The 119158-nt window shown below is 38.4% G+C and overlaps 5 protein-coding genes and 1 long non-coding RNA gene across 7 annotated transcripts; 2 read left to right on the top strand and 4 right to left on the bottom strand.

Annotated features, from left to right (window-relative positions):
* Positions 1-434: 434 nt before the first annotated feature.
* On the bottom strand, positions 435-10594 carry LOC119799238. Its single transcript, XR_005282827.1, has 3 exons — positions 10472-10594; positions 973-1287; positions 435-898 (listed from the first exon to the last, which is right to left on the bottom strand). It is a non-coding gene; the product is annotated as an uncharacterized LOC119799238 (long non-coding RNA).
* A 15-nt stretch (positions 10595-10609) lies between these two features.
* sync (syncoilin, intermediate filament protein) lies at positions 10610-15383 on the top strand. The gene is made up of 6 exons (XM_038309045.1): positions 10610-10803; positions 12552-14107; positions 14188-14402; positions 14654-14861; positions 14948-15072; positions 15142-15383. The coding sequence occupies exons 2-6, from the start codon at positions 12611-12613 to the stop codon at positions 15185-15187; spliced, it is 2091 nt and encodes a 696-aa protein (XP_038164973.1). The 5' UTR covers positions 10610-10803; positions 12552-12610; the 3' UTR covers positions 15188-15383.
* A 2922-nt stretch (positions 15384-18305) lies between these two features.
* Positions 18306-41990, top strand: tert (telomerase reverse transcriptase). Of its 2 annotated transcripts, none has more exons than XM_038309044.1 (16): positions 18306-18598; positions 19910-21173; positions 22042-22231; positions 22314-22467; positions 22562-22729; positions 22830-22991; positions 26206-26307; positions 26380-26462; positions 26547-26663; positions 26759-26830; positions 26978-27166; positions 30518-30644; positions 37056-37117; positions 37367-37491; positions 38783-38920; positions 41196-41990. In XM_038309044.1, the coding sequence occupies exons 1-16, from the start codon at positions 18383-18385 to the stop codon at positions 41297-41299; spliced, it is 3273 nt and encodes a 1090-aa protein (XP_038164972.1). In that variant the 5' UTR covers positions 18306-18382; the 3' UTR covers positions 41300-41990. The 2 variants fall into 2 exon arrangements, with proteins under 2 accessions (XP_038164972.1, XP_038164971.1); XM_038309043.1 differs by having other exon boundaries at positions 26377-26462.
* On the bottom strand, positions 41623-53767 carry slc6a18 (solute carrier family 6 member 18). The gene is made up of 12 exons (XM_038309046.1): positions 53419-53767; positions 52734-52874; positions 50410-50547; positions 49821-50002; positions 48840-48950; positions 48646-48758; positions 48441-48569; positions 48198-48354; positions 47837-48041; positions 47592-47751; positions 45873-46035; positions 41623-42324 (listed from the first exon to the last, which is right to left on the bottom strand). The coding sequence occupies exons 1-12, from the start codon at positions 53558-53560 to the stop codon at positions 42109-42111; spliced, it is 1857 nt and encodes a 618-aa protein (XP_038164974.1). The 5' UTR covers positions 53561-53767; the 3' UTR covers positions 41623-42108.
* An 8981-nt stretch (positions 53768-62748) lies between these two features.
* LOC119799237 (sodium-dependent neutral amino acid transporter B(0)AT1-like) lies at positions 62749-76703 on the bottom strand. The gene is given in 12 exon segments (XM_038309047.1): positions 62749-63465; positions 64312-64474; positions 64557-64716; positions 64806-65010; positions 66543-66699; positions 66791-66919; positions 67018-67130; positions 67228-67338; positions 68766-68947; positions 69040-69177; positions 69604-69744; positions 76438-76703. Coding segments are annotated over 12 exon segments (1842 nt in total). The 5' UTR covers positions 76637-76703; the 3' UTR covers positions 62749-63321.
* A 4394-nt stretch (positions 76704-81097) lies between these two features.
* LOC119799233 (sodium-dependent neutral amino acid transporter B(0)AT1-like) lies at positions 81098-92545 on the bottom strand. The gene is made up of 12 exons (XM_038309042.1): positions 92116-92545; positions 91500-91640; positions 90621-90758; positions 90320-90501; positions 90112-90222; positions 86035-86147; positions 85817-85945; positions 85588-85744; positions 85295-85499; positions 85037-85196; positions 81734-81896; positions 81098-81619 (listed from the first exon to the last, which is right to left on the bottom strand). The coding sequence occupies exons 1-12, from the start codon at positions 92312-92314 to the stop codon at positions 81410-81412; spliced, it is 1908 nt and encodes a 635-aa protein (XP_038164970.1). The 5' UTR covers positions 92315-92545; the 3' UTR covers positions 81098-81409.
* Positions 92546-119158: the final 26613 nt, after the last annotated feature.

Below are 119158 nucleotides of genomic sequence, written 5' to 3'. Positions count from 1 at the left end.
AAATTCTGACAATATATTAATGGATAAATGTTAATTTACAGACAATTTAAAGTGTTTTTCAGCCCCTCTTCTTTCGGTTACCCTAAATTAAAATAAGGTCGGCACGATACTGTAATTTTTGTCACGGTGGGGTAGAGGTTTGAAAGGACCCAAATGTAGACACTAAAGCTCAAGTGGTTTCTTGTAGATTTAGTTAACCCAGAAGGAATACTCACAACAAGGGGGTCAAAGAAATTACAACAAAACAGCAACAATGACTGAGCAAGGATGGGCATATATAGGAGAGAGAAACAAAGACAAGGCTAGTCAGCAGATAGGGAGCAGGTATAAACAGAGGAGTCTAGAAGGGGGCTAGGAGAAGGAGACTGACACAAGAGCGCAAAAAAGAAATACGTAAAAACTCAAATACATCCAATAAACACCACAAAATAGGAATTAAACCAATAAAACTAGAAAACAAAGAGAAACATGGACCAAAGTTAAATGGAAAACTTAAACAGAACCAAAACCGTTACAATTTTGACTGATATCTGATAAGCTAATATTTTACAGTTCAACAAGCCAATACCAATATTTGTTTTTTCTAAACCTGCTTGTAAACTCTCCCTCCGGTCCTGCACAGTCATCACAAATAGCAGTTTGGCAATCTGTTTCAGTAACCTTAAAAAACATTCAAACCACCTGAAGATTTACTTTAGTGTACTTATGCATAATTTGTTTCTCACAAAACACTTAATGTATATCAATGAATTCTATTGGCATATTCACTGATTTATATAAATGTAAGGCTCAGAACAAAAGGACCCAGCTTTGAAGGTGAAGGGGCTGTTGGGTTTCACAAGATGTTTATTTAAGACAGAACTGTAGAGAACAGTGTTGGTGTCTAAGGCAGGAACCTCTGAAGGAAGACATGACAGGTTTGTGACCACGTCTTTTTGGTGGAGGATGTTATAGAACGCGTGAGTCCCTAACCTGGTCTTATATTTCAGTCTGTGCCCAAAGGACAAGGTTAGTTCCAGCTGGTTGGCTGCCAACGAGACGCAGCTAGCCATTCACAGAGAGTCCGAGACGCTTGAGTCCTGGAGGTTGGAGGACAGGCAGGAGATCAGAACCGAACAGAGGAAGGACAGCAGCATAATCCAGAGGACGAAGCAAAAGCCGGTGTTGAGAACATGCTCAGGAGTCAGGACCAGGAGATCAGAGATACAAAAAGGCTCCTAAGGGGAATCCAGGTCGGTGTCAGCAATCAGTTCCAGGTTTGGTTACCAGACAGAATCCAGCAGGAGCCTGAAGGTAGGTCAGGCAAACAGATCAGAACAGGGACAGGCAGGCTCAGAAGTTCAGAGGTAGAACAGGTCAGGATGAGGCAATCAGAACACACAGGTATTCTAGAGAAGTCACCAAAAGCTTGAATAATCTGGCATTGATGACTGGAAGCAGCCAGGTTAAATAGCGGCTGAAGCAGGTGGATCAGATGAGCGTTAATGAGAACTGGGCGGAGATAAGCAGGTGAATGAAATGAGTAATCAGGCAAGTTATCAGCACCAAGATCATGACAGTAAAGTCTAGAGTTTTGCAATTTAACCTCAGCATAGAGGTGACGTGTGAAAGCTTTGGAGGTTTGTAAGAGAACATTAAGAAACACCATTAAAATAAAATAATACAATTTTGTGAGCCAAAAGCCATTTGGATGTTAAGTGTTTTTGCTCTTCCTGCTAATGGTTATGTGTGCAATGGTTATTTTTTTTACAGCATTGGCATAAAAAGAAAAATGGTCAGAGATAAGAAGAAAATGGGTCAAATGATAAACAATCCATTCCTGGAGGATCATGTCCAGCAATACATGAACTCTAAACACACAACCAGAGCAACACCGGAAAGGTTTAGGTAGAGGCGTGTTAGAACGGTCCAGTCAATGCCAAAAAATATGTTCAAGACTTAAAGACTGATTTTCACAGAAACCAATCAAATATGTATACATTTATATCCAAATGTAGTTTAACATTATTAGAATTCAGAAAAAAAACCACTCTTTGGCACCTACAGTTGACACTTAACAATCTAAAACTGTTTAGAAGCATAAGAAAGGGAAATATTTATGGGGAATGTTTGAAAGTGACTTTGGATCCGGAGAGTATGTTTTAAACTTACCCCTTGAACTTTTTAAAATGTTTTCTTAAGAAAAAGCATTTTTCATTATTGGGCCTTTTCTTGTGAAAAAAAGTCAGTCATCTAGCTTAACACGTTTTTCTAAAAACCCAGCTAAAACTATTTTTGCAGCAGGAATTTCTGAGAGGGTGTGGTCGCCACGGGACTGTTTGGGGCAGGACAAAAACAACGCCACTGCTTTCCAACACTCCCACTCAAACTGCCCCTCTCTCTGTCTGCCTCAGTCTCTCCAATTTTCCCCTTTCTAACAATCTGTTTTCACTCTCTGCTGTGGGTCACCCACTGATGTCACAATCAGGAAGCCTGAGGTGATCTTTGTCGTTTCTTTAAAATGAAAACTAGGGGCTGGAACTCACACACCATCTCATTAAGGGAGTTAAAAACAGAGCAGTGAAACCACGTTTAAATAAGAGTGTCGGTAAAGTCAAGGTCTGAGGTTTTTCAGAACTTTTTTGCCAACTTTTCGAATGTCATTGATCTCACTTTGTCAAAGACAGTAATGTTGTGCTTTATAAGTACTATTTACAGCACGTCATTAAGTATCTTATCGACAAAATTGCAATTATTTCCAAGACTGGAAGCTGATGTGGACACGTCAGCTTGTACGCTAGATGATGAGTCACTAAACTAACAACTTCAGCTTTATATATTTAGATTTGAGGCGACTGAAGGGAGAATTTGTGGCGACAGCATGAGGGATTGGCTGCATAAGAAGGACAGCTAAAAAAAAGAATTAAATACAAGATCCAGATTATTCCATGTCTTGAAGAGTCAACTAAAAAAAAACTTTTTGAATTCAGTCTGGATATCTTCATTAGGAATATCTCCCCAGCACCTCCATTTCAATAGATTGCCAAAACTACTGGGATGCTTGCCTTTAAACGTGCTATTCCTTAAGTAAACACGTTTGTGGAGTTGGTCAACAACTAAGAGGTGTTTGTGCTTCAACTCTTTTGGTTTTTCCCAAGGGAGTGACATGGTGGTGGTTTTAGAACTTTCTTCCACAGGTTAATTTCACAAAGCAGGTTTGAAAAACTCTGACTCAACTCTGAATTGATCTAGCCTAAGATTGAAAACTCTGAATTTTTTCAGTTTAACAACAGCTGAGTGAGTTAGTTTAATTAACTCTGAGTAGGTCGACCCAGAGTTAAGCACGTGCTTAAAGCCCTGATTCAATGAGTCACAATGACAATGAGCAAGAGGGGTTTTCCTAATTCAGACATCACTGTGATTAAAGATTTTAATGAATAATTTGAAAAATAAATTGGAGAATGTTTTTAAAAGAAAGAAGGAGAGGAAGATGACATAGGAGAAGATTGCTGATGAGTTAAAGCATACATTTATATGAGCCCTAGTATGGCAGGCCATTTTTACATTCATTAAAAGTTTGGTTTTCCATTTTGTCACTAAAAACATTTTTTCATTATAATTGGATTCTTCTCAGTCAAAATTACATTGCTACACCAAACTGTGATAACAGTTTTCCTGAATTACATTTTTGCCACCGTAAAATTACTTTCAGAATGTCAAAAAACAATATTAATTCGAGTAAGAATTATGGCTCATATACCTTGAAATGCTAACACATTTTAAGTGCCCATTTTGTATGCAGTAGTTTCTGGTGATTGGCTTATACAAGGGAGCTCTGTGATTGGTTGCAAACCATCTCTTGTTTAAAAAGATGCATTTGAGTATCGAGAGACGTCAGGAGGGTCTCGAAAATCCACACACAAACGCAGTGAAGTTTAAAGACCACTGGTACATTGTAATTTAACTTATAATATGTATAATGTTTTTGGACCAGCAATACTATGGCAAATGTGCTCTGCATGTGTGAATCCTCTATGCTTGCGTGAATCATGCCATGTGTGTGGATCTTGTTCTGTATGTGTGTGAATTTTTTTGTGCCTGCATAATTCGTGCTGTGTGTGTCTTGTCCTATGCATGTATAAATCCCATATGTGTATTTGTATCTAGCTCGTCAATTTTTACATTTCTGAGTTTGTATTACAGTGATATGTATTTCAATTTCTTCAAAATAAAGCAAATGTTGAATGTTTTAATTTAGATATGAGGAATATCATTTTGTTTGAAATGTTCATTTGATCAGGAAAAATTGTATTTCACATATATAATATGTATTTCACAGAAATACATATTCAGACAAACTAATACATATATAAATGACCTATAAAATACATATACATACATATATAAATGACATTATTGAGGGGAAAATGTTTACTGGTTGAATGGCAGTGGATCAATGTAATCTCATGGAATAGAAGCTAAACTGGTAGCCGGTGAAGATGAAGTCTAAAACGTTGTTCTATCCGGTAGGACCTGTGCATCATCTCATGTGGTTCTTCTTCATTTTTATTCTGTCTTCCATCACATAGTAAATACTAAATATCTGTGCAGTTGTTTTTTTTTTTTATAATTTTGTTATCACAACAATTAATGTGCTGCAACTATATCTAGTTTTTACAAATACTGTACCTGTTAAAGAACTTTGTGTAATGTTGTTAATGTGAGGAAGGTTAAGGTCCTGGATGTATGTGAAGGATTGTGAGGTGAAACAGTAGTGCTTATAAACATAACTTTCTAAATAAAAAGGACATTTATATGTGGCCTGAGAGCCCTCTACCTATAAGTATTTAATTCTCTGGGAATTGATACCACTCATTCTTTAATCAAAAGGACTTGCTATGTTTTTGTTTTTAACACATAATATGTCTAATGAATCTAGTGACTCATTTTCTTTTTGTTGTTCACATAAAAGTACGACTAACTCTCCTGACATATTAGCTTTAAGGAGGTCAGAGAAAGAGGATGCTAAGTTTATTCAGGAAAACCTGCACCCAACCAGGTTAGCTTTAGGGATAATGTTACTATGGTTACAGACACAGAGGTTGAATAAACTCTCTTTGTGAAACAGAAAATGCTTAGTTTCCCTGCATTTTCCCAGGTTTTGTAAACTCAGAGTTAATTTGATGAGTGTCTCTATATCTTATACAAACAGTGTACATTGCCATTGCAATGTTACCATAAATGTAGATAGCAGCTCTAAATTATACTGTAGCTGTAAAAAATTATTTTGGTGGGTTACTATAGTATGCTATATCAGCCATTAGTATTCCTATTGCTGATTTTTCTGCAGTGTTGCTAAATATGCCAAGAAAAGTCCATCAAACTTCCTTGTACTCTGATTCTTGGTACCTCAAACATCTTAGACTTATAAAGGTTTGATTTATTGCCTGTCTCTCATGAGTGAACAAAGGTGATTTAATCTTATTCTTTCTTGTTATCAACTTTTTCATCAGCTGTCTTTTTGTGGGAAGTGGCTGTGATTGCGAAACACCAAATTTTTTTTATAATGAAGCAATGAGATTGCCACAAAAAATTTGTGGGATAAACTAGGTCAGTGTCTTAACATCTTTGGATTAGGGGGAAACAGAAATGTTAGAAATTCCACTAAGTTTAAAAATGAAATAGCCTTCTAAGCAGAATGGAAGCTTTTAAATGCAACAGCTGGAACAAACCGGCAAGTGAATAATGCTCTGAAAGATGAGATGGCACACTTTTAGCAAATTAAGAAGTAATTCTGTTAGATCCCTACAGGCGACATGTCCAAACAAAGGGACCATAATAACAGAACAAAGACTGCTGTTGACAATTATGAAACAGAAACACCCATCTCTAAGTAAACACCAGATAAGCTCTCTGTCATTATGTTACTCTTGGCTGCAGAAAAGTATGGCCGTATGATTGATTATACCTCTCAACATCAATGAGGGTAGATGACATAAGGTGATTATTGGTTGATGGTAATGTCTTCTAAAGGGACTGCCATTAATATAGATATATATCAACAAGAAATGTTAATTGCATTTTATTTTAAAATCCAGTCCAGCTACAGTAGATCTTTTCTTCAAAAATTTTGTTTTATTATTGTGACTTCTTGTTTTATCCTGGAAGTTGTTTTCTCAGAGCATTACTAGCCTTTCTAACTTTACTTTAGGAAAAAGGAAAAAGAAACATATGTATAATTAGTATATTTCCAGCAAGTTCCAAATATTGGCAATATTGCTAACAAGAATGGTGTTTATAATGGAGTATTGATTTTGCTGAATGTTATATTATTTTGTATAAGTTATTGTTAAGCAGTCTGGTTATTGCCTCTTGCACAATGATGACTTAAGATGATCACAAGATGCCCTGCAACCCTACAAAGATGAGTAGACATATGCCTGTTTCCCACTGGCTGAAAAAACCTGTTCAAACCCGGGAACAATTGGCTTTTAGTGGCAGAGAGAACATCTCACTGATGTGTGTCTAAAAGGGTCAAAAGACTCGGCAACTGCATTCAAATTCCCTTTGATCAGCATGCTGTGGGAAATTACGTGACATCATTAGCAAGGTACCGCTTTCAACACCACACGCCAGTCACTTGTGATCTAACAAGCTGAAACAAATCTGCTTACAGTTGATAAACATGTGGCAGCACTACTGAGAGGGACTCGGACAGGTGACTGAACGAAATAATGAAGACTACTGACTACGCACTGGCTCCTGACCATGTTGCATTCCATTATTTATTTCCCAGATTTCCGTTGCACTTTCTACATCATCAACGCTCACCCAGTGTGATGTCATCATCGGACACATTGTGGTGGGAGACAGTGGCACAGAAGCTTGCCAGCAGGAGGGGGGTTGCAAAAAAATCGGTAAAGGCCCAAAAGCCGATTATTAGAGGGTCAACCCTGAAATACCCTGGTTTTCAATGGGAAAACGGCTATAGAGAATAGACAGATGAATGGACAGTCCTTATCTATGCAGGTGTAATACACAACACCAAAAAAACGAATTATTAAGATGAAATTAAAAACACAAAATCCTGTTTAACAGTTAAGGGCTGAAAAGCAGGGCCTAGTACAGAGCCTTGGGGGACCCCCACAGTGAATAGAATGTTCTCAAATATAAATTTCCTATACTTCTTTGGATTTCAAGCTTTTAAAAAAAAGCAGCACCTAAATCAAATAGTTTGTCAAAAGCAAGTTTAGCAGAATCTTGTTCTATCCTTAAATCTAGTGTTGCGTCGATGCCATTTTTTGGCCCCAATGCCGATACCCGATACCTGGCTGTGCAGTATTGACCGATACCAATACCATCTGTTTGAAATTGATGTGTGTGTATATATATGAAGAACTGCATACTACTTGGACGTAAAATAATTGCCATCATGGCTTTGTCAAGCTGCTGCCTACCTTTGTCAAGCAGGAAAAAGACTAATAAAAAGTGAATCCAGCTTTATTGCCTACCTGGAATGGGTGACAATAGCTGAATAAACTTTTGGCTCTCAAAATGGTATCGGTGCCCTATTTGTTGATACTCGCCAATACCAATACCAACATTTGCTGGGTCGGGGCCCTGTCCGATACTGGTATCGCTATCGGTGCAACACTACTTAAATCATTCGTTTGTTTCAAACTACCTGCTTTTGAGCTACATTTTGTCCAAACATCAGGCTAAAACATTGGATCCCAATTATTTCTGTGGGATTTCTTTCATTCCTTTTTAATCTTTTTACAGGGGAAAATATGGTAAGAAATCGCTCTCTAGTAACAAAGGACCTTTGTGCTTTGAAGCAACCTTTGTGAGAAATGCTTTCAAGCATTCAAGAAAGATTCTGAGTAAAGATAATAAAAAAGGATGCTAACTAAAATATTTGTTGTGCTAGTTACCAGGAATGAAAATGAATATTTTTGCAGAAACAATTAGTCTTATAAAATGATTGTGCTGGAAATGTGTAATTTAGATAAAACATAAAAGCAAAAGTCCTCCACCCATTTGAACAGTCCACCCATTAGAGTTTAAGCAACAAACTATTTTTGGAAAAGCATTATTGCGATATCTGAAAAGAAACCTGATTGATATCAATGTGTCTTAAGAAAAATGCTGTGTGTTGCTCTGGGGGTCCAAAATCAAAAAATGTATCTCTTGTAAGCTCTGATTTCAGTCACTGATACAAAGTATTATGACCTCCATAGGTGGTCCTCCGTAGAAAGACAGAGTCTGAGCCAATAAACTGCCATCTGCACAATGTAGAAAAGCTTTGAAATTCTAAAATGGTCAGCTTTTATGTTTCCCATCTTTGTAAAAACACAAACAAAACGAGTACATCAATGTGTAACTGGTGTTTGTGGGATTGCAGAAGGCTGGGAGGAGAAGAGCAGCAGAAGGTGGTGGAGGAGGACACACTGACAGGATGCTCAGGAGAGTTTGGACAATACTGTACATTGGAGCAGAAAGTACCAGAGCAGTCCAAAAGAAAGTCCAGCATATGGTGTATGTCAGTGGGACACTAAGTCCTGAACCGCAGCACCCCCTTATACCCGAGGTTTTCCCTTTCATTGGAACACACACCCACATTCACTCCTTAAATTCTCAGAACAAGAAATGAAGGAGTCAAAATTAAACTAAGAACTTTGACTGTTACAATTACATGACAGAGAGACTCCAAAAATCCCTGAATCCCAGTAGCTCTGTGGGTGTGAATCATTACACCGCTGACGCATTGGCCATTTTGTCACATAAATTACAGTCTTACTAAATCACCAAGGTGATTCGGGCAAAAGAGTTGAATCACCATTACATCTTGTCTTGGGCCCACAATTACCAGGATATTTTCATAAAAGCATTGAGCATTCATTTGAAAAACATAAGTGCAATTTATTTACAGGCTATTGACTGCAGATAAAGCTTATCTATTAGGAAAGACTAAGTGAATCATTACTGGAGTGAGGTGAGTCTCTGCCTATTTGTGGAAAGCAAATACTTACCTTTCAGTGTTGGAATTTGCTTTACAGTAAAGAGTTTGGTAAATGTTAGAGGTAGTGAATGTTTTTGAAGATTATAAATTCATCCATTTTATTCGTGCAGCATTTATGTGGCTAACATTTATGCTGCTATGCCATCTAGTGGTCTTTGAATGCATAACCTAAATCCTTTAATCAACAGTCTGAGCCACAATTCAACTTAAGTTTTTTTTTTAAAAAACATGTTATACTGTGATTCATTTCAGTACTCAGTAACTGCATGTATTACAGTATCAATGTGTTTTAGATGCAATCTTCCTGTTCCTGTGGTACTACTGAGGCGTTAATGGAGGCCAGAAGCCTTTGGCTCCTGTGATGTGCTCTAAACTTTCCTGGTTGATGGCTGTATTGACATTGGATTTAAAATAAATACACAGCGGATAAAGATTAGCAGATAAAAAGCTTACCAAATCTTACTGAATAAGGAATGATACTGGACTTCAGAAAACTTTTGTGAATCTCTCTCACTCCAGACTCCAGGACCTTGATTTTTCTTTTTTTTATAGAATGCAAGATTAGATTTATCTAAAAAATTTCTTGCATGACAACCATCCTTTATAGTGCATGTCTAATGTTGTTTTCCTTCCATTCGACTTTCCATCCATATGCTTAAATATTGGCTGTTAACAGCCATCTTTTTTTGCAATGGTCGTTTGAGGACAGTAGTTTGTCCCATCATCTTGTATTCATTTCTGCAGTTGTACATTTGTTTTCAAAGTTTAATTTTCCAATATTTTGTACATCATTTTAATGAACTAAATAACATTTAAAAAAGGAATTCCTTTTATTGTCCCACAATGGGGAAATTCATTCTCTGCATTTTAACCCATCCGATTGGGGAGTAACAGGCTGCTATTGTGTGGCGCCCGGTGAGCAGTGTGGGGTTAAGGACTTGCTCAGGGACCCAGAGTGCAAGCTTGTAGGGATTAAACCGGGTACTTGCAACCTTCTCAGAGCACAAGTGCACTGCTCTGACCCACTAGGCCAGCACTCCCCAAATACTGGATTTCAGCTCTTTCTTAAAATGACCTAATTACTGTGTAACAAACATCCCTGTTTTTAAATTCAGTTACTAAAATAAAGTCTCGATTCAGTAATAGTCCAATTGATTTAGATCTACCTGTACATCCATATTGTAACACAGATTACCATCATGATCTTGTCCCCTTCTGCATCATCTCAACGGATAATTTTCCACACAGCTTCTCCTCTGATGAATTATTAAGGTCAGAAGTTTAGCTGGAAACCGATCCTCCCATGAGAAGTACTGTTTTCAAAAAAGTGCAGGCAGCTATTTAAAGACTCCTCGATAATGACGAGGTATGACTGGAATCTTGGACTAATGTTCTTTTATTAGAAATCCACCCCGGTTTCTCAGATGTATCCACATACACAGCCACCAAACCACAAACAAAATAACTAACCTGATCATTCTTTACAGCCGTCAGGTTAAAATAGCCTGCTGCTGGTTCTCTTTCTCCAAATCCAGTGTTTATTAATAAGCCTAAACAGATCTGAGGTAGTCATGGTCACACATAGCAGCGCAGTGAGTGTGAGGGAGGAAGGAGGTCAGCTCAGCTGTCTTTTTTAACCCTCCCCTCCACTAAGAGTTCATCTGCACCCCTTCTCCTGCTCAGTCTCCAAAAGCTCAGCTTGCTTTTGTCATCTTAACCACAACTTGTTCAAACTCCTTCCATATGTTCAACATCACTCGGGACTCAATCCACTGAAAGATAATCTTCGATATATGCTGACTGTAAGTACAGATGTATTGCATTTAATATTTGATGGTTTCTGTTTCTTATTTTAACCAAATTAGAATTTTTTGATGCTATGATATGTTTCTAAAACTGCCAAGACTTCTATTAAAAAATAAAAATAAAAGTTAATTTCTAACAACTTTGTAAACAGTGAATTCTGGTCTTTTATCTCCCAAAAAGTTGAAATGTTTCGATTTATGTTTGCTTCAGATGTAGGTCAACAGTCATTTTGGTGACCGATGTTTTCATAAGCTCAGGAGACAAAGCTTAAATGCAAGCCAGAAGCAGCTGGAAAACATCATCATGTCAACGCTGCAACACTAACTTTAGTCTAAATCACATTACTGATCAGATTTAACCAACAATCTCTTTAAGATGATAAAATAAAAAACCCAAGTAAAGTTTATATACCCATCCATAAATAACCATGATCTTGATGATGCCACTTGCTAAAGCTTGAGAGCTTCAAAACCATCTGTCTGGGTTTATGTCGTTGGTGTTTATATGTGAATTCATGAACTGGCCAGCTGAGGCGTGTCCAGACATTCCCAAAATCTTTGAGTGCCTGGACATCTGCCCCTGAAGGGACAGCTGTCCGTGGCATGCCATTTGTCAAACTGGTTTTCTGCATGGATCCACAAGTCCCAGTGGCATCCCAGTTTACAGTGCCTCGCCATAATATTAACCTAGCACATCCATTGATATGTCTTCACGCCATTGGAGAGATCTTGGAAGGTTTGAAAGTTAAGCTCATTAGGAAGTAATAAACATTTCCATTGCGCCCAACCAATCTAAAACATGGATCAATGAAAAATCAGGTGAGCAATAGTGATTACTCTATAAATATAAAAACAAAAGTCTAAAAGCCCTCTCTAAAAACTGAGATGTCTTCCATCCATCTTTGTGTTATGTCAACAAGCAATAAGGCAGTAAGGGATTTAAAGTCAATTTCTCGCTGTTGCATTTATGAGTCACCAAGTGATGCAATCCCTTCAGAGTTAGACATAAAAAATGTAGTTGACCTTTTTTGTATCAGTATTTACGTTTCCTCCTTGTGGTTTTATATCACCTCTCCTGTAGATCTCATGGTGGTTTCATTCATGAAATCTCATTTCTGCACAGGATACGGCAGAGACGTCTTTGTGGTTTAACAGTGCTTTCCTTGGTTTCATTGTACAGTAAACTGCCTCAGCAGTACATTCTCCTTCAAGTAAAACCTGCAAACTGGTCCACAATTGGCTTTTTTGTCAAAAATGGTTTTGCAGCCTTTCTTGACATAAAAAGACAGAAATAAATTGTTCCAAAACTGCCTTTTCTTTGATAATGCTATAAGACTCGACTGAATGATTCAGAACAGCCAAGTTGCCAAACATCTGCTCATACAGACGTATGCTCACTTTCTGATTGTGAGTTAGTGTATTTCACCATTAGTGCCTGACCCTTTGGAGTCAAATAGTTGTAGAAGGATATTTTGGCCAAGGTGGCTCACAAAATACCATCATGATGTGACGTACTATCTGGTAAGATAAAATCCTAGGATCTCCAGAAGACCAGATGACATTCTGGCAGGACAAATCTTAGAACAAACAAATTACTGTAGGAGGGCTTTTGTCACGTTGTTCTTTTATTAACAGGTATGTATATCACACAGAGCTACAGCTTCTGACAAGAAAGACGTCACATAGCATTACACCACAGCTTTCACTTTGTGGTTGAAACATATCTTTTCCTTTTTTTTTTAAAGAATGCTGTAGATCTAAGGGAGTTACCAACACCAGAACTGGGTACATCCTATCCTAGCCAATGGAGGACCAAGAGGAAGACATCTCCACCACCTGTGTAGGGCCTCTTTTCATCAGAGAAGAAAAAGCAGACACAGATAGAACCATTGTGGAACAGAGTGATGGCAACCAAAACCCTGCAGCGCAAAGCTTCACTGGAAAACCACTTCATCAACCAGCTCTGTCAGAGCCATACCTTCAGGAGATGGACGTCTTACTGAAAAGCTGTGAGAAGCTTACAGGTATTCCTTTTAGATCACGCCACATTGAGGGTTACTCTGAAACGAGTCTGAGTAAGTCTGGTTGCATAAAAGGCAAAGAGAAGTCCAGAACAGAAACCCATGAAGAAGCATGTATGTCTACCCAAGCTAGTCGCTCCTCTTTCTACATCGACACACAAATGGATGCGACTGAAACAGAAGATGAACTAGCAGAAAGCCAAAACCTTGGCACAGTCATCCACAAGCCTGGGAGTTCTTGCCACTCAGATATGCCGCTTTCCTCAGCAGGCAGCGAGCTGAGCGCCAGCATGTTGGAGTATGAGGACCAGCTGTTGAGGATGTTGGCCATGCTCGAAAGCTGTATGGAAGAGACTGGCATGGACTTTGAGTCACAGGAACAGACTACGGATGCATGTCATGAATATATGCACATCAAAAATACTCCTTACCATTACATGGACAAAGCATTGACTCTGGATGCACTTGAGAGCCCAGCATTGCCACCCATGCATAATGGTTCTAATGTGGAAGGAGATAAAGCTTCAGAAGATGGTGGGATTGAAGAAGCAATGGACTCAGCAGGAAAAGAAAACTCACAAAATAATATGGTTGATTATTTAAAGCAGCGACCAGAAGGTCATCTTGTAGTAGGACATGATGTCCAGAACCCTGACCTTATGATTTCAGAGCTGGAAGAGGCCGAGGATCAATCAAATCAAGAAACAATGACATGTAAGGGAATAAACATAGGGCATATACCTAATGAAGAACCAGAAAATATGGCAGACACTGCAGGGATAGGCACAGATGATGTTAGTTTAGCAGCTGAAAGGAAACCTGTATCAAAAGCAGACCTTGAGTCAGACATGACCAAACTAAGCTCTCAGATGGACGACTGCATAGAGGAGGTGCAGCGGTTAGAGAAAAGGAGAAAAGAGCTTCTGCTGGAGGTGCTGCAGCTGAGAGGACCGAAAATCAAGGACGATGTGGAAAGGGGAGGCAAGGATGAAGAGGAGATGGAGGAGTGGATAGACACCACAGCCTTGGAGCTGATCACAGTTCTTAAGAAGGAAGAAGAGGCGAGGCGAGAGGAGAGAAAGAAGGAGATTCACAGCCTGAGGGAGGAGAGGGCAGATGAAGAGAGGAAAACATGGAAGGTGAACTTGGAGAGACAAGGACTACAAGATGAGCTTAGAAGGCTGAGGAGGTGGCTGTTTGCAGCAGTAAGGGAGTGTGCCCAGAGTCAAGCCACCCTAAATAATCAGCGCTGTGATTTTGAGTTACTGAGGACAGAAGAGGTAAGACTCCAACTAGGAGCTGTAGCATCATCACTTTTTTAAGGAATCAAGTTTCTGAAATGTTTTCTTTTACATTTCAGGAGAAGCTAAACTCTCTGGTTCTGCAGCTGGCAGAGGAGAGCTGCCAACTCAGATCAGCACATCAGGAACAGCTATTGGAGCTAAATGCAAAGCTTCACCACCAAACCCCCGGAGAGACAGCCAACGCCCAGGAGGAGCTGACCGAGTGTAGGAAGAATTCCTGCGGGGATGTTCAGCAATATGTGCAGGGTGGATTAAAAGCACTGGAGGACAGGTACTGTCTCTTTAATAAAACGGTGTGTGTGCATGTAATACCACATGCAAAATATATTTTTTGCCATGGGGAAACTTGAAATTGTGATATTTTGAGTGCATTTCAAGTGTGGGTTTCAAGGACAGTGAATGTCCATCCGAATCATAGTGTCCTTCCAAATGCTTCATCCACACAGCCGGGTACGATTTATACTGTGTATATTGATAACATACTGATAATATAGGGGTGATATATATATATATATTTCCCAGGTATGAACCCATTTTGGTTGCACTGCTGAAAAGGAAAGAGGCAACGGCCGATGCACTGACGAAATCCAAAAATCAGTCCCATGAGCTGAAGGTCCAGGTGAAACCTCTGATGGATGAGATTCAGAAACTGGAACTGGAGAGGACTTGTTTAGAGGAGAGACTTAAACTGACCCACATGCAGAGGCAGGAAGATGCAAGTCGCTACAAGGTTAGCAAACAGTGCTTTCTGAGTGTCAATGGTAAATGTTAAAGCCATTGCTCTTCTAGTTGGACTAATGATCTACTCTGTTTTAGGAAGCTATACATTTTCTGGAGGAGAGCATCCGTGAGCTGAGAACTGAGTTAGAGATTCAGAAGAGAAAAACCAAGGATATGGAAGAAATGAGAGAAAGCCTCACCAAACAACTTCTGCTTTACAGGTAGTTTAAGATGTTTCTGCCAGTTTTACATTAATAATGTAACGATTTACGACTTTTGGTTTTCTTTAGGATTGCCTCTGAGGACCACAACAGCTGTGAGCAAGATAAGACATGATGACGCCTTTCTTCTCAGTTGAAAAACAGCCTTGTTATGAATATGTGTTTTGATTTTTTTTTTTATTATCTGCAGAAAACAGTCAGCTCCAAAGATTTCGAAAATGCACTTTACCCGATTTGTTTGTCTGTAACGTAGGCTGCACGATGTAGAAAGGTTTCTGTTGCAAATAAAGGTCTGGTTTTTCTTACAGTGATGAGTGCGACTGGTGACTTAATGTCTGTCTCTAAAGAACAGAGCCCGTTTCTTCTACTTATAAGGCAAATGTTTCTGAAGAAGTAAACAATGCTGTACAATTTAATCAAGTGGGTGAGCTCAGGAAACAGAAGAGCACCAATATGTCACAACACACACTCATCTCACAGAAGCAGTAACGAATCTTAAGCCCTTCAATGTTAAAAGAAAGACTGTTTAACCATACTTTCTGGCTTAGTAATATACTAGTGAGTATGAAACACTATGTACATGGAAATCTTAAAATTGTAAGAAGTAGCCTTGCAAGGAGCTTAAGAAAATTTTATAAAATGTAGACTCAATACTAAACATTAAAAAAATGGAAAACTGAGTGTTACAGAAACTGATTTTATGGTAGAATCACCACAAAGAACATACGTTTTCTTTGAAGGAGGAACAAAGCAGGATCGAGTTTACTGACAGAAATAAGTTTACATAAAACTCTTAAAAGCATAATATATAAACGGTTTTGATATAATTTCTGAATTCTGTAATAAAAAGTAATTACAGCATTAATTAATAATTGAAAGGATGCATTTGAAAGCCCCCATAATGCATTAAAAGCTGATGCACTGCCTAATTTCTTTACATTTTAATTCAGCCAGAGTAGTAAATTACAGTTAAAAATGTGTCAAAATCAGAGGAGGCATTTTACAGTAAGTGTATGAATGAGAGAGAAAAAAATTAACAGAGAAGTTCAAAGAGAGTGAAATTATTGAAGGTATGGTGTACAAAAAGGAACTAAAAATGTGGGAATAAAGGAAGGAAAGCAAGGAAAGGTAGGTCATGGGAAAGTTGTGACATAATGAAAGCTCGAAAATCTTAATAAGGGTAGATAGATAGCCATGGTTTACAAAGTAGAGAGGATTTCTGATACAATTAATAGGGAACAGAAGGCTCCATTTGCGAATGTGTCACAATCTAACAGCTTGGAGCTTTTTTCCTAAAAGATTTGGAAACCTTTTATCTGGGATACTTATAAAACATTTGAAGAAAAATAATAATAACTGAAGTTTTTTTTTTTGTAAAATATATTAAAAAAAATGTAATCTTTGTTGAGAAATAATTTAAGATAACCCCACATATTTCCACTTAAAGTTATAGTGGATGACGTTCTTTTTCTGGGTGGATCATCAAAATAAGTTCTCCTAATTGTGAATCATTCTGGTGATATGTTTACATAAGGCAGTCCTATGTGCTCATCCCCATTTTCATTTACCGATGATAAGTCTGACATAGTGGAAAAAATTGCAAATCTTCTTTCGAAAGTAAATTTTGAAACAGAGCTTGCACAAGGAGAAATGGGCATGTGCACGCTCTCGCACACGTGTAATAGGTGTTATAATGGACAGGGCGGATCTTTTCAAAAATGTGCAAACAATTTTCACTTCAACTTTAATTTTTACACATATACGCAGACATTTAAGCACATACATAGACACAAAAACATGTTTGGCACTAATGGGATCCCATTATGTTTCTTAGTTGAATTTATTTAACCCTTGGCTTTATAACATCAAGAAATCTTCATATGATTTGGTCTCCATGTTTTGTATCATGTAAACCTGATAGATTAAAGCTGCATGCAGACAGTCTGCAACTTAAAGAGGATGAGCAAATGACCTGCAGGGATGTCAAACATAATGCTGAGACAGAGGAGGCTGATTTGCTGCACAGTGTCTTAGGAAAGCAGCTAGAAGATGATCTACAAAAGTAAACAATATATCTTACATGTGTTAGACTAAACTTTTTTATACCTCAGTTCCTTCTCTCTGTTTGTCTATCCATCAATTCATGACCGGAGGCGCTTCCACAGAGGCTTAGGCTGGACATGCCAGAACTAATGTGAATGAAGGAATGGCTTAAAGTGAACAGTTCCTTGAAGCTATACAGGATCAATCTACACTGTAACAACAGGAAACGAATGTGTATTTTCCAAATAAAGAAAAAACTGATTTTCCTAAATCTCTTGCTAAAGAATAAATACATATATTTACACATTAATGCTTGTGGCAGATACAGCAGTGAGAGATATGTTTATATACATTTGTGTTATAGTTGTATAAAATATATAAAATGAATGGCTGTGCTTTGCAACATGCATACATGCTATTAGAATATTGTATAATTCTTAACACGACTAAGAATAATTAAATACAATTAACCATTTATTTGTTTTCAGAGAAAAAAGAAAAGTAGTTCAATATTCAGTGAGTTAAAGTTAATTAAAATTCATTCTGAGCCTGCTCAACAAATTACACTAAGTGGAGCTTAGAACACACTTGTTTATTATATGGGCTCTCTATACTAAATTTTAGATAGGTATTATTAAAACTGAGATATCTGGAATTCTGATTTAACTAGTCATAAAATAAGAAGATGATATCTGTAATTATATTCGTACTACCGTAGAAGAAAGATATTTTAGATGTCAATAATTGTAATAATTGATCTGTAAAGTTGTATTCATTTTTTATATCGGAAATAATAATTATGACTAGCAGACTATTATGGAGATATGAAATTAGAATCCATCCAAGTCAGAATTCATTTTAGAGAGGAAGAATGTTATTTTAGATATCTAGAAAGTAAAAGCCCAATACACATGATTGGGAAACGTGACGTCATTTGTACCAGTAAGAATTACATTTCAGATAACTAAATTGTTTAGGAGGAATGTTACTTTAGATATCTGAAATTTTCATTTTGACTAGGAATAAATGCATTTGTCTGGAAGATATATTTAGTCAAGCTAATAAATGTCAAAATAGCCTGCCATACCCACGCGGTATACCGGAGCTATGACAACCGTTCACTATGGGGCTTTCTGATTGGACGCACACATCAAAGCTGAACTCTCATTGGCTAAGGAAGAGGCGGGCGGTTGAACCCTATACCTCAATGCAGGAAGGAGTTTGTTTTCAGCTCAACATGTAGCTCGTGTCCAGCAGGTTTTTAAGTATGTCTACGGCTGATATGTCCGCCGTGTTGAACATCCTCCGGTCTCTGTATCGGCACATACAGACGCTGCAGGAGTTTGCCGACAACATCGTTTTCAAAGAGGGTCAGACGGCGGTACTAACTGAGCAGTCAGACTCGAACCGCTTTAAAACGTTTGTCAGAGGAGTGTTTGTCTGTTTCGATAAGGAGCTACAGCAAGTCCCGAGCTGCAGCCAGGTAAGAAGAACTCAGCTGCTCTGGAAAAATGACACAAACACCTCATCCTAAGTGGATTGTAAACATTACGCGCTGAATCAGCAAGTCATTTTCCATTTAATATTCATACCCTTTGTATTTTGTCCCAAATGTATGTAATTGATCAACACAAATTATGGGTAATTTAATAGCTATGGGGACTGTGCACTTTGTTGCACTAGATTAAAGAAAAAATAAGAGTTGATTAAGTTTTTATTTTTACTTCAGTTTAATATGGGGAAAAACAAAAATCAGAATTCTGACTTTAATCTCAGAACTCTGACTTTTTTCTCACAATTCTGACTGGCCTTAATCTGAGAATTTTGGCCTTAATCTCAGAATTCTGACTTTAATCTCAGAACTCTGACTTTAATCTCAGAACTCTGACTTTAATCTCAGAACTCTGACTTTAATCACAAAATTCTGGCTTTAATTTCAGAATTCTGGCCTTAATCTCAGAATTCTGACTTTAATCTCAGAACTCTGACTTTAATCTGAGAAGTCTGACTTTTTTCTCAGAACTCTGACTTTAATCACAAAATTCTGGCTTTAATTTCAGAATTCTGACCTTAATCTCAGAATTCTGACTTTAATCTCAGAACTCTGACTTTAATCTGAGAATTCTGACTTTTTTCTCAGAACTCTGACTTTAATCACAAAATTCTGGCTTTAATTTCAGAATTCTGGCCTTAATCTCAGAATTCTGACTTTAATCTCAGAACTCTGACTTAAATCTCAGAATTCTGACCTTTTTTTCCTCAGAATTCTGACCTTTTTTTCTGGCTTTTTCTCCGAATTCTGACTTTTTTCCTAATTCTGACCATAATATTAGAATTCTGCCTTTTTTCCCCCTCAGAATTCTGACTTTTTTTCCCCCCTCACGATTCTGACTTTAATCTCAGAATTCTCATTTTAATCTGAGAATTCTGGCTTTAATATCAGAATTCTGACTAAAGAAGACATGGCTATGGCTTGATGCTAACATGTTTGTTAGCTGTCAGAATTAAGGCAGAATTCTGAGATTAAAGTCAGAATTCGCAGAAAAAAAATCAGAATTCTGAGAAAGGTTTCAGAATTCTGACTCAAAATATACTGAAATAGAATTTTAAAATCTGTGTGTTTAGTTTGGTTTGAATGTGACACACAAACACAGGTTAGTACAAAAAGTTGCCCCTCAAAAGTATCCACACCACTTCAAGTTTTCCATATGTTTCCCCAGTGGTCACAATGATCTAATAAATCCTTTTGTAAAGGTTTGTTTTTTAATTGGATCTCATTTTCTATTTCTGCTAGATTTGCACTCTACCAGAAGTCCTGGCTTTTGTCCTCAACACCATGAAGAGGAAAAGAAGAAAAAACGTCCTTGCACACGGCTACAATCTGCTGGCCCTGCCGCAGGAGGATCGGGATGCTGATCACTTTAAATTCAAAGGAGACTTGACTCAAAGTGCCGCCTATGTCCACGGCAGTGACCTGTGGAAGAAAGTCACGTTGCGCCTAGGCACAGACATCATGCGGTACCTTCTGGAGAGCTGCTCCTTATTCGTTTCGGTGCCTCCTTCATGTGTTTTCCAGGTGTGTGGCCTCCCGGTGTATGACAGGGTGTCCTCCAGCCCTTCCTCTGGTGGGTTTCGTCTTCTGCTTGGATTTAGGCGGCGTAGTTTCTCTCAATTTGGAAGAAATCAAAGGTCACTGAGCTTCAGAGGGAAACAGAAAGTTGAAAAACTGCCTGACGACAAGATGAGAAGGAGAAGAGTGGAAAAAGTGAATAAGAGGAAAAGAAAGAGGGGACCAGAGCAGACGGAGGAGGAGAATTTGTTGGGAAAGAGGAGACGGTTAGCGAGCAAAGAAAATGATCAGGACGTGTCCGTAGAACCAGCAGTGTCTAGGAATAACGTGGAAAGTGGAAGGACTGGTTTCAAACAGCCAGTTGGGATACAAACAGCCGGGCCTTCCTCAGAGGGTAGTCCCAGTTGGAGATCAGGGGTTTATCCCCCTTTACCTCCCTCCCAATGCTACATCCGAACGCTTGGATTCATGTACGGCAACAGAGGCCTGCACAGCTTCCTTCTCAACAGGAAGAAAAAGAGCGCAGACGGATCCAGAGGGTTACAAGGCAAAGACTTGGTACGAATTATCTTCTTTGAGGGGTTTATGTATTTAAACGGTGTAGAGAAGAAGCCAAAGAAGCTTCCCCCGAGGTTCTTCAGCATGGTTCCCCTCTTTACTCGGCTTTTACAGCAACACAGGAAATGCCCCTACAGCAAAATTCTACAGAGGTTCTGCCCATTGCTCCAAGAGTGCAACTCTGCTGCTGCAGAGTTAAACTCCCTTTTACAGAAACACTGCGGACCCCACCGGGTCTACCTGTTTGTCAGGGAATGCCTCTCCGCTGTGATTCCTCAAGAGCTGTGGGGCTCCGACCACAACCGGGTTCATTTCTTGGCCAGAGCCAGAGCCTTCCTGCATAGCGGCAAGTTTGAGAGACTGTCGCTGGCTGAGCTGATGTGGAACATGAAGGTGAATGACTGCGACTGGCTGAAGATCAGTAAAACCGGTAAGTCAGGCCTGCTTTCAGGGTGTTCATTCAGTTTGTGACAATTTCCAGATTTCTCTCTGCCCGGATAGGTGACAAAAATAATCTCTGAAGTGCGCATTGGTACCAAAAGAAGAAGCCCAAACGTTAGCCTTTGTCAATTTTAGAATACTGGGTTAAAAAGGCAGCTCTGAGTTGAATTTAGTGACCCTCTTGGATTTTACTTAAAAGAAATGGGTAACAAACGAGGAGGGGAATATTCAGCTACTTTTTCTGGGTCTGGATTTAAACCTAGGGCGTCGTGTCGGGAAAGAAGTCCTCCGATTATGAGTCTTGTGCTCTATCTCACTGTCGCCACCACACCCCCAGCCTTACAGGTGGCAAAGTCAGACCTTTTTTTTTGAAGGCAGAGCGGTGCCTTTTTTTTTACGGCAGCAAGGCCTCAGACACCCCGTCCCCTCGTCTTGGATGGGCTGTACCAAAACTGAGATTTCGCCTTACTGGATTGCCACTCTAGGCTGGCTGAAAAAATAAGAAATGTTGAATCTTGAAACATGCTGTTTTTGGAAACGTCTCTTACCTTTCAGAAATATCAGAAATATTTCAGTTTGATTTAGGATTCTGTAGCATTGAAAGAACAACCATAAAGTCTATAGTTGTAGCAATGATGGCCCCACTTTTCGCTAATATGTGATACTAAAGTTTGAAGAAAGTTTATTCTAAAAACCCTGTTTTACAGCAAATGCTTTGTCGTTGATCTTTAAATGATTGGCCGCTCATTGCAGGAAGACATTTTGAATTTGGATCACAGTCCCTTGGCGCCGTGTCGGTCATTAAATTCTGACTGTTTTGTGTTTCTGATGTCCTGATCGGATGTTTTTTCATGCAGGCCGGGTCCCACCCAGTGAGCTGGCGTATCGGACGCAGATCCTGGGTCAGTTTCTGACCTGGCTCTTGGACGGCTTTGTTGTGGGCCTGGTTCGGGCGTGTTTTTACGCCACAGACGGTGTGGGGCAGAAGAACGCCGTTAGGTTCTACCGACAGGAAGTCTGGGCTAAACTCCAGGACTTGGCTTTCAAGTATACACTGAGACAGACAGTCCCCTAAAGATATCCAAGAGTGGATATATATATATAACTAACAGCTTTTTCTTTTCTACAGAGGTCACCTCGCCAAAGGCCAGATGGAGGAGTTATCGGCGACTCAGGTGGCGTCTCTCCCTAAAGGCACCGTCATCTCCAGACTTCGCTTCATCCCTAAGACAGACGGCATGAGGCCCATCACACGAGTTATAGGAACAGATCCTAAAACAAGGGTATGCAGAGACTGCTGCAGGCTTTTCCTTTTACACCTGGGAAGGAATGATTTTTACTTGTTTTAAATTTTTGTAACTACCATTCCTCCTCCAGATGTTCCAGGCACGGGTGCGGGACCTGCTGTACATGCTGAGGGCCTGCGTGCGCTCCACTCCGTCCCTCCTTGGCTCCACAGTGTGGGGGATGACGGATATTCACAAGGTGCTGAGCTCTTTGGCACCAGCCCAGAAAGAAAAACCTCAACCACTTTACTTCGTGAAAGTGAGTCAAAACGTCTGATAGCTGTGTTTTCTGCTAGAGCTTCATTAATTTATAGCACCAGGGAAGATTAGTTCCTTCTTTTTATTTCTGTCTCTCACAGGTGGATGTGAGTGGGGCCTATGAGAGCCTGCCACATGACAAACTCCTGGAGGTGATTGGACAGACCCTGTCCCCCTTCCAGGAGGAGCTTTTCACCATCCGCCGCTACGCAAAGATCTGGGCCGATTCCCACGAAGGCCTGAAAAGGGCCTTTGTTAGACAGGTGCAGCTTTACACACATGTGCTCATGTAACGTAGGATCCAGAAGCTTTGGATTAGTTTGATATTATTTATTTAGTTATGGAAAGGAATCTGGATACCTTTAATGCAAGCTGAAGTTAAAGGAAAATTCCGGTTTTTAACACTTTTAGCCCATTTTCTGTAGTGTCCAGGATGAAATCGAATGATCGACACCAAAATTTTGACAATTGCTCCTGTCTCTGCTATTTGGCTCATTTAGAATCCCCCCCTGGCTGCTTCAGAATGGCTTCCATAGTGCATGTCCGATAATGTCCTTAAAACAACCTTAAACGTTCTTTTTTTTAAATATGCTACTCACCGGGTCGTCAGCGCTGTTCAATGACGTTCCAAAAAAAGTTTCGTAAAGAAAAAACGTTCCTGTAGTGTTTTATTTAGCATTTTGTAAATCCCATTGAGTTCTGTTGGAATAGTCAATATCCCTCCGCCACCGGAAACGGAAATGGGGCCTGTTTACGCTTAGTTGTAGTCTTTTAGCAAGGCCCAAGTGTTTATGCTTCACTCTGTGTACTCCGACGTCGAGGTGCTAACGTCTCTGTTAAACACTTTAAAAAACTCTGAAAATGGAATACGAAAGGTGGATTCTTGAGGAGGACATATTGGACTTTGAGTTTGACGGTAGAGGATACCGTCGCCAACTAGTGGTCTGGAGTGTGCAACGCTTCAGATTCGAACGGGAAGCGGAAGTTTATAAGCGGTTGTGATGTATCGGAAAAAATAGTTCTGGGATTTACAAAATGCTAAATAAAACAAGACAGGAACGGTTTTTCTTCACGAAACTTTTTTTGGAACGTCATTGAACAGCGCTGACGACCCGGTGAGTAGCATATTTAAAAAAAAGAACGTTTAAGGTTGTTTTAAGGACATTATCGGACATGCACTATGGAAGCCATTCTGAAGCAGCCAGGGGAGAATTCTGCATGAGCCAAATAGCAGAGACAGGACCAATCGTCAAAATTTTGGTGTCGATCATTCGATTTCATCCTGGACACTACAGAAAATGCGCTAAAAGTGTTAAAAACCGGAATTTTCCTTTAAGTTCAAATTCCCCAAAAATACTCAAACCAGATTTCCACTAATGGGGGGAAAAAACGTCTGGCTGAAAAGTAGTAAAAAAATATTTAGATTTCAGCCAGATTATTTATTTTGTTCTCAGCTTTCCATAAAGCATTTTTATCAATAGAATGTGTCGGAAAACTAGCTAGGGAAAATCCAAAGATGTCTTTAAGTTACTTGTGTTCCTGGAGTGACGTCCTGGACAGCTGTGAAGGTTCAAGAATTGATTAGAATCGGTTCTAAGCTTTCAATTTTCCCAGAATCATTCCATTTGTTTTATTTTTGACACAGCTGTCTAATGTCAGTGAATAGAAATACACAGGAGTGTGTGTGTGCAGCCGTATGCGTATGCTGCAGCTTTCAGAAGTTTAATTAATTAGAGACAGAACCAAACAGCTACCTGCAACACTTTAGATAGGATTTTTTAATGCAAAAGACAACACACAGCTGACATAATTAAATGCCGCCAGTGTAAGAATAAAAGCCTCATCTTTGACCCACTGCAACAGTGTTGTACAAAGTTAGGTTCCCTAAGGAAATGTGTTCCTCTTTTGAAATCATTGCACACCTTCTGCACGGTGAGCAGAGCTTTTTTTTTTTTTTTTACTTTCTTCCTCTTTACATCTTAAAGGTATAGTGGAGAATTTTTGCTAAATTTTGAAAAGACCTGTCCAGGGTTCCCGCGGGTCCTTAAAAAGTCTAAAAAGGCATTGAATTCTTCAAAATAAAACCAAGGCCTTAATTGGTATTAAAATGTCTTAAATCAGTCTTTCGTAGGTCTTAATTTTTAAAACATCATAAATAGGATTATTTTTATTACGACTTATTTTTGTAATCTAAATAAAACATTAAAATTTACAATTTTTTTTTTCTTTTTATAAAAAAAAAAATAATGGCTCGCCATTATTGGTTCTGTCCCGATAGCGGAACCAATAAAAGCGTTGTTGCGGCCGGGACATTTGGGAGATGCACCATTTACTTTTTGTTTGGAAAATCTGAGCAAGTGTAAATGTAACCAAAATTGGCTATCCAGCCAAGAGTTTTCTCCATGGCTAAAACCAGGGAACATACATGAGGCTCAGTGTATTTTGTGCAAGAAGTCATTCAAGCTCGGAACGATGGCAATTAAGGCAGTGGAGTCGCACATGCAAAGCACGAAACACAAAGCGTCAAAATAGAGTTACCGAGAAACAGCCGGTATTTCTCGGTTTTGTTCCACCCTTGTCTCTGCAACGCCTCCACTTATCACCAAATCAAACATACTAAGAAAACAACACAAAGAAAAATAGCTGCAAAAAAGACTTAGCACTGGTTATGTTGTGGCTTTAAAACTGATTTGTTTTGTTCCCTGCTAAAACAGTTTGTGAATTCAGTTAAATAATTGTTAAAATATATCTGTCATTTGTTTGTTTTTAGCTTTCTTCCTGTATGGGAAGCTTTTCAAAATTTGAAACATTAGTGCAGTGGTTTATGCTAAAATAAACCTTTGGGTTAAGTTGTTGCAAGCGGGTTTTTCTTGTGTTTCTTGTGAATTTGGTCTTAAATTTTTATTTCAAGTGGCATTAAAAAGTCTTGAATTTAACTTGCCTTATGCTGTAGGAACCCTGCCTCCCCTCTCCACTTTAAAAAAAATGCATATGCATAACCCTGTAACCGCATGTCTGCTCTAACCCCTAAATTCCTCAATCCCTACATAGAGCAGCGGCTTTATAGTTGACTTTATGGCCAATCTGACAAATGTTCACTGCTTTTTGCTTCGTTGGTCACGAAACTCCTCCTCCACTGCGCGTTGCCTGCTGCATCTTTGTTATTAGTCAGGCCGCAGCAAATCCCATATTGCTTTGCGAGGAGAGCTCTCCGCACAAAGCATTCTGGGATATATCTGCCTCCTCTGAGGCCTTTCTTTTCTTCTTATACACATTCTCATACACCTGCTATTTCCACACCCATACATGATTTAGAGATTGAAGTTGCATTGTTTTAAAATTGTGTTTTCCATAAATATACAAAAAGTTTTGCATGCACTTTTTTTGGGGAAACTTAAGTCAATAATTTCATCCTGTTTGGTCATGTAAAGACGTCACATATTTTGAGCAGTTTTTGCGTTCCTTTTGTTGCTATAGGCAGATTTCCTGGAGGACAGCATGGGATCCACCAACATGAAGGGATTTTTAATGTCGATGGAGAAAAGTGGAAAAATCCACCACGCTATCCTAGTGGAACAGGTAATACTTTGATGAAATTTGATGCTTTTTTATGATGAGATTTTCCAACACTTCCGTTTATTTTCACAGCAGTTCTCCTCTGATCTCCGAGGCAGAGCAGCCTCCCAGTTCTTCACCCAAATGCTAACAGGCAGTGTCGTTCAGTATGGAAAGAAGTAAACCCTTAGTTTATTTTCCCATTACACCTCCTTGTTTGTTTAATCTTATTTATTTCTAAACGTGGCCCTTGTGTGTTGCAGGACATACCGCCAGTGCCGAGGGATTCCTCAGGGATCCGTGGTGTCCAGTCTGCTCTGCTGTTTGTGTTACGGCCACATGGAGAACACCTTGTTCAGAGACATCACTAAAAGCAAAGGGTACAGTAGAGCTGATGATCCACCGTCTCCAGCAGAGGGCAGTGTTTCTACCTCTGTGTTTCTGCATCTTCTGCTTCTACATGTTTTTTCTGCAGGTGTTTGATGAGACTGGTGGACGACTTCCTCCTCATTACTCCAGACCAGCACCATGCACAAACGTTTCTGAAGTACGACACCCAGGGAAACATTTAAATGAATATTTTTAACTATATTTTATCACCTTTTTAGATAAAGCCATCATATATATATATATATATATATATATATATATATTATCTACGTTTCTGAGACTTGAACCCGAACTGTGTGTGTAGTACGCTGCTGGCGGGAGTTCCACAGTATGGCCTCGTGGTCAATCCACAGAAGGTGGTGGTTAACTTCCAAGTATCAGGAAGCGTGGATTCTTGCCCCGGCATCCGCGTCCTGCCTCCTCACTATCTCTTCCCGTGGTGTGGGCTGTTGCTGGACACCCACTCCCTGGATGTCCATAAAGACTATTCAAGGTGAATAATGCTGTCAGCTCCATCATTGCCTCCGGTTTGTTTGATGTAGGAGAAATTATTGCACATTTTTCTTTTTTAATTGTTTCTTGGAAAGTATCATCCTACATGAACTTTGTACAAACTCGTAAACAACTCACATGCTAGCTGAGTGAAAAATATTCCCTAATAAATGTTCAAACGCTTACGTTTTTCCCCACCTTTTAGAATGTTGCAAACACAAGCTGAAATATATTTTATGGACATTTTAAGTGACTGGCCTGCCCAAAATGTATTTAGAAGGAGTAAGATGATAAGGAAAGCATCTAAAACGGTGTTGGACTCAGCTTCCTGAAAATATTATAGCATTATTAGCATTATTCTCAAAACTATTTGAATTCATCTTTACATGCTGGGAATTTTATAGAAGCACAAAAAGTTGTAAATTTTAGAATATGCCTACAAAACCTCTGAACAAGACCACATCATTATTAGAGCATCTAAACAACATTTAAATAACGTCTACGATTTCCCTCCATCCCTTAATATTTCTCTCATATAGGATCGCTTTTTCAAACGACGAGGCCAACATCATCGGGTTCACAGCTGATTTATTTAATGTTTTAATTGGTGTGCAGGGAGATGCTGAAATGCAGTGTTTTCAACATTCATCATTATGCAGGGGATGATTTTTAGGTGCTGAAGTATATTTGTGCTGCTACCTTTTTGCAGCAATGGTTTTTGTGGCACGTCTTAGAAATTAGTAGCCTGGGTGCCATTCCGAACTTAGTCCCGCCCACAACGTTTGAGGTCGGGAAGTTCGGTCTGGCATTGCTCCATAGTAGCGCGAGTATGCTCGCCCAATATCTGGCAATCCAATCAAATTGTCAGGGCGGGCTTTATACGATGATGGACAGATGATCAACAGTAACGTAATCAACCACATCACCATAGCGCGCTTGGGTGACAACAACAATGGCTGCCGCTGGAGAGTTGAGGTGTGTAGATTCTGCTATTAGGTCTGTTCTAGAAGATATTGACTGCAAATAAATTTTAAAAGAGGAACAGAGAAACGCGATCACGGCATTTGTTGAAAAGAAAGATGTTTTTGGCGTCCTTCCTACGGGATTCGGCAAAAGTTTAATTTATCAGCTGGCTCCCTTGGTCGCTTAACATACGTCACACACTCCGTTGCTCTTATTGGTTGTAGGTCTATCCAATTGAGTGCAGAGGCATTTTTTTTCCTGGTTCGTTCGAAACACGCCCCATAATCACAGCTCTATGGAGCAGTATCAGACTCATATTCTGACTAAAATTGAGTAGGACTACGTCAGGCTAAGAAATTAGCGCCTTTTGTTCGACGTCCTCGGCATGAAATCCAAACCAGTGTCATGTATTGCTTAGCTGCAACACCTGCTATTGCCATATTTTCTTTCCAGTTGCTTTAGTAGCATATAATCCTGCTTGGAGAAGGGGTTTTTGATGCATTCACAGTGTGTGGGGAAAAATAAGATTTATGTCGTGATGCAAATTTTTACTCGATGGTTGCGATTGTCGTTTTAACTGTTGTGCGTGGGAAAACTAGTGATACATGAAGTATATTCAATATATGATCTATCCCTAGCTAACCTGGCAGTAGCAATATTGATATGTGTAGGAATGAGTTGAATTCTACGTTATCAATCTGGGATGGCTGCCGTTCAGTCTGTCCGTAAAAAGGAGGAAGGTTTAGTAAATTATTTCCAGCCGATTGTGTGACATGCCAGCTAGTACGCGCCTTACATAATACGCTTTCAGCCATTCGTAGGAGAGTGATTCTTCTGTAGCTTCTTGAGCGTTTTCATAACTAGGGGAGTAAGCTGATAAATCAAACTCCTTTCAAAATTATGTCAGAAGGAAGAACAGACATCTTTCTCTTCTACAAATGCACAAAGTGCTTCTCTTTGCTCCTTTTTTAAATGAGAAATTGTCGCTATTTTAGCTAAAACTGAGTCATTTGACAGGTTGGTCGTAACGACACGGGTCCTCCAGCGTAGCCCTTCTGACTGTCGTCATTCCCTAACAAAAAACCACTGCTGGCATGTCATTTATCCGACTCGCTGGTTGTTAAGAAACTGACAAATTAGCGGGACTCTTTCATGATGAGTTTGTTGTGAGACTGAAAACTCAGATCTCATAACAATCCAGCTTGCAGCGAAACGTTAACCCCTAGCCTGAAGTGACCCAAATCTGATTTTTTTTTTTTTGCCTATATGCGACCTGTATCTGATCTTTTCATGACAGTCTGAACAACACAAAAACGACTTGGCTCTGTTGTCCTGAATCCGATATGAATCTGATATTTTCAAATGCGACCTGTATCTGAATGGCCAGGTCGCATTCATCCAATCTGTATAGCATTAATACTCTACAAAGTCACTAATCTGTGTCTTGCTATGCAGAAGCAGCAAGAAAAACAACAACCATGATGGAAGATAATGCAGAGAGCAGTCTATTTTCAACCATCTTGAAAGGATTGTGGTGTTAATGTACTGGCTGAGGTTGGGAAACCTTGCCAGATGCGCTCCACCACTATCATCCACCTTTACTTTTGTCAGCACAGCTCATGCTTGCTTGTGACGTCATTGCGTCCTCTACTGCTTACGGGGACACATAAGTTGCAAATGTGAAAAACAACGCAAAGTAATCGGATTTCAGGAAAAAAATCGGAATTGATCATTAAGGGCTGCCTTAATGAACGTAGCCTAAAACCTTTCCTCTAGCGGAGTTCTGGATGGAGTGTGTTGATTTGACAAAAAAAATTTAAAATATTATATATTTGTTCGCAATTTTTGTACAATTATTGCTCTAATTGGGTATCTATCGGCTAAAGGCATGTTTTAAAATCTCTAGCATTACTATATAGCCCATTTACTGTAATTTGCGTAATAAAAAAAAAAAAGTTGAAGTTGAGATGACCGCGATAACCAGTGGAGCTCCGAGGGTAACGGCAGTCAGGTCTAATCCTAGCCCGTCTGCAGCAGCCCTCTCAGCCTAGCCATGTGTGAGGTACCGCTGGCTCTGAGGACAAGTTTTTTTGTTTTATTTTCCAAAATGTTCATTTGATTTGTGTTTATCTGATTGTGTTAACTATTATTCCACCAATAAATGAAAAAAGAAATGTATTTTTATCTAGAGACTATTAATAGCAGGTGGTGAAATACAGCTCCAGACGAGCCGAGCCTGTGGTGACGTCTGTGGTGACGATGCGGTGTACGCTTCTGTTCCAATTGACCCATATTTATGCTGCGTGCTCCCATTGTCCCTAAGTCCACACTTTCCTGTGTTCTTCTTGAGATTTGTTTTGGTTTACATTTCCTTCTATGTCTCTTACAGCTATGCAGGCCTCTCTCTACGATACTCCCTCACTCTGGGTTCTTTCCAATCAGCCGGACAGCAAATGAAGAGGAAGCTAATGGTCATCTTAAGACTCAAATGCCATCCCCTCTTCTTGGACTTGAAGGTCAGACATCAAAGGTCTTTTAAACGTGAAAACAATGTTTTTAATATGACTGATAGAAATGGAGAACAAACAAAACAAGCTTGGATTGAGGCTGTAAAAAAAAACAAGAACTTGATTGCCTTATTTTTACTTAGGGGTAACTGCAACTTTTAACAATCAAACCAGACCCAATAGATGTGCTGGACGGGTTGCTTTTACTGGTATTAATGCAAAAGAAGCCGTCGCCTGCATGAGGTACTTATTGGCTGAAAATGTCCACGCTTTAAATCTTCAATTCTTCAAGAGTCCAACAGGTTTTCAACCATGGAGCTTTATTGTTTTCCTTATAACTGTTTGGTACTCTCTAAATTGTTCATACGTGTTTACATAGATTGTGTTCTGCACTTGGTGTTGTGAGATTTAGAAGGGAAACTCATTCAACCCGTATAAGCCAGAAGGGATTTACAGCCTCCTGGTAAATACTGCTACCCCGGGTTGCTCCCTTTGACAAACGGTTCTGAGTCAAATTCTCCCAAAAGCCTTCGTTCAGTCTCCTGTGCTGTCAAGGTCTTCATGCATGTCTTTCTCCACCTTTCTACCAGCTGTGAAAAAGAAATGAAAATACTTGGATCTAAGGTTGGCCGATATCTAAGAATGTTCCAACCGATATTCGTAAGTCCAACAAATGGCGATGATTGAAATTTTCGTGCAGATGGCTCGAGCGTTTTCTGCACCGCTGGTAATATTGTTAACCACTCGCGCACACTGCAAAAACCCAATTGGCTAAACCTGCTTATTTTCTAAAATGTAGAAGTTTCTTTTCCAGTTTTTCCAACTATTTTGTGAGACATTGTTTTTCTTTATTTGATGTTATTAATTTGTTTTTTTTGAATGCGCAACAGAATGAAAACTGCCGTTGGAGATTGGAAGAATTTTCTTTTTATTTATTTATTTTTTTGTTGTTTAATTTTTTGGGGGGCTGCACAGTGGGTAACACTGCTGCCAATGGAGCAAGAATGTTCCGGGTTCGATTCCCGGCCCCGGGTCTTTCTGCATGGAGTTTGCATGCTCTCCCTGTGCATGCGTGGGTTCTCTCCGGGTACTCCGGCTTCCTCCCACAGTCCAAAAACATGACTGTTAGGTTAATTAGCTTCTCTAAATTCTCCTTAGGTGTGTGTGTGCATGGTTGTTTGTCCTGTTTGTTTCTGTGTTACCCTGCAATAGACCATTGACCTGTCCAGGTTTTATCCCGCCTCTCGCCAATTGACAGCTGGAGATAGGCACCAGCGACCCCAGCAGGGATAAACGTGACGGAAAATGGATGGATAGAAATAAATTTTGTATTTGTAGTCTTAAAATCCAACCCGTAACAGACGGAGCAGCCTGTGACCACACTTAAAATGATGGCCTCTCTCTGGTTCTGATTATAAAAAACAAAACAGCTAGTCTCTGGTTTGGATCAGTTCCTTCTTGCTGTCTCAGGTTTAGAGTAGATAAATCACTGCTACACGGTGGCACTGAGGGAAAAAAGCTGCAGCTGGAAGGAGTTTGTGTGCCTGCTTAAAAACAGCATTAGTGGGGTTTTTTTTTTGTGGGCTGCATTTTAACCCATAGGTCCAAAACTGAAACAAAAATAAAAAATCGCTCTTAAACGATTGTGAAGGGCTGAGTTTATCGTCGATGGTCAATAGATTTATCCAAAGGGCACTTCCATGGCCTCCAACCCAGCAAAGCAACTTTTTAAGGTATGAATATACGAACAAAAAATAACCTGTAAAACACAAGACCCTACGACAAGAATGAGTCCTCTACATGACTGCTTTTTAAAATTAGAAGCTGCACGACCTCAGGAACAACTGCTTTATTCAGTTATACAAGTGAACGCCAAAATGGCATTTTGACTTGCAATAAGGACACAAGAATATTAGGCTTGGTTTACGAGGAGTGTAATGGTACATGTATTTCTACTAAAAGCATATCTGATACACCCCTGAGAGATAAGTACACATTATGTCCTGAATAAAACAGTGTTGTTTTCTATCTGTGTGGGTGGAACTATGTGCACAATGTGTTGCTGTTTACAGTTTGGCTACAGAAAGCTGCAAATACACAATAGACAAAGATTCAGGCTATTGCTTAACTCTGCCGTTTGTAAACATTAAGGTTTTTCATGCACATGCTATGAAAAAGAAAGATGTATTAAACCAAACCTTTATGAGCTTATGCAATTTATCTACAGCAATAAAGGACATACATAAGCTTATTTGCTCTTATCTCAGTTACCTAAAACAAATGTCATCTGAAAAGGTAAGCTCACAGATTTAGGGGAAAGATCAGCTGATACCGAAATATCTACCTGCGTTAGCCTGTCAGCTCAAACTCCATTTATCATTTACAATATAAGTCAGAGGAATATCTGAAGCTAGCTTGTTAAAATATAAGAACAACTCCAAAGTACATTGATCCACTTATTTTTATTTCCCATCTGATACTTGAATTTAAATACAAATACTTCTTTAATACCAGAGCTCTGTTAGCTTTGTAGTCGTCATTATTGTTATTTTTGTTTTGTTTTAATAAGCTGTCATAAACTTCTCTCCACAAGCATGTCGAGAGAAAAACAAATATGCAACTGTAGGGTGTCAAACTGGCTGTATTTATTAAATGAGAGACAGATGGCCATAAATGGGTAAATCTTTTAACCTTGCTTACATTTGTTATAATCATAGACTGAATATATCTTCCCATTCTGGATCAGGTCCAAGTAATCTAAACCTGTTTTTATTCTCAAATATGAAAAATATATATATATATATTTTGATTTTGTTCAAGTGGATCTCTATTATAGTATGTCTTTCCAGGCAGTGACTATTCCTGCTTATTACTACTTTATTTACGTAAGAAAAGAAAAAATCGTTAAAACACAAAATGCTGGAGCAATGTCCTGTTTGCTGAAAGCTACCATTAAGAATGAAAATAAAGACCCCTTATCTTCATCTAGATATTTTATGGAAGTTTTACCAAAACCTTTGTTTATATGGCGTTTGTTGCACTTAACAATTATGCCATATTAATGAGTATTTTCTTAGATTTGTGTTTTCCTCAGATAAATATTATACATATCAGAATAATTGATGTTGAAAAAGATGATCTTTAGACCTCATAGGTTGGTGCCTCATGCTGTCAGGGTTACTCTCATATAACCCACAGAGTAACGCTACGGTGAGAGTGCAGGACTGCTGCGGAATAATAGACTTTCCCAATTCACAGCTGATTACTTCAAGCCTTAATTGATTATGAGGTCATGGAAGGGCCCGGCCTACGTGGCAGGGTTCTTACCAGTATTTACCATGAGCGTAGCAGGATAATGAGATAATCACATATTATAGGCACATCAACATTAGCAAGTGATTAAAAATACTCCAAATACATTTAAACTAGAGATTAACTTTATAAAAATTGTCTAGTGTTCCAGAAGGTTATTTTAACCGGAAACTAAATGATTGTTGTTATCAAAATAACTTGGTTAACAATGGATGAAATTGTGTATGAATTAAATGCAGGTAGGATCTATTTTAGCGCAACGGGTTAAAACAAAAAATTATCACGCAGAATATAATATTTACATCTGCCACTTTTTAATTCTAGGATGATCCATGGAAGCTTTACACATGCGTGGCTCATGGGCTAACAGAGGACAGTTGCTCCTCTATCTCTGATTTCAGAAAGGGGCTGCAGCTGTCGTCTTTAAAAGTGTTCACCCACCGAGACCTGTTTGAATTAACAGCCACAACTCTTCCGGTCTTCTTATTTTCACGGTCTTCGAAGGATCCAGTCCAAGTAGACCGCGTCCTTGGAAGACGCAGCCCATGAATTCGAACACAGCCCTCGACTCAAAAATAGTATTGGCAGGGACAAAGACATCATGGTGGGCTGGCACAGATTAATGCACCAAAAGGACAAACACCATGACTGAACATGGAGGAAATGTTTTTTTGTTTTCCGTTTCTCCGTAAGACTTCACATAAAGCAGCTACTGTATATTTTATTACAATTCTATCAGTCTGCCTTTGTTTGCATCTTTTCTGTAAAAGCAGTAGTTATGAGGAGTTGATGGAGGTAAATCCAGCTGTTAAAAGCTTCATTTGGCTGTAAATCTGCCCACAGAGCACGCAACTACCTCATTTAAATTGTGACTTTTGCACCTGTTATCCCATGGGCACACTATCTTTTTTTTTTTTTTTTGCATAAGCAATTAAGTTGTGGCCAATCTTCATAAAGACACCCACAGTCTTCTCAGGGGGCGCTTTATCTTCGCTAAAAAGTTCCTGCAAAGGGGTTTTAGCATCAGACGCCTTCAGATAGCTGCTGGGTTAGGAAGCTGACTGACATTCCTAACTTAGTGAGGTGTTGAACCTGTTGCTATGTGTGATGCTATCACTTGATAGCCGTGATTGGTTAATACAAACAAACAGGGAAACACAAACAAATAGCTCCTAGTAATATAAAGGGAAATTAACTGATTAGGGAATTCAGACAGGAAATACATGTCTCATGGTGATGAAACTTAGTAAAATAAAAACTCAAAGCACCAACATGTTTAGAACTAGAGATCAATTAATATAGGATCTTTAAAGCTGATATGGATTTATTTGGACATCCAGTCTAATCCATCACTGATATGTGCTGTGGATTCTTTATGTGGGCTGATTTCTGCTTTTCCTTCCTCCTGTTGCGCAATAAATAATAAATTGCATGACAAATGTTACATAAGTCTCATCCGTCCATTCATCCATTTTCTGTCACGCTTATCTCAAGCAGGGTTAGGAGTTTGCTGGTGCCGATCTTGGCTGTGTACGGGCGAGAGGCGGGGTACACCCTGGACAGGTCACCAGTCCACATAAGTCTCAATGTTATAAAAAAAAAAAAATACTTAAAAAAGGAAAAAAAAAGGTAATGAAAAATATTGGCCAGCCAAGGTATCGGCTTATTTCTAGACTGAAAACATTTTTCTTTACTTAAATGATATAAAACCTTAAATCTTGGTATTAGAAATAAAGAGAGGAACACATACTAGATCACTTGTTAGGTAGTCTGTAGTCGGACTTTTAGGGTTGGTGTCCTTCAGGTTTAAGATGTTTCTCCATTTGTATTGCATTTAAGATATGAAAACATCATGTACAATAAAACAAAAAGTAACCTATTTAACATCTTCCCTTTACATATGTTAAGTGAATGTATTGCATCTTATCTTGTTTAGATTGTGCATTTGAATTCATATTTTCCTTCTGGTTTTTTTGTTGTATTAAAATGTCTCTGTAGTCTATTCTCTTTTTTCATTAGTATTCAATATGTTTTAGTGGAGGCTTTAAAGCAATGTTGGATAACTTCTGACACAGGTGTAAACTTGATATGAGATTAAAGAAAAGGGTTTTCATGTCAATATTAATTACTTGGTGTATATTGATGGTCCCTGCAGACTTCTCTTTTCAGAAACGTACCTATATTACCGGTAATTGAGACGGTTAAATCTGTCACTGGATGAGTCATGTGACCCAGAGCACCGCTTTACAGCAGTCTGAGCTCCCCTTAAACGAAGCTAACTAAGCTAAAAGTTGATCTCTTACCTGATCAGACATATTTCTGATTCTCTGATGTACGATTTAATCCAGAGTGGTGAATGGGGCTTTTTCTTTAGCAGGAACCCCATGATTCTCCGTCTGCAGCTCCAACATGGTCTGCTGTCAGATTTCAAACCACTGGAGGATACTGATTTATCTAAACATCAGTGTTGCTTTTGACCCTCAGGGTGACTAAACATGAAAGTTACAGATCAAGTGCCCCCTGGTGATGGAATATTAATATTGCTTTAAGTCATCCAGTGACAGAAACTATTTATTTATTTATAATGGTATGATTGTTGAAGTTTATAAGCTCCTTTACTCTGTTTTAATCATATCTTCTCCTAGGCTTGCTAAAAGTCCTCCCTACTGTCTTCCTCTAAACTCGCAGATGGAGTAAAGTCCCTCTAATGTTAGCAGCTCTCTTAAGACACAAGGTGCTCTGTGAATAGCTTTTAACTTACCAAGATGAAATTCTAGGAAAAAGATTTTTCCTAACTGGACCTTTTCTGTTTCATAGAGGCCTGCATAAACTGTAAAAACTGATCTTAAAATAAGAACAAAAGATAAAATAAAAACCTGTATTTGCCCTTAATATGAGCAGATAAATGGTTTGATTAGCCAGAATATTTTCACTCTTGAGATAAGATGGATAAAAGTAACGTGAAATAAGAGAATAAAGTTCTTTTTTTTTTTTTTTTTTTTTTAAACTCAAATCATCTTATCCTATTGGCTGTATTCAGATGTTGATGCATTTCTTTGCTTTCTTCTTTCATGTTTTAAAACTTAATACATCAACTTGTCTTTCTAGACTAACTCCCTGGAGGTGGTCTACAGGAATATCTACAAGCTGGTTCTGCTGCATGCATGCAGGTAAACAAAATCTAGACATGACACTATTTTTAAACCCCACGATATCTGCTGTTATGTAATGATACCTAGAAGATAAATATGTCTAAGAGCACATGCAAGGGCCACATGTTTCCACGTGTGAGCTCTCTATCCCTGACCTAATAACCCTGATAAGATAATGCTGCTATTAAACTAAACAGATAATTGTCAGTCAATATCTGGTTGGTTTATCAATCGCTTAACTTATCTGAAGGTTCTCTTTGTTTCCAGGTTTCATGTGTGTGCCCAGAGTTTGCCCTTTGGTCAAACAGTTGCTAAGAATCCACTTTACTTCCTGCAGATGATTTGGGACATGGCTCAGTATGCCAATAAGCTCATCAGGTCCAGCAACAAGGGTAACAATCCACCACAGAGCCTGTGAAGAAACCTTCATTTTAAGAACATCTCTGTACGTGCTGGCCATTCAATTTTGGTTTGGGAATGAGGAATCCACAATCAGAAAACAAACAGTTTCCTGATTTTCCAAAAAAAAAAAAAAAATTCCAATATTTGCTGTTTTCTTTAAAGGGATCATAGAATGATTCTATAATCATTCGGATTTTGGTCGATTACAGCGCAGCACGTAGTCGAAACACACCGGGCATTCAAACCGAGCCGTCAGCTCGGGGGCTGGTCCGGGAACCCCGACGGGCAGGGAGCCGGTGACGGTAGCCTGGACACAGGCTGCCCCATGCTTCCCCCCACCTGCCTTACTTGCCCCCAGCCCCCCTCCTCTGGCTGAGGACGGGCGGATCATGGCTCTCTGCTGAGGTCCGGTCCAGTCAGCGGCCCAGCAGTCGACACTTCATACTCCCCCCTACCAGTGAACCAGTGGGCTGGTCTGTATGTCAATTTCGGGGTGTGAAAAAAGTACAGGCCAGAACCAAATAAGGCAACATCCCCGAGTTTACATCAACTCGGGGCTTAGTTTGAATTCACCCGTTTTATGGTGGAAGTTTAGAAATGTTAACTTTGCAGAGAAAGGATGTGTTGATGGGGTTTGAACTTCTCTGTACGTCCATTTCCCCCACTGAACTATCGTGATTCATCTATGACAATGTAAATTTGCTTTTGCATTCTATGACCCCTTAAGGATCCCAAATCAGAAACATAAAGAACGACCCATTATTCTTTTTCAATTCCAAAGTGAAAAATGAAAATAAAAAAACAAACAAATTCAGATTTCTTTTCCTCCTTATTCAACTCCCCCTCCCCTTCCTTCTCTGTTTTGATCTGGGATTGAGCCAGAAGCAGTCGTAACACAATTGATTTTTGTACAAAAGTATTGTATTTATAGTAAATTATTAGCAGTTTTGAGATTTCATTGTCAATACATAAATACATTGCATTGAAATACAAAGCTATAAACATCCGATTGTATGAATATGTTTTAGTATCGTAGCACATCCATAGTGGTGGCATAAAGCTGAATCTGGAAATGATGTGCAGATTTGCTTTTAATCTATTCCTTTTTCATTTGGGAATTTGAAAAACTGATAACAGGTCAATGTTTTTTTTTTCTTCTTAACCAAATTTGGGGTTTTCAATTTTGAATGTATCAAAAATAAAAATCGAACGGCGAGCATGTACACAGACTTTCTCTTCATGCTTTCATCTTCTGTTTTTATTTTTTTATTTATATTTCAGGGCTAATTTTAGGCAGCAAAGCCCAGACGGGCATCATGCAGTATGAGGCGGTGGAGTTGATTTTCTGTCTGAGCTTCCTGCTGGTGCTTTCACAACACCGTCGACTCTATAGGGATCTACTGACGCATCTGCACAAAAGTTTGTATCTACAGAGGAATTTAAAATATACTTATATATTGCAGTTAAAGTTTTGGATTCTATGAAAATATCCAACATTTCCATTGAGTGTTTGTCCTCAAATGATAGCTAACTAAATATTTCAATACATCATTAATGTTGGGTAATTATGAGGTGTTAAAGTTAATATTTTATTTCCTCTTTTTTTGTTTTTTTTTTCTCCCCAAACTAAATCTTCACATTGTTCTGCTTCACTACTTGTCAAAACATACTTTCTCTAACCCAACTTTACTTCATTTTTTCTTCTACTTAGTAAATTCTCGTTAAATTTTTTACATCTTCACCATTGCCTTCTGTTCAGGCATATACACACAATAAAATATAACATTTATTCAAACATGTCGTCACAAGAGGTGATAAACGCAGCCTCCGGTTGCCCTGAGAGCAAACTTTAGACAATAAACATTTGATATCGGGTAGAGGACATGTTACCGTCAGAGTTATAAAAGTTCATCCTTATAAAGTCTAGCTTCTAAATCTAGTGAAGGTGGGTTCATAGTTTAAAACCAAACCTTTTTGATCTACGGTTAGTTTGCAGCCTCTGCTTCAAGTAGTTCTATTTTATTTACCATGTTTTGTCTCTCATAAAGTTTAAAAAGAAAAAGATGTCCGTTATAATTACATAAGCTGTTTTGAAATGACTGAAGTTTTCCAAACAGCTGCTCTTATTTACGTGTTTTAAGGTTTTCATCAGATGTTGCAGTGCTTCTTTCTGCAACTTTTAACCAATAAAATTTGTATTTTTTATATATATCAAATCCAATGTGTTTTTAAGCACACTGGGTAACAAAATCTTTAATCTATAAATAAAATAACTTTCCAGTAAATGTTTAGAATCAGTTGTTCCTGAGGGTTTGGATTTAAGCACTCTGATTATACTATTACTTATATGTAAAAAAAAAAAAAAAGTGAAAGTGAAAAGATCAGGTTTAAAGCGACACTTGGGGCTTGACAGGAGGCGAAATGCTGCAGTTTAAATCTTCAGGTCACACCTAAACAGGGTTCCTGCGGGTCCTTAAAAAGTCTTAAAAGGCATTGAATTCTTCAAAATAAAATTAAGGCCTTAATTGTATTAAAATGTCTTAAATCTTTCGTAGGTCTTAATTTTTAAAACATCATAAATAGGATCATTTTTATTACAATTTATTTTTGTAATCTAAATAAAATATTAAAATTGACAAGTTTTTTTTTTTTTTTTATAAAAAAAAAAATAACGGCTCGCCATTATTGGTTCTGTCCCGATAGCGGAACCAATAAAAGCGTTGTTGCACCCGGGACATTTGGGAGATGCGCCATTAACTTTTTGTCTGGAAAATATGAGCAAGTGCAAATGTAACCAAAATTGGCTCCAGCCAAGAGTTTTCTCCATGGCTAAAACCTGGGAACATACATGAGGCACAGTGGATTTTGTGCAAGAAGCGATTCAAGCTCAGAACGATGGGAATTAAGGCAGGGGAGTCGCACATGCAAAGCACGAAACACAAAGCGTCAAAATAGAGTTACCGAGAAACAGCTGGTATTTCTCAGTTTTGTTCCACCCTTGTCTCTGCAACGCCTCCACTTATCACCAAATCAAACATACTAAGAAAACGATACAAAGAAAAATAGCTGCAAAAAGACTTAGCACTGGTTATGTTGTGGCTTTAAAACTAATTTATTTTGTTCCCTTCTAAAACAAAGTTTGTGAATTCAGTTAAATAATTGTTAAAATATATCTGTCATTTGTGTGTTTTTAGCTTTCTTCCTGTATGGGAAGCTTTTCAAAATTTGAAACATTAGTTGCGACAACTTAACCCAAAGGTTAAGTTGTCGCAAGCGGGGTTTTCTTGTGTTTCTTGTGAATTTGGTCTTAAATTTTTATTTCAAGTGGCATTAAAAAGTCTTAAAAAGTCTTGAATTTGACTTGCCTTATGCTGTAGGAACCCTGCCTAAAGAAAGTGCTGTTAGATCTTCATATTCCTGCTGTAAATGCATAATAATGCTACTAACTATTACCTTCTTATGTATGACATAAGATAAGATTTATGAAGGAGGTCATTACAGTAAGCCTTTTTTCTTTAAATGTTAACTATATGACAGGGTTAATCTATGGTAGAATACCCAAATGAGTTTCTATATAAACCGGTGTAGCCTTTATTGCAACATATTTATCTGAAAAAATGGATTGTTTAATTGTATTGTAAAAGAAATAAGCAAACAAACAAGGCGTCTTCATCCTCCGCTTTCCTCCTGACAGGGAAGCGCAGGCTGGAGCGACAGCTGGGGGATCTGAGGCTGGCCAGGGTGCGTCAGGCTTCAAACCCTCGAACCCCCTCGGACTTCTTGGCCATCCAGATGTAAACCATCCACTACTCCAACCTTTTTTTAGATGAAAACTTGAATTTCTAGGAATGTTTACGGCTTTCCCAGTTGTTTTTATGTAATATAGCAGAGACAGCCTTTACTATAAATGTCATCAAAGTGAAAAATTGCGATGATCCTCCCTTCATTGTGATTTTAACCGAGAGGAGATCTCACGCAACCAATATCTTACTGGCCTGTCGGCAAAGAGTGACGCGTTTGTTTTCCCGACTTACAAAGGGGGGAATATAGTCCTTAGTCATCTGGTGTTAAACATGGAAGATAAGCCTTCGTCATAAACACATCCCATAAAACAACAGGTAAACCTGTAAAGATTAATATTTAATCCCCTAGCTACCACAGCAGTCAACTTTTATTACATAGCTGTTTTTTTCTGGACTTTGATTTAATTTTGATGGTAGTTTTCCAGATAAAACATGATGTCACTGGAGGAAGTAGGCTTGCTGAATGAGTTACATACAACAGGGTTTTTTTTTGTTTGTTTTGTTTTGTTTACTGTTCTATCCAAATCCTATTCTGTCACAAAATTTGATATTGGAAATGAAAATAAATGGTTTACAAATACAAGAATTATGTAAATCGCCTTGTTTCAGAACATGACGTTACATGAACACACAAAGTAATATGGATTTTACTGTTGAATAAAGTTTTTCATGTGCTGGAGTTAAATCAAGTGTCAAAATGCATCTTTACAATCATAGTACAAACAGTCATCAAAAGACTTCCGTTAAAAAATTAAAAAACACTTTTTGGTGTTGAGGGGGTAGCTTTGGGATTCTGTCAGTCCTTTAGTCCCTTTGTTTCACTTCATGTGTTTCGATCTCAAAGGCTTCATTTTTGTATGGGTTTAGGGAACCTTTGTCTGAAGACTTTTTTAATCCACGGCGGATCAGGTTATAGACGGCCACCAGAGGGATGGATACGAGTGGAGCAACGATGAGGATGACGATTATGGCGAACACCCAATCTGGATAAGGCTTCATCTCGGTTTCAGGAAATGATTCCTAAGGTAAAAAAAATAAGTTGAAAATCATGAAATAAATATTTAAATAAGATGAAGACAAGATGCTGTGAGTCGGCTGTCAAAATAAGCAACCCGAAGCTAGAATATACGATACTTTCTTCAAATGTAATATTTTAGGAGGGATTACAGTGCAATGTAAATATGATAAACAGTCATGTTTTTGGTCTTAAACAATATTTTATTATGTCAAGCTTGCAGAAAGCAGGAATTGCTTTGTTCTAGAAAAAAGGTTAAACGATTGGAAACCAACAAATTACACTGGAATCAACATTCTATTCTCAGAAGAGAGTGCAAAAAGAGCTCAGCATAAATTACACTTTTTTTTTAAAGAAACATGTTTGATTAAAGGTTTCAAACTACCTGTTCTTGTTTCTTCTTGCATTTTAGTTTTTTTTTTTTTTAATATTGCAGCATATCAGTCTCCTATAAAAATGCTTGTGTTTAGCCTATAAATTGAGTTCATTAGATTGTGTCATACTCTTATCAATAATTATGTTACAAACGTGAACAATATATAAGTAAAAGAAAAAAAATTGAGCATTGTTTTATAATTTTTTCTTAAGGGTGCGGCCATATTGTGGTACTCCAAGCAGTGACATCACAGAGTTGATTCAGCTACCAGTTGAATACATGGCTAATACCAGCTATACTTCACAAATAAGAAATGGGGTATGATGGAGGACGAAGCTGAAAGGAAACTCAAATGATGAGTCTTTTATGGTTGTTAGGTATTGCTGGTATTTCCAATGTATTGAACTGATAGCTGAAGGGTCGACCAACCCTGTGATGTCACCGCTTGGCGTACTGCAACATGGCCGCACTTTTGCCAAAAAACTTATAAAACATTGCTACATTTTTTCTTTTACATTTTTCACGTTTATAATATAATTATTGGTAATAGTAATCTCATGAATTAAGTTACTTTGGTTAACCTTTTAATTTCCACTTTAAGCTGAATTATTTTAGGCCTATCGATTAAACTTTATGTGAAAGCCAAACCCCACCCCCAGACAAATTTAAAACATTTCAAGAGTTGTCTATTACATGCTAGCCTTATTGAGGCATGGACAGCAAGCAGACAGATACTGGTAATTATACCATGGATAGATTTTTTTTTTTTAAGAGGGAGGCATTAGAGCTGCTTGCTTGAAGGCCCTGACATAGCAATGCACGAAGCCGGTGGTGCCGGAATCCACAGCCAAATTTTTCATTCTACTATGCTAGAACCATGCAGAGGCTGTTTATTGTGGCCAGTCTGAGGCATGCCTGTGCATTAATCATAATGTCTAATCACCATCCTGATATGCCACACCTGTGAGGATCTTGGCAAAGGGGAAGAGCACACTGATGGATCTACTGTAGACAAATTTCTGAACAATATTTGAGACCAACCCCATTTCAGACTCTCAGTGTGTTTCTGCACTTCAAGTGAAGCAGAACCTGAAGTTCTGCCAGCAATTTTGGAACTGTGCCCGATTGTCCAGCAAACAGGCCTAACCTCAGTGCTATTCTACCTACAGGCATATTGTGAAGGGAAGATGAGAGACACCCTAACCAACAATGCATTGGAGCTGAAGGCTGCAATCAAAGCAAATTTGACATCTTTTACACCTCATAACACTTGCCTAGGGGGCCATATGGATGTAGGGAGCTAGAATGGCTGTGACTGGCTGGGAGCAGGATGGACTCTTGTGGCTAGGTTCCCTGCTCTGGCCCCTTTCCACACTAGGGGATCAAGGTATCTCCTCTTGGGTCTTTAGGCCTGTTCCCCCTAGAGCAGTGGTCTCCAACCCTGGTCCTCAAGATCTACTGTCCTACAGATTTTAGATGCATCCCTTCCTCAACACAGCTGAATCAAATGAATGGCTTAAAAAAGGTAATCAATCATTTGATTCAGCTGTGTTGAAGCAGGGATGCATCTAAAATCTGTAGGACAGTAGATCTTGAGGACCAGGGTTGGAGACCACTGCCCTAGAGGGATTGGCCCCCAGACCTGGGAGGATAGTGTTTATTTGAGGGGTGTAAGAATATGTTTAGCGTCTCCTGTGTGCATGTCCGTTGAGTGCTTGTATGTGTCCCTATGGGTGTAAGGGTGGGGTTGTGTAAATGTGACTGGATACATGTGAAGTTTTCCTTGTCTACTTATCAGTTTGATGTTTGTATCCCCTGCCCCAAGTATGAGCAGTGCCTGCCCCCTGCTCCTTATTATGCCCCCCCGGCAGTAACAGGTGCCTGTGTCTGCTGACATGCTGATGATTTTCTAGGTGCGGGGTTGTGTACCACAGTGTGTGCTGTATCAGCTGCCTGCTGGGCAGGGCTGGGGAGTTCTGGCCCTGTGGAATCCGCACTAGGGGATGGTGCGCCCCCGGACCTTGCACCCTTGGGCTCTCATCTTGGTCCACCTTGTGCGTGACCGGCCAATGGCTCAGCCAATGGGCTCGCTGCCACAGCCTTGTGGGACCTCAGCACTTTGGCCCCTGGGGTCGAGCTGCTCAGGGAGTGGGTCACTTTGGGTTTTGTCCCCCATGGGTTGGACTCCAGGTGCTCTTTTCTGCCCTTGACTGGTAGGTGTGGCCATCCCTATGTCTGCTCTCCTTGTGTCCCAGTGATCTGGGGTGCATGTTTGTTATCTGGGGCTCACCTCGACTCTTATCAATCTTTTTGTCTATGTCTCCATAGTATATAATTTTACTCGTATACAAATCAATACCAAGCACAACCTTATGACAACAGTCATAATGGTCTGCTTGTACAAGCAAAGCTGTTGGAATGTCATCTAGCTCTGGGACATCTATTTCCAGACTTGCATTGGCAAAACAGGACACAAAAAAGTCACTTTGCTTGATTTAGCAAGGTTTTTCCTCACCGGTTCATTGATCATCTTCATTCATACTGGGAGTTGGCGAAGTCGTGCCAGTAATTTTGGAACTATGCTTGATTTGTCCAGCAAAGTGGCCTAACCTCATTCTACCTACGGCATTTGTGAAGGGAAGATGAGACATCCTAACCGACAATGAAGTGGAGCGGAAGGCTGCCAATAAAGCAAATTCACATCTCATAACCACTATAAGCTGATCGTATTGGATCGAACAAGCCCGACCTAATATCGTAATCATATATAGTACATGGTAGGCCATGTACTATATATGCATTAACAGCTGATCTTTTATTTTGTTTTTTCTTAGATTTTAATTTTCTTAGATTTTATTTTATTTTTTTAAGGTAAGCGAAAATGAATATAAACAGAACAAAACTGCTTTAATATCTTAAATAAACATCACTGTTGTACAGCGAGTCTAAATCAGTGTAATTTATTTAGTTTATTTTGGTTTATTTCAGAAGTGCCCTCATATCCCTGCAAAAATTATATTAAAAGTGTCTTGCCTTGTCATACTTTTTTTTTTTTTTTTTTTACACCATATTAAAGTAATTAAATGTATTTAAGCTAGCCATGCTCTTTGGCCATAAAACTTTAAAAACAATGAAAAACAAAAGATGAGTTTTGAAAGATTACAAAGACTTGCTTACATAGTCTGGATTCCATGCAGGATATGTTGGGTATGTTTGCGCCTGGATAACCACATAAGAAACAAAAACCACCAGGAGCATTATTGGACTAATAACCATCCAGCATGCCTTCCAGTAGATGTTGGGCTTCCTCCCAGTCATGAACTCAATGTCTTCGCTAAACCTGTCAGAACAAATTGAATAATATGAAAAGTACAGATTATTTTTATATTCTTAAACCATCAGAAAACCTCTTTGTTTTCATTTAAATTATACTGCCCATGGATAATTCATTTGTGGGTGGAGCATCAAAGTATTTTATGTCAACCGAGACTATTGGAAAAACTCTTGCCTCTAAGATGTCATTGCTTGTCTCAAACAAAGCATGGATTATTAAGACATACAAGGAGAATTCCCTGCTAACCTCAGTTTTATTAAACACTTGTGATGTTAGCTTGGGTGTTGCTTTTCATGCCAGTGGGACAGAACACAGCCACATGGGCTGACTTGTGAGAAATTTCAATCCACAATGGGATGTCAAGCACAGCAGCGTTTAATGTTCTCCTACATACCCATGGCCTTGTCACTTTACACTTTAATCATCCGATCCAAAAAGCAACACTAACCAAAGCCCCTTTTACACTTAAAACTTGGGTGTTTCAAAACCGACTGACCCGCTAACAACTGGCTTTTGGCTCTTTTCATATTTGACCGAAAAACCATGTCTAACCCCTGGGTGAGCGTCGACAGTGTGATGGAAATCTGTGAAGTAAATAATGGCGAGCAACATGGAAGAGAGCCAGAGCGTACTTGAAAGATGCCTGATACCTGGTGACGAATCTTCTCCGCGGATCATAAGGAGCTCACAAATATCTCTGTCTCTCTAGTGTTGTGCTATGTTTCTCAAATACAAGCAGAGTTGTTTGGACTTTATTTAATACTCGACCGGCAAGATGTTTGCGACTTTCGTACATTTTGCTCAAAGTCATCACGTAATTCAACGGGTCAATCCGGGTCTGGTGGTCCCACAGCAAGCCGATCATAGCCAAGGTGATTTTAACGCGTGTCGCTTGCCAGGTCGTTTGACCCGGGATATACACGTCAGCTGTTTCCACTGACACTAAAAGCCGATTGTTCCCAGGTTTAAACGGGTTTTTCGGCCACAGAAAGGGGTATAAGAGTCATGAGCTTAGCACACATTTGGGCAGTGGATTTAGCTCAACCCAGAAAGGGATTTTCCTTGCTTATGCATCATTTAAAAGGCAGTTAACTGCCCTACCATTGGTATAATTTGTACTGTACAAGGAAAACACTGTTGTACAGCAGCAGCCACTCAAAATGCCCCTTCCCAGTCAAACACCAGCTGAATGGCAGCCTACTTCCCTGCAACTCCCAGCAGAATCCCCTCCTACTTCCAGCCACTGGAGTGACGCCCTCCTCCTGGGCGTGCATATTTTTTTACTCTGACTGCACTCTTTCACTAAATTACAGGTTCTGACCAGGAGATGGGTCTTCTCTTTAGATCTTAATGTCCAAAAATCATGATAGAAGAAATATTTCAGTACAAATATTGGTGTTTAAATAGGAATTGTAGGGGACAAGCCAAGGACCATCGAAGGGCCCATTAAGGAAAGTGGGGAAATTTTGAACGGCTACTACTGTAACAATAAAAACATGTTTTAATTTGTGTAGTTTTACAAGACTTTGAAGGTTTTATCTGGAACAAAGGGAAATCCTTACCTTTTCATTCCATGAATATAAATAACTCCCACAATCTCAAAAAATGCGATGACAAGAAAAGGTATAGAGCCCACATAGCTGTTGAATATCTCCACCCAGTAGTTACCAGAACCCAGGGTGAAGATGAGGCCAATCAAGACTGATACAAGACACACGGCGCCTAAAGCAGCAAGGAAATTGCTCATTTAAAGAGACATTTTAATTCCGCAATGAAGTTGAGCTGCTTTAAGAAGAATTACATGTACCTGTCAAAACTTCGTGGGGGACCCACTTTGGGACCAGTTTGAGCTCTCGCATGGGTGTCAGGATTCCCTCAATATTGCCAAACATGGAGGAAAGACCCAAGGTGAAGAGCATGATAAAGAACAATATGGCCCAGACCTGAGACCCAGGCATCTCCAAGACAGCCTCTGTGAATACGATAAAGGCCAGGCCCGTTCCAGAAGCACTCTGAAGGACAAAGAATAAAGTTAGACACAAAAAACCCCCCAACATTTTTAAATCCTGTTTAAATAATATCTTGATGCCCACACAAGAAAAAGGAGGGCAACAAAAAGGAAGACAGTACATAGTGTGTGGTAGTATGAATGTTGAAAATCTGAGTACCTGGTCAAGAAAGTTCTTTAGATCACAGTCCCTTAGGGACAAAGCAGACACCTCTCCTGGATAGGTCGTATTAAAATGATCGAACCACTGATCGTAGTTTTCCAGAGTCATGTTTTGGTCTGCGATATTAAAGTAGTTGGTCAGAGTCAAGATGTTACTGCAAAAAAGAGATCAGGGAAAATCATTTCTTCAAGCTTTACCGGACCAGACTTCATTACAACACAGATATCCATAATAACATACTCTTCTAGACAATTGTTGAAAGCAGTTTTGGCTTTAAATCCCAGTATGGCAAAAATGGGAATTGATCCATAAATTGATGTTGCACTATTTGTTATTCCAACAACAAGGGCATCTCTTTCACAGTTATTTCTGAAACACAAGAAGAAGAAATAAGACAGTGTTTTGAGAAAATCACCCCGATTAGATGGTGTGTTCCACGCCTCACTTCTCTGGGTTATAGCTGGAGAATGCTATGAGACCGCCAAATGCTATAGAAAGAGAGAAGAAGATCTGGGTCGCAGCGTCTAACCAAACCTTGGGGTTCTTCAGTATTTCCCACTGCAGTAAGAAAATCTACATATTAATCACTGTTTTTTGCCTTTTTTGTCAGAGGATATTTAAAATTAGAGGCAAACTCACATCAGGAGTGAAGAGATACACCAGGCCGTCAGTAGCTCCAGGCAGAGTGAGAGCACGGATCAGGAATATGGTCAGGACCAAGTAGGGGAATGTAGCTGTAAAATAAACAGCCTGAAAACGTTCAAAATAAACAATAAGAGTAAGATATTCTGGTTCCTTTTAATTTAGAATTAGTTGATAGTTATTAGTAGGCATGGGCTGGTATGAATTTCTTGCAGTGTGACTACCATGGTTAAAAAAAGAAATAGGAAAACTCCAACTGCTTTTATATAACGTTTTTATACTTTGTTAAATGCTATTTCGCAGTAATCCTTTTTTTAATTACATTTTTAAAGACGTTTAAAAATAAATACTCAAAGGCTAAGACTTAATTCCTTTTTGTACCCATAAATGGAGCATCACTTTAAGTTTGCAGTTTTTTATGAATTATAAAAAATGAATATTCAATAGTGTTACTAGTATTTTAAATACCTTCTCATTTCGCCAGAGTTTGGATTTATGCATTATGAGTGATTAAGCGCTCAAATCAAACCATATTGATTCTTAGTCACTAGAAGTCAGATTAAATTGTGTTTATTTTATTGTAAGATAGATTTTTCTTTAAATAAAAACACTTGAGTTTGTTTCCAAGTTTGAAGACATTTTGCTTCCCATCCAGGAAGCTTTAGTCAAAAACAGTTAAAATTTTCTAATATCTTTTTTTTGCAAGCATTTTTATGAGGCACAGTTTTTCTCTGCAAGCAGGCTATGTAATTAAAAATATAGATCCACTGCACAACCAATTAAATGTATATTTTATGTAGAACCACCAAACTTGGTTAATGTTATCCTTTCCTGTGTTTACTCTGTAAGTGCCAGGCCAGCTGTAATCACATCATTAACCCAGCATGCATCACTCAGGTGATAAATGGTTTATAATCATGAGTTTTTATCAATAACAAACAGCATTTTTTTAAAGTTTATAGGAAAATGTGTGCTGACCTTTCCTATGGAATCAATGCCTTTGATGAAGCAGATGTAGACCACAGACCAGGCACTGACCAAGCAGACAACATTCCACCACTGCAGGGAGCCGCTGATCGCGACGTCAGGAGTGATGTTCAGGGTCTCACGGTACCAGAAGTAATTCACTGCTGTGCTCTTCTCACACTCAATGTTATAGCCTACAGGGAAACAGAAACCCATCAGAAAATAGATACATATGATTCTCTTACCGGATAGCATTATCTGCCATAATTGTGAGATTGATAATGTTTAATTGTTCTGTTGAACACAACACAGTTAAATCAATAAATGTGGGGAGGGGTCATAAAGTAGTTAAAGTAGTTTTCATGCCAGTGTGTAATAAATCCATTGAATAATTCCCACTCAAAGATTGATGATTAACTTGTCTGTTTATTGGTAGCTCTTGGCTTTGGTTTGGAGTTGGTGTTATCATTTCAAAGCAGATTTTCTGACGCTCTTAGATAATATATGTATATATATATGGTGCTTTCACGTTTCAAGTGCATCATAAATATATCGAAAGCAGCAACTTGCATGATTCAAAGGTAAACGTTTTTCTCCTCACCTGTCTTGTTTTCATTCAGAGGGCACTGGCTCCATGGCAGCGGCTCTTGAAAAGAGTGAAAGAAGTACCAGAGCACCCAGGCCACGATGGTGTTGTAGTACAGGGATACCAGGAATGATACAATCATGGATGATATGCCTAACCCAAGAGAAAGATATTCAGTTGTCATATAACAAGAAAAAAAAAGTATTTTTCTTTTTTTTTTTGGTCCTAATGTGAAAAAATATCTGCTACACCAATGTGGAAATACAGCATTTCTACAGGATCTTAACAACATAAAATTTAACTATCTCAGTTAAAGACCTGATGCCCAACAGTACCATCTACCGCTAGTGCCCTTTTCATAAAACAAAAAAAAATTATATAGGATGTGACTTTAGAACTAGGATTTGGGTCAGCAGTAAGCATTTCACTACGAGGTACTTGAATACATTCAAAGCTTTCCTTGCAATGCATTAAAGGTTAAAGTGTAACTAATCCTCAAAGAAAAAGCGTAACTCAGCCCCTAAATAGTTTCTGACAAAGGAAGCTAAAATGGACTCGACAACTATGCTGACAAATAGGTAATAAACTACTAACCTGGAAACGCTATTGATTAATGACTCGCCTCTGTGGCATGTTTATGGTGCGCTCCATTGGTGTTTCGATGTCAGAATACCTTATAGAAGAGTCATTGTCTTTGTAAGGTATCTCCTAAGGAAACCCTTAGTTTCCAAATAGCAATTATATTGTGAATTAAGAAGAAAAAAAACCAAACTCTTGGCCATTTACGAGCAATGGAACGTCCACAGCTTCCCCTTCGAGATGTCGTTGCTCAGACTTTCACAGTTCTTAATAAATCAAACGCAGTGTTATACCTGTAAGCTCGGCTGTAACATAGACATGTACAAATACATGTTGCTTTTTACCAATAGGTAAAGTCATCTGCAGTAGCCATGTTCAAACCAATATAGGGGCAACACTAAGATGGTTTTTGACCAGATTTTGCAAAATTAACAGAGGTAACATTTAACCACCAAAATCTGTAATATAAAACAGAGCCTGAGCCTGAGCACAGTTTTTGCTCATTGGTCACTTCAGAAATGCAGTCCCTATAAGGAGAACAAAGTTGTAAAGCACATTCAAACCTGTAGCCTGCAGAGCAGGCAAATAAAAACCTGAGGATAGAAAGAAGAAAGGCAAGACAGAAAACACTGTTGCCATTTTAAAAATGTTATCCCTTTATTTACTGACTTTCCAAATCCCTTTTGCTCAGAGTTTAACAATAATCTTCAGTGAAGATACAGGGAGTAAGTCAATTGCAGCTCTGCAGCCAATGCCGGCAGGCAGAGAGAAGTGGTTCTCCCCCCGGTTGTCTTAACTGAAAATTAGTTACACATGTGCAAAGCTTCCACCAACCCAACATAAGTTATTCAACGTAAAATGTTTGGATAATATAGTTCCCGCTGCATTTAATTCAATCACATCCTCATCCACTTTGAGTCTCTGTTGTTTTTTCAGTTCAATTTGATAACATTAGATTAATTTATGTAGTTTTGATTCAGGTAAAATATTATTGAAAATTGGTATTTCTCTTCCGGCTGGATTAAATATAAAATGGTTTTTATCTTTGAAATCAATTTTCTTCTTCTCTGCAACAATTTTAACACCCAATAAAAACAACACATTTTATTACTTTGTACACCACATAACTTCATATAAAAGGGGCTTTACGGAAAAACTTATCGGAGCTTAATATTTGATATTGAAGGGGATTGTTAAACATTTTATGCAGTTTGGTGAGTGCGTACAAAGGTCATTTTAAAAAGTAGTAAATTGAAGTTTAAGTAAATCTTAGCATGCCATAGTTAGTTTTCATCCCATTAAACATAATTTTCTAACACTAAAATTGTGGCTATTAAAAAAGCTGCTTGGCTAGTAATTGTGGAAAACCACTAGCCACAGTGGACAGCGAGCTAAAAAGTTAATGTCAAACCCTGAATATAATGATAGAACCCTTAAGGTCATATTTATCGAGTTTCCCAGCAAAAAAAAAATTTAACTTAGGGCTTAGTTACTCTTTACATAAACCAAAAGTCATACATAACATAATGCCCAAACCATGGCTGAGACACAATCTTAGACTGTAAAAGGTATACTTAAGATGTTTTAGTTACTAATCAATAAAGCTGGTAGATAAATAAATTCTAGATTGTGATCATTTTATACACATTGGGCTAAAATTGAATTCACATTGGTAACCCTTAAAAAAAAACCTAAAGAATAAAGGCCAACTTTTTAAGAAAAGAAAATTGAAAAGAATGAACATTTTTGTTTTCACCCACCGACTCCACCCAGCAGTGGAGAAATGGATCTCCAGACTCCCACGCTGCTCATTCGGAGCCTCTGTCCAATCGCCAGCTCCAGGTAGAGCAGTGGGAGGCCCTCAAAAGCCAGAGCAATCAGGTAAGGAATGATGAATGCACCTGATAACACCATAGAAACAGAGGCTATAGGATAAGGAGGGTTTATTGTTTTACAATAAGTTATACATTAAGTATCAATGACTCCCAGTCATTAGCTGCATTACAGCATTATATGTTGTTTTACATTTTGGTTGTATATTAATAAGAGGTTCATTAAATATGCAACAAAAATGACCTTTAAGAGATGAGGAATATATTCATTTTTTCCTGAAATTGTTACCAAGAAATGAACGATTTGGAATATGTGACCATCTTATCATTTTAAAGCAGTAACACAAAGACCCAGCTGAGAGCATAATCCTTTCTGTGGGAATCTGAATCTCAAAGTCAATATGTAAAGTTGATAGAGCCTGGGCATATTTGAAATGTCTGTTTACATAACTTAACCTGTTCTTTTGGACTCTTTGCCTTTCTGCTTTAACATATCTCATTGGGAGAAATGAGGAAGTGAATACAGAAGCTGGAAGTATTGAGCAGAACATCTCCCTGATGTCATAATTCAGTTGGGATTTAGATAAAAGGAACTGAAATATAGCATCCTCACCCCCTCCATAGATTTGGCACAGGTAGGGAAAACGCCACACATTTCCAAGTCCAACTGCAAAGCCAATGCTTGTCAGCATGTACTGGACCTTGTTGTCCCATTTGGGTCTCTCCTCTGCACCAGATTCCTTTGATTCCCCCATCCTTTGATGATTTAAAAGAGCTAAAAACAGTCACAGTTGTATTAAGTGAGGTCCTATTCAGTCATCCAGGTAGTTTTCCTTTGCTCCTGTGCACAGTCTCGAGCGGTCTTGTCAGAGTGATGCTTGGTGCTCCTCTCCTGTCCTCTATCTGCCTTCCTCATCGGTGTGTTACTTTTGAGTCAGGACCAACTAATTTTATCGGATTCTTTTTTATGGAGAAATCAGATTGCTAACAGGGAGTGGAAACAACTGGCAGGCGTGATTTACTGGTTAAACCTCCCTCCTTGTTTGAAATGGGAGTGTGTCCAGCTTGGAATTAATGGATAACCTGTGATGCTGTGAGTTACACCCACCTTGAAGAAACCGATCACACAGAGGCATCGTGACAGCCAGGTCCATGTACAGACAAAAAGTTTTACAAAGAAGAAATGTTAAATTCTTTTTTAACATTTCCTCTTGTGGCTTGTTTGAGCTGCTGTACAGAACAGGTATTCACATAAAGTGGTCTGGTTGTTCAGAACACACCTGAGGGTAAAATATTCAAATATTTAGTTAAATGAAGGGAGTAATCTTGTATTATATTATTGCAAATAAGGGTTTTTTTAGTTCCCGGGTTATAGTAAAACAAAAAATGCTTTCCTTCTTAAAACAGTTAACTTTTCCTGTTCGGAAATATAGGACAAACAATGCAGGTAAAGTGCAGCTTAAGTATGATGTTTCCACCTCATGCTTAAAAGTAGGTATGGTGTTCTAGAAATGCAACTCTTCTCTTCGCATTCTTCTCTCTCCAAATACCACGAGTGATTTTGTGCCAAAAAGTTTTATAGTGGTTTCATCTGACAACCTGATGTTCTCCTAATCCTCTTCTGGGTATTCCATCTGCTCTCTGCAACAGCAGGATCTGAGTCCTTCTGCATGTAATGTGTTACTGATGGTAGCCTTTTGCTATGTTGTTTCCAGTTCTCTTCCAGTCATTCAGCTCCCTTCATGTAGTTCTGGGATCTTTTGCTCACCATTCTCATGATCATTGTGTCCCCATGGGATGATATCTTGAATGTAGCCCCCAGATCGAGGGAGATTATCAACTGTCAAGCCAACCTGCTTCCTACTATAGATTCACTCATTCCAGTCTGTTGCAGGTCTATAGTTTTATTCCTGGTGTCCTTTGAGAGCTCTTTAGTTGTGGCCTTGATTGAGTCTAAACGTTTGAGGCTGTGGACGCAGATAACTGATTCAAAACCAGGAAACGAGGGGAGGAAAGAAGAGTGTCTTAAAAGAGAAGTTTTGGATCGGAAAGGGCCAGGTGTTTTGCTTGTTTATAGGTCACTTATTTTTTACTTTAATAAAAAAACAAACAAACAAAAAAAAAAAAATTCTACCAAGTGATTTTTATTTTTCGGCTGCCTGAATACTTTTTTGGGCCACTGCTCTTCCAGCGTTCATTATGCAAGAGGCAGAACAGCTTTTTAATCTAGCCTTTAATCATTATTGGCCATGCACACCTGGGAGGTGAGCCAAATTATGACAATTTACAACTACAATCTGTAGATGTCCCTCGACAATGCAGCATTGAAATTTTAAACAAATAAATTAGAACCAAATAAGTCACAATGTAAGAATCATTTGGAAAAAAAAAAACAAGATTATTTTAAGAAAAATATTCAACTTATTTTCTCTAAAACCAAAAGGCAAAAAAAAAAAATAGTCTAGAGATATAATATAAGACTCACAACAGCATGTTGTGGGTCAAATAGCTTGTAAATTTCCATGTACTGTTGTCATGGTGTCTCATCTGAGTCTGTTATCCTTTGGTCCACATTGCCTCATTTGTAAATGAGGCACAATAAGAAAATATTTAACCATGGCTGTGTTTTTTTTATACTTCGCTTTCAAAGAAAAAGGAACTGGTAAGATGGAATGAAGCGCATTGTAAAGATTCTTTTCATGTTCCTTTGGGTTAATAGCTTACTCCACAGTTGTACAATTTCAGATGTTTTCCTTCTGTTCTTTACATGTTTTTTCTATACATAGCTTAAGCTAAGCCTTTTGCATTATCCAAAAATTGGTTTATGTCTAAAAGGCATGATACATTACCAAATATACATTTTAGTAAGGAAAGAAACATGAAGAAATGTCAAGGTAAAAATATCTAGTGCTGATAAACTGTCTACCAAAAAGTCATGTGTCTCATTTTATCGTGTAGTTGTAGGGCTGTTCATATTAATTAAGTAATTCTGTTGCTTTTATAAAGAAAACCAGCTGATAGCATTGACTCATTGACTCCTCAGCAATCTCTCACACCGAGCATGCATGAAGCGACAGTGGAAAGGAAAACTTCCTTTGAACAGGAACAGACCTCCAGGAGAACCAGATTCAGTGTGAGGGGCCATCTGCTGAGGCTGACTGGGAGACAGAAGCAGACATACAGAAAGAAACAAAGGTACAAAATACAAAAGGTAACTGTTAACCAGCTCCACTGTTGACCCCGTCCAGGAAACACACAGCCAGGCAGATTAGCTCTGAGCCAGCTCCCATGTCAGAGGATGAAAACAGCACATACAGTTAGTCCCAGTATAGGACTACAAAAAAAAAAAAAAAAAAACATGCCCAACTCCAACATTTATACTCAAAGGTGTTCATGCAAACAGCACAGCGCATATAGTTCTCCCTTGGATGGTGTCACAGCCAAACGGGAACAGACCATATGCTATGACAAAGCTTTCTCCCATCATAGCTAAGAAGCTATGATGAAAAAACAGCAAGAGGATAAAGTTAGGGGTTGAACTAACAATTACAGCAGAATGGGAGAATAAAGATAGAATAAGCAGAATGATGAAAAGTGGTCCCTATGTCCTCCAGCAGCCTAAGCCTTTAGCAGCATAGCTATCAAGATAACTCAGGATAACCTGATCTAGTCAAGCTATAGGCTTTATGGAAAAGGAAAGATTTAAGCCTACCCTTAAAAGTAGACAGGGCATCATGAACTAAAACTGGTAGTTGGTTAAACAGAGGAGCCTGATAACTAAAAGATCTGCTTCCCATTGTACTTTTAGAAATTCTAGGAACTACTAGTAAACCCTAAGATTGAGAAAGAAGTGCTCTGTTAGAACCATAAGAATTGATCAGATTCCTGATATAGGGCAGAGTTTGACACTTTAGGGCTTTATATGTGAGAAGAAGGAGTTTAAATTCAAATTTCTAATGTTTGCAATATCCTGGAGATCATTTCTTGTATTATTGTATCATGTATATTTAACTCTCTCTAAATGTTTTTTTTTTTTTTTTTTTTTACTAAAATGTATAATCTGACCATAAATGTTTGAAAAAGCCTAACTTCAGTATGAATACTTCTATTTTTTGGAAATAAATGTATTAAATATAAATAACATATTACAAATAATCACCTATATTGCCTTGAACAATTCCTACATAATTGAAATAACTGGTGCATTTTTTTATAAATGCATTACATTTTTCAATTAAAGAATAATTAGTCATTATTTTCAGATACTTTCTGAAAGGTTTTCTCTAAGATTGAGATGAGCTGTAGCATAAATGTCCATCTCAATTAACAATATTTCCAAATTGGAATGACGTGACCATGCGTTAAAATTTCAAGATTTTCTGACTTCCAAAAGTCAAGTTTTATTTAAAGCTGCACAGTGTGGCACAATTTGTAGCACTGTTGTCTTGTAGCAAGAAATTTCTGGGTTCAATTCCTGGCCCATGCAGAGTATTTTTGGATTGTTCTCCTTGTGCATGCATTGGTTCTTTCCGGGTATTCCAGCTTCCTCCCATGGTCCAAAAACATTACTTAGGTTAGGTTACCTGGCAAGGTTGTATGTCTCTGTGACAGACTGGAGACCTTTCCGATGTGACCTTGCCTTTTGCCCATAGACTGTTGGAGATAGGAGCCAGACCCAACACAACCCTGACAGAATAAGGAGGAGAAAAGTAATTGATGGATGGATAGAAGACTGATTTAATAAAAAGGAAGGACTCAACACCAGACAGGAAGCAGGCCAAAATCAGAAGAAAGTGCATTTGTTACCAGAAACCATAAAAGTACAAAATGTCAGATGAAAACTTAGAGAAACAGAAACCCAAGAAACAGCAGAAACTATACAACAAAAAATATCCAGAGAAAAATGAAGGAAAATTTTGGTAAGAAATACCAAGGAGCAATGATTACCGGAACGAGGAACAGGGGTGTTGAATTAACTGAATGAGTAACAGCTGTTCGCAGAGCAGGTCTATGAGCAGCTAAGGGATGAGGATTAAAATGTAAACACTCCCAGGAAACACTGGGGGGAAGCGGCAAAAACACATGGTATGACTAACCAAACGTGACTAGGACAACAATACAGAAAGAGACAACTCAAAGTCCATGGGATCATGACATAAACTTGCCTACATCAACAGTCTAAGCATGGTTAAAAAGTTTAGAACAACTGGACCATAACAAGTAAGTGACCTGAGTTTATCTTGACATGTAATCATGAAGAGGATGCTAAACAACATGGGGAAATTTACATTTAGGTGATACAAAAAAATGTCTGTTATGTTGTCATTAGAATTCTATGTAATCCAGTATTTAATCTTTATTTGTAAGCTTTATGAGGGTGAGTTTTGCTTAGCTTAACCACGCTGCTCAGGAACAACCTTTTTTCAAGTTGCAGGGAGGATAAGGAGTAGGGAGTCTTGCTTACACTGAGTACAAAAAGTACAAAACACAACGTTTCTTTAGGTGCATGTGAGTGCAACATTTGACAGAAGTAACTGAAGGAATGCCAAAAGCCTGCAGGTACAAAGGAGCAATCAGAGCTTAACACAGACTTTGATACATTGCTTTCAATGTACCTCATTTTCCAAATTCAACATCTTACCATTTTTACCAGGGACATCTTAACATTTTTAAAATCAATGCATCAGATCTCATAGGGTTTAGGTGAAGCAAATGTAACCATTATTGTATTTTAATTAAAGTAAGAGGGAAGTGTGCGGCCCACTCTGTTTTGTTGATGTAAGATTGCCCTCTACTGGTCTATTTGCTAGTCAACTTTATCTGTGTTTCAGCATTCTTGAATTTAAAGATTTTTTATTTATTTTGCCAAAATTGGCAGAAAACTAGTAATGCAATACATATTTGAAAAATATAATTTTATTTATTAACACAACACTGTTATTCTTTCATTCAATAAGACAAACATGTTTTAGTAGAAACAGATGATGGTACACAGGCTGATGATCAGCACCAGCAAAAAAATGACAGCATAGACCCATAGAAGGTACAGTACCGATATCTGAGTCTTAAAATCCTCTCAGTAATAGAAGATGCATAACTGCCATTCAAAAAATCTAAATCTAAGTTTGGACATTTAGCACTGCCTAAGAACATGCTTCAGAGTTTATGTCCCAGAATATATAAGTGAGCTCTTCTTCATCTTGAGTAACCAGATAGAAAATTAAAGTTGGCATGATGATTAAGGGAGTGATAAACCTCTTTGAAACCTTAAAGAAGATGCTTGACTTGTTGGATCATAAACCTGATGTCTTTATTGAACCTGCCATAAAAAAGAGATTTGGCTAACAGTCCTAGTTGTCATATTAGTCATACTTGTCAAATAGTTATCTATTAAAGGGTTGTTCCAATAGAAGGCAGATGATGAAGCCAATAATGGATTTTTTCATGAAGTCTTGTAGGTGAAAATAAAAAGAGGAGATCAGCAACCAAGAGCTAAAAATATAACAGTTTACTGGTTGGTGCTTATGGGGGGAAATCATCCAGATCTTACTGTGGGATCACTACTTCTTAAATGTTATTTATGCACCTGAATCCAACCTGGTTGTTGGCTTGATCAGCATGTTTAGGTGTGATACAATTTGATCAGCTTGTTTAGCTGCGATACAAATACATAAAGTGATTTGGGTTTGTCATTTTTGTTTAATTTGGGGGGAATAAAAAAAATACCAATGAAGATGCAAATCAGGAGGTGAAAAGGCACTGAATCCCACTCAGGGCTCCTTATAAGGGTCATGGCTTTGACAAGGAGATTGCAAACATAACGCAAGGAAGGGTTACTGTGATGTACACTACAGAATGCCAAAAAACATAAGTAGAAAAAAAGTGGTTAGATGGTCATCACTGCCAAGATCATGACACAAAAACTCAGTTTTCAACTTCAGGCTAGTTACATTTTTTCATTTCATTTTAAGGATTTGAGTCTGAGTTTGTTGAATCTGCTTTGTGATCCGGGCTCCTAGTTTCTGTCAGCTGTCATGTTTTTTTTTTTTTTCTTTGGCTGTGGAGTGACACCTATGAAGTGCTCTTAAAGTGAGTTTCCAAGAAGAGGAAATTGTAAGGTACTCAAGAACAATTTGGTTAGATTTTCACTAAGACTATACCTCACATGAGGAGGCTGCAAGTCAGTGTGATAATGTGTTTGGACAATTATTTTCATATCCCTTATTTTATACATGTAAGATGGGTAGAGCATATTTCTTTTATTTATTCACCACTAGATGGCCTCAGTAAGCATCAAAAGCCTATATGAGGGTTAAAAAAAGCAACATTGCAGCAAAAGAATACTATTAATCTGAATGTAGGCTATAAGTTCAATCTCATTTTTCATTGATTCTGATTGTCCATTTTTTTTTTTTTTTTTTACATCAATAGTGACTCATTTTCTGTACTGGCAAAGGTCTGATACCAATTCAGGTCGGCCAGGTCAAGGACTAAGGCCCTCATAGATGGGTCATGTGCCCTTCATTCTGATCTCGTATCATCATTGCCATTAAGTTCTTTAAATTAAATATTCAGTGCCTTAAACTAATTTATTACAAAATAATCAGTGGGTGCAAAAAAACAGTCCTTAAATTTGAGGAACTTGGTACAGGAAAATCCTTAGAAAGTATACTGTAGGAACAGTAGGTTCAGGTCAAGGAAACAGGAAGACCAGTTCCTAGCATCAAGGCCTTCATCATGCAGGAAATGATGACCCACTTCAGTCAGATGATACCTAGCATTTTTAAGCAAAAGAAAGAACCCAGAGTCCACGGCAAAAGCATATGGGCTTACATTGGGTCTGAGATTCTAACCCTGATACCTGACAATAGGCAGGGTACCTATAGCATATGGACCTTTGCTTAGCCACTGTCAAAATGGTCATGTAAGATGATCTTACAGGTAGAATAACATTCTCCAAAGTGTCTGCAGGCTTGACTGTATCTGCCATAGGGCTTCCAAACTTAGTGTTCTTTGGAAAAGGCCAATCGCGCTGTGCATTGTTGGTCAGAGCTCTGACAAAATGGAAAAATTAGTAAAACATCAGGGAGGAAAGATGAGAGCAGAGAAATCATCTGTGTTCACCACCACTTCTTAATGACTGCCATCTTTCCTTTGCCTCTGATTTTCACAGGTTGTCTTTACTGAAGTGTGATTTTCTTTATTACATTGAGCTGTTCAGTTGTTTTTCTTAATTTTTTATATACCAAGAAAAAAAAAACATTGTTTACAATTTAGAAGTTCATTGTAAATGTAAATTGTAAAAATATATTAATGAATTCTTCAGTTGTATTTATTATTAAATAATCATTCTTGAGCATTTACTTCAAAACATAGACTATTTCCCCACATTTTTTTTACTAACTTTTTTCTGGAGGTTTTTTTACCTTTACCAGGGATCTCAATAATGTAGCTGGAACTCAGCTGGGGAAGTTTAACTGCAGTAATGGTATAATTATGTCTGATCTGTTGCTTTAACACTCATAAAAATGGTAATAAAATGCTAAGAAAATGATTATATGAGCAGTTATGTCAGAAGTAAAGTGCTGAAAGCAGGGCTTTTTACACGTCCTCCTTTTGTTCTCTAACTTAATTAGTTTTCTTCATAGGTTTGAAACAGATATTGGTAGCTAGAAACTGTCCTTTTTCGTTGACTACAACTCTTGATAATCTTCTAGATCTATGTCTGTTTGTTCATATGCATAAAAGTAAAAGTCTATTTATAAATCAAAGCTCAAGTTGATCCTGCCTCTGGTTTTCACTCTCCTGCAGACAAAAACCCCCGACTACCAATACTTGTTCACCAACTAGTACTTTGCTGGAAGTGAGACTGTGACATTCAGTAGCATGAATGAACTGCATGGACTCAATGTTTAGGTGAATGAATCATATAAATGAACTGATTCTAAAGGTTAAACACACTGAAAAGAGCCTCAGTTTTCATTACTATTATGCAAGCTTTAACAGTGAGTATTATTTCTCACTGTTACGTTACGTTTGGATTAGTGTGGATTAATTTCCTGTGATTGCAAAGTCTCCTAAAAAAAAAAAAAAGGTGAATCTTCTCCTCTGTCCATATAAATACTTTATTCCCTCCCATTCTAACAGGTTATACAGTTGTGGAGCCTAGTTAAGAAGTGCTTGTACACAAGCATCTCAACTTTACAGCCTACCAATAGAGTGGGAGGAAGAATAAACATTTTTAGTGTTTGTTTTTGGTGTAATTAAAATGTTGACATTTATATGCGATTACAGAAATGTATTCATCTTTATCTTTAAACAATCCAGTTTTTATTGGACTTCTGTCATGTGTATAATGCCTGTGAGGAGGGCTGGTGATTTAAGTCCCCGTATTAAACCTAAGCTAAGGTCCAATATTTTGAGTTGGCACAGTTCTTAAAGTCATAATAAAATTTTACACAGTAATAAAGGATTCTGTAGTTGTATAGAATACAAATTGATGATAATTGTGGATATAGGGAAGTGGCGGCCTAGTGGCTGGGGCATTTCGGTTCTGAGTTCAAACCCCACTCCCACAGACTGCCACTCTGGATCCCTGAGCAAGACCATTACCCCCACACTGCTCCCCAGGTGCCGCACAATGGCAGCCCACTGCTCCCCAAAGGGATGAGTTAAATGCAGAGGGGGAATTTAGTTGCTTTGCACTTGTAACAGTTTAATGACAATAAAGTTGAATTCTATTCTAGGTGGATCTAGCCTCTATTTTAAATGCATGGAATAATTACCATGATTTACCTCATTGAAAGTGATAGTTTGTTCATTTAAATAGTGTTTTGGGTTTTTTTCCTTATCAGCTATTGTACTTACATCCTATATTTTCATCTGATTAAAACAGGCTCAGTCAAAGTCCAAAGCAAAAACTAGGAAAGAATATGTTGGAAAACTTAAAGTATTATTGTAAGGGATTTTTGTGACTATAAAAATAATAACAAATGTTTCAGTCTCCAGGTGTGCAAATAGCTGCTGAAAGCAAATGTGCACGAGCCCTTTTCCTATCCTTTTACATTAATATGCTGCTTGTAAAAAAATACTCAACATCATATTTTTTTTTCTTTGTTTCTGATCCTCAGCATCTCAAAATGAAAGAATGAAAATAACTAATGAGAGAATCACCATCCTTAGTAGCAATTGCATCATACCCAAAATATTTTACACAAGATCAGAGAAACAAACATTGTAAACATTCTGATGTGTAACTTTAGGGATGCCTTTTTTTAAAAGTCAAGGAATTTATTGCACCCCCCCACCCCCCACCCCCTTAAAAAAATAAAATTAAATAAAAACATAGTAATCACTATTACATCACTGCTCATGTTCTGTCAATATAAGGGTAGCATTACTTTTTGGCTTATTTTATGTACTATTAGTATAATTTACAGTAAACAGCAATCGAATATAAATATCCTACTGAATATTATCATTCTAATGAAAAAAAAAGAACTAACTTTATATGAAACTAGTTATTTTTTCCGCATGAAACATAGATCAGTCTGCATAGAGCATAGATAGGCACAGCCAGGCTGGGGACTCCAGCCAAAGCGAAGATGGCTGCATTGATCCATGAAGGGTATTCCACTGATGCCAGAGCTGGAAACATGTCCTGTAACCAAGGCAACAAAGAACAAGTTTATCTTCTCAGGATGATTCAAAGTGCTGTACATGAGCAAAACATGGCAAAGCTTTATAGGGGTAGGTACTGAACGCTAGAAAATAAACATAAAGTAATGATAATAAAAAGCTGTCCAATAGAATAGAATAGAAAATCCATTCATTGTCACAATGGGGAAATTCTGGCAATAGACTCAACTTTTATTATTAGAATTTTTTCTGTTATACTGAAATGCATCAGAAACATAAACTAATAGTGTTTTTTTAACATCTGGAAGAGAACATTCAAAGGCAACTCATGTAAAGCATTTTTTGTTTAGCACTTTTAACTGTTGTCTTGTACTGTAGCTTTTTCCAAATGAGAGGATGTGAAGTCATGCATTGTCTAACCAAGAAACGGTTCATTTTTAAAATTTATTTTAATGCATACAGTAGTTAAAAGGGTAGCGTTTAGCTGCTTATATCTTAAATATCTTTTATCTTAATTACAGATTACTCAGCTTGGAGTTTCAAGGATTTTTTTGCTTTGTTTTAGAGTTAAAGCTAACAACTACTAACAGCAGAGACAATTTATTTATACAATCTAAAAAAATCTGTTAATTTTGAGGAGACAACAAATTACATGTTTGTTCGTGTAAAGAAGTTTTCACAAGATTGAATCAATTGTACCTTGCAAGAGTAAATAGCAGTATTTGAGAAGGAGTAAATCTGTAAAGCTGTCAGTGTTTATTGCATCCTAATGGAGGTATCTCCTTGATTCTCCAACCTTTTAACAATCCAATTAAATTAATTGGGGTTAAAATGACATATAAAGTGGTCTCAAAGTTTAATATCTTACAGAGTTGGGGTCCCAGACCAAATAGGTGAGCTTCTGTTGTGCTTGAGTCACCAGATAGAAAATCAGGATGACCAAGACGATCAGAGGACTGATGACTCTCCATGTGACCTGCCAGAAGATTGATGGCTTATGACCAACCATGAACTCTATGTCTTTATTGAACCTGTTATAAAAAAGAATTTTAAAATATATCATGTAATATGATTACCTGTGTATCAAATGACAATTTGGGAAAGATTACTTACCTGTCTATGCCGTAAATGTAAACAACAGCTATCATCTCAAAAAATCCAATGGTAAGTAGGGGGACTGATCCGGCAAAATTATCAAACAAAGTGACCCAGTAAAGACCTGAACGCTGCGCAAAGAGCAGGTAGATGATGAAGGAAATCAAACACGTCAGCCCTGGAACAGATATGGAGAAGAAAATAGAGGTGCTGTCAAACATGAATTCAAAGAAGAACAGTAGGAATGTTTCTTAAAAGTCAGGTTACCGGTCAGTACTTCGTGGGGCCATTTTTTAGGAAATAATCGTAAGTCTTTTAACGGGACTACCACTCCTTCAATGTTGCCAAACAGAGTAGAAAGTCCCAGACAGAGGAGCATGATGAAAAAGAGGACTGACCAGATCGGGGAGCCTGGCATCTTGGTAATGGCTTCTGTAAAGACGATAAAGGCCAGACCTGTTCCTTCCACTCCCTGAGCAACCAAGCACACATTAGGATTTTCATTAAATATGATCTGATCAGAGGTTTTTGAATGATCCCTGATCATTTTCTAAACCAGAAGATATTGGATCAGTAATAATGGTTGATTCCTTTGTCAAGCTTCTTCCTGGTGTGACTGTGTATTTAAGTTTATTATTCCATGTTGTACTAAACCCATGATTTTCTTCAGCTTCCTCTTGTTCCTTGTATTAATTAGTCTCCTTCCATCGTTAAAACACTCAGTGCTCTTCTTAATCTTTTTACCACTCTCCTAATGGGACTAGTTTCTGTATGTTTAAGCTTAGTGGTTTTCATTGTTCCTTGCTAGGTTCCTCCACTGTATCCTAGATTGTTCCTCGTCCCGTTCTAATTGTGTCTATTGTTCTAATCAAATGCTTCTATTGGCCATGCTGTTCCTGGGTTCTTGCAACCTCACAACCCATGACAGAAGAACCCATCCAGAATCATTAAAAACCAGGGAGCTTTAACACAGATTAGTTGTGATCAGTGTGCAAAATACCTGCCATCTCCATTATTTTTCTAACGTTGTCAACGTTACGTCTTTCTTCTGTTTGGCGTAAACATGTTTAATTTGCATACGCAAACAAGATTGGCTGGCTCCACTTGGCAAAAAACAGAACATATTTGTGAATAAATGTTTTGAATTTTAAATACTGGACTGGACAACATTTTAGTAACCATTGATGACAAAAAATTTTTTTATTATTTTTTTTTATTTTTTACACAATTTAAGACCCCCTTTAAATTTTGCTTTTGAGGCTTTCAGGGGGTCCCCCTGTATTTCGCACTCTAGTTGTGATTAGAAATGGGGACAACAACGTGAGTCTAGGCAGTGAAATGCTGAACAGCTGAGGGAAGTATCTGAGTAGGGGAACTGAGAGAAGGAGACTAATAAATACAGGAAATAGAGGCAGCTAAACTAAAACCCAAAGAGAATTGCATCTTTATAAGAGAATTATATATAATGCATAACCAGATCATCAGAAAGAAGCAATAAGTCAAACGCATAAGAATACACTAATATGCCAACACTTTGTAAAGCGAAGTGTTGGAATATTAGAATTATGATTTCACACATAATTATAAAACTCACAGGAAAAACCCAAGTGGTACAGGACTGCACTTGGGCACCACTGACATTAGAAAACTAATAACAGGTAACAAACATCCACAGGAGACTGAAAAGACAAACTGACCACATGAAGCAAGCGACCAGTTGTCATACACAAAAAGTAGTTTAGGATGCTTTGAAAACCACTTGGGTATGAAATAGATTTAAACTCTATTGTGTTTCCTTCAGTGCTGCTTTTAAAAACATCATTGGAACAATTAGAAAAAGATTTCTTTAAATATCCATCCTTTAGTTCATTCTCCACAGAGCATAGGATTGAATTTTAGCACAAAATGTTTGCATTGGGTGTATGTCCTGACCAGGACAAGATCAGATTTTAGGATATTATATGTTTCAGTCCTCTGATAATATTATGCATCTATAATACTTACCTCACTGAGAAGTTTCTGCATATCACAAGTTTGGATGTCAAGTAGAGAAATGACATGAGGATAGGAGCTGTTCAGCTGATTAAAGGCTTCATCATAGCTGGTTGATGTGATGTTGTCCTCAGGAAGATTAAATGTGTTCAATAATCTCACAATGTTTCTAAGAATTAAAAATAAGAATATTTTATACAACTTCAACAGACACCAGTGGTCTTTTTCCTATAATATGCAAAAAGATTGGAAGTACTCACTCAGAGATACAGTTTTCGTATTTCTCTGTGGCTCTGAAGCCAATGATGGAGTAGGTCACCAAGGCAGCATAAATTGATGTGAGCCCAGTTACAACAGAGAGGATCACGGCATCTTGCACGCAGTTGTTACTGTGAAAAAGAAATGTAAACAAACAAACAAAAAAAGTTTGGAATTACACTTCCTTTAGAATATAAAATTCCTCAAATATAAAATGTGCATCTCTTACTGAACAGGGTTGTAGCTTGAAAAGGAAATGAGGCCTCCCCATGCCAAGCCAAAGGCGTAAAACACCTGAGCTCCTGCATCCAGCCAAGTAATCGGTTTAATCAACTCATCCACCTTCAAGAAGGTGACACACAGTACAGAGCGATGTTCCTTTAAAATATGAAATCACAACATCTTTTTTTTCTCGGTTATAAAATTTTACAAAACGCACGTCTGGTGTGAAGAGGAATTTGATTCCGCTCACGGCACCTTTCAGAGTTGCTCCTCGGATTAGGAAGATCGCCAGCACAACATAGGGAAGGATTGCTGTGATGTAAACGGCCTAAGGAAATTAAGAGAAAAAGTAAGATAGTAGTAGGCGTGGCTGGCCCAATACGTGTAAGTATGAAAGCTTCTATACCTGCAGGAGAAAATTATCATTTTAATGCATTAAAAACACTTTTATAAAAGATTTTCCTGCCATTTTTGGTTTTAATACATTCATCTCTCATCCTGTGATAAAGTTGATAAATTTTGACAGCTACTTCCTAGTCTCTAATGAATTGGATTGGTATTAAAGGTATTGTGGAGGATTCTTTAAAAGAACCGCCCTCTCCACTTAAAAAAGAAATGTTCATGCACAGACGCCCATTTCTCCTCATGCACGCCCTGTTTAAAATGTGCTGTTCTCATAGCTCATACAAGCTTACTGTGTCCACATACAGTGGGGACTATTTAGTGGACTTTATAGCAAACTCAGTTAACTGACCAATCAGACAGATGATCACTGCTTTTTGCTCTGTTGGTCACGTAACTCCTCTTTATTATTATACATTTTACATATATACAGCCTATAGGCCTGGTTATACTCCCCGCAGCAGTGTGTCACAGTGAGCTTTGGGTCTAGATACGGCCGAAGCGGTGAAGAAGTGGGGGCGAGTTTGTCCGACAATCGAGGGACATGACGGCGAAAAAGAGCGGGTTTCCAGGTGGAAGAAGGGTCCCAGCATTCTCGCACACCTCGCTCTTCTAGCTGGTCCAACTTCACGAGTTGTTTTTCGCAATTTCGGTCATAAAAACAAAACAAGTCGGCCTCCTGTCTGCGGTCAGCTACAATTTGGGAGAGGTGCAGCGGAGTGTCTGCGGAGGGGGCGGGGACTTGCGAGGAGAGCTCTCCGTGAAAAGCATTCTGGGATATATCTACCTCTTTTGAGGCCTTTCTTTTCTCCTCATATACTTTTTAGACACTTTTTCTCTTACAACCCTCTGCCATTTTCTAAGAACCGGCGTGAGAAAGATGAGCTTCAGTAACTGTCTGAAACCGTAGCTCACAAAACATATGTTGCTGAAAGTGCTCATGTACACAAAAAGATAGCTAACAGGGAAACTATGTAGGATGACCTTACGTAAACATAATCACCAAATTAAATCCTCCTAATTTAAAATTAGGAGGACCACTTATTTAGATGATCCACCAGGAAATAAAAGATCGTCCTCTGTATATTTAAAAAATAAAGCATATTAATTGGAACTCTTTTAAAACATGAAATTGTTTATGTTAATTAAAAGGTGTTGATTTACAATATGCAGACAATAACATGAATATCTGAAATAAAACAGTTTATATTTTTTACCTTCCTAGTTATGTTTCCAAAGTATTGTGAGGAAACAAACAACTTGATTCCTTTTTACTCCACTGGTCATTTTTATTTTCTGACTAACAAATTTAGGGTTAAATTATTTACCATCATCAATCAATTAATAACCAACCTTTCCTGAAGTGCTTATTCCTCTTATGCAGCAGATGGCAACTATTGTCCACGCTGCCAGCAGACAAACCACCATAGGCTACTGAATTTCCCCAGATTTGGATATTGAGTCAGAACTGTTCAGAGTCTCTCTGTAAAAGAAATAATCCACAGTGGAGCTCCGTTGGCATTCCGATACAAATTCTGAATAGGAAAGAAATATATCGAAGTGTAATCAGCAATGAAATATGGCTGTAAAGTGGCCATGTGTTGGCTGAAAATTAGTAGTAAAATACCTGTCCTATTTTCATTGATTGGACATTGAGTCCAAGGCAGAGGTTCTTGAAAAGAATTGAAGAGATACCACAGGATCCAGGCTATTAGGGTGTTGTAGTACAACCCAACCAAAAAGGACACCAACATGGAGGCAATACCTTTAAAATAGACCGTATGTTAGATGTGAAACAATGAAATAGACATATTAAGATCTATCTATCCATCTTCTCCCGCTTAGTCCTTGTCAGGGCAGCCAGTGCCTTCCACTGGCAGTCTATGGGCGAGAGGACAGGTTGCCAGTCTGTGAAAGGGCAACACAAAGACACACAACCATGCACACACACACTCACACCTAAGGACAATTTTCATAAGCTAATTAACCTAACAGTCATGTTTTTGGACTGTGGGAGGAAGTCTGAGTAACCAGAGAGAACCTACACATGCACGGAGAGAACATTCAAACTCCCTGCAGAATGATCCCGGGCCAGGAATGAAACTCAGAACCTTCTTGCTGCAAGTCAACACTGCTACCCACTGCGTCACTCTATTAATTTCTAATATACTGGATTTCTTTTTGTACTTACCAATTCCAGTCAGATAGGGGCTGATGGATCTCCATACCCCCACGCTGCCTTTTCTCAGACGTTGGCCAATGGCAAACTCCATCAGTAAGAGAGGCATTCCTTCCAACACCAGCAGGATTAGGTAGGGAATCAGAAAGGCACCTAGATAAGGCAGCAGTATACCTTGTTAACCAACATGTCTGTTAAATATTTATGATTTGTAAGATGAAAGTAAATAAATGTAATTTATCCCGATGAAATAAGCCTATGGGAAGTCCTGTATTACTCTAGACTAGAGTCTTTGTGGTCATTGTTATGGGCAGAAACTTGTGCCATCAGAAAATTAATTTTAATTGCCCAAAATTAATCTGCATATGAAAAATTTTAAATATTGGTTTTGAAAGTAAATTTCACAAAATTCGACCATGTTTAATAATATGAAACTGTATAAAAAACTGTATTTCATGAATTGAAACTGAACTAATTTTATTTAAAATTTTTCTTTTGCAGTAGAACAGGTAATATACAGTAAAGGTTTCACGTTTCAGCTTCAGATCTCCCGCCTTGCCCCAGTACTCACATCTATACTCATTTCCTTCGGGAACGCAAATTAAGATTACGTTAAAGCATACATTATAGTGAATTTTCCAGACAAAAGAGGACACATCACGGAGTTCATGTCCAGAGAGGAAGTTTAACACGTGGTGCAGAGACAACAACCTTGGCACCAGTGGCGGCTGGCCTTATCTGGCGCTAAGAAATAAAAAAAAAATGTCAATTAAATTATAAAAATTCTATTATAAAGTAAAAATATTTTGAAATATATTGATATATATATATTTTTTTTTTAGATGTGCAATATAAATAGTTAATGTTTAATGATCAGTAAGGCGTTATTTCATTTTTCGTCGGATTGATGACGAATTTCAGTCCAAGGGTGAAAAAATGTTTGGCCATTCTCATTTAAAAGTTGTACATGCGCAGTAGCTCCTCTGCAAAACTGATTAATAGAACTTCGGGCGCACCAAAGCTACACCCTACAACACAGTTGTAGTAGTGCGTGTTATTGACAGGCCGAGTCATGGAAGTGAGGTCCCTTAAAACAAACTTACCAAAGAGAAGCTGGAGGTGAAATCGTTTGGACCTGATCTGCCGAACATCAAAATTAATCAGCAGTCCAAAATACAGATGGAGACGGTACACTCTTTTCCAAGACCTGGTTTAGCTACAAGGCTTTTGTAACTGCATGCAGCGAGGCTAAAGCTTTATTCTGCTGCCTTGACTGCCTGCATCCTTTTTCAAACATCAGGATCTGACCCAGCATGGATTGAGACAGGTAGGACTGATTTAAAGCACTGTTTAGAAAAGCAAAGAAGAATGAACACTCTCGGATTTACATGGAAAATAATATAATATAGTTTACTTTTTCTGGATGTTTTTTTTTTTTTTGCATAGTTGCTCTCAAATATAACATTCTTAGAAAATAAATAGTTTTGATATATTACAAAATATAAAATTTAATTAAGCTACTAAAAAAAATGCAACTGTTTTTTTTGCATTTACTTAATCATATTTAGTTACTTTAACAGAATAGTTTCATGTTAGCAGGGTAGGACGTAAAAATATTGTGTTAAAGTAACTAAATATGATTGAGTAAATGCCAAAAACGACTGCAGATTTTTTTTTTCAGATAGCCTATCATTTGTTTACTTGTCATTTGCTATGAATGTAATACATTTACAATCGTGAGAGTTTTTCTGGTGGTCGTTTGACATGATGCAGGACATCCGCCAAATTCCTGCTAGGTCCACTTCTCCAGGTTGTAATGCAGCCATACAGCTTCACTATATGCACAACAATCTGCTCCAATACTTTGGAGGATGCAGTAAAATAAAGTTTCAAGGTAAATGAATTCAGTTTCAAATGATTTAATTCAGTTAAAATTCAGTTTCCCTTTATTAAACACAGTTCCAATTTGGTGAAATCTACTTTCAAACAAATACACTGAATTCACTATAGACAAGTCAAGTTCATTTTCTGACATACAGTTTAAATTTAGTTTCTCAAGTTAACTGATGTTAATTTCCTCTGTGGAAAGCGAAAGTCAGATTCCTTGTTTGTGCACACAGACAAGGCCATTAAGTTGATTCTAATCTAGTCATAAAATTATATCAATAAAGATATGGATAGATTTTAAACATCATGAATGTTACCTAGATTATGAGCTTATTTTTTTAGCTTGATAAGACAACATAAAGCAAATAATTCAACATTTAAAGATATCTACACAATTTCTTTTAAAGTTAGACTTGTTTGTACAGAAGCATAATTATTATAATGTTATATTTGATCAGATGAGCCTGCTGTGTTGCTAAGAGGTCTAATGAATGTACAGTAAACAAAAGTAATTATCTCTAGAGGTACGCTGTTCTAAAATTACATCCTGCAAATATTTGCTTCCCAGATGTTGTGAAAAATATTACATCTAGAAATGTGTTTCATTAACTGTAGTTATTCCCCACCCCCACCCACCAATTTTCCATATTAGCACTTCAAGATTCAGAATTTTGCAAATAACATAAAAAATTAAACAATTTAAATCAGACAATTTAACAGTAACTCCACAATAAAATAGCATTTTTGCCAAATACATTTTTGATGACTGCTTATAATTTACTCCTAATAAAATGTAATTGGAAGAAAAGCTCCTTTTAAGTGAGAAATTTTTTTTTTTTGTCTTCTTTACTCAACACTGTAAGTGTTAGCATTGATCCAGTTTGGGTAAATCGAACTCCAACATGCCAGTAAAACAATCTTTCCTCTTGCATGGCCTTTCTAATGAAAAAAAATAACAAACGCACTGTAAAGATAATTTTCTATATACATTTTAAGCACAAATCTACGGTGGCCCTGAAGTGCAAACTGCAACTACAAATCTAAAAGCGCAACTACATTAAGGAAATCGCAACTACATAAAGCAAAGCGCAACTACATTAAGAAAAACAAAACTACATAAAGCAAAGCGCAACTACATTAAGGAAAACACAATTACATTAACCTACCGGAAAAGGTAGTTACCAGTGGGAAACATGAGACATCGCTGATTGGACGACGGCGCCGTTTGACCCCTGAACCGGAAGTTGCGTTGTCTGAACGGTCCAGCTTCTTTTAAGTGTGTCCACAGTGTACGCAAACTAACTGAAATTTCGTGATTAGTCTTGAGCATATCCAGTATCACCTCGGACGTATGTCCTGATTCAAAATATTCCTGGATAACGGCAGCTATGTTTGGGGCGCCGACAATATCTGTTTTCAAAAGCCGCAGCAGGCAGAATGACTTCCGGTAGGTTAATGTAATTGTGTTTTCCTTAATGTAGTTGTGCTTTGCTTTATGTAGTTTTTTTTTCTTAATGTAGTTGTGCTTTGCTTAATGTAGTTTTGTTTTTTTTAATGTAGTTGTGCTTTGCTTTATGTAGTTTTGTTTTTCTTAATGTAGTTGCGCTTTGCTTTATGTAGTTTTGTTTTTCTTATTGTAGTTGCGCTTTGCTTTATGTAGTTTTTGTTTTTTCTTAATGTAGTTGCGCTTTGCTTTATGTAGTTTTGTTTTTCTTAATGTAGTTGCGCTTTGCTTTATGTAGTTTTGTTTTTCTTAATGTAGTTGCGCTTTGCTTTATGTAGTTTTTTTTTTTTAATGTAGTTGTGCTTTGCTTTATGTAGTTTTGTTTTTCTTAATGTAGTTGCGCTTTGCTTTATGTAGTTTTGTTTTTTTTAATGTAGTTGTGCTTTGCTTTATGTAGTTTTGTTTTTCTTAATGTAGTTGCGCTTTGCTTTATGTAGTTTTGTTTTTCTTATTGTAGTTGCGCTTTGCTTTATGTAGTTTTTGTTTTTTCTTAATGTAGTTGCGCTTTGCTTTATGTAGTTTTGTTTTTTTTAATGTAGTTGTGCTTTGCTTTATGTAGTTTTGTTTTTCTTAATGTAGTTGCGCTTTGCTTTATGTAGTTTTGTTTTTCTTATTGTAGTTGCGCTTTGCTTTATGTAGTTTTTGTTTTTTCTTAATGTAGTTGCGCTTTGCTTTATGTAGTTTTGTTTTTCTTAATGTAGTTGCGCTTTGCTTTATGTAGTTTTTGTTTTTTCTTAATGTTGTTGCGCTTTGCTTTATGTAGTTGCGATTTCCTTAATGTAGTTGCGCTTTTAGATTTGTAGTTGCAGTTTGCACTTCAGGGCCACCGTACAAACCAGCTTGCAGGTACAGACAGGGTTTATTTATGGCATGTACCTTTTGTAACATAACCACTCTCAATAATGGGCTAATCATTAACAACAATAAAGATTAGTTGTTAATGTTAGGATTCATTTCTTTGAAGTGCCTCTTTTAATGAGAAAATATTTATTCAATACCACTAATTGTTCCAATTTAAAACACTTGTTGGTCTTTGTTAGAAATTGTCACATTAGTAATGAAAAACAAAAAAATATATATATCAGATACAACACTGGAAAAAAATGTTATCTAAAGTCATTTTTTTCTTAAAATAAGAACAAAATATTTGTTCTTGAATTGAGGAGGTGAGACACTTTGCCAATGGATGCAAAGTGTCTATCTTATTATCTTATTTTAAATAAGTAAAAATTATTTTAAAGTACTTTTAAAGTATTTTAAAAGTAAAAATATTCAATCCATTGGCAGATCATCTTTTTTATCTACTCAAATTAAGGGTAAATACACCCATAATGTTAGAAATATTGACTTATTTACAAATCATTTTTGCAGTGAACAGTCTTAGCTCAGTCAAGCCTGAAACATGCAATAGAGAATGCTTTTAAAACATGCATTTAGCACTTTATTACACTTTAATGTGTGCCCATTTAAAATGTTGCTGAATTTACATGCAGCTGAAACACACATGGAAACACAAATGGATTCTCTAAACTACAGGTGCTGGTCATAAAATTAGAATATCATGAAAAAGTAGATTGATTTCAGTAATTCCATTTAAAAAGTGAAACTTGTATATTATATTCATACATTACATACAAACTCATATATTTCAGATGTTTATTTTGTTTAATTTTGATGATTACAAATGACAACAAATGAAAATCTCAAATTCATCATATCAGAAAATTAGAATATTGTGAAAAGGTTCAAAATTGATGGCCCCTGGTGCCACACTCTAATCAGCTAATTAACTCAAACCACCTGCAAAAGCCTTTAAATGGTCTTTCAGTCTAGTTCTATAGGCTACACAATCATGGGGAAGACTGCTGACTTGACAGTTGTCCAAAAGACGACCATCGACACCTTGCACAAGGAGGGCAAGACACAAAAGGTCATCGCTAAAGAGGCTGGCTGTTCACAGAGCTCAGTGTCCAAGCACATTAATAGAGAGGCGAAGGGAAGGAAAAGATGTGGTCGAAAAAAGTGTACAAGCAAGAGAGATAACCGCACCCTGGAGAGGATTGTGAAACAAAACCCCTTCAAAAATGTGGGGGAGATTCACAAAGAGTGGACTGCAGCTGGAGTGAGTGCTTCAAGAACCACCACACACAGACGTATGAAAGACATGGGTTTCTGCTGTCGCATTCCTTGTGTCAAGCCACTCTTGAACCACAGACAGCGTCAGAAGCGTCTTGCCTGGGCTAAAGAGAAACAGGACTGGACTGCTGGTGAGTGGTCCAAAGTCATGTTCTCTGATGAAAGTAAATTTTGCATTTCCTTTGGAAATCAAGGTCCCAGAGTCTGGAGGAAAAGAAGAGAGGCACTTCATCCACGTTGCTTGAAGTCCAGTGTAAAGTTTCCACAGTCAGTGATGGTTTGGGGTGCCATGTCATCTGCTGGTGTTGGTCCATTGTGTTTTCTGAGGTCCAGGGTCAACGCAGCCACATACCAGGAAGTTTTAGAGCACTTCATGCTTCCTGCAGCTGACCAACTTTTTGGAGATGCAGATTTCATTTTCCACAGGACTTGGCACCTGCACACAGTGCCAAAGCTACCAGTACCTGGTTGAAGGACCATGGTATCCCTGTTCTTAATTGGCCAGCAAACTCTCCTGACCTTAACCCCATAGAAAATCTATGGGGTATTGTGAAGAAGAAGATGCAATACACCAGACCCAACAATTCAGAAGAGCTAAAAGCCACTATTAGAGCAACCTGGGCTATCATAACACCTGAGCAGTGCCACAGACTGATCGACTCCATGCCACGCCGCATTGCTGCAGTAATACAGGCCAAAGGAGGCCCAACTAAATACTGAGTGCTGTACATGCTCATACTTTTCATGTTCATACTTTTCAGTTGGCCAACATTTCTATAAATCCTTTGTTTTTATTGGTCTTCAGTAATATTCTAATTTTCTGATATGATGAATTTGAGATTTTCATTTGTTGTCATTTGTAATCATCAAAATTAAACAAAATAAACATCTGAAATATATGAGTTTGTATGTAATGTATGAATATAATATACAAGTTTCACTTTTTAAATGGAATTACTCAAATCAATCTACTTTTTCATGATATTGTAATTTTATGACCAGCACCTGTAATGTGTTCAAAGTCTCAAACATGATTCTGAGTTTCTTCATGAGAACATTAGAGAATCATTGATATACTCTGAGGAAAAATGCATGAGCATTTCTTTTTTTTACATGAGGGATTTATTAACTGTTTGCATGGCTGCAGGCTCAGGAGAGAAGTTACTGTCTTTAAAGAATAAATAAATAAAATAAAAAATTAAATAAAGCTTATTTTCTTAGTCTTATAGCCTTTAAGAGCAAAATATTCCATTAGTGAATCTCACAAGCTTTAAGATTTCAGTGCATCATTATGTGGTTCATTTACTGTATCATCTTACCTCCTCCATGACTCTGACACAAGTAGGGGAATCGCCACACATTCCCCAGACCAATGCAGAAGCCTACACATGTCAGTATGTACTGGGCTTTGTTGTCCCACTTGGGCCGCCCTCCTGCCTCCTCTTTTTCCATCCTCTCCAGCTCTTCATAGTTTGGAATCCGAAGCTCTAATCCCGGGTTGGGGATCACCAGTCTCATGGTGAAGAGATGTGAACACTGAAGCGCAGACGCCGTGTATGCTACGGCTTATACGTAGTGAGGACATGGTGTACACACGTTAACATTTACACAGGAGCCTACAGAGGTCATGACATAAATTTATGATCATTTACTACTTTGCTCCGTGAAACAGATAATCAAACAGCAAGGCTTTGCATTTATTCAGGACCACTCAGGTTTTTTTCAGGCTTGTGAATAATTGAAGAGGTACAGTACCTTTTATTGTAGCTAAAAATAAAGTCAAAATCAGATGGAGCGATGGGGAGCAACTATCTATCTATCTATCTATCTATCTATCTATCTATCTATCTATCTATCTATCTATCTATCTATCTATCTATCTATCTATCTATCTATCTATCTATCTATCTATCTATCTATCTATCTATCTATCTATCAATGCGAATGATTAAATGATAATAAATAACATAAGTATTTATATATTTAGCTAATAATAATATGAATAAGTTGCTAATGTGTTTCTCTCTGTTAAATATTAATCACCATTTTATACTGGAAAAACGATCTAGAAATAGTAATATTTTCTTAAATTAGGTGTATTTACCCTTAATTTGAGTAGGTAAATGAGAGTTTGCCAACAGGATGAGTATTTTTACTGTTGAAATAAGATAATCAGATAATATGCACTTTAAATAAAACAATGAAATTTTCTTTTTCTTATTTTAAGTGCACATTAATTCAAAGAAAACTTATCCAGATTTCAATTTTTTCTAGCGTAATCAGTGCCCATGGACACTTTGATTTTTACTTTAATCACAATTAAAGGTAAACATAAGGGTTACAGCACCACAGCTAATATTTTCTGTGTTGTTAGCTTTATTACCAATACTGGAGATGACTGAATCTTGCCAGCCCCGCAACGACCACATTTTTGGTCTATTTGTTGTTTCTACCTAAAGCAAATAATCCCAGTTGCTCAAAAAGAACCATGGTTTTCAAAAATACATATTTTACACTGAAACACAATGTCTTTGCATATACTTTGTCTAAGGTTTAAATATGATGTTCTAATGAAAGAAATGTTTTTTTTTTTTATTTCCACTGCTAAAAACAGCCTTAAGAAGTAAAACTACTATGATGTTTTAAATTATATATGGCTTTTATTTGAATCCAAACAGATGTATACACTGTATATTGAGTGCTAATTTAAATACAATTTAAGTCATTTTACTGGAACCCTGTTCCACCAGTTCCCCACTCAACTCTTAGTTTAAATTTCTTTATTATGCTCTTTAACTAACAGCTGCACTGTATTTTTTTATTGTAAATGTGTAAATTAGGTTTTACTTTATAGTGTCCAATTTTAGTTTTGTTTTTAATGTGTTTTAACCTTATTTGCATACTTCCATTAACATTTAATTTTGCTGCAGGTACAAAACAATACCTCTGCTAATATGCATTACCTAAAACATAATTTATCAATATATTAAATAATTAAAACAGATTACTTAATTACTTAGATGTAGCTAAACTAGCTTAAGAATAATATTTGAGTATTTGTATAGAATGTATATTTTTTAATTTATCATTAATGGTTGAAATTTTACTTGAAATATTTCATATACATCACTTTGCTGTCAGGTTCAGCTGTTGTTGTACATTGTTGGAATTACGTTTGCAGCCTTTAGAGTAGCAGATGAACCGCTTAAAAAGTTTGATATGTTCATAAAGATGAAGCCAATTCAGATTTCCCGTTCAACTAATTGGCAGCATTTCTTTTTTTTAAACAGAATTCCATTCATATATAGGTGAACTGCATTATACCAACATAATGTTCATTGACATTTAATAGAATAAAAAAAATATACGTTTTGTAGTAGTTTAAAGTCAAAAGTATGCATACAGCTAGGTGTTTCGGTAATGTTTTTACAGCATATCAATAACAATGTAAAAACATAGTAATAAAATAGAAAGTGTATATTACTAGGTAACAAGAAAAAAAAAATTTGGTAATTACCCTAAAATTAAGGTATGTAATTTCAAAGTAATTACCTGCATGAAATTATTACAACTGCATGTTACCATGTAACAATGGAGACTTTTGGTGAGTAATTACCATTAGGTTACCATATAAGTTTCTATTATTGGCCACCACCTATGGCTTACAAAGTAAATTGTGACTTATGATGATCAGGTAAATAAAGTATTAAAAAATTGAGCTCAAGTGACATATAAATAACAGTTTAGTTAAGTAGATTGGCTTGCTGTCTTCTAGGTTTGTTTTTCTGTTGTATGAGAAGTAATAAACTAGATTTTACTAGATAATAACACATAAGTGTATTGCTGTCAGTGAAATGACTGATTTGCCTACTAATAACTCTTTGAAATCTAAGAAGTCTAACTTTACATTTCTGCCTAAAATTTGAAGCACAGCACTTACAAAAAATTTCCATAAAGTTTTTCTTGTGCCTAGTAATATAGTGTAACATGCTATGTTATTACTATGTTATAACATGGTTATTAATAGTGTTGCGCCAATGCCATATTTTGGCCCCGATACCCGATACCTGGCTGTGCAGTATCGGCCGATACCGATACCATAATAATATAAAATAATTGCCATCATGGCTTTGTCAAGCTGCTGCCTACCTTTGTGAAGCAGGAAAAAATCTAATACAAAGTGAATCCAGTAGAACTTTTTATTGCCTACCAGGAGTGGGTGACAATAGTTGAATAAACTTATGGCTCTCAAAATGGTATCGGTGCCCTATTTGTTGGTACTCACCGATACCGATACCACCATTTTAGGGCAGTATCAGGGCCCCGTCCGATACTGGTATCGGTATCGGTGCAACGCTAGTTATTAATTAACTTTTATGTACTTTAAAGATGACCTTTATTAAAAAACTTCAAAACGTATGATTCTTATTCTCAAATTCGGACTCGTCCAGTAAACTGCGGTGAATCAAAAATAGTGTCTGGAATTTTTCAAACATCTACTGTATATTTCACGGATTAGTGGACCGTGGTCCGGATCCGGACCCACCAGCTGACTAATCCGGACCCAACCTGATTGAAAAGCATTTATTGATTACCGCATGTTGTCCGACGACAGTGTCTAATTTCACTTGCGCCGCTTCTCCTGTTTATATGGTAAAGCCCTCCAGAGGGTCCAGCACCAGGCTACACGTGATACAAATTAGCCAATGAGCTGCTGTCAGTCTGGGTTACTGCTGCGAGCCACTTTTAGACACAGCAGGCAAACCTTTAAATGCCGGGCAATAGGAAAGAAGGAGAAGACGATGAGAAAAAGTGAAAGAAAGTGTGGACTGCTGGAAGAACTGCGGTGAACTGGTGAAAGAAAAGTGAAATGGTGTGCTCAAAGATGACCCTGCACATTTTGAGTATGTTTGGCTCAACCTGCTTCTGTCAAGCAGGATTTCCCACCATTACCATAGTCAGATATAAATATCAATCCAGGCTCATGTATGATCACCTTGATATGTGCCTGAGAATGGCTTTGTCTGCCTTGCAGGGCAGCGTAAAGCCCACTTCTCTCATTAAGCCAAAAGAAAAACAAATAACAAACGGTCAGTTCAGGTGTTTTATAAATATATGAGTCAGGAAATTGTCTATACACCAAACTTAATGATTGTTGTTCCCTGCTTCAAAAAACACTTTAGATTTTAAAATGGAAAAATCTTCTTTTTTTTTTTTTAGATGTATAACATGGATGCTTAAAAGCCTCATTTTATTTCAGTGTTAAATTCAATTTAAAGTAACAGATTATAATTAAAGATGTCTCCAGACCTTTACTGGTTGATGATTTTCTTTATTCTAAGGATTCTCAATTATTAGTCCCCTAAGCAATATTACCTGAAAAATAAAAAATGATGTTATTCATCGACACATGTTCTGCAAATGGATAATTCTGTTCTTGGTTCTATTCAACAAGCTCATTATTCCAGCAGCCAATGCGAATACGGTCAGGTTCACTCCGGACAAACAGTTGCTCTGTCTTGGAGCTACAACATGCAAAAAAAGCAAAACATAGAAACCCACTTTCACATGGGAGGCAAGCAAAGACTGTAAAATTTTAGTGAATCAGGATGTAAAAAAAGCTCACAAAAACAAGTGTTCCCAAAAGGCATAGGAACCTGAGTGGCTTAATTTAAGGTTTACTCTTTGCTAATATACAGAGATACGTCAAATGGTGCTAAAATGAAAAGAAGAGAAAGAGATTCTAACAGGTAAAATTTTACATACAAACCCATGCTGGCCATGTTCCAATGTCCTAATGATGTACACATATTCTGATGCAAGCTCTCATTATAATTGCATATAAACAATGTTTTATTTTGCTGTAAATCTACTGCAGTCATTAAATGTCACGATATATGATACTTTCTAACAAAAACAACAACCAATAAGGACTTTTTTAAACCTTCTACCAGGGCTGAAAACCCAAAATGACATCACTGTGATCTTGCAGCCCTGTTTTTGTAGTTCTTTTTTCATGGGTGGTGTCAAAGAAATTTTAAGATAGTTTTGTACAAAAGTTCTGTTAAAGTACGAAGTGTCACATCCTAAAAGAACTTTGTTCTTTTTATCTTGATGCCCTGGAAGGGAGAAAAAAAAATTTCTGTTCTTGTGGAGTATGTATAGATCTTTAACTTTGCCTTTCAAAAATAACAGTCAGTCATCAGCATATTGATGCATCATTACAAAGCACCAAGTCAAACATAATTTAAAAGTTCATTGATATTAAACATCCAAAATAAGAACATTTAACTAAAACTTCATTTTGTCACTCATTTGAATTTTGGCAGATATTGTGTCCACGCTGTCATCGTTGTAACCCTTCTTTTTGCAGCATTTTCTCTGTATAAGCTTATAAAGGGCAAAGATGGGAATAGCTAAACTGGGAATTCCAGCCAGGATAAAGATGACGGCAGAGATCCATGACGGGTATGGGCGCTCAGCAAGGGTAGGAAAGTTCTCCTGTGGGGCAATAAGATTGATCAAATCAGTGTTTGCCTATAAGCACAAATAATGGTAAGAAAATGTGAATCGTTGTTGTTTATTATCATGCAACGTTTAAGCCTCAGAACTTACCGCTTCCTCATCCCAGACCAAATAGGTGAATTTCTTGGTGACTTGTGTAACAAAGTAAAAAATCAGAATGAAAATCATGATGACGGGGCTAATCACTCTCCACGTTGCTTGCCAGAAGATGTTGGGTTTATGGCCAATCATGAACTCCATGTCCTTGTTAAACCTGTTTCAAAGCAATAACACAGAAATGCAATAAGATGAGAGGATAGGAAATCATAAAAAATTATCTTATTGTTTGATGCAATAAAATGTCTTTGAAAAACGTGGGTTTAAATATTTGTTCAACAGATAAATTTGATGCAATCAGCCTTTCGTTCAATATTAGTATATGAATAAAACATAAGATATTACATTGTAAAATGTTTATTATGTTTTTTGTTACAGCTACAAATTTAGATTTTCTCCCCTCATAGCCTGGTTTAGGAGACAAAACAAAACTCTAATCATATTTTCCACATTCCCAAAATAGCCACAAGACACGTTCTGTTCTTTTTCTTATCTGTACTCTGCTGACTCTCACACATTATCACCACTTTGAGAGAAGAATGACGCTATGCTACTTCCTGCTTTGTTTGAACTGTAAAACCCTTTGACTGAATGATAGACACCAGTTTGGTCTGGAACCTGTCTTTGCCCTTTTATAATAGCTCGTTTAACTTTGGCCATGTAAATGATACACTGTGGGCATTCACAGGACCCCCCCTGCAAAAAATGAAAAGGGAAATGTACAGCCAACAAGCCTCATGGTCAACAGTTAAGTAGATCAAGCACTTTAAATTTTGGCAAAAAAACTGTTTTGCAAATCGCAAAAACTGTTTTGATGATTCTGTAATCAGAGTAGAATAATCCAATTCATGTTCCTATTTCTCCCTATACATTCTTACAAACAGAATAAGAAATTTAGTCTATTATATAACGCAGTCCAGATTGAATGGAAATGGAGCGTTCAAAATATCACTGGTAATTTTTCTAAGGACCAATAACCCAGAGAAAAGGTTTTAAAGTCCTAACAAGCTGTTTTCATTATTTTGTAAGTATGTTCGAATACACCTAATATCATCTTTTTTCTGCCTATTCTGTCATTACAACTGCTCCACTGTTTCCCTTCTCATTTGAAAATAAGAGCGCCTATAATATATATATCAGTCGGGGGTTCATTAAAAGATACCAGCTTCTACACAGGGCTTTGTTGTTCTCTGCAAGACTTAAAAATACCACAACATCTAAATATCCAAAATTACAATGTGATTGGTTGGTCAAATTAGAGCTTAACCCATCCGCTGTGAGTGTGTTTGTGCGTACTGCACCATCTTAAGAACATTAAATTTTCACCTCATCTCTGGCTTAAGTCTAACAAAAATATATTAAACCCACAATGGCTTACTTGTCGAAGAAGATACCTGGTTATATAAACCTCATGTACTCCTTTCCCACCGGCCGAAAAACCAGTAAAACCCGGGAACAAGTGGCATTTGGTGGCAGTGGGAACAGCTCACCGACACATCTCTACCTGGGTCAAACGACCCGCATTAAAATCGCCTCGGCTCTGATTGGCAGGCTGTGGGAAAACCAGACACGGATTGATCCACTAAATTACATCACACTACTGAACGCAACGTACGGGTGTCAACACGCTACTCACTTCTGATATAACAAGCTTAAACACCTCCGTTTACATTCGATAAACATGGTGCAGTAAGAGGGATTCGGACAGAATAAACAGCGAAACAATAAAGCACACTTATTATGCCCTGGCTTCCTTACATGTTGATCTCCATTGTTTACTTTCCTGATTTCTGTCACACGGGTGACATCATGAAAGCTAACCTAACGTGATGGTGTCATCAGACACACAGCAGGGGGACAGAGACCACGCAGCGTGCCATGTAGGTGTTAGACACGACTTTTTTTGCCAGTGGGAAGGGAGCCAAATGCCGATTGTTAGCGGGTTGACCCATGTTAGAAAAACCCAGATCAACGTGGTATTTTCAGTGGGAAAGAGGCTTAACAGACTTACAATGAATGAATCACAAATTGGAGAAGCATAATCTAACACTATAAAAATGCTGTCAGTGATCTTTAGAAATAAAGATAAGTTAAGGGCTTGCCCAGACATGTTTGTCATTTCTCTAGTTGTTGTACTGTAGCCTTTTTAATCCCTTGCCATGGCTGGAGAAGCGGGTAAGTTTAGCTGAGTGGCAATTTTTGTTGCTATGTCCTGACTTTTTATGTTCAATACACATGTTCCTCACTTTATAGAAATGTTCTCTTGTCTCTCTCATTGTAAACATTCACTCAGAGAAATTTGCCTCAATATGTCACTTCATTCAAATCTAATATATGCTAAACAATAGTTCCTTATAGTAACACATTAACTAGATATGTCATTAATGCTATTACTACCATTATTTTTTCTGTTCTGCTTCTTTTTCCCTGCTTACCAAACCCATTTGGTAATTCCCTTACTGTTCTTTTAGAAGAATCAAGGCTTGTTAAGACTGCTGCCTGAAATGGATCAACATAAATAAGCCTAGACTAAATAAATGTTACATTGAACCACTTTGAAAATAAATTAACACCAAGTTCTTACAGCTGTATTTATCAGTTGAACTCAAACTTTGATTTAAACCGATTCCTTCTCATTTGTATTAAGTAAAAAATTTGACTTTCTGAACCATAAATATACATTGACATACATTTAAACTCTAATTATTTTAAATAGTAAATAAATTATGCTTTTGACATGAGCCGATATTTCACTCTGGTCCAAATTATTGACCGTAGATAAAGGATTTGTAGCCTATCATATCCCAAAAGCTCAATAGTTTTTTGCTATAAATGTAGCAATGATGATCTTAGCCCATTATTAATGTAAAATAAGCTTAAGAACCAGAAGCACCTCAGTGATTTTCTCCATTTGATATCTGAGATGTCCACAATGGGAAAACCACATTGCTCTTATAGACACTGCTATGCTGAAACTCTGAAATCATTGATGGTAATGGAACCCTTGCTCATGGAGTTGCAGCACTGGACACACCTATTTCCATATAGCCAGCTAATAAGGCTTTGACTTGATGTATTCAGGGGGGTTTTATGAAAAGGGATGTTTAACTCTAGGTAAAGTGAAGTTAATGGTTTCTCACCAGAAATACAAACTATCAGTTGAAATGGCATAACATTTTATAAAATGGTTATGCATTACTCAGCTTTATTATGACTACAACTACTTCACTAGTTTAAGCACCCAAATTAAGGTTAAAGGTTCTGGCTACGTGAGAAAAAAACTATTATGTGACTCACCTATCCATGCCATAGATGTAGACAACTGCAATCATTTCAAAAAATCCAATAACCAGAAGGGGAATGGAGCCTGCAAAGTTGTCAAACAGAGCCAACCAGTAGTTCCCAGATTGAAGGGCAAATATAAGTCCAAGAGCCAAAGATACCAGGCATGTGAGACCTAAAAACAAAATGCAATTTGTTACCCTATTGTCATTGGATACATGGAGAAAATTTTATTTATAATGTTTAGAAAAAATAAAAATAAAAGAAAATTACCACTGATGACTTCTTTGGGCCAAGTTCTGGGTAGCAGTTTAAGGTCCAGCAGAGGAGCTATAACGCCCTCAATGCTTCCAAACATTGTTGAGAGGCCAAGACAGAAGAGCATGACGAAGAAAAGAACGGCCCAAAGAGGAGAAACTGGCATCTTTATGATAGCTTCTGTGAACACGATGAAGGCCAGTCCTGTTCCTTCCACACCCTAAGTAATGCAGGCCCCAATTAATCAGCTATGAATACCACTCTGTCATGTTTTTGAATAAAATGAAGAATTACCAACGTTTTCTGACCTGACTGAGGAATTTCTGCATATCGCAGGTCTGTAAGTTTAATCCTTGGATGATATCAGGGTTTGTATTATTTAGATGAGTCAGAACTGTGTCGTAGTTATTTTCTGTGATGTTGTTCTCAGGGTAGTTAAAGGCATTCATGAGCTTCAAGATATTCCTGTAAACATGTTTAGTATCAATTGAGTTCCATACAAATCAGGGAATATTAGCTTTGAAATATTGAACTTACTGTCCCGTGCAGTCGTCGAATTTCTGTGTGGCCCTGAAGCCAATGATGGAGTAGATGACCGTTGCTGAGTACACGGAGGTGCAGCCGTTGATGATGGAGATGAGAACAGCATCCATTTCACAGTTGTTGCTAAAAAGCAAATTGTGAGGTAAGTTCTGTACATTGGTGCTGGAGAACAGGCTGCCTCCTTGTTTTTATGCACCCAAAAACTCACTTACTGCACCGAGTTGTAACTGGAGAAAGAGATGAGACCACCAAAAGCCAGGGAAAAGGAGTAGAATACCTGGGCTCCTGCATCCAGCCATGTTGCAGGGTTCATTAACTCATCTACCTGGGGAAAAAAAACTGATTATTATTAAAAACAACTATCATTTCCAACCTAATGTTCAAAGATTCAAAAGTACTATTGCGCACTCTAATTAGTTTTACTATGTGCAATAAGTGGGTGTGGCTCAGGTAATCTACAAAGATTGCTTGGAAACGTTAAAGACGTGCAAACCGTTTTGTTTCCTCCCATTTAAATGAGCAGCTTGCCTGTTCTACAGTGAGCTGATAGAAAGATGATGTTCTAAGTCACGTAGTTGGGGTAAAAGTTAAGGAAAATATTTAGAAAATAGCTATTATTGTGGTAAATATTTTAGAACACCGTACACAGATAGCATATATAGAGCTAAGAACAAAACAAAAACATAAATGATAAAAATAACAAAAGTTAAATATATATAAAAAAGAAATCTTAAAACAGGTGTAAGTGTAAAAAAGAGAACTGTGCATTATTGAATCAAGGGAGTAAAAAAAAAAAAAAATCCCTGTTGAGCACTTTCACCCCTCTCCTCCTTTGCAGTCTTTTCTAATATTCTATTGCTTTTATATACATATTAAAAATGTTTAATTGCATACAAACTTTATGCTCTCCTGGTAAATGTTTTTGTGAGACACTTTGCACATGGTAACTGTTTAAATAGGTATATCCCCCGTCCATTAAATTGAGCAGTTTGGTCATTAAAATAAGTCCTGTATAGTGATGAAGGAACACAGGCAAAAAAAAAGGTTTATGCTTGCTTTGGCAAATCACTTTGCACCTTCTTTGAAGATTTGTTCTGGTAGAACAAACACGTTTGCACCGGTTTAAAGACACGTATGGAAAAGTTGGTTGTCACATTCAGATTGGAGGAGAGGTCCTGCTGAAATAAATAATGCAAAGTTTTTGGCACCTACTCAATCATATTTAGTTAACATTAAAAATGTTGTTAACATTAAAAAACTGTAAAAATAACCAAATATGATTAAGTAAATGCCAAAAACAGTTGCAGGAGTTTAAGTATGTTGTCCTGTTCAATAGTGAGGGGAGAATGGAGTGGGAGATCGATAGAAGGATCAATGCGTCTACTACTATAATGTAGACCTGCACCAGCCTGTCGTGCTGAAGCAAAGGCAAAGTTCTTGATTTACCAGTAGGTCTACGTTCCTACCCTCAACTATGGTCATGAAATCTGGATCATGACAGAAAGAACAGTGTTGCCCGATATAAGCCGCTGAAATGCATCTAAAACAAGCTGATAAAAGTTCTCCTCAGGGTGACTCCTTTCAGGAGAGGTTTGGAGAAGAGCCGCGTCACATCGAGTGCAGTCAGCTGAGGTGACTCGGACATCTTTTTCGGATTCCCCCTGGACGCCTCACGTAGGAGGTGTTCCAGGCTTGTCCAACGGGAGGAGGCCCAGGGGACGACCCAGGATACAAAGGAGGGACAATGTCTCTCAGCTGGGCTCAGGCATCCCCCAACAGAGCGGGAGGAGGTGTCTGGGGATACCAAAGTCTTGGAGTCTCTGCTGTGACCGCTGAGACTGCAGCCCGGTCCCCGTTAAAGTGGAAGATGACTATGATTAAAGACACGTAAACCTTCCCAAGATCAGAATCTTAGAATGTAAAATGCAAACTCTGCCTTTGTTATTGGAGCATCATTGTTCACAGATAAGTTTTACCAGTGTATGCATTTGCTAAATAGCATTAGCAGCATTTCTTCCTAATTGACTTCATTTTGCTGATTTGTAGACCCATCTCAAATGCATAAGCTGCCATTTTTTCCTCTCATATTTACATTTTTTGACATATGTTCTCACCTTTGAGGTGAATTATCTTTTTAATAATTGTGAACTAAATAGTAATAAATTTAATTTGTATTTTAACTGTATTGCATTTCATTTTATAAAACATTGAACTCTATTTTATGATTTCATTTCACTCTGATGCCAAATCATTTGGGGGCCATTACACTCTAATGAAATGAGTATCAAGCCAACCTATTAAAGGTAGATTTTATTCTGTTGGAATTAACGTTCTGCATATTATGAGTACATATGAAAAAATTACTTAAAATTTCTGGTTGTCAAAACGGGAATGAAATGTCCCAAAATGGATTCAATTCGATACACACTTAGTAAGAAATCTCCCTTGGTAGAGCAATCAAGACTGCAGAGATATGAAAGGCTTATGGTGGAAATCACCAGGTAATTACCAATATATTGGTTTATCTTACAACATGTACAGATGGGTAAATCTTTAAAAACAATGTGCACTTTATCAGCTTTGATCAGTTTTGGAATGAAGTTTGTTAAAACCTTTATGTTTACCTTTATCTTAGGTTTTTATCTTATACCAGTTATCTTATCTTTTCAACTACCCTAGGACCTTTTACCGTACATTCAGATTATCCTATGGTAAAGGCAAAAATAGACATGATGAAAATAGAGTCTATTTCCAGGAATAAGATAAGATCAACAGCCTTTTTATGGTCATTTTGCAAATATAAGGTTGCAGCTGGCAACCTGTATCTGTTTAAACTCATACATATGTATTGAAATAACTCATAAAATATGCTGGGAATTTCTTCTTTTCAGGCATGTAGATTAACTGAATGCTGTTTTAAGTTTGAACTTGGTGCCTGAAATATTCATATTTATTTCTTGTCAAACACAAGCTCCATCTTCAAGTATAAAATCCAATATGGCCATCTAAAGGTATTTATAGTACACATGTAAGCAGCTAAGTCAGTTATCTTTTTACCCATATCTCTCAAATATGTTATCAGGTTGCATTGCCAATTTTGGTTTAGCTACTCGTGAATAACAATAGTCAACTCATTAGTGATGTCCTTTTCTTTCTACTTAGGAGTCTGAAGCAAAACATTATTACAATATTTAACGGAGACCTTCCTTATAATGTTACTTTTTATTCTCTACTTCTCCATAGGGATATTTTTTAAATCAACCAGCCATGTACATTCATGTATTAGGTATTGACAAGCATGAAAACAAAACAGGCTTGCTAGAAATTAGGAGAAAACACCCTCTAAAATTACAGGTGGTAGAGTGTCAGCCATTTTTCTCTTTCCTATTTAAATCTTCCTGGCACATAATATTTTATATATATATATATTTAAAAGAAATTAGTTTGAGTTTTTCCCAACCTTCACCCACTTTACTAAACTACTATTGGCTACTTTTCTGTTCAGGGATCATAATACTTCAAAAATCTTTAATCAGTGGGACAATAAATAAAAAAACAACTTTCCATGACTAAACTTTCATTTATTAACATTTCATTCAGTTGTTATGTGTTTTTTTTCCCCTTCCATTTATCCAAATAGACTACAAAAAATAAGGAATGATTAATTCACCTGTGGATTAAAAGCCCAAAGGAAATATGTCATATTTTAAATCTTAAAAAAATAACCTAGAATTAACTTAACTTAATTAAGATTATATTCCTGCGATTTAAGCTTACCTACTGTGCAAGTTTCTCTACATAATCAACTACTGTATATTTAGCTAAGTACTGTACATAGGTGGGAATTTTATGCTTGTGAAATAGTAGGAGTTTGGGACAAAATGGCAAAATAAGGATTAGACATTGGGATGCCAACAGTAAAGTAGCTGCCAGAATCAAAGCCCAAATTCTTCCCTGGTTTATTCCAATGTCCATGGAAAGAGAATTAAGTGTTAACTGTAACAAGCAGATCATCTCAAAGTAAAAAATTAGGGCACTGTTTACCCAATAATTTACCAGCATTTTACAAGGACACGGGGCAAAAAAAACAAACTAAAATAACTCTAAGATTTTAGTAAAGAACTTTAGACCAGTAAAAAAGACCTTTGGCCAAAGAGAATGCAAGCATTGCCAAAAGGGAGATTCAGCAACGCAATGAGGACAACTATTTCCTTGAGAGAAAGTCAGTCAGCAGATTTTCAAGGAACGGTCAACGTCTTTTTCTATTAATAAGTTATGACATTGCTTACATTAGGCGTGAAGAGGTACTTAATTCCATCGGTAGAGCCTTTTAGGGTCAGTCCCCTGATCAGAAAGATGGTGAGGACGAGATATGGCAGAGTGGAGGTGATGTACACAGCCTTAAAAGAGAATGGTCAACATGTAGATTATGGTTGTTTGAACAATGATAATGGAATCACTACAGCAAATTTGTCAGACTTAATATGGCCTTCAGACCTTGCCAGTAGTCTCAATGCCCCTGATGCAGCAAACATAGAGCACAGTCCACGCAGCTATGAGAGCCAAAACTATCCACCACTGCAGACCTCCAGACTCATCAATAGCTGTTGAAGTGTTCAGAGTTTCTCTGTACCAGAAGTAGTCAGTAGTGGTGCTTCGTGAGCACTCCTCCACATATCCTTAAATGGGTCGATAAAATTCATGATCAGTCGGATGGAAAACAAGTGTCAACAAACTAGGATGGAAATGTTTTACCCCGAGCCATAAAAGCAAATGGCTCCTCTACATCAAGCCCTACCTGTCTTGTTAGCATTGAGTGGACACTGGCTCCAGGGCAGAGGATCCTGAAAGGAGTTGAAGAGATACCACATGATCCAGGCCATAATGGTGTTGTAGTACACCCCGACCAAAAACGATACAAGCATGGAGGCAATACCTGAAACAGATTAAAGAGAAAGGAATCACAACAGTATATAGTGAGGGTTACACTAGCCACCATTTTAACCCATCATGGTAAAAGTGTGCAGAGCTCTGGAGCTGCAGGGAAAAAAAGTATTCCTTATCAAGTAAATATTTTAGCATCTCTTTCATTTATGGCAAATTTAAAAACATAGTTCAAAGAATCTACTGAGGTAGAATTATTATTTTACTGGATAAAAGTAGGGCCAGCAATTATCCATCCATATGTCCATATTCGTCCGTCCATCGTTTCTTACTAACCAGGCGTTATTTCCTCAAACAGGAAAAGTTGTATACCCGCTTTGGTAACCACTGCTTTACTGATTACTATGAAAAAGAAAATTTGGAAGTTCAGATTTTACTTTTTTTTCTCTATAAGAGCGAGTGATCTTATTTAATTAGGGTAATGTGGACCCAATCATGTTAAAAATAACAATTAATGAAACTTTATTATAAGGCTCTAAAATCAATCTACCATTATATAAAATTATACTTGAGATTTTAGCATGTATACAATCATTCATCCACTTAATAATCAGAAACAATAAACTAGTAAGGAAAATAAGTTGATATAAATTGCTTAAGAATATTGATTAAGTAATAAATGAAAAAATATAAAGTAGGGATTTTAAAAGGTGCTTATATTCAGGTGCTGTTAACTGAAAATAAGCACAGCATCAAGTGTTAACCGTTGCTTTATTAGTTTATTTATACCCACCAACTCCTGCCAGGTAAGGGTTGATGGATCTCCATACGCCCACGCTGCCCTTCCTCAGCCGCTGACCGATGGCAAACTCTAAGTGCAGCAGCGGGATTCCCTCCAAAACCAGAAGGATGAGGAATGGAATCATAAACGCTCCTGGAAGTAAAACATTCACATTTTGTATGTTTCTAATTAGCATTTCAAAATTTGTTGCATTTTAACAAGAGAAAGTAAATTATTAGCAGTCGGGCGCACAAACGGGAAACACTATAAAAAAAAAGCCATAAGGTGTACAAGCATACGAAACGTTAAAATTCATTTTAGAAATGATGATTTACATTCTTTTTCTGAAGGAAGAAATGCACTCAATGATTTATTTTAGTTTAAATAGATTTATGATGCACATTCATTTAGAAAAAAAAGGGCAGAGTTTTCTGACTTTAATATGTAATTATTTTGTTCCACAAAAACATGATACACCTAAGAAACTATAAATCTTATAATAAAGGTGTTAAAATAATTCAGAATTACTGTTTAATTGATATCTAATTCATAATACATAAAATTTCCCCATGAAGGGAAACTTTATTGTAGTTCTGCCAAAATATTGATCTTACGACTCATCTCTTACCTCCACCGTGACTTTGACAGAGGTATGGGAACCTCCAGACGTTCCCGAGTCCCACACAGAAGCCCACACAGGTGAGCAGATACTGGGCTTTGTTGTCCCACTGGGGTCTATCCCCAGCCTCTTCCTTCTCCATCCTCTCCAGGTCAGCGTGCGAAGGGATTCTATCATCCAGTCCCGGGTTTGGTAATTTGAACTTCATGGTGGCTCTTTTCGTAAACTTCACTGGAAACAATATTCAAAAATGTAGCTTCTAAATCTCACTTTGATAACCACTTGTTTCTTTTGTAAACTCTCCAGCTGCAGTGTCCTTTTCTGAAACAACCTTTTCTTTGCACACAGTTACTGACTCTCTCCCTCCCAGTCCCCTGCTCCTTCTGACTGTCCTTGGAAGGGTTGCTGAGGTATTTACTGTTACATCTGGCACCTAAACTGCAGTTATCAGTAGCTCATTGCTTTCTGTGTTGCATTATGCAAAGTCAGCAGGATTGTACAGAGAAAAAAAAAATACGCAACCTGATTGATAATGGTTAATGCATCACAGGAGCTGCTGTCAGCTACGTTTTCCCTCTGATGAGTTTGCTCTTTGAGAGTTCATTAAGGCTAATCATGAAAGGAATAAAGACGTCGCTAAGACATTTAAGAAATACATTTTGGTTTCTTTGAAACATTGTAAAAACAAATTCAAGAAATATTGTCTTGTGACTTAAACTCAGCGCTTATCCAGGCTACTTTACGCTGCATTCATTTAGATTTATCCATATTGTAAAGTCAAATGCATTTCTATGTTTTCGGCGGCTCCCTCCACTTAAATAAATAACAAAAACTTACCAATGTTGGCAGTTGTGGTGAGGGTAATCTGCATTATCAGTCTATAAAAGTCATATTCTAAGTTTGTTAACCAATAAATTCATGATTTTATCAATATTACAAAATATAACTGTTCATAAAAACATCTATTTTTCAGCATTTCATGTTTTTTTTGTGTTTAAATGCTTGAGGTAAAAAAAAAACATAAATTTACTAGTTGTAAATTAGCCTTTTGCAAGAAGCACTTTGTGCATGACAGTAGTTAGGATAAAAAAAAGGATAATTGTTAGCACAAACTACTTAAACCAGCTGTTGAGCACAACTGTGGAGGACTGATGGTTTTTGAAATGCCTTCTTTATCCAACAGTCGGAAAATTTGTGTGTAAATAAGTTGACAAAAGACATAATAGTTACATACTTGACTAAATGTTATTTTAAAAAAAACAACTACTAAGTATTAAAAATTTTAGGTGAAAAATGAGAAATTTCAGAAGGATCATGAAAAATATTAGGCCATGTGTTGGGCAGGTTAGGTTTGACAAAAGTTTAGTCAAAAGAAAATCTTAAACCAGAACAAATCTACATTAGAAGGTTTGAAGGGGAGTCAAAGTCTTGCACTGGTCTAGTCAATGTGTCAATCCGATTGAAAAACTGATACTCTTTTTTAAAATAAGATTTGCAAAAAAAAAAAAAAGTCTGATTTCTAAATAAACGATCCACACTGCTGTGATAAATTTGTATAATTTATATAGATTCAGCTTTTGCTGCTAAAACTGGTTCCACGTGCATTAAAAGCAAAGAGTGTAACTACATTTTTTCCCATGACTTTCTAACTATAGTCCATTTACCATTGAACTCTCAACAGATCTGTTGCCAAAAAAAAGGAAAAATCTGTTTAAAAAAAGGGGGGGGGAAAAGATCTCACACTGGAGAAACAACACCTCTGCATTTAACCCATCCCCTTGGGCAGCAGTGAGCTTCCACTGTGCAGGGTTAAGGGTCTTGCTCAGGAACCCAGAGAGCAGGTTGTGGGGATCGAACCCGAGTACTTGCAACCTTCTCAGAGCACAAGCGCACTGGTGTGTCCACCAGGCCATCAACTCCCCTTAAAAATGACCATGTAAAATCTTCACATTTGCAAATATAAAGCACACCCGATGATGACAGAGGAGGACACTGAGTCGCAGCTCTGCTGTCTCTTGAGGGGTTCATGAAGGCAACGGGAAAGATTGTCCATCAAAGATCTTATGGTTCTACAAAATAAAGGGAGTTACCGTGTTAATTAAAAGGAAGTTAATGCTAACTATGACATAAACTTGATTGACAAACATTATACAGTATATTTGTAATTTATTTACATTTCCTTGTAAGTATGAATATAACTGTATTATCTAATATAGGGTAGATTTTCATTCAGTAAAGCTGCTAGTGAAGAAACGTGTGCAAAATGTCTTTATTATCAGGCAGGATGATGCAGGTGGAGCTGGTTTGAAGCTGAAAGTTCATACAGTTAACTGAGAGTGACCTTCGATAGGCCAGATCCACAAACCGATGTGGAAACAGTGAATGACGCACCGCTTTATGGTCCTTGTAAATGTTCCCTTTAAAGACAGTTTTAGACAGTGTCCCAGAAAATGGGGACAATAATCAACCTCTAATGGTTTCAGTAAACTTCTACAGGTGCTAAATGCAAATCATCTGTAATTCTGGTTTTGGCCTGATACCAGGGAATATACAATCGGTGGTACATTTTTTCCCTACGTCATGATGACAAAGACATAAGGGCAAATCTCAGTTTTGTTTATCATTTTGTAATCCATTAACTTCAAAAATCAAACAGGATCGAAACGGATATTATGCTGCATGATGCATGACCGAGTTTCTCTAAAAGGTCAACGTGAAATAATGAAAGCTTTTTAGTTTTTAATTTTGACTGTTTCTATCTGCAGAGGTTTTATTTGAATTAAAAGTTATAAGCAGCATGGTGTTAATGAAACAGCTGCTAAATTAGAAATGTAAGAAGTGACCATGAAATTGCTTTTGACCTAATTTTATTATCCATGTGCTAATATGGCTAATATAATAGGTGGTTACTGATCAGACCACAAAAGTGACCAACCTTAATCAGAATTCCCACGCAAAGGAATAAACACATTTAACGCATTTTGCATATAGATTACTTTTCAGAACACATTTATTACAGTCTCTGCTTTATTATTTAGTTTAGACTTAGACAAACTATATTGTCGTTTTGTATGCACAGTGTAAAAAAACAAAATTTCATTTCATACAGCTTACAACAAAATGCATATGTTGTATGCATTATGCTGCTCTAATATTATTCTTGTAATGTTGCGAGCAGTGATCAAAATTTAACAATGTAGGTGAAAAGAAACCAATTTAGAACAATGGTGCAAAAGGGCATTATTATGAAAAAGTACAGTACAGTGCCAAATACATATGGTGCAAAATGCATCATATGTGTTCTATTTAAAAGGATTATAAAAGTTCAGCAACATTGCTAATGCAAAATAATGTGATGCAGAGCCCAGTTTAGAGTTTAGCAATTCAACTGTCTGAGGTTAGTGGGGATAAAACTGTTGCAGCAAGGAGAACAGTTCATGGTGGGGGTGTGAGGCGTCACTGATATAACGAGCTCGGGACACAGAGATGAAATGTATTTATTAAATATTTAATTGAGGGAAGAGGAGCCCCAATGATCCTCTCTGCTGTTCTCACTACTCTCCTGACGTTCTTCCAGTCTGAGGCGCTGCAGCCTCCACACCACACAGTGAGACAGCTGATCAGAATGCTCTCTATGGTGCTTCTGTAGAAGGTCATGAAGATGGGTGGGGGCAGTTGGGCTCTGCTCTTCCTACACAGGAAATGCTTCTGCATTGTGAGGTGCTGTTCATAGTTCAGATGAGGTCTGTGATGTCCCCTCCCAGGAATTTGGCACTGCTGACTACCTCTACAGCTGAGCTGTTGATGAGCGACGGAGTGTGGTTAGGCAAGTTCTTCTTGAATCGGATTATATTCTCTTTCATCTTTACAAAAGAGAGTATCACCGTTCAGGATCAGGCTGTTGTTTCTACATCAGCCCACCAGCTGCTCCACCTCCTCTCTGTAGGGCGGGCTGTTGTCGTCTCTGATCAGGCCCACCACCGTAGTGTTGTCTGCAAACTTCATGATGTGCTGGACGGTGAATCTGGAGACGTGGTCATGTGTCATCAGAGTGAGCCTGTGCTTAGGGTGATGACATCAGACTTATGATGACAAGTTTATTAGTAGCACTAATCCATAAATACTTTTTATGTTATAAAAAGTAACACTAAACTTGCTCCTTAGGTGGCTTTGTCTAGGAGATTAACTGTTAAGCAGACGAGCTCTGAGCCAGTTTTAATGCCAAAAAGGATGTAAAGAGCACATACAGTTAGTCACAGTAAAAGCTTACAGACATTAGTAATCGCTAGGATTATGTCATAGCCGAGCAGGAAAAGACCAGATAAAGCTGCTTTGAGGAGAAAAAGCAGAGAGGAGATAAAGCTAGGGGTGAGGTAAAATATACTGCAGAAATGGAGAATATAGATAGAATTAAGAAAAGTGGTCCTATGTCCTCCAGCAGCCTGAGACCATAGCAGCATGTTTTTAACTCAGGATATCTGAGCCACTCAAAAAATAAGCTTTGTCAAAAGGAAAGTTTTAAGCCTATTGTGACACACTAATGTGTATTCACACACAGAGACTACACCTGAACACAAGACAAAGGTGAACCAGACCAAAGCCAAGAAACAAAGACTAAAAAATAACAGGAAGGAGACACCCAAAGCCACAGTAGGTAATAAAGAGCAGATAGTGAGATTAATAGGGAGGAAAGCAACGACTAAATGTCTCCTTAATGGTTTAACTGTTACTACTCTTGTAGATACTGGAGCTCAGGTTAGCTTGATAGACAGGGCTAGGAGAAATAAGTACATTCTAGATGTTAATGTCTGGCTGATATCAAAGCCTATGGGGTTAATAGATGACGGAAAAGTGCCAAAGATCTATTCAGGTAGTGGGGAATGTCTGCCATTTGATGGGTGGCTAATATTAACAGTCAACTTAACAGTCAACTTAAGGCAACAAAGATCCAGAGTTTCTATAAATGTGACATTTCTAGTCAGCTCAGCACCCTTAGACACACCTCTCATTGGCTTTGATGTAATGGAGGTGCTGTTTCAATAGAGTCCAGAGAATGTTGCTTCAAACTTAGCTAAGCTACTTGGGGGAGCACTGTTTATATGTTTGATGAAGGACAAGGAACTGTACATTTCATTCAGACATGCCAAGAGAACACCGTTCTGGGACGCTTAGGAGTGGGTTACAAAGGCACTATAGTCCCTGCAAGTAATACCACCTAGGTAAAGTGTAAAGTCCCACCTCAACCCAAGTGAGCCTTTAGTTTTGTTTGAGCCTGAAGAGAGTTGTGCCCAGTTATAGCAGCGAGGACTAAGGGAAGGGCTTCTGGAAATCCAGTCCGGTAAAGTGCCTTATGTAGCAATGTGGCTTGAAACCAAACACAAAACATAACATTGTTTTGACAAGGAAGACTGCTATTGGTAGCATACAGCCAATTAAGAAAATGATAGAGACACTCTCATCATTTGAAATAGACACTAAAACAGAGACTGTTACTGTTGCTCAGGCTGAAGCAGCCCCTCCGCAAAACTTGAGCCTTAAGAGAGTTGTGCCCAGTTACTGCAGCTAGGACAAGGGGAGGGGCTTCTAGAAATTTAGCCTAGCATAGACTGTTACTGTTGCTCAGGCTGAAGCAGCCCCTCCACAAAATTTGTGGCAGTCCCGGTAGACCTAAGCCATCTTGAGAGGCGGCACCAAAAATTTTATAGGAGGAGTCAGTAGCTTTTGCAAAGGACACTAATGATATTGGCTGTATCCCTAGCTACAAATGTCACAAAAGACGTTGGAAGTGAAAGGGTATATACAGGATCTCCTCACTAAAGGGCGGATTGTGGTGCACTCATGAGAGGGGCACTCATGGTTCAGTATCCTTGATCAGGGCAAGGCAAATGTTGTGATACAACATTTCTGAAAAAGAAATCAGTCTTATCAAAGCCTGACCACTGAATTGTTGTCACACACCACAGGAACCAGCGTTGCAGTGTCTTTATGGTTGAATCACCGGGGATAACCGTAAGGTAACTAAACTCGATTAAAGCCCATTAAATTCCCTTGTTGTTGATAACCGTCAATAACTGCAAGATAACTACCTTGATTACAGCCCATCAGATTCCCTTGTTGCTTGCATCAGACTGATCTAAAATCTACCTGAGAGCCAACCCGATTTGGGAGACGGATTTGTGTGGAGCCGACATCCGAAGCTGCCTTCCCCTTCCCCTTTCATCCACATCTGCAAGTTGACTCACAATAAAACCGTTCCATTATTACATCTTTGATGCTTTGAATAAGGTGCTGAGCTTGGGCAAGTTAGTCAGGTTAGTCAGGTTTTTGCAAATCATTTGTTCGAACTTTGAGACTCTTTGAGCTGATGTTTCATAGATATAGGTTTCTAAACTGAACCTGGTTTCATGGTTTGAGTGAATGTGGTGTGATTGGCTGTGAGTGAGCTTATGTGTTTCTTTCGTCTCGATGTCTTGTTTTTCCTCTGTCCTGAGATTTTCACAATTTGGTTGGAGGTTTCTGTGAGGACCCAAATGCAGAGGCTGAGAGGCTTTGAAGATTTAATAAATGATCACAGTGTATTTAGGGCTGACTGAACAAAGGCAGGACTAACAAGCTGATAAGGACCAGGTGTGAGTAAAGCTGACAAGGAAGCCAAGGGAAAAGAAAACACAAGGGGGAAACAGAGGACAAGCAGAGAAAAAACTAAGAAACTTATATTAAGCCAGAACACACCAATAAAGCTAGGAAACAAAGAAAAACATGGATAAACGTGAAACCAAAAACATAGAGAAAACCAACAGAACCGCAATCGTTACAGAGCACCCCACTTAAGAGCGGATTCCAGAGGCCCTCAAATGTCCAAAAACAAAAAACAACCCACCCAGGGTGGACGGAGGGGGAGCAGGAAGGAGGGCAAGAAACAAAAAAAAACAAAAAATAGAGTCCAAAAAACAAAACAACCCACCAAAGGTGGGCGAGGGCAACTTAAAGTCTCAGGAGGGCGGCCGCAGGGCCGGAGGCAAGGAAGAATCTCAGGATGGCGGCCGCGGGGCCGGAGGTGAGGCAGAGTCTCTGGAGGGCGGCCGCGGGGCCGGAGGTGAGGCAGAGTCTCTGGAGGGCGGCCATGTGGACGCCGTCTCTGCTGCAGGAGCCTTGGGGGATGCCGTCTCTGCTGCAGGAGCCTTAGGGGACACGGTTACAGGATTGGTGTTAGAGTAACTGAGTATTGTAGACCCTGTAAAACAGTGGGTAATTACATCCAGGGGCAGCATTCTTTATAGTCTATTGCATCAAAGCACCCTTCTGTAGTGAAATCAAAACCTTGGACCCAATATTCAAAAACAGACAGATCTGGATGGTTCAAAACTAGACTTTATTTAACTCCAAGCATGGCTGCTCGTCAGCTGGGGCGGATAAACCGGGTCCTGTTTCTGAGTGGAGCTGAAGCCAGCCGAGGCCGAGGGGCAACAGAGTCCTGAAGGGAATGTCCAAAGCCGAAGTCGAAGCAGAACCAAGTTCACAGACCAGAGGATCAGAAAGCCGATGAGGTACAGAAGGGGAATCCAAGCCAATGTCAGAAAAACAGTCCAAGTTTGGTGAGCCAGGTGAATTCAGGAATCAGTCCAGAACAGAGCAGATTAAAGAGCAGACTAGGGCAAAGCAAAACTCAGGATCCACAGGACAGAAACAGGTCACAATTTAGATAATCAAAAAAGCAAACAGAGGGCTAGAGTTACTCACACAAAACAGCTTGAATATTCTGGCACTGGTAGCTGGAAAACACACAGCATATATAGGAGCTGAAAACAGGTGGATCAGATAAGCAGTAATGAGAAAAACAGACAGAGTTACACAGGTGAGTGGAATGAGCAATCAGGCCAGCCACCAGTGCCAGGATCATGACAGAACCCCCCCCTCAAGGGCGGATTCCAGACGCCCCAATGGGCTGATCTGGGTGATCCCTGTGGAAAGCCCTAATGAGGTCCTTATCCAAGATGAATCGGGCCGGGACCCAGGACCTCTCCTCAGGTCCATACCCCTCCCAGTCTACTAAAAACTGGAGCCCCCGGCCTCTCCGCCTAGAACTGAGAAGACGGCGGACCGTGTAGACCGGGTCTCCATCAATGAACCGGGCAGGTGGAGGTGACCCAGGTGTGGGCACAAAACCAGAGGACCTAACAGGTTTGACCCGGGATACATGGAAAGTGGGGTGAATCTTTAAGGTACGAGGGAGCTGGAGGCGGACGGCCACCGGGTTCACCACCTTAACAATAGGGAACGGCCCAATAAAGCGGGGAGCCAGCTTCTTGCTGTCGACCTTGAGAGGCAGGTCCCTAGTTGAGAGCCAAACTCTCTGACCCACCCTGTAAGTGGGTGCCGGCACCCTCCGGCGGTTGGCAGCCCTAGCTTGACCAACCAGGGCCTGAGAAATTGCTCTCCGGGCCCTTCTCCAAGCCCGTTGGCACCTAAGGGCAGAAAGGTGTGCAGAAGGGACCTTAGACTCCTTCTCCTGTATGGTGAACACCGGTGGCTGAAAACCAAAAACAACATAGAACGGAGAGAGTCCAGTGGTGCTAGAGGGAGCAGAGTTTATGGCATGCTCTACCCAAGGGAGTTGGCTGGCCCACTTAGTGGGATCAGCCTCACAGAGAATGCGGATCTTTGTCTCGATCTCCTGGTTGGCCCTCTCTGTCTGGCCATCTGTTTGGGGGTGAAAACCGGATGAGAGACTGACAGAGACCCCCACAATGAACAGAACTCCCTCCAGAACCGAGAGACAAACTGGGGACCCCTGTCAGAAACAATGTGAGTCGGGAGACCATGGAGCCGAAAAACCTCACGGGTGAGGACCTCCCCCATTTCCTTAGCTGAGGGGAGTTTGGGCAGAGGGACCAAATGCAACATCTTAGAGAACCTGTCAATGATTGTAAGGATGACAGTATTACCCTCAGAACAAGGTAACCCAGTAACAAAGTCCATGGCAATGTGCGACCAAGGACGGGAAGGGATGGGGAGTGGCCGGAGGAGACCAGAAGGTGGTCTTTTGGATGCTTTGGATTGGTTACACTGTAAGCAGGCTGCCAGGAACTCCCGCACGTCAGCAGACAGAGAAGGCCACCAAAACTGAGAACGAACAATGTAAATAGTCTTGGTTATACCAGGATGACAGAACAGATGAGAACAATGACAAAACTCAAGGACCTTCCCTCTAAGAGCATTAGGAACAAACAAACGATCAGACGGACAACCACTGGGAGGAGTTTGGTCAAGAAGGGCCTGTCTAACCTCCTCCTCTATGTTAACCATAGTTACAGCACACCTCACAGATTCAGGCAAGACATACTCCTCAGCACCACTGAGAATCTCCTCCTCCGCCTCAAACACCCTGGACAAAGCATCGGGTTTGGTATTCTTGGACCCGGGTCTGTAAGACAAAGAGAAGTTGAATCTCCCAAAAAACAGTGCCCACCTAGCCTGTCTGGGATTAAGTCTCTTGGCTGACTTGAGGTACTCCAGATTCTTGTGGTCTGTCCAGACCAGGAACGGAATACCTGAACCCTCCAGCCAGTGTCTCCATTCCTCCAAAGCCAGTTTGACTGCCAGCAGCTCTCTATCCCCGACATCATAGTTCTGCTCAGCTGCTGACAGTTTCTTGGAAAAGAAAGCACAAGGGTGGATTCTTCCATCCTCAGCCTCCTGACTGAGCACCGCCCCGACCCCGGTAACGGAAGCATCCACCTCGACAATAAACTGCCTCTTGGGGTCGGGGGACACCAGAACTGGGGCTGAGGTGAAAGCAGCCTTGAGCCTCTGAAAAGCTCGATCCGCCTGATCGGACCAGCAAAACCTGACCTTGGATGATGTGAGGGCATGAAGGGGCGCTGCCACCTGACTAAAGTTCCTAATGAACCGGCGGTAAAAATTGGCAAATCCCAAGAACCTCTGGAGCTGCCTCCTATCCTTAGGAACCGGCCAATCGGTGACGGCGCTCACCTTCAAGGGGTCCATGGAGATCTGGTCAGGGGAGACAACAAAGCCCAGAAAAGAGATAGTGCTCACGTGAAACTCACACTTCTCTGCCTTCACAAATAACTGGTTCTGGAGAAGGCGAAGCAACACTGACCTGACATGGAGCTTATGAGACTCCAAGTCCCGTGAGTAGATGAATATGTCATCTATGTAAACAAAGACAAAGTGACCAACCATGTCCCTAAGAACCTCGTTAACCAGGTTCTGAAAAACCGCCGGTGCATTGGTGAGGCCAAAAGGCATCACTAGATATTCATAGTGACCAGTCGGGGTGTTGAAAGCAGTCTTCCACTCATCACCCTCCCTGATGCGCACCAGGTGATATGCATTGCGGAGATCCAGCTTGGTCAAAACCTTAGCTCCCTGAATCTGATCAAATGCTGTGTTAATTAGGGGAATAGGATACCGATTCTTGACCGTAATGTCATTGAGACCCCTGTAATCAATGCAAGGTCTGAGGGATCCGTCCTTCTTGCCCACAAAAAAGAAGCCCGCCCCAGCAGGGGAAGAGGAAGGACGGATGATGCCAGCCCTAAGTGACTCGGAAATGTATTTCTCCATAGCTTGGGATTCAGGGGCCGACAAGGAATATAACCTACCCCTAGGTGGTGTGGAACCGGGCAGTAGATCAATCCCACAGTCAAAAGGTCTATGGGGAGGTAAGGCTTTGGCCCTGCCCTTACTGAACACCTCTCTGAGGTCAAGGTATTCATCTGGGACCTTAGAAAGATCTGGAGAAAACTCTGGATCAACAGAATAACCCAACATCCTAGACTTAGCTGATAGTAAACAGGAACCTGAACAAGCAATGGACCAACCCAAAACCTCCACCCTTTGCCAGTCAATGTGCGGGTTGTGCTTAGTAAGCCAGGTAGAACCTAATATTACAGGAATCTGAGGTGAATCAATAATAAGAAAAACTAACTGTTCAACATGGTTCCCCCCCACCACCAGCTCTACAGGTTCAGTCCTAAGAGATGACTGGTTAAGCTGATGTCCATCTAAGGCTAGTACCTGATGAGAGTCCGGTGTCGGAAAAAGCTTGATGCCGAGCTTTCTGGCCAGGTCCCCATCCATGAACTCGGTATCTGCTCCAGAATCCAAAAAGGCTGACAAACTATGGCTATGTGAGCCAACAGAAAGAGTCACAGGAAGCAGAAAGTCTGGGGAGGCAGATAGCCTGGCTCGGCTCAATAGGATCCTCCCCGGAGCCTGATCCCTTACCGAGCAGAATTTCAGCCGATGTCCCTCTCCTCCGCAGTAGAGACAGAGCCGGAGCCTGTAGCGGCGATCCCTCTCCTCCTTGGTGAGGCACGAACGTCCCAGCTGTATGGGCTTAGGACCAGAAGAGAGTAGGGGTTCCGAAGTCCTCCCACGATCCTCTGAGACTGCATTGAAGGGAAGGCGGCACGTACTAGAGGACCACTCCCTTCGACGCTCCTGTAGGCGAAGGTCGATGCGGGAAGCCAACTCCTCCAGCTCCCTAAGAGAAAGAGGATAATCACGGGTGGAGAGCTCGTCCTTGATGCTCTCTCCGAGTCCCGTGATGAAGACGTCCATCAGAGCCTCCTCATTCCAAGCACTCTCAGCAGCCAGCAGATGGAAATCGATAATGTACTCAGACACTGACCGATTCCCCTGCTTTAGAGTCAACAGTCCCCTAGAAGCTTCTCTGCTGGGAAGAACAGGGCTAAAAACTCGAAGTAGTTCCTCAGAAAAAAACCCATACGAATCACACAGGGAGGAGTTATTCTGCCACGCAGATGTTCCCCATATCTTCGCCCTACCCGCTAACAGCGAAATAACATAGGCCACCCTGGCTCGGTCAGAAGGAAACGCGTTAGGCTGCAGCTCAAAGCGGATCTCACACTGGGTTAAAAAAGCTCTGCAGTGCTCCGGATCGCCCCTATACAGTTCTGGGGCAGACAGACGTGGTTCATTATTGGCAGAAACAGAGGGAGGCAAAGAAACAGGCGCGGCTGTGTGGGAATGGTTTGAGGCAGTTAAAGTCCGATTGCGCAGGTGAGTGAGAATCTCAGTAACTCCGGATTCTAGCTGAGACATTTTCAGATCGACGGCCTCGCTCCAAGATCTGTCTGCTGATGGGTCCATAATTTGGCCAGAATATTCTGTAGTGAATTCAAAACCTTGGACCCAATATTCAAAAACAGACAGATCTGGATGGTTCAAAACTAGACTTTATTTAACTCCAAGCATGGCTGCTCGTCAGCTGGGGCGGATAAACCGGGTCCTGTTTCTGAGTGGAGCTGAAGCCAGCCGAGGCCGAGGGGCAACAGAGTCCTGAAGGGAATGTCCAAAGCCGAAGTCGAAGCAGAACCAAGTTCACAGACCAGAGGATCAGAAAGCCGATGAGGTACAGAAGGGGAATCCAAGCCAATGTCAGAAAAACAGTCCAAGTTTGGTGAGCCAGGTGAATTCAGGAATCAGTCCAGAACAGAGCAGATTAAAGAGCAGACTAGGGCAAAGCAAAACTCAGGATCCACAGGACAGAAACAGGTCACAATTTAGATAATCAAAAAAGCAAACAGAGGGCTAGAGTTACTCACACAAAACAGCTTGAATATTCTGGCACTGGTAGCTGGAAAACACACAGCATATATAGGAGCTGAAAACAGGTGGATCAGATAAGCAGTAATGAGAAAAACAGACAGAGTTACACAGGTGAGTGGAATGAGCAATCAGGCCAGCCACCAGTGCCAGGATCATGACACCTTCTCCCTTTATCTAACTAAGTTAGTTGAATGCAGTTTTACGGAAGAAGAAGCGGCGAGGCGTTTGGTGCATGGCGCGTGTTTTGAAGCTGCTCTGCTTGTGGAGAAATGTCCTGGGCCGTGAGTAGTGAGGAAACAGGAAGCGATTCTTGTGGGATGGAAGAGGGAAATAGTGACAATGAAGGTTGGAAGATAGCAGCATCAAAAAATGAGAAAAAGCGGAAAAAACAGAGATCAGTTAAAGGGGAATCTAGTTCAGAACAATCCAGTGATGATCAATCCATACATTCCACAGCACAACAAAATGAATTCAAAGTCATATTCAAAGTCGTTAATCAGGCAGACTCTTTTACAAACTGGAATCCGGTTCACTTAACAAAAACCATCAATAAACTTGTTGGAGAAGTCAGAGGTGCCAGAATTCTGTACAGTGGAGACCTGCTAATTAACTGCAGAGACAGCGCCCAGCAAGGCAAAGCAATACGTATTAACAAAATTGACGGGATAAGAGTTCAGTGCAGCCTAATGGAGAACAAAAAGATCAGCAGGGGAGTCATTGGAGGAGTTCCTCTGAAAATTTCTGAAAAAGAGATTCTGGAAAACATAAGCGGTGCAAAAGTAAAAGAAGTAAAACGGTTAAAAACAACAAGAAACGGAGAAAGATCTGACAGTTTATCTGTACTAATTAAATTCGAGGAAGAGCAATTACCAAGCAAAGTATTCATCGGTTACATCAGTTACAATGTCAAAATCTACAATCCACCACCATTGAGATGTTTCAAATGTCAAAAATTCGGACACATTGCAGCAGTTTGTAAAGGGAAACAGAGGTGTGGAAGGTGTGCAGGAGAACATGAATATGGTAAATGTGGAAAAGAAGCTAAAATAAAATGCTGTAATTGTGGTGGAGAACATACTGCTGCTTATCGCGGCTGTGAAGCAAGCAAAAGGTCTGAAGAAATAAAAAAAATGAAATTTGAGCTTGGAATAACTTATGCTGAAGCTGCAAAAAGGATCCCATCTCAGTCAGAAAAACCCAAACCTACAGTTCAACACACGGCAAATTTCAAACCTCTAGAGAAATCTCCAAAAATTGATGAAGACTCACTAATTGTTAAAAAGACAAATTTTGTTCTTTTCATGGTGGAAGTGATTAATTGTACTGCTCAGACGACAAAAAAAACAGAAAAAATCAAAATAATAGTGAAGGCTGCAGAAAAATATCTGGATGTTAAAGATATGAACTGGGAGATGGTTGGAAGCATGATGGAAAGACCAATGGGACCATCAGAAACTGGCAGAGGTACGATGACCTAGAGTAAATTAAAATTATACGGGCAAATGTAATTTAGTATAATTTAGTATTATGTGGGTTTAAGTTACACAGGTTATTTTATTGTATTTTTTTTTTTTTTTTTTTTTTTTTTTTTTTTTTTTTTTTGGGGGGGGTGAATCGTTTCCTGTTTCCTTGCTTTACTCCATATCAGTTGGTGGCGGTAATGCACATTTCACAAGTTTGCCAACCGCCATAAAATCTCATAAGAAGAAGAAGAAGAATGCAGTTTTACTGAGGTGCTACAATGCTATATTGCGAGTGCATTTGTAAACAGTAACCCTTATAAGCTGAATAAAGTTACATTGTTTTAATGGTATCTATAATTTTCTATTTACGTCTGCTGCTTTTTTTGAATGGTCATTAACGAATATATTTACATTTGATCTCATTTGGACTACTGTATAATTAATCTGAACGACTCTTAGATCCCTTTTTCCTCTCTTTCAAATTATTTATTTAGTCTACCTTGTGTTTTATTTTCTAGTAGTGTGTAGTCTTTGCATAGATGTTAGATTTCTGTAATCCTGGATTCTTAGGAATAAAGACGTCATTGTTAAACTTACAGTAGTTTGTCCTTATTGTACAACAAATGTTTTATCACTCATGCCAGATTCACACTTCTTTTGACATTTGAATAAAAAGAGACAATATTCCTTTGGTTGGTAATTAATAGCTCTGCCAATAGCCCAGCCTAAGTCCCTAAACTAGTGAGAATAACTGGACTTAAAGGAATAGTACACCCAAAACATGATTAGCCTTCAGCGCATTCAGCGTCTGCTCTGCCGATTATGCAAGCGTAGAAGAAGAAATGTGCTGTTTACCTGTGCAAAGAAAGAAACAACGAAAGAAAAATGTCTGAGGACTTCAGTGTTGAGAAAGAGCATGAGTTCTTTGCCGAGCTGAATGCGCACTTTCGTCTGGTTTGGTCTGCCGCGGTTTCCGTAGACTCGTGAACGCGCTTTTAGGAAATCCTATACACTACTGTTTATGCTCTAAAAACATTCTAAATGACTTCGTTTCGAGTAAATTATGGACGCTACCCACTCAGGACACTTGGAATACATTGGAAAAGCAGTATGGAGGAATATTGAGACGTTTTTTGTGGACTTTTATGGACCTTTCTGCCTCGGGCACCATAGACCTCCATTATTTGAATGTCAGCAGTCAGCAAGAAGCCTCCCAGATCTCCAGATGCATTTAAGATATCAAAAAAGTACTCCAGAGTGTTGTTCAGCATGGGGGTGAGTAGAAAATGAAGGCTAATCATGTTTTGGGTGTACTATTTCTTTAACAGCTGGTCCAGAAGCCACCCGGGTTGTGAGAGGCCTAAAATCCTGGTGAGTAAACAGGATACAGTTATCAATCAATCAAGAATATTAAATTGGTTTTACCCTTGATTTTGAATGATTTATCCATTAACTACAACTTAACATTTGTAATGAGTACCCCCAAGCTCAATGCTGTGGGACATCGCTGGGTCGGAGAGCAGTCAGACTTTTGCTTTGAGATCAAGTACAGGCCCTGCAAGACAAATGTTGATGACACACTGTCACGCCTGCCCCTCAATATCGACACGTACTTTAATGACTTCAATGAAGAACTATCACCTGAAATGATTTGAGCAACTTGGAATGGAGCTAGAGCAGCCCAAGAAAGTGGTATTGCGTGAGTTGCTGCCCTAGCCCTCGCCATAAATGCAACTCAGTAACCTCAGTCCCTTGTTCCTGTGATAAACCTAGATGAGCTTGCTAAAGCACAGAAAGAGGAATTTACATTACATCACAAATGACATCAGATAACAGTGTGTAAAATAAGAAAGATGTTGCAAGAATGGAACAACCTAAATTTGGAAAATGGACTTATGTACAAACATGTGACAGGAAACAGCTTGCCCTCCCAGCCAAATACAAAAAATGCTGTGTTAAAGAATCTACATGACAACATGGGACATCTTGGCATAGAGAGAGTACTTTTGCTGGCGAGAGAGATGTTCTACTCGCCGTACATGAAAAAGGAAATTAAGGACTATGTTACCAGAAGATGTCCATGCATCATCAACAAGAAAACAACAACCCAGGTACATGTGCCTATGGGCACCATTACATCCTGCTCGCCTTTAGACCTGGTTTGCATCGACTGCCTTCATCTGGAGACCAGCAGAGGGGGGTATGATTACATCCTGGTCACCACTTCACCAGGTTTGCCCAGGCGTATCCAACCAAAAACAAATCTGGGAAGACAGCAGCTAGTTTATCCTATGCATCAGATATCCAGCACGACTTCAACAAGACAAAGGTCGTGAGTTTCGTAGAGAGAATTCCGGTACTGGACACTTGAGAACATTGCCCTATCATCCCCAAGGTAATCCTGCTGAGAGGTTTAAGAGGATGCTTTTGCAGATGTTAAGAACACTGGGTGAGAAAAGGAACACTAGAAAGACCACTTGCAACACATAGTTCACAGGGTATTCCCCACACCTTTTATTATTGAACACCATTCGCTTCTTGCTGTAGACATCTTGTTTGGGTTAGTGCAAAAGCTATGCAGACAAGTGGGCAAAATGGATGGCGGAAGCATACAAGATAGCCAGTGGGAAAAGTAGATTATCCAGCTTTAGAGGCAAGTCCTACTAAGGATGTAGTTTTGCAGCCCAGAGATGGGGTCCTCACAAGAAATTTCATTGAACACGCTCAACCAGGGAAGCTACATTCTCACTGGGAGAAGACCATTTATCTGGTTAAAAAGCAAGTAGGTGATAATCCAGTTTATGCAGTTTACCCTCAGAACAGTGATAGAAGAAAGACTAGAGTTTTACACTGTAACCTCCTATTGCTGGTTAACGACCTCCCAATTGAAGATCCACCTCCCAGACCCGAGCAAACACCCAAGAGATACAGACAGTTCAGTGATCAAAACAGATGGAAAAGTGACTCCAGCGACTCAGATGAGAATTCAGGAGGGTACTGGTTTAGATTTCCCAGAGTGACTGGATGTGTGGGAAGGGGCACTGACTGTAGTCGACCTGACATACCTCAGCGGACACAAGTAATCACTTTACTTTACCTGCTAGAGAATGCAAGGGGTAATGGGTAGAGTTGACATAATGGGACTGACATAGACAATCCTCCTGCGCCGCTGGTGCGTCCTATTCCTATGATATGGACAATGACTACCCATTCTGGCGATGGAAGTGAAAGGGGCAAACCGCCTCCTCAGAAACCAGTAGTTGAGCCAAAGACAGATTTGAGAAAGTCAAACAGAGAGAGGAGACCTAAACAAATATTTACTTATCAGGCACTGGGAGAACCTTTGCTAAATCCATAGGCTATGGTATCCACACCAGCCACACCATATATTCAGTATCAGCCATGGGTACCTACACTTTTCGTTCCATTTGGTCTAAGGTTTTCACCTTATCAGCTTACCCAGTTATGCCATACACTTACCCTATGCCTATGTCTTGTTGATAGAGTTGTGAACCTTTGTATTTTTGAATGTCAAGAGCCATTTTTATTTTGTCAGGGAGCATGTGACACACTCATGTGTATTTACATTATTTGTTTGGTTTTAAGAGAAAGACTGACTTTGGGTAATAATATGTTAGAGTTGTAGTTGCACACTCACACCAGAAGGTGGCACATTACTCCATGAGACGGTATAGTGAGGTAATAGGCTCTCCCACTTCAAAATGGCATAAGCGAGGCATGGAGAAACCTCACTTGTCACCTGTCTCATTCGTTCTTCTGTTTTACATGTTAGTAAATGAGTAGAAAGCACATTAAATGGGTTGAAGGTACTTTTGAGAAACACAGCTAAATGCAACTTTATAAATCACTCAGTAAACACTGCATTTTTGTTGAGTTTCGGGTATGTGAAAAGATTTGAGAAAACTAAGTAAAGACGACGCTGCTGGCGCCATTTTGTCAATTTTCTGTTAATTGTATATTTTATTGAAAGCTCCTTTTTGGTTATGTGCTCCTAATTATACCCTGACATTATGTAAAGCATTGATATGCAGTTGGCAGAGATAAATATAGGTTTACTCTTTATTAAAAAAGCTTTAAGTGAAAGTTGAGCTAAGCCTGCCATGTGTGCCACGTATGCATGTGTTACTACAATGCCATCTATGAGCCGTTAAGCTAAAGTTAAGATAAAGATAGTTAAACTAACTATCTGTTAAAAAGCAGCCCAGGTGTAAGTGTTAAAAAGGTATTATGGTTAAAGTATTGTAAATACACTAAAAAGATAAACAGCTAAAGGTATTAAAAACAGGTAATTAATAATATGTGAATTTTGTCAATATAAAAAGATACTTGTGATGAAAGTGATTTAAAAAAAGTTACTGTACATTAAGTTAATTGTGAAATTATTGCATATTTTAATTATGAGAATCATGTGTGATGCTGTATGTTTCCCTTAGCCAAAAGTAGTTTATTCAAGTATACTAAAAATGCACTAATTTCATACTTAAAATCAGGCAGTGCACTTAGAGTTTACTTATTCTAAACTATATTTCATATACTTAACAATAGTATAGTCAAGTGTACTTGAATACACTATTGTTTACTTTATTGTTTACTAAAGTATACTTTAAGTATACTTTAGCAAACTTGAAAATGTCCCAATTTAGTTCGAAGAAGTATTACTTTAGTAATACTTCAAGTACACTAAAAGTACATTGTTCAGTATACTTTCTAAACTTATACTTAAGTATTCTTAATAGAATTTACTTCAAGTATACTACTTTTTGCTAATTGTATTAATAAATATTGCAGAAGCAAGGCATAGAGAAACTTTATCTGTAACCCTTCTCATTCTTTCTCCTGTTTTACAGGAACATTCAATCCGCCCAAAATATCTGCCAAAAACCCCTTTCTGTTACACTATTCTTAGCCAGACTCTTACATAAAAGTTATACCCCTGCTCTTGATATTTGGTATTATATCCTTTCACCACCAGAACACCCCTTGGTCTTATCCTATAGGCTTTCACAGGGGTAAAGTATAGAAGAAATCTGGACAACTCCTCCAGGATGTTCTTCCTATATCAGAGGTCTTCAGCATGGAGGAGGTAATCTAAAATTCAGCCTGAGTATCTTGCTCAGGCTGAATTAGTAACATGTTTACTTCCTGCCTCCACGTGGGGTCATTTGGCGGACATAGAGAAAGAAAACCAAAGGTTGCAGCCAAAATAATCAGGATCAGATTATAAAATGAAAACAAGATAAGAAACCAGCTGATTTAAAGGGATATCTTTCTTTATTTTGGTTTCTAGTGGTGATGGAAAGATATATATTGTGCCTGGTCAGTGTTTGTTTTACTCATACGGCATTTTTATTAATTGATAATGAGTTTTACATTTTTTACACCAAGCACTGAGCATAGCTGCCACAGTGATCACTCTTTCTTCTTTTATTTTGTAGAAGGGAACCATAATCAAGGACTAGAAGTGAGGCTTTGTGGTCCTTTAGATGCAGAACATTGGTGTCCTTATTGATGAGTCGCTAATGTAATTTCTACTGTTACTCAATTCGTCGATCATTGCTCTTCTGAAGGTTTGCTGAAGTTCCAAGGCTTTACAAAGTCTTTCTACTCCTTTCAAGACTAAGATTTATTTGTTTCCTCATCTGCTTTCAAGTCTCCTAAGATCTGGGTACGGTGTACTGCTTCCTGAGGTCTTTCAATCTTCTTCATGTTGCCAAAAAAGTTTTATTTTCGCAATTTATTGACTCTGCTGGTCTGGCAGCACTAATCAGGCCTTTGGGCTGCTGGTAAATGGAAATGCAAAGTTAATTAGGCTACATTTAATTGCCATTTGATATAGAGGAAAAACATCCTTCCCTTCAATAAATGAATCTATCTTCTAAAAACTGCATTTTCTTTTAATACAGCTTGTTTTCAATCTTATGCAAAAATGTGTTTTATGATCGCAAACATTTAAATGTGAGATAAAGAAGACGGAGATGAAATCTGCGATCAGATGTTCCTTGGCTCCTTAACATAGTTTGTTATCATAATCAAATCACATATGACTGGAAAAATATTTACATCCAATGATATGATGTGTTAGTCATTCATTGTTGTTAAATTGGTGTCTAGGCATTTTATTGCAAAAAATTTATTGCAATCTGTCCTAGTTAATGTTTAACACAAATGGCTTTAAAGCACGTGTAAACGTTATCCTCAGTGACACAACCCAGTTTTATAAGGCAGGCTTTTAGATGTTCTATCTCCACTTTCTTGTTAATTGTCATCGTAAAACATGTACTTTTTTGCTGATCTATTAACAGTTTTTCTCCTGAAACACTAGAGCACCATATGTGGTCAGGTGTTATCTATCGCTGCTGTCCATTTCTGTCCCAAATGATGGGAGATCACTTGTTAAGACAAAAGCTGATAGTTTCACAATAACAGGACAGTCTATTTAAAATAAAGCAGTTTGATGGAAAAGTTGCTGAGTTTGATTTTTAATATACCAACCTAAAAATGGCCTCGCCTTGATGGGAAATTGGGTTCCTACATACAATATATACGGCAGAACTAAAAGCAACATCTAAAAAGCATTCTAGTTCTTTCATATACCATCTTGTTACAGCCTCAAACTTAAATATATATCATTTTGGGATAAGAGGTCAACTCAGAAAAGTGTAAAATACAACTTGAAAGGGAAAATGGATTGATCTAGTTTTGGGTTTTTCAATTAATTTATTATAAATAGTCTTACTATTATTATAAATGGCCTTATTATTTACATCTATTCTATCTTTATACATCTATAGGATGGAGTATTAGGTCCAGACTAGAGATTTGTTTTTTAAATACGAGAATAAAGTCGTAACATTATTAGAGTAATGTTGTAACATTATAAAGTCATAATATTGTAAGAATAAATTAATATGATTACGAGAATAAAGTTGCAACATTATCAGAATTAAGTCATAATATTATGAGAATTAAGTCGCAACATTAGGAGAACAAAGCTGTAGTGTAATGAGAATAAATTCACAATACTACAAGAATAAAAATTGTAAAATTATGAGAATAAAGTCGAAAATTTCCGAGAATAAATTGAAAAAAATATGAGAATGAAGTCATCATACCACAACCCATTTCAGAAAGAATCTTTGAGCATGCTCTGACCAGCATATGATGTTTGGTTCTTTCTTCGATACAGAGATATAACTTTGCACAAGTGTTTTAAATTTCTTATACTGATACTCAAGTCAGGATTTGGTTGTGGTGTGAGGACCCAAATGCATATTATATACAAACCCCTGGATGTGTTTCTCCCACACTGTTTACATTCGATCACTGCTGCACTTTACGAAATGTTAATGGTCATTTTACTGCTAAGCTGCTGCTCATTCACTGTCTGAAAGCTGTACAAAACAACATTTCCATTTATATAGACTCTGTCTCTACAAAATGACAATAAAAGTTGTCCAAGTCCAAGTCTTTATTTTCACCTTTGAACAAATCACAAAGCAAAATTCTCATAAAGTTTTATGTTTGTATATCAAAACGTTTTAACAATGTTATGAGCAGGTAAATCTATTGTGCTTCTTAGCATTCAGACAACAATTCTGAGGGCTGGATTATACTTAATTTATCTCCATCTGACTTCCAATAAAAGTAAACAAGTTTTCTTTACTGAAAGCATTCAAACGGCATGTTGCTGCCCCCACCATGTTTTACTGTTGGGATGTTAGCTTAAAGTCAAACAAAACTCAGGATAAGTTATTTTATCCTTCTGTTAAATCTGTACCAAGGAGAGCTTACATTGAATATTTTTTTATTCTTTCTGCTTTTCGTGGGTGTTAAAGTTTTGGCATCCTTGTCACCTCAGATAACAGTCCTTTTTTAAAATTCCTATCCCATTCAAACAGCAGTATGGCTGCATTTTATCTGCACAGGATTAACGACTGCAGGTTGCAGTATGATGGGAAGGTGTGTTTACATTCACCTTGGTACAGGTTGTATGTCGCTGTTGCACCTCTGGTTCAGTTAATAATGCCAATGTAAAATGTTTTGAGGTTAAATATGCAGCAAATGTCAATAATGAATGCATGAATGTTTTATGGTAAGAATTCAGCATGTTTTGCATTAAAATGGTTGTTTGCTTTTGTCTAACTTTAAACCACACATGGAGTTTTGCATATCGGCCAGTACATTTTATTTCTGCCTCCTTTTTCTACATGTTTGCTGTTTTCCAATGAAGCATGTGAGGAACTGTGAATGGAACGTTTCCCTTTTTGATTTAAGCCAGTTTTATGAAGTGCATGACAAAAAGCTCTCCACACCCCTTCTTCCTCTATCGTCAGAGTTGAGTATACTGGCTCCATATGGGCAATTGATTGTGCTTGTGACTATACAGAATAATTCAATTACGTTTATTTAAATGACAGCGATTCAAAACACAAGTCATCTCAAAGTACTTTACAGAGACAATTCAATCAGATCATACAGTCAGATTGATTCAAAGTTTTCTGTGTAAGGAAAAGCAGCTAATTGCTTCAACCCACTTAAAAGCAATCCCTCACACCAAGCATGCTTGTAGCAACAGTGGAGAGGAAAAATTTATTTTAACTGGAAGAAACCTCCAGCAGAACCAGGCAAAGTGTGAACGGATTTCTACCAAGGCCGACAGAAGCAGACATACAGAGAGAAGCAAAGTTACAAAAGGTAACTGTTAACCAGTTCCACAGTTGGCCCTGTCCTGGAAACACACAGCCAGACAGACAAGCTCTGAGCCAGCTCCCATGTCAGAGGATGAAAGAGAGCATGAACAGTTATTCACAGTAAGAGAAACAGGACTACACTGAAAAACATAAAAAAATGAGTCGCAGCCAAACAGGAACAGACCAGATGAAGCTACAATGATAAGAAAAAGCAGAGAGAGCAGAACCTTGGAAATTGAATTAACCGTAGAATTGAAGAATGGAGATAGTATGAAGCAAAATTATGAAAAAGGGGTCCCTATGTCCTCCAGTAGTCTAAGCCTATAGCAGCACAACTAGAGATAGCTCTGGATAACCTGAACCCCTCTAACTATAAGCTTTATCAAAAAGGAAAGTTTTAAGCCTAGCCTTAAAAGTAGCCTCACGGACTAAAACTGGTAGTTGGTTCCACAGGAGAGGAGCCTGATAATTAAAAGATCTGCCTCCCATTCTGCTTTTAGAAGTTCTTGGAACCAGTAGTAAACCTGCAGATTGAGAGAAAAATGCCAAAATACCAAGATTTTTATTTATTTTTTTATGATCTGAAATCAATTGAATTCCATCCAAATGAAATGACTGACTAATCAGCTTCTTTTTCAAAGACTCTGGTCCAAAGGCTATAACTTCTGTTTTGTCTGCATTCAGAAGCAGAAAGGTTTGTACGTCTACAAGAGAGGACTGTAGTCTATGAAATGGGTTAGTTTCATTAGAATCTATAGACAGATATAGCTGAGTATCATCAGCATCTTTTCAAACTTCATGTTAATCTGCAAATTTCATGTTTATCTCTAACTTAAAATCCCTGCAAATCACAGAGAAGTTTGTAGTCATAACACAACAGCCACAACCCTCTGATAAGTGCTGTGCCATATATAGGGACAGGTCTGACAGAGATATCAATGTGAAAACATAGCCAGATTTTAATTTAATTTAACTTTTATTTTAAAGGATAGAAATGATCAGAAATGTCTCTCAAGGAAGCCACAACCTAATATTCATCTGGGTTGCAGAAATATGAAGACATGCCATAAAAACAACAGCTTTTCAAAAGTCTGCATCCTTCAGCTAAATGTTAACCTTGTTCCTTCATAAAAACAACTTTAGATCGGGTCACAATCAGCTAGAAGGTCAATGTCTCCATCTTTAGATTAAGTAACTCTCAAAGAAAGGAGCAACTGTAAATGAGTGACAAAAGTACCAGCACTGGAAAAGTGCAAATATCACCATCTTGTTTAGCAGACACTATGAAAAATTAATAGGATTTTTTTTCATGTTTCTGATTAAATGCATCCGATCCATCTACTGCAGATATCCAAGTTTCATCTTTAACATATACACAATAAAAGGGTGAAAAAACAACTCTAAATAGAACCTTACAGTTGCTCCGGCCTAAGCAGATAGACAAATTATCGACTCCTCCCAAGCCAGCTGTCCAAAGGTTAAATGAGCCGCTGCCTAATATAAAAACATATCTGCAGCTTCTCAGCAGATTTGCCAAAACTGGACTTTGTCTCTTACTCACAGGTGTATAATGCAAATGAGACAGGATTCATTGATAAGTGAGTTATTCATACCATGCATTAGCCTGGAAACTGCTAAAAAAAACTTAACATGATAGTCCAACTTTTTATAAATAATTTAATTGCCAAAATATAAACCCTTTGGGACAAGATCATAGATAAATATGCAACTGAGAAATGTAGACTGTCCTAAATAAATATGTAAGATAACACATATTTTTTCCCTTTCCAGATGTTTTTCTATGATATAGAGCAGTGACTGAATTTGATCAAGTAAGTTCCTTTGGAAAACCTCATAAATAAGTCCTTAAAAAAAATGTTTTTTTTTCTTTTTTTTAACTAGTTAACAATAAAATTTAATGCTTTTGTTTGTTTTCCTCTACTCACACGAGATAAAAGAGAATCATTCTGCCCCCTTGTGGTATGATGAGGTATTTCTCAATGGTTCATTTATGCAAAATGTTGCCTTAGATTTTATTGACAGCAAACAAAGACTGAAGTGATGATTTCAGTGATTAAAGGAGAGTAAAATTATGCTGCATATTTAATAAAAAAAATCCAAAAACCTTCTTACTGAGGTGTTTAATTGCTAGATGTGTAATAAGAATATGAAATTATTTAAATCTGTTGAAGGAAAAAACATTCTGATTAGCAGGTTATCATGCTTAGAGTCATACTTTTTTGTTATGGATACATCTGGGTGCAAATTGTGGAAACTGCAAGCTTCTGTACCTATTTGTGTTTGGACTCCAGTGTTGAGCTTCCAACAGTGACCAGCAGATGGCAGCACTACCACACATCTGTTGCTGTTTCTGCTTCTGTCTCCTTGAACCCCTATCAGCCTCTGCAGATGGCCGCTCACACTGAGCCTGGTTCTGCTGGAGGTATCCTCCTGTTAAAAGGGAGTTTTTCCTCTCCACTGTCGCTACAAGTATCTGTTTTTAGTCATTACAAAGTTTATATGTCTGATATTTCTTCATCTTTCATATCAATTACAAAGTTAAATCAAGATGACTACAATAGTACCTCATATCTAGAACTGCAGTTGATTGTCTATTGCGACCAAAACATTTAAGAATCTTGTTTGTCACTTTTTTAAATTTCTAATGAGATGTAAACTGTAAACACTTTTTTAGATCATTCACACCAGTTTTAAATCACAATCTCCCAAAACAAAACAAAAAAACATAATGAATCAGATATTCATTTACCATCAAAGTTCCCTGCGATCAAATTGTCTGTGTTAACAATGTCCAACTTATAGTTTGGAAAGCATTTACTTGTAAAGCTTTGGTATAAAAAAAAACTGAAGGAAACTCCAAACTAGCTAGCATCAACCCCACAGTGAAACACGGTAGTGGAAGCATTATCCTGTAGGAATTTTTAATCCGTTGTTCTATAATCTATGAAGAAGACCGATTGATTTTCCACTGTTAAATAAGCTAAAGCGTTGGGTAATCAAATGGAATCTAAAAAGAAAAATGTTGGCCTTCATAAAAACTTAGGCATCACCAACAACACACACCCCCCAGGATAAGACATGGCTCTAGAGGCTGCAGGATGTAAAGGATAAACTCTGAAGAAAAAAAGGTCACTTAGAATATTCTCCAAATCTAAATCTAAGTTCAAATCTAAATGTCTAATGCTGCGTTCACACCACATCATCAAAATATCAATCTGCGGCTATAGACTTGAACGGTGATGGATATTCCCCATCCCATCTGGATGAGTTTGGGATTTTTTTTCCATAAAGGATCAAGAACTGATACATCTGTAAAGAAAGAAATATGCATAAAGCCAGTCAGACACATATCCCAAAAAATTGAAATGTAAAAGCAGCAACATGGAGATTCACAAAATATATTGACTGAGGGGGCTGCGTACAAGCCATTAAGCTGTATGACTCCACTCTTGGCGAAAGGAGGAGTTGATAGGAAGAGGGACAAGGGTCGGCACCCCCCCCCCCCCCTTGGAAATCTTATGCAAAACATCACCTATTATCACTCATGTGCAATATTCTGCTCTTTCACTGTGCAATAACATATGCAAACTACTGTGCAGCCTGTGTATTTTTTATTAGGGGGGCCACATGCCGAAGGCATGGCCCACCTATTACTATTGCACATATTTATTCCGCGTATTATTATTAGGGGGGCCACATGCCGAAGGCATGGCCCACCTATTACTATTGCACATATTTATTCCGCGTATTATTATTAGGGGGGCCACATGCCGAAGGCATGGCCCACCTATTACTATTGCACATATTTATTCCGCGTATTATTATTATAGCTTATAGTTCTCCTCGTCCCCTAAAAACTTCGGCGTGTAACTAGTCACGCACCATTCGTCGGATCGGGCCCAAAGTTGGCACACGCGTAGGGACCAATGGTGCGATGCGTGCTTGTATAAAACTTTCTCATTAGTCCGAAGGTTTGCGAATTATTAGCGAAAACGTCGCAAAAAAAATCCCATAGGAAATGAATGGGGAGAGGGAAAAAAAGCATAAAAAACAGCACCTCACTGTGTCGGCATACATTCATGTAGAAAAACAGTTTAAAGCTCAGTTTGTAGATAAATCCTTCGTCTATTTAAAACTGAAGACGGTATGTTGATAACTGCTACGGTTTTTGTATAATCAGACCTCAAGCGCCACAAAGTTTTAGCAAAATCCACCCTTCTAGAGTGGAGAGACTGAAAAGCTAGAGTGTGAGGCAGG

This window comes from Cyprinodon tularosa, unplaced genomic scaffold, assembly GCF_016077235.1.
Source record: "Cyprinodon tularosa strain WSP-4 unplaced genomic scaffold, ASM1607723v1 ctg655, whole genome shotgun sequence".
Lineage (NCBI taxonomy): Eukaryota > Metazoa > Chordata > Actinopteri > Cyprinodontiformes > Cyprinodontidae > Cyprinodon > Cyprinodon tularosa.
The sequence above is the reverse complement of the archived record's forward strand: the minus strand, read 5'-3'. Positions and strand labels throughout refer to the sequence as shown.

What these genes read in the sequence shown, in the direction of transcription:
- LOC119799233 (XM_038309042.1), bottom strand. Translation starts at nt 92,314, where the DNA reads ATGAAGTTCAAATTACCAAACCCGGGACTGGATGATAGAATCCCTTCG. An exon ending in CTGTCAAAGTCACGGTGGAG is followed by an intron (nt 91,641 to 92,115) that starts GTAAGAGATGAG and finishes TTTTACTTCCAG; the next exon opens with GAGCGTTTATGATTCCATTC. An exon ending in CCCTTACCTGGCAGGAGTTG is followed by an intron (nt 90,759 to 91,499) that starts GTGGGTATAAAT and finishes AATCTGTTTCAG; the next exon opens with GTATTGCCTCCATGCTTGTA.
- tert (XM_038309043.1), top strand. Translation starts at nt 18,383, where the DNA reads ATGTCTACGGCTGATATGTCCGCCGTGTTGAACATCCTCCGGTCTCTG. An exon ending in GAACAGATCCTAAAACAAGG is followed by an intron (nt 22,468 to 22,561) that starts GTATGCAGAGAC and finishes TTCCTCCTCCAG; the next exon opens with ATGTTCCAGGCACGGGTGCG. An exon ending in CATCAGGTCCAGCAACAAGG is followed by an intron (nt 37,492 to 38,782) that starts GTAACAATCCAC and finishes TTTATATTTCAG; the next exon opens with GGCTAATTTTAGGCAGCAAA.
- slc6a18 (XM_038309046.1), bottom strand. Translation starts at nt 53,560, where the DNA reads ATGGGGGAATCAAAGGAATCTGGTGCAGAGGAGAGACCCAAATGGGAC. An exon ending in TCTGAATGAAAACAAGACAG is followed by an intron (nt 50,003 to 50,409) that starts GTGAGGAGAAAA and finishes GTTTCCCTGTAG; the next exon opens with GCTATAACATTGAGTGTGAG. An exon ending in TGTATCTCTTCACTCCTGAT is followed by an intron (nt 48,759 to 48,839) that starts GTGAGTTTGCCT and finishes TTCTTACTGCAG; the next exon opens with TGGGAAATACTGAAGAACCC.
- sync (XM_038309045.1), top strand. Translation starts at nt 12,611, where the DNA reads ATGGAGGACCAAGAGGAAGACATCTCCACCACCTGTGTAGGGCCTCTT. An exon ending in TTAAAAGCACTGGAGGACAG is followed by an intron (nt 14,403 to 14,653) that starts GTACTGTCTCTT and finishes TATATTTCCCAG; the next exon opens with GTATGAACCCATTTTGGTTG. An exon ending in AAACAACTTCTGCTTTACAG is followed by an intron (nt 15,073 to 15,141) that starts GTAGTTTAAGAT and finishes GGTTTTCTTTAG; the next exon opens with GATTGCCTCTGAGGACCACA.